The sequence below is a fragment of the Cetorhinus maximus genome, chromosome 3 (assembly GCF_964194155.1).
Source record: "Cetorhinus maximus chromosome 3, sCetMax3.hap1.1, whole genome shotgun sequence".
Lineage (NCBI taxonomy): Eukaryota > Metazoa > Chordata > Chondrichthyes > Lamniformes > Cetorhinidae > Cetorhinus > Cetorhinus maximus.
The window spans coordinates 83194439-83338617 of NC_135881.1; the positions used below are offsets into that span (position 1 = coordinate 83194439).

General features: G+C 45.0%; 1 long non-coding RNA gene across 1 annotated transcript; it reads right to left on the minus strand.

Moving 5' to 3' along the window:
- Positions 1-28597: 28597 nt before the first annotated feature.
- Positions 28598-76843, minus strand: LOC144672903 (uncharacterized). The gene is made up of 3 exons (XR_013574201.1): positions 76669-76843; positions 54998-55089; positions 28598-29406 (listed from the first exon to the last, which is right to left on the minus strand). It is a non-coding gene; the product is annotated as an uncharacterized LOC144672903 (long non-coding RNA).
- Between the last annotated feature and the right edge of the window lie 67336 nt (positions 76844-144179).

Genomic DNA, 144179 nt, shown 5'->3' on the forward strand with positions numbered 1-144179 from the left:
TTCACAGGCCGAGGAGGGTGCCACTGCCACACAGCAGGACCCTGAAAGCAGGCTGGGGCCCACCAAGTCTCAGCCCTCCAGAGGACGCCCGCCAAAGCCATCACAGACAGGGAGTCACAGTCAGCAGGCTGCCTCCACCTCTTCTGTGGATGTCCGGGGAGCACCATGAGTTGGCGGCAGGTTTAGGAAAGTTAAGTAAAGGTAGTTGCACAGCCTGGCCATGGGTGTTGATCACTTGTACATACTGTTCACTATTAGCACTAAACTCCTAAGAAAGTTACCTTTCTGCACAAGATAAAAGGCAGGTGTCTCAGTCCAGGGTCTCTTCTCAGGATGTAGGTTTCATGCACATTCCCTGGAAACTGTGTGCATAGCTGCAGGATGCATTTCTGGTGGTCGCATACCAGCTGCATGTTCAGTGAGTGGAAGCCCTTGCAGCTGATGAACTCCACTGAGTGTAGCGATGGAGACCTGAGCACCACATGGGTACAGTCAATCACACCCTGCACTTGTGAGAATCCCGAGATCAGGGCAAATCCAATGGCCCTTGCATCCTGGTTGTCCCGGTCCTGGGCGAAATGCACAAAGTTGTGTGCCATGGAGAAGATGGCATCTGTGACCTCATGGATGCATTTGTGGGTGGTGGATTGTGAAATCCCATAGAGGTCACCTGTGGAGCCCTGAAAGGAGCCACTGGCATAGAAATTGAGAACTGAGGTCACTTTCACAGCCACTGGCAGTGGATGCCCTCCATGTCCCCTTGGTGCCAAGTCCTACAGTACGTGGCAGATGTGAGCCACCAGGTTCCTAGACATGCGCAGTCATCGGTGACACTGGTTCTCAGTCATCTGCAGGAATGGTGGGCGGCCATATAGACCCTGGGTGTTGCTAGGTACCGACCAGCCATGGCTGCTGTCGCTCCTGGGTGGCGTATGCGGGAGCCCCTGCTGCCCCTTCTTCATCAGGTTGTTGCTCCTGCTTTTGCACAGCCAGGTGCCTCAGTCACTCTCTCCTCCATCTTCTACAGTCCCTATAGGCCATCAGGCATACAGCTAGGTCACCAGGATCCATGATCCTGACGTGGTCCTCCTGCAGCATGAAAGAGAGAGAGAGACAGACGTGGTTATCGTGACTGTACTTAGCACCTTTCCGGGCCCCGTGTGACCGCCCCTTAATGCTTCATGGACGGTGCTGGTCACCCCTCGGATGGCCAGAGATGAGTGCGCTGCATGGCTGCCCTGTCAACCTGCGACATGGAACAATGGTCCAAACCGGGATGCTGAGATTGCAAGGGGCTGTGAGCGCCTCCAGCAGTGACTGCCAAATGGCCAGCGTTGGTGAGGAGATTGTACAATGTGTGCACTACAACTGCTCCACGGTCCAATAAAGTGGTGGCGGACTCGATGTCTGTGTCGGGGGAGTGTGGAGCAGGGGTGTAAGGTATGGAGCACTTGGTGGCCCTTTGGTGCCTCCACGTTGCTTGCATGAGCGGGCAGGCTAGGACCCTGACCCCAATGATATCACTGTGGCTGTGCCTGATCTGTCTTAGTTGCTGAGACCTGGTCAGTTTATACAGGTGCCCCTAATGCATACCCACTTCCCTCGCTTACCCTGCCCCCCCACTCGATTGCCTGTGCGCAGGATGCACACGGTCACCTCCGAGGCTGGCCAGCAATTGCCCCCAGACACCGCCCCCCACCCCCCAACACTCTGCAGTTGCCTCCAAGGCCAGGGATCAATTGACCCCCACACCCCAGCCCCCCACCCCCTCCCAGTGCCCCTGCGACCTGTAAACAACAGGCGAGCTGTGGAGAACACTGCTGCTGACTCACCTCAGTTCCCCCAAAATGAAGGCTGCCAAGTGCACTTCGCCTGCGTGTTGTTGTGAAACACGTCAGCGTGCTTTCCCGCCTATGTGGACGGACGATGCAACGGGGCTCCAGGAGCCTGGCGGGATGGCCTTTTAATTATATGCTGACGTATTACAATTAGCTCCTCATCGACCGATGGCGGGAAACGCGGCCCACCGTTGGTGAGCTGAGCCAATGATCGCAACCTGCCTTCACGCCATCGTGAAGCAGGTTGTGCCATATTTTCCGCACACGCCACCTATAACGCCTGCTGCTAGGAAAATTCCACCCATAGGTTATGACAGTTGTTTAAAGTTTCCCACTGGGATTTTTAAAAACTCAGCCTTTACCAACTACTATGTCATAACACACTAAACAGATTGGATATGGTATCTGCGCTTAAAGTTGATAAAGCACCAGGACCAGATGAAATTGTCATGAAAATGTATTTTCATAATGTTATTATGATTTATTGTAGAGATAGGTTAATACTGGGGTTTGGATTAGTTTCTGTGTATAGGTGTGCAGACAACTGGTCTGGGTGATTTGATGTATCAGAACAGAAACTAGATTTGAAATGCTAAATACATAAATATGGTTGAAGTTTTAGAATGTGAGATGTGAAGAACATTTACATTTTTAGATAGACCCGAGTTGTGAATTTCAAAGAGATGGTAAGGTGTTATACTTAGCCAACAGAGGTTATGCCAGTGTGTTTATTTTTCCCAAAGATTACTGATAATATGAGTACGAATACGAATATGAATATGAGTAATAAGATTTATATTATGGAGAAAGTAAAGTTGCAAAGATATATTGGAACAATGAGATTTACCTTGAAAAGTGAGAAACATGCATAAAGGAGATAAGGTTATGTGTAAGGAAGAAGGCATTCTAAGATCCAATAAGTGTGAAAAAGCCCCCAGCCTCTATGTACCAAGCTGTTGTCTCCAGGAACCGAAGCATTTTAAATATCACTGTCCAGGCCATTGTGTGCTTTGCCTGGGTCTGTTGAAATCTATGTTGTTTTACTGTTGCCTTAATGGAGGTGTAACTGGGTGTCAGATTATTTAGGGGAGCTAGAAGTTATCATAGTAGTAATTTGTAGACCTATGTATGTGCTTCAAATCATTTATTTTATTAATAAATATTTAATTTAGTTTTGTAAAAAATCTCTAAGACTCGGTGGTCTTATTACTACTGAATTCAAGGCACGCATCTTGAAATAAAAATGCAAATTGCAAAACAGCTGTGGCAGCAGTTAGGTTGGATGGGCAGCGTAAATTTGAATTTAATTAAGTTTTTAATGGCCTTAATAGGCCTTTTCATTGTCGGTGGGTGCGCTGCCGACTACATGTCATTTTACGCTCAGCCAGCTCGTGCGCACATGCCCACCGAGCATAATTTTATGCCCATGGAATTCCAAAAGGTGTTGGATGAAGTGCTACATGATGGACTTGAGAACAAAATTATAGTGCATGGAATGAAAGGAATAGTACCAACATGGATATGAAAATGGCCAGGTGACAGGAAACAAAAAGTAGTGGTGAATGGTTGTTTTTCAGACTGGAGGAAGGTTTATAATGGAATCTCCCAGGGGTGAGTGTCAGGACCCCAGCTCTTCCAGGTATATATTAATGACCCAGACCTTGGTGCATAGGGCACAATTTCAAAATTTGTGGATGATACAAAACTTGGAAGTATGTAGAACTTAAAAAGGACATAGACAGTTTAATGGAATGGGCAGACACATGGCAGATGAAACTTAATGCAGAGAAGTGTGAAGTGGAGGGTGCAGGGGCAGAGGGACCTGGGTGCATATGTGTATGTCATTGAAGGTGGCAGGACAGGTTGAGAGAGTGGTTAATAAAGTGCACAGTATCCTTGACTTTATCAATAGAGGAATGGAGTACAAGAGCAAGGAGGTTATGTTAAACCTGTAGAAAACACTGGTTTGGCCTCAACTGGTACATTGAGACTGGTTCTGGGCACCAAACTTTAGGAAGGATGGGGAGGTATTAGAGAGAGTACAGAAATGATTCCTAAGAATCATTCCAGGGATGAAGAACTTCAGTTATGTAGGAAGATTGGAAAAGTTGAGATTGCTCTGCTTTTAGAAGAGAAGGTTTAGAGATGTATCCAAAATAATGAGGGATCTGGACAGAGTAGATAGGGACAAACTGTTCCCAGCGGTAGAAGGATCGAGAACAAGAGGGCACAGATTTAAAGAATTGACAAAAAAAATCAATGGCAAAGTGAGGAAAAGCCTTTTCATGCAATGAATGGTTAAGATCTGGAATGCAATGTCTGAGAGTGTGGTGGAGGCAGATTCAATTATGGCTATCAAAAGGGAATTGGGCCATTATCTGAAAAAGGAAATTATTGCAGGGCTACAGAGAACATGCAGGGGAGTGGCACTAAGTGAATTATTCCTTAAAGGGCCCCCACAGACATGATGGGCCAAACAGCCTCCTTCTGTGCTGTAGCTATTCTAGTATACTATATTATATCAGAGGCTTTTTACTGTAATTATTAATTCTCTCCCTTCATTATAACAGCATTCTCTGTGAACATGTTGCTCTCCTTCACTCCCTATTTGCAGCAGATGAATTCTTTCCAAAAATTAAGCAGCATTTTTAAGTTGTAGTTAGAGTAGTTTTGGACTTTAGTTGTTCTCTTCTGCATTTGCTCTATCTCTCTTTTATGTTTGATTCTAAACAAATCCATCAGGAGAGGTGCCAATGCCTAAATTACTGTCATAAAAAGCAGCATCATTATATCATTAAATCATTAGGAAAGATAATATTATTAACTATATTAGGGGTAATTTTCTGACTGAACACTGCTGGAGGAGAGTATTCCTTGCCCTAAGTGTGTCCCAAAAATTTGGATCCGCAGTGCACATAATTTACTAACCATTATTTTGGATGATTGGAAAATTGTGGGCAGTGCATTCCCAAATTTATGATTTGCTCTCATTGGGCAAGGCTCTCCATTGGCAAAGTGATGTTAGAACATTGTTCTTGTTGTAGAAGTTAAAAATCATTGCAGGTAACATGATTTCCAGCTACAACATATGCATTCTCCGCACTTATTATTTGGACAATACATGATCTGTCAGGGCTCCATTATGTTTAGTACTGAAGGCTTGTGCTCCAGAACTTGCCGCAACCCTAGCCAAGCTGTTCCAGTACAGCCACAACACTGGCATCTACCCGGCTATGTGGAAAATTGCCCAGTTATGTCCTGTACACAAAAAGCAGGACAAATTCAACCAGGCCAATTACCGCCCCATCAGTCTACTCTCAATCATCAGTAAAGTAAATGGAAGGGGTCATCAACAGTGCTATCATGCAGCACTTGCTTAGCAATAACCTGCTCACTGACGCCTTGTTTGAGTTCTGCCAGGGCCATTCAGCTCAAGACCTCATTACATCCTTGGTTCAAACATGCAAATTAGAGCTGAACTCCCAAGGTGAGGTGAGAGTGACTGCCCTTGACATCAAGGCTACATTTGGCCGAGTGTGGCATCAAGGAGCCCTAGCAAAACTGGAGTCAATGGGAATCAGGGGGGAAACTCTCCACTGGTTGGAGTCATAACTAGCACAAAGGAAGATGGTTGTGGTTGTTGGAAGTCAATCATCTCAGCTCCGGGACACCACTGCAGGAGTTCCTCAGGGTAGTGTCCTACGCTCAACCATCTTCAGCTGTTTCATCAATGACCTTCCTTCTATCATAACGTCAGAAGTGGGGATGTTCGTTGATGATTGCACAATGTTCAGTCCCATTCACGACTCCTCAGATACTGAAGCAGTCCATGTCCAAATGAAGCAAGACCTGGACAATATCCAATCTTGGGCTGACAAGTGGCAAGTAACATTCGCACCACACAAGTGTCAGGCAATGACCATCTCCAACTAGATCTATCGCCCCTTGATGTTCAATGGCAGTACCGTCATGGAATCCCCCACTATCAACATCCTGGGAGTTGCCATTGACCAGAAACTGAACTGGACTGGCATATAAATACTGTGGCTACATGAGCAGGTCAGAGGCTAGGAATCATACGATGAGTAACAAACTTCTGAGTCCCCAAAGCCTGTCCACCATCTACAAGGCACAAGTCAGGAGTGTGATGGAATACTCCCCACTTGCCTGGATGAGTGCAGCTCCCACAACACTCAAGAAGCTCGACACCATCCAGGACAATGCAGCCCACTTGATTGGCACCATATCCACAAACATTCACTCCCTCCACCACCGACGCACAGTAGCAGCAGTGTGTACCATCTACAAGATGCACTGCAGAAATTCACCAAGGCTCCTTCGAGAGCACCTTCCAAATCCATGACCATTACCATCTAGAAGGATAAGGGCAGCAGATAGATGGGAACACCACCATTTGGAAGTTCCCCTCCAGGTCACTCACCATCCTGACTTGGAAATATATCACTGTTCCTTCACTGTCTCTGGGTCAAAATCCTGGAACTCTCTCCCTAACAGCACTGTAGGTGTACTTACACCACTTGGACTGCAGCAGTTCAAGAAGGCAGCTCACCACCACCTTCTCAAGAGCAACTAGAGATGGGCAATAAATGCTGACCCAGCCAGCAAAGCCCACATCCTGTGAATGAATAAAAAATCAGAGTGGTGGATGAGTTCTCACCTACAATCCCACAAGCAATGTAATTTCAGTCTTACTACACAGCAACAAACAGGTACCAAATGGTGTTCAGATGCTTCCCCATAGCAATCAGGAGAAAATATGAACTTGTCCACTTTGGCAGGAAGAGTAGAAATGCAGCATATTATTTAAATAGAGAGAGATTGAAGAACTCTGGGTGTCTTGGTACATGAATCACAAAAAGTCATTATGCAGTTGCAGCAAGTGATTAGGAAGGCAAATGGAATGTTGTCACTTATTGCAAGGGGAATGGAATATTAAAGTAGGTATGTTTTGCCGCAGTTGTACAGGGCATTGGTGAGACCACATCTGGAGTACAGTGTACCGTTTTGGTCTCCTTATTTAAGACAGGATATACATGCGTTAGAAGTAGTTCAGAGAAGGTTCACTTGATTGATACCTGGGGTGGGGGCGATGTTATCTTATGAGGAAAAGTTGAACAGTCAGAGTTTAGAAGAATGAGAGGTGTTCTTATAAGACCTATAAGATCCTGAGGAGATTGACAGGGTGGATACTGAAATGATGTTTCCACTTGTGGGAGAGACTAGAGCTAGGGGACACTGTTGAAAAGTAAAGGGTCTCCCATTAAAGACAGAGATGAGGAGAATTTTTTTCTCTCAGCGTTGAGTCTTTGGAGCACTCTTCCACGGAGACCAGTTTAGGGTCATTGAATATTTTTAAGGCAGAGATAGATGGATTCCTGCTTAACAAGGGAGTCAAAGGTTATCGGGGTAGGAGGAATGTGGAGTTGAGGCCACAATCAGATCAGCCACGATCTTACTGAATGGCAGAGCAGGCTCGAGGAGCCGAACGGTCTACTCCTGCTCCTAATTTGCATGTTCGTATGTTTGTAGGAGAAAATTTAAGGCAGCATCACCTCAGGCCAATATTCTACACAACTTAAATTGTTTTAGAGCCTCCTACAGACACCTATAAGCTGGTCATCTAGGCTCAGCCAATGGAGCTAAGAGGTTTACAAGCACCTTTAAAAAACAGCTCTTACCTTAAAAAGAAATTCATTTACACAGCTGGGTTAGATTCTGTCCTGTCATTTCTGTGTTCTAGATTTGAAATCAGCCCAGACTGATGACAGAAAATTGTCTGTTGACTATAAGGGTCCTAGAGTTTGATCAACTCAATTCCCAGTTAGCATGGATCCACAATGTGAAACTATCTTTAAACTGGCGATCTTATCCAGAGAGTACACTAATGTATGAATTTGACAATGTAGGAGCTAAGGTAGTGAGATTATGAAGCAGCAAGTTAGCTCCCACAAGTATCATGTCAGCTGATTGCTTTGCAATTTCTAAAGTCAGCCTTACAAACTATCAAAGTAAAGGTCTGTTATGAATTGTGCCTAGCCTGGGCATATTTCTGTGAGTAGTGAGGAGAAATTGCATGCAGCTGCCGATCACAGTAACTATAAAGGCACTCGCTGACAGTAACGGTACAAGTAACAAAACACTAAAATGTCTTGCCACATGATCCTTCTAAGCAATAGTGGGAGCCGTGGCAAGGATTAGTTAGTTTCCAATTTATCATTGCATAGATCACATTCTTCTCGGTTACACCATTTTTCTGCTGATTAAGATTCAGTATGTTAAACTACTTAAGGTAACACATCTGACACCTATAACTTCCTTTGATTTGCAGTAATGGTATATCTATATTGATACCTATAGCCAAAGCCTATTTTCTATTTCTAACACTTACTCCCTGTATTTTTTTAATTCATTTACAGGATGTGGGCGCCACTGGCTAGGCCAGCATTTATTGCCCATCCCTAATTGCCTTTGAGAAGGTGGTGGTTAGCTGCCTCCTTGAACTGTTGCTGTCCATGTGGTACAGGTACACCCACAGTGCTGTTAGGGAGGGAGTTCCAGGCTTTTGACCCAACAACAGTGAAGGAACAGCGAATTATTTCCAAGTCAGAATGGTGAGTGGCTTGGAGGGGAACTTCCAGGTGGTGGTGTTCCCATGTGTCTGCTGTAAGTGAATTGCCCTTTGGCTCATTAGAATGTCAATTCTGGTGAGCGTGTGACAGGCTTTCATTGATACAGCTATGCCTCCTTCACTATTGCCTGCATTCCCAAATTCTACATTCCTATGTGTTATTCTTGAGATGCAGCAGCTGTGATGTGTAGTCACTGAGTTCTGAGTAGCCCTTTAACAGTGCTAATGAAGCCATTGACTTTCTGTGGCTTTCATCAGAAGGGAGGTCTTCCTCCTTTCTTTCCAGGCAGACTCCTGTTCACTCCTGCGGCAACAAGAAGTTAGAGAGCAACTCCAGAAAGGCCCCCTTGTGTTTTCCCTTCCCCCTCACTGCCATTCCACAGCCTTCCTTCCCCACTGCCCACCTTGTGTTCATCAACCTCATTTTCTCCTCAAAGCCCACCCCTGGTTGAAGTGCTAGTTTCTGAAAGTGGAGGCCTGCATGAGTGCCACAGCACAGTGATGTTTTTCGGGACAATGTAAGCAAAGAGCAGGAGCAGACCAAACCTGCAGCCCCAGCAGTGTGGCGTTCATCGCAACACGACAGGCGCAGCATGCTGGCAGGTAGGCTAAGTGTGTTGCATTCACTTCGAGTTTACCAGTGAACTGAGGTCCGACTTGTGCATGCGATCACTTTTCAAACAGGTTTGAGGCTGACGTGATTTCCCACTGGCATGACGCAAGCTTGGAAGGCCTGGGAAGATTCTGGCGAGCAGCTGTTTAAATGAACAATCATGAGATGTTAATGAATGCAAATGGCATTCACGCCACCAGTTGGCGGGATAACTGATCCACCATAAACCCTGTTGCGGGCAGGATGGGAAATTTCCGCCCAGAGAGTGTGTGAATATCTGAAAGAGGTGGGGGAAAGGACAAGTAGAAGGTAAAGTAAAATAAACTGGCAAAGTGGCACAGGCTCCAGCAGCCTAGGAATCCATTAGAAGAGAAATGCACCGAGAGTGCCGAGCATTTAGGCAGCATAGAGTTCCATTAGAGAATCCTCCTCATCCAAAATAACAACTCTCTCCTCACGCATGATGCATGTTTCAGTCTTAACACTTACATGGACTAGGTTGCATACCTGCACATTTCCCAATAAGAAACCCTTGTAAGGATTCAGTAGCAAACATAAAATAACAGTTGTTAAACCTGCTAAAATCAGCCACAGAGATTTAACTGTCCATATTTATAGTTCCCAAATTCAATATTTAAGATCAAAAGGAATAGTTGCGGGAATGTTATAAATAATGTGGGAAACCGACATTTAATTCCAGCACACAGTTGTTGTATGACATGCAAACTGTGGTTGCTGGGACGGATGTGAGGTTGAACTCATTGACATTGCAACAGAACTGAGTCAGATTTGAAAAAAAATCAAACAGCAATATTCTACAAGATCCAGAACACCAAGCCTTTTTCCATGCACTGTAGTCATATCTGGATGCAATTATACCTGAAAAATAACAAGGTTGGTCTGACCGCTATTTTGCAACATTCTTCGCATGACTTGGCCCCAACACTAAAACCTAATTTTAAACCACTGTTCCCTCCTTACGTGCTGAATTTCTTATGCAGCTTGTGATACACTCATTTCCTCTTGTGTGAATACCTGAGAGTGAACATTTCTATTAAGTGGTCTGAAAGTTATAAGCCAAAACCCATTTCTTTAGGCACTAATTTTATGATTCCAGTTAGCAGACTAGTTTCAACGTGAGTTCCCAGAAGGTGAAAATATTGTATCCAGACTGCGTATTTTACAGTGCTTGGACTGAAATTAAAACAGATTTGCAAGCCGAATTTGCTGGAACAGCAGAACTATTTCCTATTTGCTCCCATATAATTCCCGTTAATGTAAGTCCATGAGTTGTAATTGCCTATGAAATTAATACGTTTGCTCATTTTACCATTTATAACTTATGTATATATATCCTTAGTTTACAATATATTTTTAAGTCTCCATTAAAATTAAACAAAAGGAAAACAGAGCAAACTTATTAACTACCTTATAGTGACAGTAACGAATATTAATTCTGATGGAAATTTCACAGTCTAATTGTTTCTGGATATATTGTGCTCTTTTAGGTGCAAATTCTTAAATGTCTAGTTCAAGACTATTGTCAAGAGAGTGCATCTTCACATAAAAGTGACCCATGCCTGAAATGGTTTTCAGGTGGGGGTGTAAAGGCAAGATTCTTAGGCTCACTCATGAGGCAGGGGAAGTGATAAGTTCCTATGGAAGGATGAGCTTGATGGTTCAAATGGCCTCACTCATTTATGTATCTTTGTTACCTTCTGCTCATGTTCAACATTAGCCAATCAAAATGGCAGTTGTTTCCAATTCTCCGTCAAGCAATTTTGTTCAAAACAGAATTGAAATTGGCAATGGCACAAAGCTGGCCAATTATACTGTAGCTCAAATGGCATGTTATCAGCATAAGTGGTGAATATTTTGTTCAACCAGCTGTGCAAAGCATAAAGCTTAGTCAAGGTGGGACGTTTTACAGACAGGGCTATAAAAATCCTTGCCCTGAAAGACCACAGGGCTATTTATACAAGTGTTTCCCATCGGAGGCAGTTTTTCTACTTGACTATCCTCCTCAACACTGGCTCCACCGTAAGTCACGACAGCAACTTACTTAAATATGCTTTGGCATTGGCTGTGTGCACCAACATTGGCATACTCTGCTCAGAGAATGAAAACACAGATGCAGCCCTTTAAAGAGCCTAGAAGGGCTAAAAATTGCTGCAGCAGTCTGGGGGAGCAGCAGTTAAATAATGGTCATTGGTCCAGATAGGGGTCAGTGACAAATATGTGTAGTAGATGAGATGAGTTTCAGTGGTACACTTAAAGCATTTTGTCAAGTCGTGGATCTGACAGATTAACCCAAAGAAGGAAGAAAGGCATGGAGCTGAAGCAGGAAAGAAGGGCACCAAAGTTTAATGAAACTGGGATTCAAACTTCTCTGGATGAAATGCAGAATAGGAAATAAAGTGTCAATGAGAAGGAAGACAGAAAGAGTGTGTGTCTTTCATGTCCTCAGGACATCACAAAGTGCTTTACAATGTGCTGTTGAAGTTTAGTCATTGTTGAAGTGCAGGCAATGATATATAAATTTGCATGAAACATGGTTCCACAAACAGCAGAGAACTAATTCATCAGGTAGCATCGCTTTCATCATGTTGTTTGAAAGATCAATGTTAACCAGGGCAGCAGGAGAACTTCTGGAGCTCCTGCTTAATGTCATATCTGAAATATGAAACTATCAGTACTGCCTAGATTATGGCCCAGGTTTTTCTTTTCTAATGGCAATCAATACTGAGACATTTGTCATTACTGAGGGATGCAACAGCCCCGAAAAAAAAAAACAGCCACCTCATCTCTAACGATCAGGATGTTATGGTGTGCCTCAATGGTCTCCTGAGATGCCCACACTGATAGTTCCCCCACCCCATCCCATGGCCAGAAATTTCCCCCTCTCGGGGTTGGGGGTGGTTGTGCCAGGGTGGGCGGGGGCAGGCACGGTCACGGGCACGAATCCAATCGGGCCCACGCCGCCATTTTACGTGGCTGGGCCAATTAAGGCCCGCCCATCATGACACATGCCCGGAAGCGCTGAGCGCTCTCTGTGCGGGCGGGGGTGGGGAGATTCCCTGAGTGGTTCCCTGCGCAGAGATCTCCCTGATGCATGGAAGTTCCTCAGGGAGATTTGTTTAAGTTATGGAAATTTGAGTAAAGGTGGGTAAAAAATTTAAAGACATGTCCCCTCATGTGAAACTGTCACATGAGGTAGGACATGTCCATTATTTATTTCAAAAAGTTTTATTTAAATAATAAAACCTTCATGAAACCTCATCCCACCCATTGATGAGGTTTCATGAAAAATGCGAAGGCCGCCTGGGCTCTTCGCCTGCCTGCCAACCTTAAGGTTGGACGGGCAGCTCAGTTAATTAATTTAATTACTTTTTAACAGTCCTTAATAGGCCTTTGACAATTTGGCAGGTACACAACCGATTCGGCTGCGCACCCGCTGAACTGAATATCTGAATGATGTGCGGTGACATTGGGACGCCTGCCCGACGTCACCGTGTGTCATTTTACGAGTCGGCGAGCAGGCCCCACCCTCCCCCGCTCGCCGACGGGAAAATGCTGTCCCATATTGTGATAATATGGGATAGATTGCATAGAACTCTGTGTACTGTCTTCCAGATGGATACAGGCCGGTGTTTCTCTCAACTTTCAGGATCTGAGAGCTGCCATTAGACTAGCCAATCAATTGATCATTTGGCAGACAGATTCAGGGTTAGTGGAATAGCCACAGTCCGAGATAACCTACATGAGGCTACCATTTTCTTCAGGTCAACAGCAGTATAAGTCAGGTATCCAGATTTCCTCCTGTAGGAGACAATAAATCATTGCCCAGTCAAAAGCTCCAGAAAAATGTTCAGCAGCGTGTCCTTCCCAGAAATAAGTAGCCACAGGAGGAGGACCACATCACTCTATGAATCTTTAATTCCACGGCAGCAACCATTCACCTATCACAGTGCTTGCCCTCAGATTGTACTTGGGAGATAGAGGTCATATCTCAACACCCAAGAGAGGTTTGATGTAAGGAAAAAATAGAGTGGTTATGTTCACTTTTGAATTCCTTCCGTTAAAGGAGAATGTGCAGGCCTTAGGAATATTACAGTCATACAGGAAAGGAACACTTATTCTATGCTGACCTATTCAAACAGGTGATTAAGACTTCATGGTTACGGGGGGAGGGGGTCAAAGAAGTCTGATGTGATATGATGTTCTAGGATGTGCAGTAGCTTGAAGATGTGGTAATTATTTGAAGGTGGAGGGGGAAAAGTGATAAAGGTAGATTGTGTTAAACATGTGAGAACACTTCATTGTTGAGTACTGATTCCTTCTTCAGCTGTCACTGAGGTTCCTCTGAGTGACGCTCCTCCTCATGTTCTAGCCCATTGTGTTCTGTCTCCAAAGTAGTTATAGTCACCACTCCAGGAATTTCTATGTCCAAATCTTTTGGTTGACAAAGTTATACAGGGCATAACTGATGGGCTGAATTTTCACCTTGGCGTGTGGGTGGGCGCCCGACATGCATGAGTGTGAAATAGCACGGAATGACATCAGGCGAGCGTCCTGACGTCATCACCACTCGCCCGATATTTCAGTCAGCGGGTGCGTGTGGGAGTCGGCAGCATGCTCACCAACAATTAAGAGGGCTGTTAAGCCCATTAATTAAACTGAATTTTTCCCTGCCTGTCCAACCTTATGGTTGGCAGGTGGGCGAAAAGGCCAAGCGGCCTTTGTGTTTTTGAGGAAACTTCATCCATGGATGGGATGAGGTTTCCAAAGTTAATTAAAAATAAAATAGAAATTTTTAAACCTTATTTCTAACATGTTCCTGCTCATGTGATGGAGACACATGAGGGGGCATGTTTTCCTTTTTTAAAAAAACTTTATTTTTCATGTGAACAATTTTCAGCTCTCTGAGCCTTCAGGGAGCTTTCTGTGAGTGCACCCGCATGCATGCGCTGACTTTCGCGCCAACCCTACCAGCCCCCCCTCTCCACACCCAGGCAGCGCTGAACGTTTCAGTACGCGATTCACACTGGCTGGCCATTGGCCAGCCAGCGTGAAACCACAGTCGAGGCCCTATTTTGGGTGGCAGACCATTGCGCGACTGCTCCTGGGCCTGCCTGCCACGCCCATTCGATAAGGGAAAAATCCTCACCCATGGGGTACACAATCTGGAACATATTGCAAACCCCTTGATGTAAGTGCTCCTTTGAGACTCCAATAATCCTCCCAGTGGGCACTATGGTAAAGCAATATCCTTCAATGTAGTACTTCTTAGATGCTGTTCTTGGAGCAGGAGTATTTTGTGCAGTTTTTTTTTACCCTGCTTCCTTTTCCTTTGTGTTTTTTATCAGAATATTCAAAAAAATAAAATATTGCTAGAAAAGCAGCCAAATTGTCTTCAAAACCACAAAAAAGCTGACTATACCAGAAACCTTTACAGTCAGCAGAGGAAGAAGGTCCCAAGAAAAGGGTGACTGAAATGTTACTCTATTCTGCTTCTAACTCATGGCAGTTAATTGCAAGCTACAAACTCGAATACATTTTGGCAAATCAACTAAAGTTCATTGTTTTTAAACCATTCAAATTGCAGTATTTAATGGTTGAATTGAGACAAGGTTAAAAAAAACCTGGGACGTCTATAGACACCAAAATTGGATTTTCAGCGCTCATTATTATGCCAACAACTTCACCTGCAGGCTTGTCATACATGCTTTGAAATGACCTAAAGCACTTGCTTCAGCAAAATATAATTTTGCACAGTGGCAGTAGTAAAGCTCTGCCATCTGAGGTAAGTGCACCTTCACCCAACCTTCACCATAAGATTGACACTGCGGGTAGCCACAAGGTAACCAAAGCACTGAATTGTTTGCACCTCTGGCTCCTTCCAGTATGTGAGAAGGGACATCAATCCATAGAAGTTTACCCGACAGGAAGTTAGGGGTAGCCCAAAGCAATGTCAAAAAGGAAAGCTTTTGAAAGCATGGACGAAGGTGACAAGTTCCAAGGACAGTTCCAAGGACAGGTAGACGAATAGCTGAAAGAGCAGCCCTGGTGATGTTGTGGAGGATGGGGAGTAGGCTAGTGACAGTGGAACGCAAAACGGTAACATAGTGGTTATCTTACAGGATTAGTGACCTGGAGATATGAGTTCAAATCCCACCAAAGTAGCTTTCAGTAATTAAAGAATTCTAATAAAAAACTGGCATCAGTAATGGTGACCATTCAGCCTCTGGATCATTGTAAACATCTATCTGGTTCACTAATGTCCTCTAGGGAAGGAAATCTGCCATCCTTCCCTGGTCTAGCCTATATGTGACTCCAGCCCTACAGCAATGTGATTGAACCTTAAGTGTCCTCTGAAATAGCCCAGCAAGACATGCAGTTATCAAGGAGGCAGCTCACCACCACCACCTCAAAGGTAAATAATATTGGGCAATAAATGCTGACCTTGTCAATGACACTCACATCATGTAAATAATTAAAAATAAAGTGCCTGCAGGAAAGTACAACCTGAGGACTGTTGTGGTTGTATGGGACAGGACCATGGAGTATTTTTAAAAGTGAGAAAAAGAATCAAAATAAATTCACTGTGATAAAGGGAGACAGTGAAGTTTGACAAAGACAAGGATAAGGTTGAGGGGAGTACAAAGGTTATAATTTGTGGAGAGTGGAAGCTGGCTAAGTTGAGCCTCAAGGTCATATAGTTGTGAACTGGGGTTTCAACAATAGAAGAGTAAAGGTAGAGTTGTGTAAATTGCAAAGAAGGAAATAAATGATCTTGATGAAGAGTAAAATGTAGTGAATAAGCTCAGCTCACAAGGAGGCACCATGCCAAGATTTATACAACTAGAATCAACTTGGGTTGTACCCAAGGAGGCCAATGGAGTCAAAACCACAAGCACGTAAGTGCTGTCAGGAGCCAAGAGAAATCCTGTAATAAGCTGTAGGAAATATTGGCTCCACAACCGTTATATTGGCAGTGCAGATGTAACAAACTTGGGAGGGGTTGGAAAGTCAAATTTGGGTTTTCTCAGCATTCTTGTTTCAAGGTGTCGCTAAGGTTGGGGAGGGGATGGGGACATTGTGCAGCGGTCTATATACTTTCTAGAGGAGCAGATCAAGGTGATATGGTTTGGGATTTTTCTCATTGTTAATTTGTTGCAATCACAGCTTAAAGACAGTTTCCATAAACAGACCAAGTCCACTGTTTACTGAATCCAAAACCATTACATATGTTATGCATGGATTAGCATGCCCAGGTTTAACAATTAATCCTGAATGCCTTCCAGAAACCAATATTTAAGTGCTTAAACTACATTGTCAGTTTTATTCAATTGTTAAAAGCTGCACAGAAATCAATTGATTTAGCAAAATACAACTTAAAAGCAACAAAAAGTTCATGATAAGCCGCAGGATGTTTTGTTGAAAAAGCTAGATTTATCTTCTGGTTGACTTTCAAGATGTAGTGAACATGGATGCCATGTATTCCTTTTCAATCTCAGAATTTCTCCTGCACAATTAAAGCTGAGCCACTAGAGCTGTGATTTGTGGCATAGGACTTACTCCATTTGAAATAATAGGCCAAGGCTATAACAGCTCATGAGTTGAACAACTGATGTTTGGGTCCCTTCTTAACTCAGAAAATAGAGAGATTTGCATACTTCCCTAGGCCAATAATTCAAATGTTTTGTTCTGAAGAAGAGTCATATTCGACTTGAAACGTTAACTCTGTTTCCCTTTCACAGATGTTGCCAGGGCTGATGAGTATTTCCAGCATTTTCTGTTTTTTATTTAATTAAAATTTTTAGTTGTTGTGATGATTTAATTTACTGTAGCTTTTGGGTTCAGTATATAATTTAGTCTGTAAAATAAGTGTAACTGAGTAGTTTTAACCTATATGCATTGGTGTAAGACATGGTGCTTTCTGTGGTTCAGAGCAGACAGGAAATATGATGGGCATTCCTTGTGATCTCCGGGAGTTGAGGGAAGGGGGGTGGTTATTTTACTGTAATTATGGTTAATGATTAAATCTGGTATTGAAACCAATAGCCAGAAGTCACCCAGTACAGGTATGTTGTTTGTGATTTTGATGAGTGCCGTCTCAGTGCCGTGACTAGGTTTTGAACTCTGGAGAGAAAATAATGTTATGATCAAGTGAGGAGGGGTAGAATGGCTCCCCTCTTTTCAAATTCCTCATTTAATCTATTTTTAAAAGGATATGCTTGCCAATTCAGTGAGTGTTTAACTGTTTACGTGTTGTGACTATAAAAGATACAAACTGACAGGTTTCAATGAGCATTTTTTGAAAGAAAAGAGAATGGTATTTATTGTACTTAACACAGTCTAATTGAAATAATTTTTAAAACGTTCCAACTTTCACACACACACAGGAGTTAAGACTGGCAAGTTATATGGAAAGAGAGAGAGAGAAAGAAATAGAACCTACTTAGGGTCTCAGTTACAGCTCCTCACACCCTGCTTCATGTAAGGACCCATGCCTTTCTCTCAGTTCCTTCGCCTCCGTAGCACTAGTTACGATGATGCAACTTTCCAAAACGGCGCTTCTGACATGTCTTCCTTTTTCCTTAACTGAGGTTTCCCACCCACTGTGGTTGACAGGGCCCTCAACCGTGTCTGACCCATCTCTCACGCCTCTGCCCTCACACCTTCCCCTCCCTCCAAAAACCATGATAGGGTCCCCCTTGTCCTCACTTATCACCCCACCAACCTCTGCATTCAAAGGATCATCTTCCGCTATTTCCACCAACACCAGCATGATGCCACCAAACACATCTTCCCCTCACTGCAACCACCCCCCCCCACCCTCCCCACCACACCGCTGTCAGCATTCCATAGGGACCATTCCCTCTGGTACACCCTGGTCCACTCCTCCATCACTCCCGACACCTCACTCTCTTCCCATGGCACCTTCCCATGAAATCACAGAAGATGCCATACCAGCCCCACACCCCCTCCCTCTTCACAGTCCTAGGTCCCAAACACTCCTTTCCGGTGTAGCAGTGCTTCATTTGCATCTCCTTCGATGCGGTCTACTGCGTTCGCTGCTCCCAATGCGGTCTCCTCTACATTGGAGAGACCAAACACAGAACACCTTTGGTCAGTCCGCAAGTATGACCCAGACCTTCCTGTTGCTTGCCATTTCAACACACCACCCTGCTCTCATACCCACATGTCCATCCTTGGCCTGCTGCAATGTTCCAGTGAAGCTCACCACAAACTGGAGGAACAGCACCTCATCTTTCGATTAGGTACTTCATAACCTTTCGGACTTAACATTGAGTTCAACAACTTCAGACCATGAACTCTCTCCTCTATCTTCACCTCTTTTTTAATTCCCTTTTTAAATTTTATTTTTTATCCACCTAGTTTCATTTTTATTCATTTAGTCATTGTTTTATCCCCTTTCTATCCTTTTTCTATCCTTTTTCCCCAATCACTGCCCCCTCCCCCCACCCAGCCCCCAAAAGGGCTAGCTGTTACTTGTTCCATGTTATTCTTTCACAGAATGCTTACCCTTGTTCTGCTATTAACACATTCTGCTTTCTAACCTTTATGTCACTATCAGCACCTCCTTTAGCTCTCACCACTACCATTAAAACTCCCATTGTCTTTTCGTCCATGACATCTTTGTCAATCTCTCCTTAGCCACCACCTATTTGCTGGCCTTCTTTCCTGCTTCACCCCCTTGAACAGTATAACTTTCATCACATTTCTACCTCTCTTTATCTCTGAAGAAGGGTCATACGGACTCAAAACATTAACACTGTTTCTCTGTCCACAGATGCTGTCACCTGCTGAGTTTTTCCAGCATTTTCTGTTTTTATTTCAGATTTCCAGAATCTGCAGTATTTTGCTTTTATCTTAGTTACGTGACCTGTTTTTCAGAAAAAAAAAAATTTGTTTAAAGTCATAAAGGGTTGTCTTGTCACATGACCCTCTCTCTTCAATTGCTCAGTGATCTAAATATGGCCATGGCTAGTATATTCCAGTTGTAACTTGATTAAATCATGGCTCGGAAATCCTCTCTCAGCCGGGGTTCCTTTGTCCCAGTGATTCTGATTTTTTTTTTCCATGCAGTTGAGTACCCAGTTGATTGCCTGGATGCTTTGCTAATTGGATAGGAGATGGCCCCCATTCATACTCTTTGAAGGCAGTTGTTCCTAGTGAGGCTTTGCAGACAGGTTAACTCCACTTAATGGTCTTCGAATGGCTGGTTCAGTTCAGTTTCTGGTCAACAGTAAACCCCAAGATGCTGATCGTGGAGGATTCAGTGGTGGTAATGCAATTGAATGTCAAGGGGAGATGTTTGGATTCTCTCTTGTTGGAGATGACCATTGCCTGGCACTTGTGTGGCATGAATGTTGCTTGCCACTTACTAGGCCAAGCCTGAATGTTGTCCAGGTCTTGCTGCATATGGATACTGACTCCTTCAGAATCTGAGGAGTTGCAAATGGTACTGAACATTTTACAATCATCAGCAAACATCCCCACTTCTGACCTTATGATGGAAGGCAGGTTATTGATGAAGCAGCTAAAAATGGTTGGGCCTAGGACACTACCCTGAGGAACTCCTGCAGTGATACATTGGGACTGAGATAATTAGCCTCCCATAACCACAGGCATCTTCCTTTGTGCTAGGTATGACAATTGCCAATACAACTGAGGAAAATCACAGTCCCCACGTAACTGGAGATAGAGTCAGGAGCAGCAGCAGCAGACCTGGGCCAGCTCGAGTTTGAAAAACTGAGACAAAAATCGAACTCTAACATCACAGGAAGGTCACAAGCTGATTGGCTGGTATTGCTGCTATTTTTCCCTTTCTCCAAAGGTAAGGAGTTTAGATTACTAAGAGCTGGGTAATTTTTTTAAAAAAATTTTTAAATAGTAAGCGCTAACAAGATATTCAGTTTCCCTACATTTAAGTGACATCAACAGAAGGGAGTGAGTGGCTGGTAGATCTTTCTCTTCTTTTAAGTAGTAAGTTTTATTAAAAACAGCAAAATTTCTTATCTAATAGATAGAGAAATGGCAGGGCAGTTCCAACCACTCAAGTGCACATCTTGTGCAATGTGGGAACTCCAGGACATGGCAAGTGTCCTAGATAACCATATGTGGAGGAAGTGTCGTCAGTTGCAGTAGCTTGAGATCTGGGTTTGTGAGCTTGAACAGCAGCTGGCATCAGTGCAGTGCATCCAAGAGGTTGAGAGCTTCATGGATAGCACATTTATAGGCATGGTCACCCCACAGCTTAAGAGTATGCAGTTAGAGAGGAAATCGATGATCACCAAGCAATCAAGAAGAAATGGGCAGGTAGTGCAGGAGTCCCCTGAGTGCATTTCACTCTTCAACCAGTATTTAGTTCTGAGTGCTGGTCAAAGTGATGGCTCATCTGAGGAATGCAGCTGAGCCAAGTCTATGGCACGATGGTTGGCTCAGCTGAGCGGGGGGGTGGAAGTCAGTGTGGGGCACAAAGGAGGCTGGAAGAGCAATGGTGATAAGAGATACGATAGCAGAACAGACAGGCATTTCTGTGACTGAAGACATAAATCCAGGATGGTATGTTACCTCCTTGGTGTCAGGGTCAAGGATATCTCTGAATGCCTGAAGAGCACTTGAGGTGGGAAGGTGAAAATTCACCAGTAGTGGTCCACATAGGAACCAGTGACAAAGGTAGAAAAAGGGACATGGTCCTGCAGTCAGAATTTATGGAGATATGTAGGAAATTAGCAAGCAGGATATCAAAAGTGGTAATATCTGGGTTATTGCTGAGATCACACAAGCGAGTATAGAAATAGGAGAATAAAGCTGATGAATGCATGACTGGAAAGATGGTGTAGGAGGCAGGACATTAGATTCCTGAGACAGTTGGGTCAGCTCTGGGGGAGAGGGGAGCTGCACAGGCAGGATGGGCTGCACCTAAATAGAGTCAGTACCAATTTCCTTGCAGGGTGATTTGCTAGTGTCACTGGGGAGGGTTTAAACTAACTTGGCAGGAATGCGGGAACCAGGAGGTAATATTAGAGAGGAATACCAAGGTGCACAGAATACTGGAAGAGACCTATAGCATTAGAGCAAGAAATAATAAGTGATTCGTTGGGTTCAGAGGAAAGGGGAAAGTGAAGTCTAAATCAGGGTTACTCTGCATGTATGTGAATGCACGGAGTGTAGTAAATATGATTGGCAATTTGTAGGTGCAGATAGCTATGCGGAAATGGTGTGGCTATAACGGAGACCTGGCTCAAAGGAGGCAGGACTGGATATTAAATATTCCTGGATACAAGGTGTTCAGGAAAGATAGGAAGGGAAGGAAAGGGGGAGGGATAGTGGTATTGATTAAGGAGAGCATTGTAGTACTGGAGAGAGAGGATATCCCAGAGGTGTCAAGGACAGAATCCATTTGGCTAGAGCTAAGGAACAAAAAAGATGCACCGAGATACATTGCTCGGTATAGCCTATAGGCCATCAATTGTGGAAAGGATATAGAGGAACAAATTTTCAAGAAAGTTACAGAGTTGCAAAAATTATAGAACTGTTCTGATGAAGAGTCATACGGACTCGAAACGTTAACTCTGTCTTCCTCTCCACCGATGCTGTCAGACCTGCTGAGTTTTTCCAGCATTTTTGTTTTTGTTTAAAGGGGCAAGAATGAGTCCCACAGAATCACAGAATTGCTACAGAACATAAGGAGGCTATTTGGACCTTCATGTCTGTGCCACCTCTCCAAATGAGCAATGTGCCATTTCCCTACCTTCTCCCGATAAACCTGCACATTCTTACTTTTCAGAGAATAATCAAATTCCCTCTTGAATGCCCGGCTGAACCTGCCTCCATCATTTTCTCAGGCTGTGCATTTCAGCTCTTAACCACTCACTGTCTGGAATAAAAATGTTTCTCCTCATGTCTCCATTGATTCTTATGCCAATTAGCTTAAATCTGTCCTCTTTCATTCTCAATCCTTCCACCAATGGGAACAATTTTTCCCCATCTACTTGGTCCAGACCCCTCATGATTTTGAATACCTTTATCAAATCTCCTTTCAACCTTCTCTTCTCCAAGGAAAACTTCTCCCAACTTCTCCAATTTATCTACTTAACGGAATTTCCTCATCCCTGGGACCATTCTTGTGAATCTTTTCTGCACTTTTTCTCATACCTTCACATCTTTCCTAAAGTGCGGCATCCAGAACTGGATGAAACACTCCATTTGAAGCCAAACCAGTGTTTTATGCAAATTTAAAATAACCTCCTTACTTTTGTATTCTATGACTTTATTAATAAAGCCTCGGATACTGTGTGCTTTATTAACCACCCACTCAACCTGCTTTTTCTGCTCTGAAGAAAAATCATATTGGACCTGAAATGTTAACAATATTTCTCTCTCCGCAGGTGCTTCCAGATCTGCTGAGGTCTTCCAGCACTTTCTGTTTTAATTTCAGATCTCCAGCATCAGCAATAGTTTTGCTTTTCTTTTACAGCCACCTCCAATGAATTGTGCACATATACTCAGGTCTCTCTGCTCCTGCACCCCCTTTAGAAATGTATTCTTTATTTTGTATTGTCTCTCTGTGTTCTTCCTACCAAAATGAGTCATTTCACACTTCTCTGCATTGAATTTCATCTGCCACTTGTCCTTGCATTCTGCCAACTTGACTATGTCCTTTTGAAGTTCCACACTATCCTCCTCACAGTTCACAATGCTTCCAAGTTTTGTATCATCTACACATTTTGAAAATGTGCCCTGTACACTAAGGTCTAGGTCATTAATATATATAAGGAAAGTAAGGGTCCAAAAATCAATCACTGGGGGATTCCACTATAAACCTTCTTCCAGTCCGAAATACGTCCATTGACCAGTACTGTCTGTTTCTTGTCACTCAGTCAATTTTGTATCCATGTATCTACTGTCCCTTTCATTCCATATTCAATTACGTTGCCCACAAGTCTGTTGTATGGCATTTTATCAAATGCCTTTTGGAAATCCATGTATACCACATCAACCATATTATCCTCATCAACCCTCTCTGTTACGTATTCTAAAATCTCCGGCATGTTAGTTAAACACAATTTTCCCTCAAGAAATCCATGCTGGTTTTCTTTAATTAGCTCACTTTTGCCAAATTTTGTCCCAAATTATTGTTTCTAAAAACTTGCCTGAAATTAAACTGACTGGCCTGTAGTTGCTGGGCTTACCTTTACACTTTTTTGAACAAGACGTAACATTTACAATTCTTCAGTCCTCTGGCACCACCCTGAGTCTAAGGAAGATTGAAAAATTATGGCCAGTGCTTCTGCAATTTTTACTCTATTTGATCAGTATCCTTGGATGCATCTTAGCCGTTCCTAGTGCCTTATCAATGTTATGTGCAGACAGCTTATTCAATACCACCTCCTTATCAGTTTTAACTCTTTCTAGATGCATTGGTGCTAATTTTCCAAAATTCTTTAGATTTTGGAAATGTCTCATCAGACTGGAAAGTAGCAAACATAACCCCTCTATTCAAGAAGGGAGGGAGGCAGAAAACAGGAAACTATAGGCCAGTTAGCTTGATATCTGTCATGGGGAAGGTGTTAGAGTCAATCATTAAAGAGGTTATAGCTGGGCACTTAGAAAAACACAAGGTAATCAGGAAGAGTCAGCATGATTTTATGAAAGGGAAATCATGTTTAACCAATTTAACCAATTGAGTTCTTTGAAGGAGTAATATGTGCTGTGGATAAAGGGGAGCCTATAGACATACTGGTACTTGGATTTCAAGAAGGCATTCGATAAGCAGTCACATTAAATGTTATTGCAGAAAATAAAAGCTTATGGCGTATGGAGTAAGGTATTTGCCTGGGTAGAGGATTGGCAAGCTGGCAGAAAACAGAGAGAATGCATAAATGGGTCTTTGTCTGATTGGCAGAATACAGCAAGTGGAGTCCTGCAGGGGCCTGTGCTGGGACCTCAACATTTTGCAATTTACATCAATGAATTAGATGAGGGGAGCAAAAGCATGGTAGCTAAATTTTCAGATGACACAAAGATAGCTAGTTGCGAAGAAGACATAAAGAGTTTGCAGATGGACATAGATAAGTTAAGTGAGTGGGCAAAAATCTGGGAGATGGAGTATAATGTGGGAAAATGTGAGGTTGTTCACTTTTGGTAGGAAGAATAAAAAAGCAGAGTATTACTTCAATGGAGAACGGCTGCAGAATTCCGAGCTGTAGAGGGATCTAGGTGCTCTCATGCGTGAGTCACAAAACATTAGTATGCAGGTACAGCATATAATCAAGAAGGCTAATGGAATGCTATCCTTTATTATGAGGGGAATTGAACATGGAAATAAGGATGTTATTCTTCCGTTGTACAGGGCATTGGTGAGACAGCATCTCAAATACTGTGTGCAGTTTTGATCTTATTTAAGGAAGGATGTAAATGAATTGGAGGTGGTTCAGAGGAGGTTTATTAGATTGATACCTGGAATGAATGGGTTGTCTTATGAGGATGGGTTAGACAGGCTGTTCTTGTTTCCACTGGAGTTTACAAGAGTGAGAGATGACTTGATTGAAGTATGTAAGATCCTGAGTGGTCTCGACAAGTTGGACGTGGAAAGGATGTTTCCTCTTGTGGGTGAGTTCAGAACTAGGGGGCACTGTTTTAAAATTAGGTATTGTCCTTATAGGACAGAGATGAGGAGAAAATTTTTTCTCAGGGGTTTGTGCGCCCTTCCAAGTCTCTGCCTCAGAAGGCAGCGGAAGTGGGGTCACTGAATATTTTTAAGGCAAAGGTAGGTAGATTCTTGTTAGGCAACGGAATCAAATGTTATTGGAGGTAGATGGGTATATAGAACTTGAAACACAAACAGGTCAGCCATGATCTTAATGAATAGCAGAGCAAGCTCCAGGGGTAGAATGACCTACTTCTGCTCCTATTTTGTATGTTTGTATGTTCTAGTGTCTGAATTAGCTTGACTTTTACCATGCTCTGCACAGAATCTTCTTCCTTGGTAAAGACAGATGCAAACTATTCGTCTAATACTTTGGCAATGGCACCCCACCACCCCCCGCGCCCCTCCCACCGCCTCCATACATAAATCCATTTTTTGGATCCCTAAGCAGCCATACCTGCTTTTACCCTTTTACTGTCATGACTAAAAAGCTGTGAGCTGTGGGCATGAGGCTTGTAGCAGTACTAAATGAGGGTGAGGGAAAACTGGGAATGTTAGGTATGAGTTATGATTATTAGAGAATGTTGGTAGGTAACTGATGTGTGAGGCTGCTGGTGCAGTTGATGTATGATGATACATTCATGACCTTGACCACTCATGTGTTGATGGAACTTCATGTGGCACTGCATCCAGGTGATTGGGGTTAAGTTGCTGGCACTGACCCCAGGTCACTGTTATCTGCTCCCACTGCCTTTGCCGTGTCCATCCATATGGCCTCCTCACCCCTTATGGATGATGGACTTCTCTCTTCCTATCCAGCTCCTCCACTAAGGCCTGCAGTGTAGCTTTGGGGTATCTTGGAGCCCAATCTTGGTCACATTGTGCCACTTTTGTGTCTTTTCCAGGTCAAATGCACTTCTGAAATGACTTCCAGCATTTGCATCAGTCAAAATGCCAGTCCCCTTTAAGAGGTATAGGCTGGGATTAAGTAGTGCAGGTTAGCTTTAACTCCAGCTATCTTCTCACAATTTTTCAACCCCTGTTTAGGCATGCAATCATTTAACGCTTTACTTGGTGTTGGCTGCGAACTATATTCATGTAAATGTGCAGGCAGCATGAATTGCAATCCGCATGCCCACTTTTGGGCCTTAATGAATTGTGTGGCCATTCAGTTTAGTAACAACGTTTTAGCAAATGAAGGGTTATTGACCTGAAATATTCATTCTGTTTCTTTCTCCATAGCTGCTGCCTGACCTGCTGAGAATTTCTAACATTTTTTTTGTATTTTGCCCTTTTCGAACAGTTTGCTTTATTGAAGCAAGGATCCTGCCTCCAAGCATGAGCATTGTTGGAAGAAAATGCCACTGCACAATGACTTGCAATAACAGAATATGACCTTGACTCTTTCAGATATTTTTATTCTCTGCACAAGGACATGAGGCAATATAACATGGGGTTAATTTCTGTCTAACAGTAGCTGTAAATTGAAATTTGCATCTGACATCTGCATTGTACTGTAGGCTATCACAGTACAGACACTGGTAGTGAACTCGGTGTATAAGTACCTGTACACATGACCATGGTGTCAGTCGCAGGCCATAAATTTAGGAGATCCATACACATTGGCCAACAGTTTGCTGGAGTGCTGCATCTTCTGGCAATTAATAAGTTGGAATTCTTAACCTCACCATTGAGATTATAGTATTTTTGTGCTGCAAATTGCTGGAATTCTGAATTGATAAAGGCACAGCAAGTTAACAGGCATCTGGGATCTCATGAATGTTGCGTTCAATAGTTTACCTCCTTAACCAATTAAATAAAAAGATAGCGAAAAAACAGAATGAAGGGCAAACAAGGAAATAGGTTGAATTAGAGTCAAATTAGAGACAAAAATGAGGGAAAATAAAATTGATTTAAGAGACAATAAAAAAGCATAGAAAGCCAAAGTTAAAAATAAATATAAAAATTTATGGGGAAGCTTTTGTTCAAAGTGGCCAATGCAAATTATTATATTTCCCGGGCGACAGAGTGCCGTTGACCACTATCTGTGCAGTGCATGCTTTTTTGTACATTGATATCATGAGGAAACCCACACAGGCTGTGCAGGTAGTGCACCGTAGCACTGTCCAATCCCGGGCAATCAATGGAGTCTGCATAGCACAGCTTTACGCAAACTAACTTTTTCTCAAAGTTTAAAAGACCTCTGGAATAATGTAGGATCTGTGCGAGTGATAATCCACAGCTTTGTTGTAGCCTTTCTGGGCCTCCAAGGTGGAGTGACACATCAGGATCATTAATCATGTCGTTACCAGGGTCTTTACGACATTAATTACTAGCTTTAAATGTCTGTGGGGTGAGTTATCTATACTGAGGGCTTGAACCAGGGATTTGAAAGGCAATGGGGAAGGCTCATGACAAGGTGGGTTTTCTTTTGTTTTTTCGCGAACAGCAGGTTGTCAGGCAAATTGGAATGATTAGAAACCCATGGTCTATGTATCTTTGTCACAAATTGCTGAGTTCTTTTATGAATTAATAATGGCAGGTTCCATTAACTCACCATTATTTTTCCAGTAATTTTTGAGTTCATTAGTCTTGGTAGAGGTCCCAGGTGTCTCCCACCGGTGTATATGAGGTCAAGGGAGGTTCTCTTATCGTAAGCCAGTGGATGTAGTAATTATTGTTCTGATAAACATAGGACTGTAGCTTTAAGAATAATCCTTTGTTGTAAGATCGCATGATCTGTGTAACCCAATCAATAGCAGCATGGTAACCTCTAGGAGGGAGTTCTTCTTTAGTTATAGTTACATGCACACATGTAGTTGCTACTGCTGTTTTGTAAATAAAGTTCAATGTTTCCACCAAGAAAAGTTGCCTGGAAAATCAACTCAATGACAAATTGGCGATGAGGATAAATCAGCTCCGGTACTGCCCCTTGCCCAGCGATTGTGAGTATCTAAGATAATTAACAAGAAAGGAAGATATACTCATCTGAGATGCCACAGTTTGGCAGAATCGATCCCTTTGAACCAGCCATAGATGACTGGTCTCAATATATAGAACATCTTGCATTGTACTTTCAAGCCAACAAAATCATCGAGGAGGAAATGAAGAGAGCGATTCTCCTGAGTATTTGTGGGAGAAAGACCTACAGTTTAATTTGAAGCTTGACGGCCGCCAGTGCCCCAGATTCAAAGACCTTCAGTGAATTAGTAGACCTCATTAAAGAACATTTCCAACCAAAGCCCTTAGTCACAATGCAGAGGTTCAGGTTCAATTCATGGAATAGAGACCGTGGGAGGTCTTTGCTACCTACATGGCAAAATTAAAACAACTAATGGAATATTGTGATTTTGGTGAAACCCTGAATGACATGCTCAGGAATTGTTTGGTGTGTGTGGCGCAGGAGGATGCTATTCAGCAAAGATTGCTGGCTGAAGTGGATCTTGATTTTAAGAAAGGATTTGAAATAGTGCTGGCAATGGAAAGCGCTGTAAGCTGTGATTCAAGGTGCGCAAAATGGTGCCATTCTCCTAGTTGGGTGGGAACAAGTAGCCAAAAGTGGCGTGAAAAGCCGGGACTCCACCGTGAAGCGGGAAACAGCCTCCGCTAACCAAAAATTTAGAGGAAACAGCTAAGCAGTTGAAAACTAATTTTTATTGACGTGGAAACAATCATACTCCTAACGATTGGCAATTTAAAAAGGTAGAGTGTTATTTTTGCCACAAAAGTGGACACATAATGAAACCTTGCAAAGTGAGATTTAAACAGCCTTCCAGACAACAAACAAAGTCCAATGAAGTATATAGTGTAGAAGAGCCAGAAACAACCAATTCTGATATTTATTCCATATTTAACATGAAACTTGGGAAGACAGCCAATTATTGTCACAGTGCAAGTGAATGGTAAACCCTTAAAAATGGAAGTAGACACGGGTGTTTCTACCACCGTAATAGGAGAACACACTTTCAGATATTAAATAAAGGTGCTCAACAATTAAATTTGGAACAAACATCAAGTTGAAAATGTACACAAGCAAAGAAATCCAGGTAAAATGTATCACTGGTATAACTGTTCATTATAGACACTAATCCAGACTAATCCAGTGATGGCGGTAGAAGCTGAAGGGCCAAGCCTTCTAGGTCATGACTGGTTGAAAGAGATGAAATTAAACTGAAATCTTACAGTTGTGAGCAGAGGGACTGGCAGCATGCTAAAAAAAGGATGACACCATCTTTAAAGATGAACCGGGAAAAATTCAAGGCCTACAGGCCAAGATTTACGTGGACCCAGAAACAACTCCTCGCTTCTTGAAAGAAGTTGGTGCCATTCGCCTTGGGGGAGAAGGCTGATGCTGAGTTGAACTGGCTAGAGAGGCTGGGTGTCAAAAAAGCGATTTAGTTCTCAGAGTGGGCAGCACCCACAGTCCCCATCTTTAAACCAGACTAGACCATCCGGATCTGTACAGAATATAAACTAACAGTCAACAAAGCAGCCAAACTGGATAGGTATCCTATTCCCAAGACTGAAGACCCCTATGCCAAACTAGCAGGAGGGACAACGTATACAAAGCTTGACATGAGTCATGTATATCAGCAACTTGAAGTGGATGATGCCTCCTGAGAATCTGTGAACATAAACACCCACAAAAAGTTATATCAATACCCACGCCTGCCCTTCGGTGTTTCTTTGGCCTGTGCCATTTTTCAGAGGACAATGGAGAGCTTGCTACAAGGACTACCTCAGGCTGTGGTCTACCTGGATGATGTACTGATTACTTGGCTAATCTAGAGAAAGTTCTGAAATTATTTTTAGAAGCAGGAATGCACCTAAAGAAGGAAAAATGCACTTTTCAGGCAAATGAAGTCATTATTTGGGCCACCAGGTAGATGCCCAAGGGTACAATCTGTTGAAGAGAAGGTTAAAGCAATCATAGAGTCACCTGCACCTAAGAACATCTCTGAACTTAAATCATTTTTAGGGATGATAAATTATTATGGACGATTTCTACCAAATTTATCAATAGTTCTAGCCCCTCTACATTCACTGCCAAAGAAAAACCAGCGTTGGGTTTGGAAGTCACCCCAAGAATAAGCCTTCATGAAAGTAAAACAACTCTTGCACTCTTCAAATTTGTTAGTGCATTATGACCCGACAAAGGAATTTGTGCTAACCTGCGATGCGTTACCCTACGGAGTGGGAGCAATACTATCTCACAAGATGGATGATGGTACAGAGAGGCCAATAGGCTATATATCCAGGACACTTACCACAGCTGAAAAAGGATATTTGCAGATCAAAAAGGAAAGTCTGTCGATTATTTTTAGTGTGAAAAAAATCCACCAATACGTGCATGGGCGACATTTCACGACAGTATCTGACTACACTTTTGCCTGTTTAGTGAGGAAAAGACTATCCCTCTCATAGTTTCTGCATGAACTCAAAGATGGGCCCTAATTTTGGCGACATATGAATACACCTTTGTACATAGACCAGGGATTCATATAGCAAATGCTGATGCTCTAAGTCGCCTTCCTTTGCAAGAGAACAATGACCATGTCCCAATTTCCCAAAAGCTCATATTAGCGATGAATTTCCTGGGTTCCTCAACAGTTTGTGCCAGGTAGATAAGAAATTGGACGAATTGTGATCCAGTCCTGCCTCGAGTGAGAGACCAAGCGTTACATGGTTGGTCCCAGGAACCAGTCTGTGATGAATTGAAGCCATTTTTCAACCGAAGATACGAGATGAGCAGTCAAGATGGTATTCTATTATGCGGTGCACGAGTAGTAGTTCCTTCACAAGGAAGTGAACCACTCTTAGTAGAGCTACACAGTGCCCATCCAGGAATCCCACGAATTAAGACGATAGCACAAAGTTATCTTTGGTGGCCGGGGATGGACAGCGATATTGAGAAGGTGGTTAAACACTGTGTGCAATGTCAACAGCTACAAAAGTTGCCGGTGGCAGCCCCATTACACGCATGGGAGTGGCCTGTGGACCTTGGGTGAGATTGCACATAGATTACATCTGTCCTACCCTTGGAACCATATTTCTACTGATTATAGATGCTCTTTCCAAGTGGCTAGACATTTATGAGGTAAAGGTGCCAACGTCAGGTGCTTCTATAGAAAAACTACACCAAAGCTTCGCTATCCATGGATTGCCGGAGGTAATCATCTCAGATAATGGTACTGTGTTTATGAGCCCTGAATTTCGATGGTTTGTCAGCTTAAATGGTATCAACCACATGAAGACTGCACCATACCATCCTGGTGGAAAGTGCAGTACAATCTTTTAAGGCAGGAATGAAAATGTTAACATGTGAATCGTTGTAAACTAAACTTGCTCGTTTCCTATTTCACTGCAGAACAACCCCACCACACTACGACAGGAGCAATGCCTTCAGAATTACTGATGAGGCACCGTCTTTGAACAAGACTAAGCCTGATACTTCCCAATTTGGAGGGAAAGGTGGAGGAAAGTCAAGGGAACCAAAAAGCGACTCATGATTTGCATAGTCGTAAGTGACAATTTGCTGTTGGAGAAGCAGCATATATAAGGAATTTCAGTGGAAGATCGAAATGGTTGCCTGGTAAAGTAAGCTCTGTGACTGGACCATTGTCATACCATGTGGAAGTGGAGGGCTGGATCACCCGTAAACATGTGGATCATTTAAGAAGAAGGGAGCTGCCCCAACAAAATGATGTTCCACCTGTGACCATTGCTGAACCTGTGGCTCGTGTTGAAGTTGCTCAACCATGGATAGACATGCCTGATGTCTCTGTCAGAGTGGAAGACACTGAACTGAATGTGCCTAATGAGGTACCTAATGTTAATGCGATTCCAGAGAAGGTCGTTCCTGCAAAGGAATCGGAAGTCATGGAGCTGCGACGTTCCACACAGATCAGGAAAACACCTGAAAGACTGAACTTGTAATTTCATGACCTGTGTAAACATTGTAATATCATGAGATAAATATCGTTGTAAATACAAAATGTACAGAAAAATTAAAGGGGGAGGAATGTAGTAATTATAGTTCTGATAAATGTAGGACCGTAGCTTTAAGAATAACCCTGTGTTGTAAGATCACATGATCTGTGTAAACCAATCAGTTAGCAGTGCGGGGAACCCATAGGAGGGAGTTCTTCTTTAGTTATAGAGTTTGATGCACGTATGTAGTTGCTGCTGCTGTCTTGTAAATAACGTTCAGTGTTTCCACCAAGAAAAGTTGCCTGGAAAATCAACTCTATAACAATGGTGTTGTTACAATGGATTCACCCTTGGCAACCACCAGAGCTTATGACAAGGGTTAGAGAAGAGCTACCCAAAAATATGCCAAGTCCATTTGCGGAGGCCTTTTTGGTAGAGACTTATTATCCCCCAGATACGTCAAGCTTAAATCTCTTTGGATCCTTGTAAAGTCCTAGGCTGGGGTTCTAATCTGGTCAACTACTTCCACCAGCTGGGAACCTGGTATTCCAGCCACCTGCCCAGTGTTAAGAATTAGGTCTCCTCCCCTGGCCATGCTCTCCTGCTTGCCTGATTTGTGAAATGACCCATGGAGCAGAAATTGGATCATGTTGGTACCTCAGAGTCAAATGCGGCAAGTCGTGTGAAAGACTGGCATTTTAAATTGCCCAAGAGTGGGCTGAGAGGTGGGTTGGGCATAAAATGGGGTGGGATGGCAGGGTGAGTGCCATGCTCATTGGTAAATACAAGTGGAGGTAGGTAGCAGTGATGGAGCAGATGATGGGTGGGCTTGGGCTAATAGAGGCCCTTAAATGACCAGTAAAAGAGGCTTTCCCTGCCATCCCCAGTATTTTACTAGTGATGGGGGAGGTGGCCCACATCACCTGGTGATGCCAACAAGTATACACTGGGGGCCTCTCTGCAGGCTTTGGTGGGAGGGGGTTCCTCCTTTCTAGACATCCTGTGCCCCATAGAGGCCCGATCCCCAGTGGAAAAGGCCATTCCCCACTTGAAGAACTGCCCTTGTCCTCTCGATTGTGTTTTCCCACTCCACTTAACCCCCACCCAACCATCGCCAGGTCACTCCTGACTGGTCCCAGTAAGCCCACCTTGCCTGATCTTAATTGCAGGTCTCCAGCACTGCCCCTGGTCCCAGGTCTACTGCAGTCCCCTGATTGGCCAGCAGCTCATGAAGGTGGGACATCCTCCTACACTGAGGCAGAAACCACAGTTTCAGGCGACTAATTGCCTGACAACTGTCAAATCCACTTGTGAGTTCCAGGCCTAGTGGAGGCGGTCTCGCCCCCAACATTCTAGCTGGTGGCAAGGCTACCTTCTCCATGTTAAATCCCGGCCCGTATGTGTATTCCATACTGGGAGTGTACCACCCACCATATTGATAAAGGTTCCTTCATGGGTGTCTAGGGCACATGTCTGAAACAGGCATTAGGGCTTTTGCACATGCAAATAGGCAGCCTAATGACTAACCACCTCTACAACATTCAATTGTGACTGGCTGCAACTTGGACAATATTTGTCTAATCAATCTCTTCAGGTGCTTACCTGCCAAACCAATGACCTTTAAAGAGGCCATTTGAGGTGACCACTGAAAAGGTAAGTTTCAACTTTTGAGTTACTTCAGTGTGGAACCAGAGGAGCAGCATTGCCCATTCTGGCTCCACATTAAATCTACAGCTCTCTGCAGGCTGCCACTTGCTCCCCTTTCGATTGCCTCGCCCTCTCCCAGACTCTCAGATTTCTCTCAGAAGCTCCACCAGTGTATGAGGTGACTGATCTTGCTCCCTCCCCTTATCGAGGATAAATGACATAGATCACCAGTAATAAACAAATTAGGCCAGTAGACAAATTCGCCAGGTCTTCCCAAGATCCACTTTATGGGCCAGTATGTGTGCAAGTACGAATATCAATTTAGTAAAACATTTTCCAAAGTGCTTTAATTTATAAAATAACTAGGGAGTTCAATGGACCCCTGTGCAGTTACTGCAACTTTTTAAAACATTTGAGTGCTCCAGAAAGGCATTAGAATGATACACTTATTCCTCGAGCACAATCAATTGCTATTCTTATACTCAATTAGTTTTGTCTTTAGATAGCGTTAGGGGAATATTCCATATTATCACTTTGGTAAAGTAACACTATGTTGCACCTCTCTCAATAATGTCAGTAACTAAGCAGCTGTTTCTGTCCCTCTGTGGGAAAGTAAACAGTATTTTCTCTCACAATATTAAGTCAATTATTGCTGTGAATGAGGAGGAGGGAGAATGCTACTTACTCCATCTATTTCATTACCTTGCCATGGTGCAGAGTATTTCCACAGTCATCTAAAGTCATCCACACCAGTAATATATATCATATCATTTCTACTAATCTTATTTCATTAAAAAGTGAAAGTCTATTTTCAAAAATATTCTGGAGGTATAAATTGCTGACAGCTTGTTATTGCAAAATAAACATACAGCTGTCCGGTGTTTTAAAACTTTAATTGTAGCTGGCAAGCTATTTGACTAGTTTCTTAGTAAGGAGGAAGAAAAAACAATTTATTGTACAGTGTTATTAAAAAAAGAACCACCAACTTCCTACTGCTTTCTTCCAGTAAGTATTTTCGAACCAAGTGTAAAAGTGGTGCAAGAATCAAAGAAATGCAAACATTTATTGTAACTAACTTCTTCAGGAGCTTGTGACATAGCAGAGACACATTTTGCTTTGAGGCAAATTTTGCAGGCCAGTTAATGCAGTGAGAAAATGTTGTAAGAAAATCCATTGCCATTGCAAGGTATGTGCAGAGTAATTTCTTGACAGTAAAGGCTCTTGATTCTTAGCCAGGAAAACCTTAGACACAATAAACTTACTTAACAAGTTAATGCACAAGAGACATGAGGTAGGGTATTTGACCTTAAGTAAACGTGAGCTAAAAGTATGCTTTGGAAATTCTCCTTAAACTAAGAATACAATTGATATAAAAAGTATGTCTTAAGCTCAACCTGACATTACAGTTCTTCACTTTGATCTCTATTGTTGTAATTGTGTTATTTCCTTACAATAATAGTTAGTGGCTTCTAGTTGTAGCTGTCAGGTTAGAAACCATTGTCAAAGGGCAGATACATAGTAAGATTCCCATCATGAACTCCTGCCATTTAAACAAAAACTTGGAATTTTAAAAAGTATTCTTTTAGAGCATGATCTTAAAATGATACAACTGAAAGTGTTTAAAAATGTTTTTTAAAAAATTCTTCGGACAGGAATAATCTAGCTGAACTTGTTCTCTCAATGGGCAATTTCTCATTTAATTTATCTCACTTTCTCCAAACGAAAGGTGTTGCTATGGGTCCTAGATATGCTTGTCTTTTTATGGGGTTTTTGGAACATTCCCTCTTTCATTCCTGCATGGGGCCCCTTCCTCAACCTTTTTCTGGTATATTGATAATTGTATTTATACCGTGTCCTGCTCTCACCCTGATTGGAAAACATCATCAACTTTGCTTCCAATTTCCTTTTCTCAATTTTACATGACCTTTCTCCAAATCTTTCCTTTCCTGACTTCTCTGTCTCCGTTTCTGCTGATTGGCTATTAACTGATATTCATTATAAGCCCACTGACTCCCACAGCTACCTCAAATGCACTTTCTTGCATTCTACACCATTTCATTCCCCCAGTTTCTCCATCTTCGCCACCTCTATTCCAATGATGGATCCTTCCACATAGGTCAGAGGTTAGGAATCCTGCGACGAGTAATTCACCTTCTGACAGGGTGTCTGTCCACCATCTACAAGGTACAAGTCAGGAGTGTGATGGAATACTCCCCACTTGCCTGGATGAATACAGTTCCAACAACACTCAAGAAGCTTGTCACCATCCAGGACAAAGTAGCCCACTTGATAGGCACCCCATCCACAAACATTCACTCCCTCCACCACCGATGCACAGTAGCAGCTGTGTGTACCATCTACAAGATTAATTGCAGAAACTCACCAAGGCTCCTTAGACAGCACCTTCCTAACTCACAGCCACTACCACCTAGAAAGACAAGGGCAGAGCAGATACATTTGAACATCACCACCTGGAAGTTCCTATCCAAGTCACTCACCATACTGACTTGGAAATATGTAGCCATTCCTTTACCGTCTCTGGGTCAAAAGCCTGGAACTCCTTTCCTAACAGCACTGTGGGTGTAACTACACCACACGGATTGCATGCAGTTCAAGAAGGCAGCTCACCACCACCTTTTCAAGGACAACTAGGGATGGGCCCAGCCAGCGAAGCCCACATCCCATGAATGAATTTTTTAAAAGCACCAGTGTCTCTGAGATGTCTGCTTTTTTCCGCAACCAAGGATTCCTCCCCACTGTGGTTGATAGGGTCCTCAACCGTGTTCAGTACATTTCCCACACTTCTGTTCCCACTCTCTCTCCTCCTTCCCAAAACCATGATACAATGTTCTTTGTCCTCACCTTCCATCCCACCAGCCTTCCTATTAAACAAATTGTTTTCCACCATTTCCACAACATGCAGCGTGATGCCACCATTAAATACATCTTCCCCTCCCCTCCCCTTTTAGCATTCTGAAGGGACCATTCCCTCTGTGATGCCCTGGTCCATTCCTCAATCTCCCCCTCCCCATGGCACCTTTCCATGTAAATGCAGATGTAACACATGCCCTTTTACCTCCTCTCTCCTCACGATCCAAGGCCCCAAACACTACTTCCAGGTGAAGCAACAATTTACATGTACTGCTTTCAATTTGGTCTACTGTATTCGCTGTTCACAATTTGGTCTTCTCTACACTGGGGAGAGCAAACACAAATTAGGTGACCACTTTGCAAAACATCTCCATTCAGTCCACAAGCACAACCCTGAGCTTCCAGTAGCCTTCCATTTTAATTCTCCACTTTGCGCTCACACTGACATTTCCATCTCTGGTCCGTTGCTCTGTCCCAATGAAGCTCATCATAAGCTTGAGGAACAGCACCTCATCTTTCGATTAGTCACTTTACAGCCTTCCAAATTCAGCATTGAGTTCAAGAATTTATTTTCTTGCCCCATCACCATTCCCTTTGACTATGTAAAACTAATTCTTCTGTCATTTAATCTCTCCTGTTTTCCATCCTATCACAGACCTTCCCTTTATCTTTGTCCTACCCACCCCTTGCTCAAAACTATTACATCTCTAACTTTTCCCAGTTCTGACAGAATATCATTGACCTGAAATGTAAACTCTGCTTCTCGCTCCACAGATGCTGCATTTTCTGTTTTAATTTCCAATAATCAAGAGGATGAGGCTAAGCTTAACAAAAAAAGACAAATAAATTATTTTGAATTATTGTCCAGTATTTAAAATTTCTGCAGGGCCAATTTTGTATTCCCTGAATAAGTCAGCAGGGAGTGCAATGTGGCTACAGGGAAATCAGTTAGGACATGGATATCCTGGATAATTGGCCAGCCCACAGGTTTCCTCAGTGCCCCTTCGGAGTGAAACCTCTGTCTGCCCAAACATGGCCCATATTATCAGAGCGGGTAGGGCCAGGGAAGAGGATTCCAATGCAAGAATTTCCTTATACTTGGGCCAGAATTTTCCGGGCATCAGATGTCATGGCAGGCAGGGTGTGACAAAACGGCGAGAAGACCAAAAATCAGTTTCACGACATCGTGAAACCAGGCTGCAATCGTCCACTCCATCCGTCAATGGTGGGTCGCGTTTCCTGCCACCGCAAATTGGGAACCTAATTTCAATACTTTAGCATCTCATTATAAGATCATACCCCCATGCTGGATCATTCAGGCGCTTTGTGGCATGATTGCCCGTCAATGTGTTTCACAACTGTACATAAGCGACATGTACCCGGTGACCTGCACTTCACTCGGGACTTCGAGGTTTGTTTGCCTACTTTGCTTCGGGTAGCACTCGTGGTCATCAGCGCCAGGCTTCACAGGCAGCACCACATCAATTTTAGGGAGCTCACGGGCAGATCTCTACCTACCAGACCAGCCGTAAGGCGGGGTGGCTTTTCAACAACTGCAGGGCTAGGGCTTGCATGGGGAAGGGGTAGAACTGGCTTCAGGCAAGGGATGAGGCTGCAGGGATAGGGCTGTACTGGTGATGGGGGGGGTATCCGAGGGTGAGAGTGGGGGCACATGTTGAGCTGTGCAAGTGGCCTCAAGATGGTGAGGACTGAGGATGCAGTCTCCAGAGGAGATGAGGCCAGATGGAGATGTGAGGGTGAATGTGAGATAGTGAGTGATGTCCCTTTAGCTAGCAGTGAGTGAGATGCTAGTGAATATGTGATGGCCTTATGAGTGTGTGAGTATGGACTGATAAGATAGTTGCCTTACCCTGGCTGCATGGATGAGATCATTCATCCGTTTTCTGTGCTGGATGGCTGACCTCTTGCAGCATTGGCACTGACCACTCTGCTGCCACCTCCCAAGTCAGTGTGGTGAAACTGATGGGCCTCCTGTGGCCAGGGCAAGGGAAGAGGACATCGCGCCGGGCCTCCACGGTGTCCAGAAGGCATCCCAGGGATGTGTCACTGAATGGGAGGGCTGCACTCTTCTTGGCTTTTGGAGCCACGTCTTCACTGGAGCAGTCCTGGGCTGCAAACATTTGCGCATGGCTACAGTTTAAATATGTCGCCCTGCGTGAGGAAGCGACAAAGTGATGATGTGACGGGCAAATCGCAGGCCGCCCGTCAGCAAGATGGCATGTTTCCTGTGGCTGCATAATTAATGAGGCTGAAATGGGATGATACAGCATGAAAATCTGCCAATGCGGCCAATGCAGGCTTTTGTTCCGCCTGCTACCGAACTTGTGCAAATCTGAGACGGTTCCCTAAAACATTAACATATACTGTGAATGCTGGGTTGAACCTGATGTGCAGGTTTGTTTAGTGCTATACTAGAGATCACCTTTTAAATTTCACTTAAATTAGGTGACCTCACCCTCACCCCAGTCATGGATCTCTGATCAAAATAGCAGCTGCATCATTAACATTGGCCTGCATATAAAGGTGATCAATTGGCTGAAATAAAACAAATTTGAACTGAAAAAGCAGCTGGTTAGCATCACTTTTGTTGCATCCCGTCTGACAGTTACCCAAAGTGCACCAAGAATGCTCACTTTCACTCAAGTTGGAGAACCTCATTTTGCTCCAGTCATTCTGGCAGGGTCAGGAGTCACCAGCGTTTTCAGCCCCAAATACAAATACTCTAACGTGTTAGGAAAATGTTCAGTCCTCAGCCTGCCTGTGTGCTTTGCTAAGGTAAAACTGGTGTCACTGATAGAACTGTTGAAATTTACTAACAATTACTAGCATGCCATTGTAAAGCACTTTTTGAACTGGTCAGAGATACAGGTATTGAAATGCATTGCGTGATATACTTCAGGAGTCATTGATAGAAAAGACATTCTATCCAAATATATCCATGAATTGCATGACATTACTGCACTTATTTGTTGTGATATGATGTGCATGCACCTTTAAGGGAGCGTATCTTGCATAAGAAAGCATCTTAAACTGTTGTCAATTATTACACACCTCGACAGGATGAGATGTATTTGTTCCATGACTTGTATTCAATCTGCAAATAGCAGTGGTAAAGATTAGGTGTACGAAACATAGTCTCCTAGTTAACTCTATTTGAAGATGAGACTATAAACAGATAAAGAACCAACACTATTGTTCCACCAATTCTTGTGTATGATTAGTACATTTATGTCAAAGAGAAAAAGAATGTAACATGGTGGCAGGGTAGCAGCACAGTTTTTGAAGATCTAACTGAGCAAAATATAAGTCTCAACACCTTCACATCCAGCAGAAGAAAGAACGTGTATGAAAGTGAAGCAACTATCAAAAACCCACTGTGATTCTGCAGCTCTGTAGGAATTCACACACCGTCCCTCCGTTCTGTGATCCAACGTCACTCCAGGCAGCAGGCACCAGGTCCCAGTAAGATTGTTTAAAATTGGGAGAGCTTAAATAGTAAAAGTCTGCATGCTGCAAAGTTTAAGTAGGAACAGAAATTAAACAGCAGACTACAGGTAGTCATGTTTAAAGCAGAACTCCACAGACAGGAGAATTCATTACTTCTTACTGGAGGTCTGGAGAAGAAGAATCTATCCATAACAGCTCCGAAAAGCTAAAAGCCTGTGGGGGTGGGGGGAAAGGGTTATTTCACTGTTTGCTTTCACTTTTGAAGTCCTGCAGCCTTTTTCCCGCCTAACTCTATTTTGCGGGCAGAACTTTGATTCAACCCGGGAAAAAAACCACAAAGAGTTCAACAGCGCTACCATTCCAGTCAAGCAGTAACCTATGACCAGCTATTCAGTGGTCACAAAAGATTCAACACAGAGCTAAATTAACCCTAAAAGAGCTAGAAGAAACCTGAATAACTGTCAAAAGCTCCAGATAGTATTTAAAATCCTGCAAAAAAGTAAAAGGTGACCACAACATTTCCAACGCTCAATTGGAAGGCAACGGATCTCCTATCTGAGTTTACTTTGTTCCGACAACACATCAAACTATGTTTTCTGGACTTCAATATTACCAAACAAGATAAACAAGCCATTAAAATTAAAATTGCTGTAGGTAAATGGAAGCCTCCATAGATTGAACACATCAGGCCTGTCCAACATTCATTTGAAATATCCAGATAAAATATGGTCAACACTCGAAGATCAATTCTGAGTGAAGATCAACTTCAGAATATGCTGTCTAGAATTCAAGTCCTTTAGGCAACAAATAACAGAGACCATTGACTAATTCATAAGTAGATGCAGAGACAAGAGGCATGATTGTGACTTTACGGCAGTAGAGCTAGTTGACAGAATAATTGAGTTCGTGATAGCATCTATCCCAATTGAAGCTTTCCAATGAGACATGTTGGACCAACCAAAGGGTTACACCATTGAAGCATTACTACAAAACGGACAAAAATACAAAGCCATACTAAGGGTAAACAGAGTCTACAGGCTATGTGTAATTTGTCACCATTGGCATGATAGGCAAGGCAGGCAAGCCTGGTAAGCAATGCAGGCCGAGCGGCATCATGCATGCACCTAGGAATTGCCCAGCTTTTAACTCTGTATGCAAAGCATGTGGCACCAGAAGACATTGGAAGTGCCAATACACAAAGCAAAGGCCGGAACAAGTGGTTCAACGTCATGAGAAGCCACAACCAGAGGCAAGACAGTTACAGCATTCCAAACAATCAAGAGCGTGACCGAACAGCGTAAAGACAACATCCACAAAATGTTTAGCCAAGCAACACGGTCAGATGACAAGGATGACCAGACCATCGACAAAATGAGCAGAAATTCAGCACGGTGAACATTAAAGAGAATATTGGCACAGTGGTGTCAACAGAAGCCTTTGCCACTATTCAGCTTATGCGCCCACAGGAGAAGGATCTACATAATTTATATACAAAACTCAATATAGGTACAAACATCCTTCCACTTCACACACTGAAATATATGTACCCACAGAAGTGGCAAGTGATAATTCAAGCAACCACTGCCAAACTTACCACATACAATGACTCCAGCTTCCATCCCTGGGATGCATTACACTCAAGTGTTGCTAGAAAAATTCACCCTGATCACCCCAGATATTTTATATTGTGGACACCATAGATCCAGTGATTGCTGGCCTACAGGCATGCAAGCACCTCTCCTTGGTCACCATTCATGGTATCGTCAACACAATGGTGAAGACCAGAGACCACAAGGAGTACCACCAGAAACCCTGTGCTTACACAGGGAGAAGATCACCTAACTCTGCAATGTAGCTCATCAGCCAACTGGCTACACAACATTGATTGAACCAAATACATATGCCCATTCTGAACTTGCAAACTCCATATTACAGGACCAATACAGAATTACTATTTGGCAGACAAGTGCGGACAAACCTCTCGACTCATCACTCGTCGATACTCCCAGGAGTACTTGATTCTTTGAAACACATTGCGTGAAACAGGAGAAAGCGAAAGGTACCCACGACCAGCATGTGGGCAATGAATTACCCAAACGAACATCGGACAGCACCCAAATGATGGCCCCGGAATCCAACAGAAATCATCAACCTATGCCCAGAACCAAGGTCGTATCTAGAACGTATAGCAAATGCCATGACAGTGCAATAAAACAGATGTCAAATCAGAACAATACCACAACCAGAAACACCAGGTAACCCTCTTGTGACTAAACATGAATATTGCACCTCTAACCAGCCATCTGAAACTGTACTGCAGCCTCCAGCAAAGATCACCATAACTATATATGGACGGATAATCAAACCACTTAGACATTTCAGAGACTTGTAAGCATTTTGCCCTGTGTTAGAGTACATTCAGACACAATGTCATTTTCTTTTGCTTTCATGTAAATAGCTTGATTCTTTAACGGTAAATCGTTAATTAGAAAAAAAGGGGAATGTTGTGATGTGATGTGCATGCACATTTAAGGAAGCAAATCTTAAACTGCTGTCAGCCATTACTACCTCAACAGGATTTGATGTGTTAGACTCATGACTTGTAGTCAGTCAGCAACGTGGTAGACATTGATGTACAATACATATCTCTTAGTTAACCCTATCTTATCTTCAAACAAAGGAGTTACATTGGGCAGAATTTTTCGTGCCCTCCAGCATCAGGCGTATTCAGTGATGTGAGCAGACAATATGGCGAGAAGGCCAAAATTCGGTTTCAGGATGTTGTGAAACCAGTTTGCAATTGTCCACTCTGCCCTTCAATGGTGGGCCGCGTTTCCCGCCATCGGACGCTGGGAATTTCATTGCAATATATCTGCATATAATTATAAGGCCAATCTGCCAGAATCATCCCCCCATGCTGGATCATCCTTATATACGCTGGAGCGAATGTAAGGCATGCACTGGATGTGCTGCACTTTGAGGGGAACTCAGAGGTGAGTGCACATTAATGTTGCACAGTGCTTGTGAGGGTTGCCTGTTGGACCTCAAGGCTGAGGTGCGTTGGAGGTGGGGGGCAAGGGCGGCCCTGCAGTTGAGGTGACTTGCGAGCAGGGTGGGGGGTGGGTGGTGCAGTTGGCAAGAGCTGCCCAGTGGTTGATGGTAGTGCACAAGTACATGTGTCGGGAGGGGGTGGGGTGGAAAGTGGCCACGCAATCGGGAAACCTTGTATAAAGTGGCCATTCCTCTGCAGCTGAGATAGTTCAGGCGCAGACACATTGACATGCGTGGTGTTGGGCCTCTAGCTTATCTGCCCATTCAAGCAACGCAGAGGCATGAAAGTGCCAGCGAGTGCTCCAGAGCTATTCACCCGTCGGGCATGGACTACAAACTAATGAGCATTTTAGTAGGCTGCAGAACAGTTGGACAACTGGTCACATTATACAATCTCCTTACTAAAGCAGGCCATGCAGCAGTCACTGGTCGGGTGCGCACAGCCCCTTGTAATGTCATCATCCTGGTTTGGACCAGTGTCCCCCATGGTTCAAGCTAACAGTGCAGCCTTGCAGCGCGAGTATGGAGAATGCCTGTGTCTGAGCTGCCAACACAGCATGCAGCCCAATGGGCAAGGCTGCCACCAATCGGGCAGGTGGAGTGGGGTGGAGGAGGGTGGGGTTTCGGACAGCCATGCAGCGCACTAAACTCCGGACATCGAAGTGGTGGCCAGCACTCTTCGGAATGCATTAAGGGGCCTTCAGATTTAACCAAGAGAGGTTCTTAGAACACCCAAGCTAACTTATGGGTCTCTCTCTTTCATCCTGCAGGAGGAGTTCAGCAGGAGCATGGAGCATGGTGACCTAGCCGTATGCCTCGTGGTGTACAGAGAGTGGAGACGACAGATGGTCAGAGGCACCAGGCTGCGCAGAGTGAGCGGCAGCAACCTCAGGAAGAAAAGGCAGCTGGGGCTCCTTCACATGCCACTAAAGAGCCACAGCGATCGTGGTCAGTGGTCGGTGCCCAGCTAGACCTAGGGTCTATAGACACCGCCTTTCATTCCTGCAGATGACCGAGAACCAGTGTCGCTGAAGACTGCGCATGTGTAGCAGTCAGCTCCAACGGGGAGACGAGCTGACTGAGGAGAAGATGGAGGAGGTGGAGGTCTCCTCCGATGAGGAAGATGTCAACAGGGATGAGGGTGAGGAGGTCCTCGAAGACAACGATGACACTATGAGGCCCTTGTACTGGCCAGGCAAGGCAGTCACATCTGGCAGCTGCTGCAGGATTTGGCACCACAGGGACATGGAGGACATTCATTGCCTGTGGCCAGGAAATTGGCCGCAGCCCTCAATTTTTACACCAGTGGCTCCTTTCAGGGCTCCACAGGTGACATCTATGGGATGTCACAAGGCTCCATCCACAAATCCATGAGGTCATGGACACCATCTTCGTGAGGGCACACAAATTTGTGCATTTCGCATGGGACAAGGAAAGCCAGGATGCAAGAACAATTGGTTTTGCCCAGACCTCGGGTTTCCCCCAGCTGCAGGGTTATATCGACTTCACTCACGTGGCGCTCACATCTCCATTGCAACAAGCGGTCAACTATGTCAACCGCAAGGGTTTCCATTTGCTGAATGTGCAGCTGGTGCATGATCACCACAAATGCATCCTGCAGGTCTGCACACAAATTCCAGGGAGTGTCCACGATTCCTACATTCTCAGTTGGTCACAGATCCCTGACGTCTTCCAGGGTCCACAGAGGCATCAAGGATGGTTCCCCACAGACAAGGGTTACCCGCAGACGCCATGGCTGATGACAGCTGTGCAGCAGCCTCAGACTGCAGCAGAGCGAAGGTATAACGAGGCTCATGCTGCAGCTCACAACTTGGTGGAACAAACCATCGGGATGCTGAAAATGAGGTTCCAGTGCCTGGACCGGTCTGGTGGAGCCCTGCAATACAGTCCACAGAGGGTGTCACGCATCGTTGTTGCCTGCTGTGCTCTTTACAGCCTGGCGCTCCAACAGGGAGACGAGCTGACTGAGGAGGAGATGGAGGAGGTGGAGATCTCCTCCAATGAGGAAGATGTCAACGGGAATGAGGGTGGGGAGGTCCTCGAAGACAACGATGACAGCATGAGGCCCTCGCACTGGCCAGGCAAGGCAGGCACTCTCGGGAGGCCCTCATAGCTGCTAGATTTGTGGAGGATAATGATGACATGCAGTGAGGAGACATCATAGATACTCACATTACATCTATGAATGTTTGACTCCAGTCCGGATTATGGCAGTGCACATACCTTCTGTGATAATACTCCTGTCGTGGAGACGCAGTGGAAGCCCTAATAACCACTCGATTGCAGGAGGATGATGACAACATGCAGTGAGGACATTCCATAGATCTTCACATAGACGTCTGACTCCTGTCTGGCTGAGGGCAGCTCGTTTGCGTTCTGTGATCAGGGTCACATCATGGAGACACAGCCATGAAACATTAAAAGCACCTGATCCTTTGTCAGCCTTCAGCACCTGACCCCTTCAGGAGCACAACATTACTGGACACAGATGCTGACAAGATGGGAGTGAGCCCCACCTTAAAGGTGCTGAGGCCACACAGAGAGAATGACGGAACTCTGTGATGCCCATCCATGATGTTCAGGCAGCAATGACAAGCACCATCGAGGTGCAGGCATCAGTAATGTGTCCAAGGCATGTGAGGCCGGACCATCATTTTGGTCTGAAGGCTGCACAAAGCACAGGGAAGAGGTCCTGGACTGAGACACCTGCCTTTATCTTGTGCAGAAAGGATTCACATCTGAGTGACATGAACACTGCCCATCAGAACAAGGAGCCATAGGTAAGGAGACATTCTTGAGAGTTTATTTACAATAGTGAATATTATATACAAGTGATTAACATCCACGTCCAGGCTGTTCAATTGCATCTGCTTAACCTTCCTAACCCTGTCTTGGTGCTCCCTGGACATCCACAGGAGGGGTGGAGGCAGCCTGCTGACTGCTACACCCTGTCTGTGATGACCTTCACGGGCGTCCTGTGGAGGCCCGAGACCTGGAGGGCCCTGGTCTGCTTTCAGGGTCCTGCTGTGTGACAGTTGCACCCTCCTCGGCCTGTGGAGCTGAAGCTGCTGAGGTCACAGGAAGAGGCGATTCAGATGGGCTGGATTCTCCTGGAGTCACCTGGGTGGGTGGTCCCGGGGTGTACACCTGCTGATCCTCCTCCCTATGGATGGCCAGGGGCCCTGGCTGACTCCTTGATGGGAAAGGGCAGCTGGAGTGAGATCGAGCTGCCCCACACACCTCTCACATCCACACTGTTGGAGGCCAACTATAGCATCAGCGATGGAGTTCAGTCCACGCAGCAGTGCAGGAGCAACGTCCTGGACCAAAATCTCCAAGGAAGCTGCCAGCCTACCAGTGTTTACCTCAGTGCATTGGCAAGCCAGTGCCATCACCTCAGCCTGAAGGTAGAGATACTCCTCCATAATGCTTTGCAATCTGAGGAGTGCAGCAGACATCCCTTCCTAAGCTTGCCTTTGCAGCTCCGGCAACTGAGATATGACTGAGTCCAGCGGCTTGTAACCTGACTCAGATTCAGCAAATTTCTGACCTCCAGCAGTCCTCCGAGTGCCGGGACCTGGGAAGTCCCTGCCGCCGGGTACTGTGGATCAGAAAGTGCAATGTGCTCACCAGATTGTGATTCCGAGGCTACTGTAAAGCTAGGTCCCACCGGATGTGTTTCTCTGCGCTAGTGGAGGGTGTGGGTGAGCGCTGTGATGGGTCTTCAATGAGGGGGCCTTCAGATTACTCTTCAGTGTTTTCTTTGGGGCTTGATTGGAGGTACTGGGTCGTGGACTCCATCGGCTGTTTCCCAGATGTGCATGCGGAAGCAAGGAGAGACAATTAGTGCATGGCAGTGGCCTGTCAAACAGGACTCATCACTCACAGCATGAGTGATGAGTCCTGTTTGACAGGCCACTGCCAGCACGAGTTGTCTTAAATATGTTGCACTGCTGGATCCTCACTTGGTAGAGCATCACCGACCTAACTGTCAGCACAGGAATGGTCCAGAGCCTTGGCGGACAGCTGAATGGCTCTATTTTCAAAGTCCGTGAGGACTTTGATTTCAGGCATTCCTCCACCAGTCTGTGACTTCTCCCTCTTGTTGTATGCCAGCTTGTCCTGCATGAATAGAGATAGAAAGAGTGTAAGCAGGACGCCTGCCAGGCTAGATGATAAGTATGCCTGGCATGTGTGGGCGGTGAGTGGTCCCATGGATGGGATGAGGACAGTTAAGTTGTGTGTGTGAGAGAGTGAATGGTGATGTCTCTTGAACTGGCAGTGAGGTCCCTGTGGATGAGTGATGGGTGTTTGAGTGTGTGAGTTGAGAGTGATGAGAAGAATGACTTACCCTAGCGGAACGGAGGAAATCATTCATCCTCTTGCGGCACCGAGTGGCTGTCCTCTTTTGCAGGGTGTTGGCACTGACCACCGCTACCGCTGCCTCCCAAGCCAGATTTGTGATGTTGCTGCCCATCCTGTGGCCAGAGCAGGGGCAGAGGACATCACAGCGGGCCTCCACGGTGTCTAAAAGATCGATGCGTCACTAAACCTGGGGGCTGCCATCTTCTTGCCTTTTGGGGCCATACCTTCTGCGCAGCAGTCAGGAGATGGAAGCACTGAAAGGTGTGCATGCAGCTGCACTTTAAATATGGCGCCCAGCATGAGGAAGCAGAGAGGTGATGATGTGCCAGGCAAATGAGAGCCCACCTGCCATCGAAATGGGGTGTTTCCTGGGAATACATAATTAATGCAGCGGGATTGGGATGAAAGGGCGTGAGAGGATGCTATTGCAGCTGGCGGGTAAAACATAATTTTTCCCACCCGCTACCACACTGGTGCAAATCAGGGACAATTCTGCCCATTGTTCCACTAATCCTTGGTAATGATTGGATCATTTACATTAAAGTGAATAAGAACATCACTTTTTTAAACTCTACCTTCTGTTTACCACCAATTTTTGCTCTTTATTACCTATAATGCTGGGATAAACCTTTCTGTTCCTGCTCCTGGGTGCATTGGATCACCTTAGTTACGGTGCACAGAGGAAACTCTGACCAGAAAGGAGTGAACGCCTCTAAAGGAGACCACCTAACTTTTCCAACTATTTAAATTCTGGCAAAGACAATCTCATTCAGCAAGGTCCTGAATTAAAATTAGCACCTTTCAGTCTGTGTACCTCAGCTACTCACTGTTTTAACCCACTGGAGAGCTTGTACTTCACTTCCAATCAATAAAACAGAACATCTCACTGCAACTTAACTAAAAAGTAAGTTTTATTTTACTGTCATAGAACAATATTTAAAATTGTAATTCAATTTTTATATGTTTCATTAAGAGATTTTTCAAACTATGTGTATTTTCCTGAAATTTAGAAGGTTAAAGGATGATTTGATTGAAGTTTTCATGGTATTAAGGCGAACTGAGGGTGAGATAGAGAGAAACCAGTCCACTGGTTGGGAAGCCTCGTGCTAAAAGGCGTTGTCTAAGAATAAGAGCCAGACCTTTCAGAAGTGAAATTGGAAAACACTTCTACACACAAAGTATGGTAGAAGTTTGATACGCTTTTTAGCAAGCAGCAATTGATGCTGGATCAATTTTTAATTTTAAATCAGAGATTGATAGATTTTCATTAACCAAAAGGAATATGGGGTGTGGAGCAAAAGCAGGTGTTTGGAGTTATTTCGCAGATAAGCTATGATATTGAATGGTGGAACCAGCTTGTGGGGGGGCTTAATGCTTCTGTTCATATGTACCTGCAGTTCATTATTTGGAAACATGTTTATATACTAATCAGATAATCTTCCTTTTCCTGTAGTTCTTGATTTTTTTTCTGAATTTTTACTGACTTTCTTACATATTTCATTATAAATACTGAGGCCAGAATCTTCCAGCCCCCCACGCCAGGCCTGGCGAGCCATTGAAATCTCCGTTCACATCAGCAGGGCTGGAAGATCCCGCCAGCATGAGGGGCTGGAAAATTTCAGCCTGAGAGTGCAATGAAAAATGAGAAAGAAATTAAACTGTGGCTTGAGATATAACGCTTTTATCTCTGCACTATTGCCCTTCCCTGAAACAAAAGCAAAATACTGAAGATATTAAAAATCGGAAATAAAAACAGAAAATGCTGGAAATGCACAGCAGGTCTGACAGCATCTGTGGAACAGGAAACAGAGTTAATATTTCAGGTCAAGGACCTTTCTTCAGAACAAGTTGTAGTAATGGTTGTTTTTCAAACTAGAGGATGGTAAACAACTAGAGGATGCTCTCCAAGAGTCAGTCCATGTCCTTACAATGAGCAGGGTAGAGATTGTACCCAACCAGCCCGTGCTTGCAAAACTCAAAACACAGTGTCCAACATTAGATGTGATCCTGTGATTGTACAACATTTGCTGAATAATGTCCAGTGTGCTAAGAATTACACTGACAATCAATTTAAGATTGTCAGTCAAGCTCACAGTGTGGCGCATTTGCATGTACTGGAAGCTGCATATATTAATACACAGGGCCTCATTCTTTGCAGACAGAAAGAACATATACACACATTGCACCTATTTCAACCAAACAAAATAAGTGACAGCCAATCACGTATTCCTCAGGGCAATGCCTTGACCAATCACGTCAAGCTCACTAGTTTAAATTGCAAACAATGCTTGGCAGTTAACTGTTAGTCACCGTCAACTGGTGTATTCTCCATGGCAACACCGCTACCAATCAGAGTCCACTGGCCATCCAATCAGCACTCACTTCTCATGTGGTATAGATTGTTGTTGGTACTCTTGCGAGTTGTCCTGATGAGTGCAAGATGAAAAGCTTTGACAAAAAAGTCTCTTTTTTCAGCAATACTCAAATATTAGTTAGCTGTCCAAATGTAGTCTGAATGAAATGTTTTGATTCCACTTACTCTTTTAAAATAATATGCCTGTACAGAAAAAAACAACTAGAGAAGAGAAGGGAGGCTGACTTCAGCTCTGTGTGTTGTGTGAGGAAGGGCTAGGAATACTCCAAGTCCTGATCAGCAGCAGGGCAATGGCACTTCATGATCCCTCTCAATGGTCATAAGAAATAGATAAAGGCAAGGAGCTTGAGATTCTGTACTATTTATACCACAAAGACCATTGAATATTCACACTAGAGCCAGGCATTATTTGATGTATGCTGATGTATGCTTGGAGAAGATGAGGAGCACTACTGATATTCTCCACAAATTCTGGGCTTGGCCAAGAGCGATTACAGCCTTGAATTCTAAAACGCCCCCAAAAATCTGTGGTGAGTCAATTGCCAGTTTGGTCCAAATCTGTATATGATAGAATTATTTTGTTAAACTTACTCACCAGCAGGTTTCTGGTGTCATGGTTACATGGCAGTGAGGCCATGTGGTGCTGTCCTTAATTTATTTTTATTTCATATTATGTCATCAATTTAATTTCTCTGGCAAGCTGTGTATCTGATGATCCGACTTCCCTGGCAGCCTGATACATTTGACCTGTGTGAGTTCCTCATGAGTCTGGCGGGAGTAATACATATGTTTTCCCTGGCAGTCGAGCAACAGCATATTTGTGCAACAGTCCAGTGGGCCGAATTTTTCTGTATTCCCTGGCAGGCTGGTGGATCAGATGCATTTTTGATTTCCCTAGTTTGTCTGGTTGAGTCAGGTGCATTTTATTTTCCTGGTGGTATAATGGTTTGAAGTATCCAAGTTACGCCACTCAGCAACAGGCAGAGCTTAAAACAAAACAGAATGTAGATTGAGATATGGTTTGGGGGACTAGAATCCAGGCACTGAATGTATTCAAATATCTGTCTCTAGTTTGCACCACAGAAACATTGTATTCTTTCTGGAGACAGCAAAGTCTATCCTATGGTATTGGGTAAAGTCTTCATTAAAGGATCCAGTGTAACCTCAAAAAAAAAGTTTTTAGAAAGCCCTTGAAGGTTTCCAATATCCAGAGTTGCCAACTCTGATTGTGCTGCTGAAGTTCTGATCACATGACTTCCCACCTCGAAATTCCCCATCTCCACAGTTTCTGCCATTGGTCCATTCTCCAGACACACTACCTTCTTTGATATCTGATTGAATTAATCTTGACTGTTAGTCAAATATATCCAATACATTTATCTCCAATATATTTATAATAAATGAAAGTAGTCAAAAATAATGAAAATTTTTTAATGCCCCCATGATTTTTCTCCTGGGTTGTTTGCAGCACTGCCTTGGAAAGTGATTTTCAATTCCTCCAGAATAACGCTGGGAAGAATTATCACTCACCCAAATATCTTTGTGGGTAAAACACTGTGCAACCTAGCGGTGAACCAAAGAGCCCAGAAAGTCACTAGTCTGTGCAGGGCACCTTAATCTGAACCAAAACAGCAATTGAGGCACAAGGCTTTGAAAAGAAAATACCAGCTAGGTTTGTTTCTCCTGAACTTTATTCAGTAACTCTTACTGGAAGTAATGTTTGGCAAGAGCAGCAATTAGAAGTTGCGTTAGCTGTGGTGCAGTTGGTAGCACTTTTGCCTCTGCGTCAAAAGGTTGTGAGTTCAAATCCCACTTCAGGACTTGAGCACAGAAATCAAGGCTGACACTGAGGGCAAGCTGCACTATTGGAGATGCCACCTCTTGGGTAAGATGTTCAACTGAGGTCCTCTTAGGAAGATATAAAATATCCCATGCACTCTTTCGAAGAAGAGCAGGGGACTTATCCCTGGTGTCTGGTCAATATTTATCCCTCAATCAACTACACAAAACCAGATCATCTGGTCATTATCACATTGCTGTGGGAGCTTACTGTGTGCAAATTGGCAACCATGTTTCCTATGCTATAACAACAAATATACTTCAAAAGTATTTCATTGACTTTAAAGTGTTTTGGGATGTCTGGTGGTCATGAAAGGCCCTAAACAAAAGCAAGTCTTTCTTTCTTATGGTTTAGTTGTGATGTTACCCTCCCACTCACCCATGTTCAAATTGCCCAACCTACTCCCAGGGTTCATACATGAATTATGGCCACTTGGCTGAGATGGTACAAGGCCCAGCATGACTTCATACCATTCAGAGAAAGGGAGCAATAATTGGATGGAAGAGAGCAATTAAAGTAAAGGATACTTTTAAAAGTGTCCTTTATGCTGATCTGAAGCAAACAAAAACAGAACCATAATAAAAACAGAAAATGCCAGAACAACTCAGCAGGTCTGGCAGCATCTGTGGAAAGGGAAACAGAGTTAACGTTTCGAGTCCATATGACTCTTCTTCAGAGCTAAACATTAACTGTTTCTCTCTCCATAGATGCTGGCAGACCTGCTGAGTTGTTCCAGCATTTTCTGTTTTTATTTCAGATTTCCAGAATCCGCAGTATTTTGCTTTTATCGTGTAAGCAGAGCCGTGTTTTGCTTTATCAGATATTAAAGATGCTATATAAATGTAAGTACTCCCATGCTCATAAAAAACTTTCGACTGAATCACTTCATCTTGATCCATGTCCTTTGACACACAATATAACAAAAACACTATTCTTCAAAGAAGGAGTTTCTTCTTGTGACTGAACAACCAAACCAACGACTGGCACTTCTGAGTTTTGAAGGCACCATCCTGCTCTTTGCTCGTCTTTTGAGATTTTTGGTTTCACTTTCTCTCCTGATGTCAAATGGACCTCCCCAATGGTCTCCAATAAAAGTAGTTTCCTCTTCATGTCAAATACCCAATTACTGACCATCACAGTGAGAGTATCATGCCCAGCACCCAATTACTGACCCTCAATGCATATCTCTTTCAAAACTTTCTAACTTTTTTACAATTCATTGATAATTTATATCACAATAAATATTGCAGACAATCTTTTTCAGAAGAAGCTCATGACAAATGGTACCAAAAAGCTGCAACAGTAACCGGTATTTATGTAGCATCTTTAACTTAATAATGTGTCACAAGGTGCTTCGCAAAGGCTTTATATAACACCAAGCTGAATGAGGAGACATATGAGCAGCTGACCAAAAGCTTGTTCAAAGTTTTTGTTCTGTTCAAAGGGTTTATAAAGAGGTTCTTAAAAGAAAAAAAGTGAGAGAGCTATAGGGAAGGAATTCCAGAGCCTAGAGGCTAGGCAGATGAAGACATGGCTGCTAATAGTGGAGCAATTAAAGTCGGGATGTTCAAGAGGCCGGAACTAGATATCTCAGAGGGCAATGAGATGAAGGTGATTACAGAGATGGGGAGGGACAAAGAGGGTTTTGAAAACAAGAATAATAATTTTAAAATCTAGGTGTTATTTAACAGGGAGCCAGGGGTGATGCATGAATGGGACTCAGTGTGAGTAAGGGCAGCAGAGTATTGCCTCAAGTTTATGGAAGGTAGTATGTGGGAGGCTGACCAGGAGTACATTGGAGTAGTTGAGACTAAAGATAACAAAAACATGGATGCGGATTTCAGCAGCAGGTGAACAGAGGCAGGGGGTAATAGGGCAACGTTACAGAGGTAGAAATGAGTGGCATTAGTGATGATGTAGATAGATGGTTAGATGTTCATCTCAGAGTCAAATGTGACATCAAGGTTGCTTAGCAATCTGGCTTAGCTTCATATAGTTGCTAAGGAGAGGGATACAATAGGTGGCTGGGAACATAGTTTGGAGTAGATACCAAAGATAATGACTTTCATCTTCCTAGTATTTAATTGGAGCAAATTTCTGGGAAGGGAAGGAAATCTGCCATCCTTAGCTGCTCTGGCCTACATGTGACCCCAGATCCACAACAATGTGGTTGACACGTAAATGCCCTCTGAACAAGGGCATTTAGGGATGGGCAATAAATGCTGGCCTAGCCAACGGTGCCCACATCCCATGAATGAATTTTTAAAAATGTTGGATAAACAGTCTGATAACATGGAGACGGAGGAGTCAAGAGAGATGGCGGTGTCAAAATACATGTGGAAACTGGCACTAATAATGTTGCCGAGGAGCAGCATGTAGCTGAGAAATAAGAGGTCAAGGATAAATCTTTGTAGGACATCAGAGGTAACAGTACAGGAGCATGAAGAAAAGCCATTGCTAATGATTTTCTGGCTCCGTTATGCTGATATATTTTATAAATTAACCCAAAAATCCTACAATTAATGATTCAATGTTATTTAGTGGTTATGTTTTTTTTATTTTGTTCAGAAATAAGACCTCAAGATTATGTGACTTTCAGCAAACTTGTGGTTAATTGGGAATGCAATTAGCACATTCAGAATCAATTTGTTAAATCTATTTTGAAGTTAAAACATAATAATCCTAGCTCAGTCAAAGAATGCAAACGTGAAAATATTTGTTGCAAACATTTTCTGCTAAGCTTTTCTAATGTACCTTTTTCTCTTACTCATCTCCATCATCTACTCTTGCTGAACTCCTTCCCCTCACCAGGGTTCTTTCTTTAGCTAGGAGTGTGAAATGGTCTGAGTTGTCTATGACTACAAATGTTGTTTCATGATTGGGCCACGGGAATTGCACCTTCAAGAGACAGGACAGGTTCTACCAGCCTTTTTTTAATCCATTCAGAGATGGAACACTCTACTGCCATCTAGAGACATAGATAAAAAATGGCAAATATAACTGAACTGAATGTCAGTTCATTGAGTTTGAGGTTTTAATTCATGACATCCTGGGTTAGCATTCCAATGATGCATTACTCACACAACCCATCTTAAAATAAATCCTTCACTTAAGTTACAGACAAAGAAGAACATCAGTATCAACATCAATTTTGAAATTTCAGTTCATCTATAAAAAGAAACACTGGTAAGTTATCACCAATGAAAAGAAATATTTTTAATAACAAATGAAACAAAATTAAAACAACAATGCTTCACAAATAAATATTAAAATTAAACTTGCCTAATGCTTTTGGATGGAAGTAATGTTTGTTAACATATGCAGTACACTCAAAGGTTTCAAGTAACACAGTGTGATTAGAAGGAGGCTGGTTGTTTCCTGTGGTCAGTGAAGCATTGTTATAGTCAGTAGTTTGGTTTAACTGATAGGTCTGTCTGGGGCTGATTATTCATTGGTACTATGGTTGGTGTGTGTTTAGTGCAGTGTTTGATGCAATGTCTGTCTCAGCTCCTTTGATTATGCTTCCTCTTTGTTGCTAATTTTCTTTTTGATAGAAATTAAATAGAATTTTATTATTAGAAACTGAAATTAAATACAAATAAGAATTCACATAAAACAAGTGAATAGAGAATGCAGTAGAGCACATACCTCTGCCGTACTGCATTAACTCAATGTTCTTACAACTACACAGCTCTTCCTTCAGGGTTTTCCTGCCTGGTTGATGCTCTGTAACTACAAAGCTTAAAAAATATAAATACTTTTATTAAGAGCTTATTAAGAAAGCTTCAGGTCAATCCACAACCAACAACCTGCTCTGAAAACTTTGCTCACATTTTGAGAGCGGTGGCAAATTCTGCCAGAGCAGCTGAGACAATCCACAAAATTCTTAAATAACAGTTTTCTAAATAAAAGAGCCCACAACATTCTGAAAAAAAGTCAATTTTCCCTATCTCCCAATGTTAATAGGTCTTATAAAAAAAAATCCAGGATTTGGACCCAGATCTGTATCTTCACCAAAAGCTTATAAGTTCTTCCTTCGGCCATACCCTACCTGTGTACCAAGTTTCATTGAAATCCATCCATTCATTTTTGAGACACATTGTTTACAAGGAAACAAAAAAACAGACAAATGGGGGCAAAAACATTACCTCCGCCCACCTTCAGTGACAGAGGCAACTAAAAAGAAAAACTAATAGTTAACAAGCAACACTAATAAAAATAGAAGCTATAATTAAACCAAGTATAACTCAAACCATTCTGCCAGCGGGTATGTATTGTGATGAATGCTACAATGTTAAAACATGCTGCCATGCATGTAGTGTTATTGGGAACATACAGCTTGGAAATTTCATAAATTAATTGTTTGTTTTGTTATCATCCAATAAGAGGGTTTTCAGCAAATCAACAGCAATCATGTTGACAATCAATCTTAGTGATGCCAATTCTGAGGAGTTTAAAGATGACCTTACAGGAAAAATAAATTGACTGAACTCTTAGAGAGGACATTGAAAACTATGTTCATTACTGACACCTTTGGCTGTTTCAAGTTGCTATTGTGCTGTTAAGTTCTGTTTTCTACCACTGTGACATTGCTATTCCATAGGTGAGTAAAATGCTCTAAAACTACCTCCATGTAGTATGAAATTCTAGCACAGATATAACTTTCATTCTAAGTATGGATTTTGGAGAAAAATAAATTGTCTTTGTTAGAAGCTGAAGAAAATATAGGGCGGAATTTTATGGCCCTGTCGTGGCAGAGGCGGGGCCGTAAAATGCGGCGAGCCATTCAAAAGTCATTGACTGGCGGGATCGCAAAATACCACTGGCGTAAAATTCCGCCCATAAAAGAAAATATAAAAGCAATAAGGATGGAAACTGTTAGCTCAGTCTGAACTTAAAGGAAGGATTTAAGACTTGGTTGAAAATAAAATGCCAAGTCAGAAGCAGAAAGTGTAGTTAATTGTCACTGTTAGGATGATGTGGTTGGATACAAGCTTCTCAAGATTGCAGTTTGTAATGTGATCTCAAGAATGTGGATCTTTAATTAGAACAGTCGTAAAACAAATCAGGACAAAGTATATTTGTTGCCTGGAATGAATCTGAGCAACATAACTGATGGCAGATGCCTGGGATTGCTAGGTGTGACAAAATCAGTTCTGGAAAGTGAAGCTAAAATACATAAGTCTCAGGCTGTTTCTGGACTTGAGGGACACAAAGTCAAAAATCACAAAAAAAGATGAAAACCTTGAAGTGTACAATCAGATCAAAGTAAGTTAAAATGGCACAAATTGTTAGAAGTATCACATCGGGGGACAGTTACTACCACAATTATCAACTACAAAATCTACAAGCAATTCAGTCATAGGGGAGTTATAATAAGTATTGGTAACACTTTGATAGCAACCATAGTTGACATTGATGAATGACAGTCTCTGTAGTCTATATGGAAGGTGTAATTAAAATAAAATTAAAGTGAAAGAAAAGCTGATGGTGTTGTTTTATCCATTTATCACTACATTCCTAAGACTGCAGATGTTTGTGGACTTCAAGTGTTTCATTGTCTAAAACAGAAGCAAAACACTTCCATAAGCGCATGGGACTTCATCAAGATACTGGGTCTCAACTTTCAAATTTTGATACATGCAAAGTCTGCTTAAGAGACATTTGTTATTGATCCTGCTTTCAGTAGTTTTATACAGGTAAGTGATATAGTTATTTTATTCAGTTTATGGGAATCTAACTGTTTTGGTGATGAATTTATGGGTCTGGTAATTTTTTAGATGGTCCAAAAAGACTCACGACTTCAGTGCAATGCATTAAGAAGCAGCTGTCCAGTATGGGTGAAAGGTTTGTAGTTTTTAACGTGAGTTTAAAACATTAACAATTGATTTCAGCAGTTAGTGAGGCAGCTGCAGTTAGCACCATTAACTGATGGATAGATACAATTGAATGTAGCCATGTTTCAGTTTCCAAATAAATCTGCATTAATTAAAGTTCAAACACGTTATTAATAGGTTGAATGATTCATTAAAGCCAGCAAGAATAATTTTGTCATCATGTTTGACGAAGATGAAGAAGAACCAAGATGCTAAGAAAAATTTTACACTCATTTATTTCAGTCAAGAGAATTTCCCTTACCAAGATGAAGGGCAAAATTCATTGCTAGGCCTGATATCCAGATTACCCAAGTGATCAATTATACCAATCTTGCAGCAACACGAAATACAACAATATATACATATTTAGACATATGCATACAAAGATGATTGCTCTTCTCTCTCTTATAGAATAATTGTCTCTCTTCTATAGTAAAACCGCATACATTACATGAACCTCCATGTGTTCCTCATTGGTCACAGTGCTAGAAGCAACAGAGCAGATAAAAGCAAACATAATAGAGTAAATTTTTATCTTTACCACATGGGCAATAATTTGAGAAGACCGCCATTCATTAGTTTAGTTTGCTGATTTTTATTCTGTTGATTTCATGGACATATAGGTATGGCTGTTTCATGTGTTCAGTTTTTTAATTCTTCAATCACTTTTATTCAGTACTACAATGTAGAGGGTTTGGTTCCTCATATCTCAAACCTCCTGCATTGTTGTGTTATTATAATGATATAAAGGTGCCAATCACTCATAAGGGATTGGGTAAACATGGTGTGGGTTCAGCTATTTGGACTAAGCACATGAGAACATTTATACAAAGGCTGAAAGCTTGAAGACATCATATGTGTATGCTCTGCTCAAAAGCAAAAGTGAAACTAAGACGAGATTGCATGACACACCTCCCTTCTAGTGTTGTCATGCTGTTATCCCTTACAGGCATATCACAACACACATAACCTATAGACTGCCTTCCAATGATTTAATTTCTTTTGGGATAAAATCTCCCCTGGTTAAGCATAGAGTTAAAGTGTCTCGATGGAACTCAATTTCATTGAAGGTAGTGAAAGATTACTTGAATGGGGGATGTTCTACACCAAGCAGATATGTTTCATGACACAGAGAGTAAGAGGGAATTGCAACAGCAAGGACAAAGGAGGCAAGCAGAAGGCTGAAGAGAAGAATGCTATTATAAAGATAGTGTACTGCTCTACCGGCAAATCAAATGCAAAACTGATTGATGCATGTGCTCAAAAGCCTTTTCTCTTTTCATAATCACACAAGATTTCATTTAAGAGACTAAAACAAGCTGCTGATGGTTACTGTGAAGCTTATTGTTGTTGTACAATTGGACTGGTGATCTTTACATTTCCTCCTTTTCCCCTTGAAGTAAGTTGTGTTGACTTGCTGCTGTTGGTGTGGGTCAGGAATGGTTTGGTTTATGTGAAAAGAACTGGGCATTAAGTTGTAAGTGTAACTTAAAATATTAATATTCAATCATTTACATTAGGGACAGGAAGTTTTTGAAAAGTCAGTGGGGACTATAAGCAGTTCCCAGTTTCTATGTTCCGGAGTTCAGGACCAGTTAAGTGTGGGAGGTCTCACGGTGGGGAGGGCAGGTGAGGCCCACGGGGGGTGGGGAGAGGTGTATGTGTGTCTTGATGGAGAGGCCAGAGGTGGAGGGAGCACCCACAGAGGGGCAGACCTTGGTTGGGGTGGGAGCAACTGATGTGGAAAGGGGGTTCTTGAGGGAGGAAACCACCCCCCTCCATTGCTGCCTAAGGCCTGAGCAGGGCGACTTACCGGGCCTCCCCCTGCCTCTGAACTCCTGTTACCAGCCTCAAAATTGAGGCTGGGGTGAGAAGTGGCCTTTAATTGGTCAATAATTGGCTATTTAAGGACCTCAATTGGGGCACAGGCAGGAGGGCAGCACTAGGTATTGCCTGCTCCGCATAAAATTGAGGAAGGTCGAGGACAGGCAGGAGGATGGCGAGAAGGCAAACTAGGGAATTTACACCTTCATCTGTAAACCTGCCGGTGGGGTACCGTAAAATTCTGCCCTACTTTTCTGTTGTTCAGTCCTGCCAGCTGCTGCAAATATGCAGAACTATGTTTTCCCACAGTGTCAAAGATAAGGTCAAGTTTGAAACTTGCTATCACATGGTACAGTTAAGGCGAATGGAATAAGTGGCCTTAAAAGAAAATAGCTAAGTATATGAAGGAGAAAGGGAGAGAAGGTTATGTTGACGGGATTAAGAAGTGGTGCTATAAAGAAGATGAGTGACAACTTAACTCACATTTTCCAACTCAAAGTACTCATGCAGAGCCAGTGGCCCAGTTGACCCAGACTGATAGTACAGTGGCTCTGGTGGCACCTGAAGTTACAAACACATCTTTCGACCTTCATTAAGAGGTAGCAAGCCATTCCAGTCCGAGGAGCATGAGGATACATACATTCTTATCAAGATTCTTATCAATGTGGTTGACTCTTAAAATGCTCTCTAAACAAGGGCAATTAGGGATGGGCAATAAATGCTGGCCTGGCCAGCGATGCCCACATCCCATGAATGAATATTTAAAAAATCAAGATTAAGCAATGGGGAAGAAACACTAGTTGACACAAGATGCATAGTTTTGGTATCAATAAATTTAACTTATTTGTACTTTAAATTAGTATTTGAGTTTTCTTGGTGCTACATAGAATACATAGAAATTACAGCACAGGAGAGGCCATTGGGCCCAACTAGTCTATGCCAATGACAATGCTCCACATGACCCCCTCCTATTTACTTCATCTAACCCTATCAACATTACTTTCTGTTCCTTTCTCCCTCATTGGCTCATCTAGTTTCTCTTTAAGTCCATCTATTCTATTCACCTTGACTGTGGCACATGAAAGCAACCTCCACATTCTAACTACTCTCTGGGTGAAGAAATTTCACATGAAATCCTCCTCATTCATTTGATGCATGAGGCCAATGGGAAAACGATAACGTGACCTGAACTTGAAAGTGGGAGACCCATGGCTACACTGCCAATACCATACACATTTGGCACCCAACTTAAGTCACCCACTATGTTGCAGTTATGCAATAATGTTGCTCTGACTTATGTGATGGTGATTTTGAAATGGTTTGGAATGTTCTTCCGGATATTTTATGAATAAAGTATATTTTTCAAAAAAAAAATGTTGCTCTGACACACTGGTGGGAAGCAATCAAGGAAAACATCAAAAGGTTTTTCATCCTCAAAGGCATCCAGAAAGCTAGAAAGGAACAGAGGGAAATGTCCCAACTCCAGAAAAACATGCAGAACCTGCTCCAGCTGCAGTTGATGGGAGTCAGTGTCAAGGAGGAACTCCAAGAGGTGAAGAGCCAGCATGCTCTTTGCCTCAGAGGCCTCCAAAATCAGCTTCAGGTCTAGAGTCCGCTCCGTGGAGCAGGATGAGACATGCTCACGTTTCTTCTTCCAAAAGGTACACAAAGAGAGCTCTGTGAACAGCAGCTTGAAGGAAGAAGAGAGCTCAGTAGAGTCATCGCAGTCTGACATTTTGAGGATCAGCAAATCTTTTTATGCCGATTGTATGACGTGAAGCCCACAGACAGCACGGCCTCCCAGTCCTTCCTGTCCTCTATCATGGAGGTCTTAGACGATAGTACACGGGAGAGCCTGGACAAACTGTTAACTCCTGACGGACTGACTAAGGCCCTTGAGTCCTTTGAGAAGAGTAAGATTCCCGGAAGCGACGGCAGCTTGCCGGCTGAGTTGTATTCGGCTCTGTGGGACTGGATTGGCTCAGACCTGCTGGGAGTGAACGAGAGTATGCTTCTGTCCGGCAGCATGTCAGAATCCATGAGGAAAGGCATCATCACCCTAATCTACAAGCACAAGGGGGAAAGGGAGGAAATTAGAAGTTGGCAACCCATTTCACTGTTGAATTTGGACTATAAGATTCTGTCTAAAGTCATCACCAATCGGGTCAAGTCTGCTCTGGAATTGGTGATCCACCCTGACCAGACCTGTGCGGTACCTGGCAGAAAGATCGCTGACAGCCTTGCGCTACTCAGGGGTATGATTGCCGATGTGCGGGACAGGAGTGTGGACACCTGCTTCATCAGCCTGGATCAGGAGAAGGCCTTTGAAAGAATATCACACACCTACATGGTGGATGTGCTCCCCAAAATGGGGTTTGGGGAGGAAATCCGCAACTGTATCCAGCTGCTCTACACTAACATCAGTAACGCAGTTTCAATCAATGGGTGGGAATCAGTTAGCTTTCCTATTAAATCTGGAGTCAGGCAAGTCTGCCCTCTATCCCTTGTCCTGTTTGTGTGTTGCATAGAACCCTTTGCTGAGTCCATCAGGAAGGATCCGGGCATAAGAGGAGTGACGATCCCTGGCAGTGAAGGCACTCAGGTCAAAGCCTCCCTGTACATGGACGATGTCGCCGTCTTCTGCTCGGATCCACTGTCGGTGCGCAGACTGATCCACATCTGCAACCAGTTCGAACTGGCCTCAGGAGCCAAGGTAAATTGTGGGAAGAATGAGGCCATGTTCTTTGGGAACTGGGATAACCGATCCTTTGTCCCCTTCACTGTAAGGGCTGACGGCCTGAAGGTGCTGGGGATATGGTTTGGAGGGACCAGGGCATGCGTTAGAAACTGGAAGGAGCGAGTGTCTATGGTGCAAAAAAAACTGGGCATGTGGGAGCGATGCTCCCTCTCCATTGCGGGTAAGGACCTGGTCATCAGGTGTGAGGCACTCTCGCTGTTGCTGTATGTGGCGCAGGTCTGGCCCATTCCACACTCCTGTGCGATGGCGATCATCCGAGACATCTTTCGCTTTATCTGGAGGTCGAAAATAGATTTTGTCCGCAGGGACGCGATGTACAAGCCTCTAGATAAGGGGGGAAAACGTTCCCAACATCGCCCTCATCCTGATGGCCACCTTTGTGTGCGGCTGCATCAAGCTGTGTGTAGACCCTCAGTACACAAACATCAAGTGTCACTACATGGTGAGGTTCTACCTGTCCCCGGTGTTGCGAAGGATGGGTCTGGCCACGCTACAGCGGAACGCTCCTGTGCCTTACCACCTGTCACTCGTGGAAAAATTTATGCAGAGAAACACCTTTGACCAGAAGTCCATCAGGCAGTGGTCGGCACGTAACGTCTTAGAGGCCCTGCGGGAAAAGGAGATGGTGGATCCTGTCGGATGGTCCCCCAAGCAGACTGTCAAAGTCATTTGGCAGAATGCCTCATCACCAGAACTTTCCAACAAGCACCAAGATGTAGCTTGGCTGGTGGTGAGAAAGGCCCTCCCCGTCAGATCCTTCCTACACGCCAGGAGTCTCAGCCCCTCTGCACGTTGCCCTCGAGGTGGCTGTGGTGGGGACGAGACTGTTGTTCACCTCCTTGTGGATTGTGCCTTTGCAAAGAAGGTCTGGAGAGAGATGCAGTGGTTTCTGTCGAGGTTCATCCCGAGCAGTACTGTGACACAGGACTCTGCTCTATGGGTTGTTCCCAGGGACACACACCAAGACAAGCATCAACTGCAGCTGGAGGATCATCAACTCGGTGAAAGACGCTCTTTGGTCTGCCCGAAACTTGTTGGTCTTCCAGTGCAAAGAGTTGTCCCCAACCAAGTGTTGCAGACTGGCGCATTCCAAGTTTCAGGACTACGTACAGAGGGACGCACTAAAGCTTGGGGCAGCCACTGCAAAGGTGCAATGGGGAAAGGTCGCTGTCTAAGACCTTTCTGCCATAGTGCACCGAGGGGCTGGGAATTTTATAGACCCCTCGGGCTGTATGGCTCAAAATGAATGTATGCATTGAATACTAATTGTATTATAATTGTATTGAAGCATCTCAGAGTACAACATGGTGTATGTTGATAACTCCAATACCATTGCACTGTTTGACTGCCTGTAATGACTATATTGAAATGATTGTAATATTCATTGATTGTATTGAAGCATCTCGTGATCCATGTATAAAAGTTGAATCTGATTGTACTTTTTCTGATGGCGATTTAGAAATGTTTGTAATGTTCTTCCAGATATTTTATGAAAAAAGCATTTTTTCAATAAAAAAATAATGTTGCTAGTAGTGTACAGGCAGACTCTAACTTGTTAGAGTTAAGAAATAAGGAATCTGCTACTATATGAGACCTCCTTCCAAAGCCACTGATTGTGTCTCTGTTTACCACAATACACTACCTGTGGCTTGTGTCATTTTCTGCCTATTTCCCATGTCCACCTACCTACCCTCAAGCAATGTGTCCCCATTCCACTCAAGCCTCAGCCTCCTGATGTCTATTTCCTCTGGCAAGGAAATCCAGGAGATGACGACATAGGGCCTGAACTTCTGCAGAGTGACGATCAAAGTTGGTTTGCCACTCTGCTCCAATATTTTTACCTTGTAATCTTTTTGATCCTGTCTCACCCAACCTTCCGACTCAGGCCAGGTGACGACTGTGCAGGGAAGCACGCTCTTGAGGCTTTCAGTTGAGCGCTGCTGAATCAGAGGAAAGGAGCCAAGCACCATAGAGTCATAGAATTATACAGCACTGAAACAGGTCCTTTGGCACATCGTGTCCATGCCGGCCATCAAGCACCTATCTATTCTAATCCCATTTTCCAGCACTTGGCCCGTAGCCCTGTATGCTTTGGTGTTTCAAGTGCTCATCTAAATACTTCTAAAATGTTGTGTGGGTTCCTATCTCTACCACCCCCTCAGGCAGTGTGTTCCAGATTCCAACCACCCTCTGGGTGAAAAAAATATTTCCTCAAATCCCCATGAAACCTCCTGCCCTTACCTTAAACCTATGCCTCCTGGTTATTGACATCTCCGCTAAGGGGAAACTTTTGTTTCTTCCTATCTATCCTATCTATGCCCCTCATAATTTTGTATAGCTCTATCAGGTCCCCTCTCAACCTTCTCTGCTCTAAGGAAAAAAACCTTAGCCTATCCAATCTCTTTTCATAGCTGAAACACTCCAGCCCAGGCAACATCCAGCTGCCGTAAATCAGATAGGTTTAAAGTCCAGCCAGGTAGAGGGTAGGTTCATCAGGTAAGTGGTTAGAATTTTTGTGGGGGGGTGGGGTCAGGCAGCCGGGGGTGGTTGGGCAGTCTTGGGGCGGACGGGGTGGGGGGTTTGGACAGTCAGGTCGCAGGACTGTCATGGGGGAGGGCAGACAGTTGGGGATGGGGAGGGTTGGACAGTAGGCGGGGGGTGGGGGGGCTGGGGGAGATTGAATTGGGTCAAGCCTAGTGGGGTAGTCAGGGCTTGGGGCGAGTCCCATGGGAGAGTCCCATGGTGCGGGAGTGTGGGCGTATCCTGTGGGGGAGTCGGTGTTGGTCTGTACAATAGTTATCCAGAAGCTAGAAGCGGTTTTAATTCTTCTAGCTTTTTCTGGGGAACTATTGGTGTAAGGCAGTTGGAACCACCCAAAGTTTGTGATTTAAATCGCATTTTTGGATGATTCCCAGTACGGGGCAATTGCCATGCCATCCTTACCTGGGAACTTCTGGGGGTTTCCCCAGCGCATCTTTGGGGTAGCCCCCAGACACACTGCTCTGCAGCTCCGAAGTTACAGCCCATAATCTTAAAATTTGAGCTGGGCCATGAGTTTGTTGTCTCGCTTATTCGAAAATTAATGAGAACAAGTTAATTCATTCACTCCATAGTTTGTGTGAATCCTAATGGGAGGTTACTAGTGTAAATGTTAACATAATCCAAACTGGTTGATGTAAAACAATTCAGAAGCCAAATTTAATCACTATTAATCTCTAAGCATAGGCTGAGTGGTAAACCCCAGACAATTACTTGATGAGGATGTAAGATTCCTTTGATGCCCTTGGTGAATATTATTGTCAGCATATTAATCCACTGTTTCATAATCTCGTGATCTTCCAATTTGTACCTTTTGTACTGCTGTAATGCAGCCAAAACTCCAGGTCATTAGAGCTACAACTGGATGCATTTCAAGACTTGGCAGGAGGATCCACATATGTTGCCATCCTGAGAGAACACTCTGATGTACGTCCATTCCTGACATACCACTAACACCAGGACCTGACTCCCATTAGCCACTGATCCTCCAGGAATGCAAATCTAATGATACAAATTTGATCAAAGTATTGCCCTCTGGTGCTTGTGTAAAAATTAGTCCCAATCCTTTCCAGATCTAGCATTTCTGATATCTAAGGCAGAATTCTGAGCATCCAGGTCAAGCAAAGGAGAAATACAAAACATGCTTGGGGTATTGTAGAATCCATTTGCAGATGTCCTACAACAAGCCATATTGAATCATGGAGTCATAGAATCCCGATTGTTCTGCAAGTGAACCATCCAGCATGGTACTGCACATTCAAATATGCCATCTGAGGCATATTGTTTGGTATTGCCCCAATGCTTGCATTTACTTTTAATGCTCTGCTAACATCTTTTATCAAAAAACTGGAACAGTGAGATCTATGTCAGCAGGCTCTTTAGTCAATAGCAATGTATCCGGACCCTCCATACTGCCACTTCCTCCTCCTCATGTTCCACCAGCAGCTCTTCCTGCTCACTTACTTTCTGTGTTTCACTTAGTTCACTCCAGTTAGATTCAATCTCTCATTTCCCCAGGTTGGATGTTTCTGACTGGGGCTTTACATGGGTGAAAGAAATGATGCGTTGGGCCATGCTGGCAAAGCCCAATCCGCTTTGGGGGTGGCAGGCAGGGGCTGGCACTGCTTCCTGTGACACGTGTAGAGTAGTGGAGAGGAAGACAGACTAGTAAGCAATGTTGCGGAGCTGAGTTCATGGGTAGAGTATTTTGGTAGCGGCGAGGTTGTTGGCGGAAGTACCAGAAGTGTACGGCACTTCCACTTGTAGGCAGGACAGCTGGCCATGCACAATCACACAGCAGCCAGCCAATTAGGTATTTACGCATGAGTAGTACCATGTGGCGGGGCTGGACAGGAAGTCAAGCCCCTGCAGTTATCTTACAGGTCGCGGGTCCAGGTGCCATTTTTACATGGCATTCATTCCCTGCAAGCCAGGAGCATTATTCTCACTGCCTGAAAGGAGGTATTGGGAACTACAACTGTTGCCACCTCTTTTCACCTGTTGATCGCTGGAGCTGCTGCCACACGCTCTCCACCTGCTGCCCTTGGATCCCTGGAGCTGATGCCATCCCGTCTCCAGCTATTGATTCTGATCACCTGCTGTGACGCCATACTAAAGTGGACAAATGTCCAAGCGCAAACAGTAAGTGGCCCTATGGTTCAGTGATGTCACGCTGCAGTTTCCCCCGCAGACCGGTCAAGGCAGTGAAAGTCCCACCTGGATCTAGTTTGTTCTTGTCCTCAGGATGTGTTGATGCGCTAGTTCCCATCTTCATTGAGAGCTTCCCTCTCTGGAATTGCCTGCTGTTAACCTTGTGGCCTTTGTCTTGGACATCAAGAGCTTTCCTTCATATTCTATCCTCCTGCTCCTGAAGTTGCAGCAATACAGGATGAATGAGATCCATGGTTATTGCAGGTGAGGTGAGAGTGACTGCCCTTGACATCAAGGCCACATTTTACCATTTTTGAGTGCAGCATCAACGAGCCCTAGCAAAACTGGAGTCAAAGGAAATCAGGGGGAAAACTCTCCACTGGTTGAAGTCAAGCCTAGCACAAAGGAAGATGGTTGTGGTTGTTGGAGGTCAGTCATCTCAGCTCCAGGACATCACGGCAGGAGTTCCTCAGGGTAGTGTCCTAGGCCCAACCATCTTCAGCTGCTTCACCAATGACCTTCCTTCCATCATAAGGTCAGAAGTGGGGATGTTCGCTGATGATTGCACAATGTTCAGCAACCATTCGTGACTCCTGAGATACTGAAGCAGTTCATGTCCAAATGAAGCAAGACCTGGACAATATCCAGGCTTTGGCTGACAAGTCAGAAGTAACATTTGCACCACACAAATGCTGGGCAATGACCATCTTCGACAGGAGAAAATCTAACCATCGCCCCTTGATGTTCAATGGCATTACCATCACTGAATCTCCCACTATCAATATCCTGGGGTTACCATTGACCAGAAACTGAACTGGACTAGCCACATAAATACTGTGGCTATAAGAGCAGATCAGAGACTAAGAATCCTGCGACGAGTAACTCACCTCCTGATTCCTCAAAGCCTGTCCACCATCTACAAGGCACAAGTCAGGAGTGTGATGGAATACTCCCTACTTGCCTGGATGAGTGCCGCTCCAACAGCACTCAAGGAGCTTGATATCTTCCAGGACAAAGCAGCCCACTTGATTGGCACCACACCTACAAACATTCACTCCCTCCACCATTGACACACAGTGGCAGCAGTGTGTACAATCTACAAGATGCACTGCAGGAATTCACCAACGTTCTTTACACAGCACCTTCCAAACCCACGACCACTACCATCTAGAAGGACAAGGGCAGCGGATAGATGGGGAAACCACCACCTGGAAGTTCCCCTCCAAGTCACTTATCATCCTGTCTTGGAAATATATCACTGTTTCTTCACTATTGCTGGGTCAAAATTCTGGATCAAAACCCTTCCTAACAGTACTATGGGTGGACCTAACAGTACTGTGGGTTATCCGTCTGCAGTGCCTGGTTGGCCTCTTCTGACGGGGCTTTTTGTTCATAGACCAGGTTATCACACAGTCAGGGAAAATGCTAGGGACTTTATCCTGGAGCTGCTCTGTCTCCCTGACTTTGCTCGGCTTCTCTAAAATCACCGGGGACATGACCATCTTTGATCCCACCAGGTCATTTCTGAGGAGCTTGTCAACCCCATCAACAGGTAAACTGGGGATGACTCCCACTGTCACAAGTCCTGAAATATGATTGCACTCCAGCTGCATCCTCGATAAAGGTATGGGCATGTATTCTCCCTTGATACCCCTTACCAGTACTTTGATTTGTACTCTACTCTCTAGGGGAAAGGTCATGTCTGTTCCCAGCAGTAGAGATTGGCTGGCCCTGGTACCTCTCAGTATGACTACAGGCTGACTTGCCTCCATTCCAGATCAGATTGCTGGGGGTAATTAGGGAATGGTTTCCTTTGGGATGTAGGCTTCTGGGCAAACTCATAATCATTAGTCAGAGGCGTTGCCTGCTTGGATCCTGCCACTTTCTATTTCTCTTTGTGCATTTTTATAGGGAGAGAGAGTGAACTTTTGAACTCATTGAGAAGCATTATGTCTTGAAGGTTTTCATACGTGGCTTTGGCCTGAGGTGCTCATATCCACTAATCAAACGTGAACTGCTTAAGCCGTTCAAATTTGATGTATGTCTGGTCCTGCCTTTTCGGGGGGGTAAGGAATTTCTGACAGTATACCTCCAGCACCATTTGTATGCACTTAAAATAGCCTTCTTTGCCACCTCATAGTTTGCCAAACTCTCATTAGGCAACAGAAAGTAAACTGTGTGATCCTTGCATGATAACTTACTTTGCAGGAGCAGGGTCTGGCTTTCTACTGGCCACCTTACTTGCTGAGCTACTCTCTCAAAAGAGATGAAGAAGGCTTCCACCTCTTCCTTATCAAATTTATGGATTAAATGGGCAAAGTAGAATTAGTCAGTACTCAGACCTGAGCTAGAGATGCCTTCAGTGACCGCAGGGGCTTGTGCCTAAACAGTTCACATATTTTTATCTCCCTTTCTTGCTGTTCTTTTTGGAAAGCTCATTCTCTCTTGCTTTCCTCTCTCTCTTTTTCTCTCTTTCTTTTTTCTCTTTCTTTCTCCTCTCTTTCTTTCTTCTCCCTTTCGCTAGCTTGGAATCCTAGCTCTATTTGTTTCTGCTCTATCTGTAATTTTGCTAAAGTTAGGCTGTCTGTTGCAACCTCTCCAGGTTCACAATCTCATTCTCTAGCCACAGTTTTAAAATTCCAGGTTTCCTGGCTTTCAGGCGAAATTCTAACTCCAAATCCTTCACTACGCTTTTCAGCTCTCCAAGGGGCAGAACTGTTAAGTTATCAAAACAATTTCCATCAGTTCTAGAAAGGTACTGGCTCCAAATCTGGACATTTTTGAACTTTAGTATTGTAAACCCAAGAAAACCTGTGGCAGTTGTTTTCTTTTAAAAGAAAATTTGCTTGTAGGAAACTATTTACTTTCCCAACTCCAATTCTCTTATTGTCTGGGGATCTAAGCTTGGATGTCAGCTGTCAAATTTCAGTTACAACCACGTGAGGAGGGGTAAAAATTGAGTCTCCTAATTTAACACTCTAGGTCTGGCTGTAACAGGGTTTAGTTGTACATTTGGTGAGGATGTGCTTTGCCAATACTGCAGGAGTCCCACTATGTACGCTTTCAGATTATAAAGAATTAATCAGGCAGGTTTTCTGAGTTTAAATCAAAGAATGAGATAAGTTTATTGACTCTACTTTCCAAATAAAAAAAAAAATTAAATTGTAACCTTCATTCATACATCTCACGCATTCCCTGGGCCCCACACACGCAAGAGGACAGATGGTAGAATACAAGGATAGAAGGTTTTCTACAGTTCACGAGGAAAATAAACAATGAAAAGAACATGCGGTTAACTGTCCTTTGGCTGGTTTCGGCACAATGATTCCACTTTGTGGCCATTTTGTATAGTTGTCTTCCTGGGTGTAGCTGTACGAAACAGATTTCCATGTTTTATCTCCAAAAGATCTTGTTTTGCAATGGATTTTCTTTCTTGGGATGGTTACTCTGCAATATGCATGCCCGATACTTCCAAAAGAGAGAGCGAGAGAAAGATGGGCCTCTTTGCAGCCTTTCAGTATATCCTTCTAATCTCCGCTCTCTGGCTTGGTAAGCAGTTCTTATAAAGCCTTGGTGGCTGTGCATTCCAGAGAAACTTGATTAACATAAAAACAAAAATACCTGGAAAAACTCAGCAGGTCTGACAGCATCTGCGGAGAGGAATACAGTTAACATTTCAAATCCGAATGATTCTTCATCGGAACTGGAGAAAAATAGAAAAGAGGTGAAATATAAGCTGGTTTAAGGGGGGCGGTGGAACAGGTAGAGCTGGATAGAGGGACAGTGATAGGTGGAGATTGCCAAAAGATGTCATAGACAAAAAGACAAAGGGGTGTTGACGATGGTGATATTAGCTAAGCTGTGAAAGTGAGTTTTAGTAAACACCTTGTCAAACACCAGGAGAGAAATGGAAAGCAATGAAGGTGATCAAGGCAAAAGAGATAGTCAGAGAGAAGAGCAATACTTCTTCAAGATAGACATTCCTTGAAGAGAGGTGGCAGTCAAATTAAACACTAAGATAAAAGCAAAATACTGCAGATGCTGGAAATCTAGAACAAAAACAAAAATACCTGGAAAAACTCAGCAGGTCTGATTAGCATGTCTGCTGTTTTCATTGTGTCATAGAACAGGTAACTACATTTTTGATGTCTCATCTCAGAAACTTTTAAGATGAGTTTCAAGATAGTGTGAAAGCCAAAGGGAGATGGGGTCTTTAACACTCCTCCAGGGTGTTCCCTTTACATTGAACTTGGGTGGAATGTAAGTTGAGTATTATGGCTGTCTAGCAGTCTCCCATTGCCTTAATAAGATTACAATTTATTAAAATCCAGCCAGGAGAACAAAGCATGGAGAAATTGTATCTTTTTCTTTAAGAAAAACACATCCTCGTAACAATCTACAGGAGGTTGGTTTGTATTAGGTAAGCTTGAAGATGGAACCAGGTAAGGGGGAGAGAGGAGGTTCTTTATTTCTCTTTCAAGGAACTGCAATGCGGCCCTTATTTTTAACCTGGCTGATTACACCATTCATTAGCTTTCTTGTTAGCTCCTCTCTTCCTGTGTGATGAAGTTTTGTCATGGAGTTCTGTCTATTGCTCTATTTTTAACAGGAAGTAAAGATGGCCAATGTATCGTGTGACCCTGTAAAAAATGGCAAGTCATCTTCCACATGCGGCTTTCTGATCATTTAATTACAGTCAGTATCATCCTCTTCCCATCTGCTGGAGTCTATTTACATTTGTTGAGCACTCATTGAATTCCAAATGTCTCAATGTCTGAGAATGCATCCTTTTGCCTCCTCGTGAGATAAAAGAAAAATGGTTTTAAATCCTCAAGAGAAGTTGTGTGACCTCAGACTCCATTTTGACTTAAAATCCATTTTTAAACATGCAACCTGTAAAGTATAGTTTTCTCAATTTATAATACTGTCATGACAATGTTCATTGACATTCTTCCCTTTCTCTTGCAGGACAAAGTGACCTATAACTGTAGGGAGTACCAGAGAACCAGCCGAGGCAGACATGCCTACATCTTCTGGGGGCCGGCAGTGACTAAGGCCATTGCAAAGGGAGTTGCTGAAAACATTCAGGATGACCACATTTTCCTGCCTTACGTACCTTCTCAACTCCCAGCTCACCCTTATCCTGCTATCTGGCATGAAGTACAAGTTGCAAATGGTGTGTCCATAGACCACTTAAATTCCACCCCCATCTCCTTCCCTCAGCTCAACCCTTCTCTTCTGTATTTCTGCTTTCAAAAACCCAAAGTGCCGCTTGCCAGCTATAGCCTCATGAAGAACAGCTACACCTGATTTATGATGAAGAAATACTGCCACTTGATCATAGCAACCAACTCAGACATTTGCACTGCATATATCTTAGAGGATAATATAACATTTTTTTTCTTTATTCTTTCATGGGATGTGGGTGTCATTAACAAGGTCAGCATTTAGATCATAAGACCATAAGACATAGGAGCAGAAATAAGGCCAATCGGCCCATCGAGTCTGCTCCGCCATTCAATCATGGCTGATAAGTTTCTCAACCCCATTCTCCCACCTTCTCCCCGTAACCTTTGATCCCCTTACCAATCAAGAACCTATTTATCTCAGTCTTAAATACACTCAATGACCTGGCCTCCACAGCTTTCTGTGGCAATGAATTCCATAGATTCACCACGCTCTGGCTACAGAAGTTTCTCCTCATCTCTGTTCTAAATGGTCTTCCCTTTATTCTGAGGCTGTGCCCTCGGGTCCTAGTCTCTCCTACTAATGGAAACATCTTCCCCACGTCCACTCTATCCAAGCCTTTCAGTATTCTGTAAGTTTCAATCAGATCCCCCCTCAACCTTCTAAACTCCATCGAGTATAGACCCAGAGTCCTCAAACGTTCTTCATATGTTAAGCCTTTCATTCCTGGGATCATTCTCATGAACCTCCTCTGGATCCTCTCCAGGGCCAGCACATCCTTCCTGAGATACGGGGCCCAAAATTGCTCACAATATTCTAAATGTGGTCTGACCAGAGCCTTATAAAGCCTCACATCCCTGCTTTTATATTCTAGTCCTCTCGAAATAAATGCCAACATTGCATTTGCCTTCCTAACTACCGACTCAACCTGCAAGTTAACCTTAAGAAAATCCTGGACTAGGACTCCCAAGTCCCTTTGTTGTTGCCCATCCCTAATTGCCCTTGAACTGACTGGCTTGCTAGGCCATTTCAGAGGGCAATTAAGAGTCAACCATATTGCTGTGGGTCTGGAGCCACATGTAGGCCAGACCAGGTAAGGACGGCAGATTTACTTCTCTAAAGGGCATTAGTGAACCGGATGGATTTTTTGACAATCAATGGTAGTTTCACAGTCACCATTACTGAGACTAGCTTTATATTTCAGATTAATTAATTGAATTTAAATTCTGCCAGCTACTGTGGTGGGATTTGAGCCCATGTCCGCAGAACATTAGCCTGGGCCTCTGGATTACTAGTCCAGTGAAGTACACAACTGAGTCATTGGTCACAAATGGACTGTAGCCAGTCCAACTTTGCATCGGGCTTTCTGCCAAGCTTGGAGGCCATCCTTTCCAGTGGAAGTGGTTGCTAGCTCCATGATAGCATTTTCTTCTGTCCTCTCATTGGGTGACAGCATTTGTCCTCTCACTTCACAAATGCCTTTCCTGTTGTCTTTTAGCAAGCCAGCCCAGGCTGTTGCCACCCATGCCAAGGTGCTGCAATCTGAAGCTGAACCCTCAAGGCCCAAAGCTGCTCAGGATTGTCCTGCAAAGTCATCTGCACGTCCCCACATTGAGCAGTCATGTTGTAACACTCACATAGGGCTGCATAAGTTCACTAAGCAAGGTATTGGTAAGAAAGACATTATGGGATTGTGCAAGACGAATGAATAGTTAGGTTTTGTCTGTACCATTGGAAGTGTCGCTGGATAAGTTTTCTATGGAATTTTTTTTGGTGGCTATATTTCAAGATTTTGGCCAAGTGGACGTTATAATGGTCCATTGCAGACGGATGGAATTGTGCAGAATTGTGAAGCAACTGCGATGGTGGCATGATGCCATAGGGGGTCAGGGTCTTATGGCAAAATCATGGCAGAGGGGAGCAAGATTTGGTAGGAAGCCAAAAGCCAGTTTCCTGAGGTCAGGAAATTAGTTTGGAATCTTGTTCCCCTGAATTTCATGGTGGCTTAAAATCGAGTGGATCTAGTCGGGAATCCTAGTTGCATCTCATGAATGTTCATTAAAAGTCCAATACACCAGAATCTTGCCTCCCCTCCAAATTTAGTGCCCCACCAGCAGGAATTTAGAATGTTCTGTTTCACAACTGTACATAAGTGGTGTGCGCCTTGCGAGGGAGACTCCCTGGACTCACCGGGCACTCGACACTGCCTTCCCCATTCTTGCACACTGCTCTCAGGTGCTGGGAGCCAAAGCTGTGCCTTGGCAGGAGATGGTATGCATGGGAAGGGGAAAGGGGAGGCGTGGAAGGCCAGAAGGGGAAGTGAAGGTAGGGAGGCTGGAAGCCAGGTGAAAGGCTCAAAAGAGGGTGGAATGATGGAAGGAGAGTGATAAAGTGCCTAAGACTAGAAGTGAGTGGATGGAAGGCTGTAAGTGCAGCTAAAGTGTCAAAGGCTGGAACGGGGAGTGGAAGGGTGGAAAGGAGGTGGAGTGTCAAAGGTTGGAAATGGGGTAGAAGGATGGAAGGGGGGGTTAGAGTTTCTGGGGGTGTAGGGGTGGAGTGTTTCAGAGGGCAGTGTCTGTGGAAGCGATGATGGGGTCCTGGGTGGAGAACTCAGGGTACTGATGGTAAGAGAGAACAGTGACAGTCAAAGGGGGAAGTGGGATTCAGTAGGGTGGAAGTTCAGAGTGTGTGTCTGGCATGTGTAGGTATCATCAGTTGGGTATGGAGGGGAACAAGAAAGGTGGCATGGATATTGGGAATAGGCAGGGTCAGGGTGGACATGGGCATAGTAACAGGCGTGGACTCCAAGGGGGAGAAAGGCATGTGGAGGTGGATAGTGATAGAGTCCAGGGTAATGTGGGGATGGTTCAAGGGTGACAGAGGAGAGGGTAAAGGTCACATTGGGTGGGTCAGTGGTGATGAGGGAATTTGATGGATGACAGGGGGAGGGTAAACGGTGGTGGAGTGGGTTAGGAAGGAGGCACACATCTCTGCAGCAGCAAGGCAATGCCCTCAATATCAAGCTGCGATATATTGAGGTGGGAGGGGGATATTTTTGGGTGGGTAGAGCTCCAGGTCAGCACAATAGGCCGACTAAAGGGACACCCTTATAGCGATGAGGAAAGCGTATGAGGACTATGGTCAGTTGAGATCCTCATTCTATGGTGAAGCCCACACAGCAGCAGGTCTCTCGCAGAGTCATGGGTCCCATAACATCGAGATCCCAGCAATGTGTGGAGCTGTCATTCATTCTGAGCCATTTGCCATTGGCTGCAGTCAGAGGGCGGGATGGATGGAAGTGGATGCCTACAAGGAGTATGGATGGTGGATGGCTGCCAACTTGCGACTCCTGTCCTCCATCCTTCTGGGTGAACAGTTGTGGCTGAAAATGGATCCATCTGTTGGTTCTCTATGCGGCAGTGGCAATGTTCTCTATACAGAGTTTTGAGGATGGTGGAGACAAAAGGATAAGTGTCCATGTCCGGCTTCTTGCACATGGCTTTCATCACCCTGGTCGAAGAGTAATGCCTCCATACACATTCATGCGTGAACAGGAGGAACACCCATCTCTGGTCCTCTAGGATATCCTTTAGCTGGCAAAGGGTGATGGTAGTAGGATACTCAACAAGACTGATGAGCGATTCTCCCCCGCCCATATATCTGCCTGAGATTGAAGAGTTACATGTGTATTGGTCAGCCATCATGGTCACACCTTATGCGGCTTTGCTGATGGCATAAATGTGGAGATAAAGCTTAGTCACTGTGGTGAGCATCTGAAGTTCCAGATGGGAGCTCTTTGGGAGCACGGGGGCATGTTTGACCCCTGAATGTACGCATAATGTAGTATCACTGGAATATCCATTGAATCAATAAGGTTTGGAGAATGAATAGAGCAGAATATATTTACAAAAGTGCAAAGTATTTACAATGAGTGAACACCATGCCACCAGTGTGCATTCAAAATTTTAAAATTTTCCTTACTCTACCGCTAAATCTAGGTGTAGCCCCAACATCCGCAGCAGAGGTGGAGACAGCCTTCTAACTGCTATGCCCTGTTGTCTGAGATAACTTTGGCAGGTGTCCTCTCGAGGCCCGAGGCATGGAGGGCCCTGGCCTAGTTGGTGTCTCCTGTCCTGGCGCAGGGGCACCCTCCTCAGCCTGACCTGCTGGAGGTGGTGTGGTCACTGTCAGAGAGGAGATGGAGCAGCAATGCACCCTTGGAGTGTCCTGGGTTGATTCCCCTGGGGTGCCTGGCTGGCACTCCTCCTCCCTGTGGGTGCCAGAGAGCTCCTCCTTGACTTCTTGAGGAGAAGGGGCACCTGGAGGGAGGTCAAGGTGCCCCGTCCCCCTCTCGCCTAGCCACTGCTGGATCCCACCATAGCTAGAGCGATGGAGTGCAGGTTTGAGTGCAAATCTAGCAGAAACTATGCCTTCTGCTAGACCTGGGTCTCCAAGGTGGTAGCCACTCTTCCTATGGAGAGTTCGATGTACTCCCATGTCTGAGCCACAACATCCGAGAGAGTGCAGATGGATTCGTCCATCTCTTGTCCTAGTCTGTTGACAGCCTCAGACATCTCTGCCTGATATTCCCCTATGTCTCTTTGCATCCTCAATATAAGTCCTCGGGCCAATTGCAGATTCTTGTGATCAGACTTGGACTCTGCAGGGGCCTGGTATTCAGCAGTCGTCTGAGTGCCAGAAACCTCGGCTGTCACTGCCTCCACCTGCTGTGGATCCATGTCAGCGAGGTGACCATCAGAGTATGAATCTGATCCTCCTCTAGATCTATGACCCACCAAGATGTGTGTCTCTGCACTGGTGGAGGGTGCAGGTGAACACAGTGATTACTCCTTCAAGGTGGCCTGGGGACTGGGTCTTTCTTCTGTGGAAGATGCTGGCCTCCCCCTCTTCTTGCTGGCATTGGAATGGAGAAAAGTGAGAATGAGCGATCACCTAGGCTGGCTCAAACATTACAAATAACTCACAGTCGGTGTCTGAATGGTGTCTCTGTATAATGGATGCTTCTTCACTGGGCTGTTGGGGGATGCCAATCGTGCCATCGGCACAGCCACAGTCTGTGTCTTCGCCTGCCAGCTCAGTAGCCTGCTCTTCAAACTGCATAAGGTTCCTCAGCTCCACCTCCTACCTTCTCTCTCGCCCTCCTGTTATGGGCTATCTTGTCCTGCAAAAAGACAGGTGGATTGAGTGTGAGCACTGTGGGTTAAAGATCGCTTCAGAAGGTTGCATGCCTGTGGTGTGTGCTAAGCCCTCCCCAGTAATGGACTCGGAGGCCTTTTATGTAGGATCTTAGATGAGATGGTGTTGTTAAAGTGACTGTCCACCATAACCAGAACAACAGCAACCCAGCCAACTGCCGCCCTATCAGTGTAGTTACAGTCATGAGCAAGGTGATGGAATGTAGCAGTGCTGCAAGCTGGCACTTACTCAGCAATAACCTACACTATGACGCTCATCTTGGGTTCCACCAGGGCCACTCAGTTCCTGACCTTATTACAGCCTTATTCCAGACATAGACAAAAGAGTAGAACAAAAGAGGTGAGGTGAGAGTGACTGCCCTTGACATTTGGCATTTGACCGATTGTGGCATCAAGGAGCCCTAGTGAAAATGGAGTCAATGGGAATCAGGGGGGAAAAATCTGCCAACTCAGCATACTTCCAGTGCATGCATGATATGCCCCCATTTGTTCCCTATCAGTCAGGGCGGCAGTGGAAATGACCAGAAGCGTCCTGGCCAACGTTGTTTTCAGTTCAGGATTTCAGATGCATCGGAGACAAATTTTATGGCCAAGAGATTTTGACAATGACAATGACCTGTACATAGGAGAAACTTACTAGAAAAATAAAAGATTCAACAACCAATTATAAATGCTCAGACAGTTGTGAACGATTTAACAGTAGCCTAATGTCTTTTATTCTGACCCACCAGCTCTGCAGGGACTGCAATATTTTTCAATCCGTCTCCCTGTTGTTTAGCCTTTTTTCCTGGCTTATGCAGCATTTCACTTACTTTCTACATTTCTAGTAATATTTTCCTTTGGCCATACCTAAAATGTGCTAGGCTCAAGGTTGTTCCTGCCAAAATCACACATAAAGTATAGTATGTTTCTGACCTTTAGCAAACCTTTTCATTGGCTTCAGATCCTCATGAGTTTATTTACAACTTTTCAGTGGATGGCTTCTTCCAGGAGCTGTGGAATTTTGATATTTCTCAATGGATAGAGGAACCTCTCACTTTATCCTGTATTTATTTCATAAAAACATTGAAGTTCCTATTTGACTTCCATCAGCAAGTCACAACAACAATTTGATCTATATAGTGTGTGTCATGTAGACAAAGGTCAGAAGTTTATGCTCCCCCTCCTCCACCAGGTTTTTAGGCAGGGGTGGGGAGCATGAAATTGAAGGGATGGGATTCCTTCCTGGTTCCCACCCACCCTAACCTCACAGCGATTTTACGCTAGGACGGCCAAGGCCTCAGGTGGGAAGCCTGCCCTTGCTCCAATTGACAACCTTAAGTGAACAATTAATGTCCTCTTAAGGGCTGTTTTCCATCGAGCTTCAATTTTTAGGCTGGTGGGAGGATTGAATCTCCGTGGGGGAAACCCGAAAATAAAGAAAGTTAGATCTCGGGCGGGAAGTGGGTGGGGGGGCCACCTCTATCAGAAGCCCCCTCCTGACTGGGGACGTCCTCCTCTTAAGGCCCAGTGATCTCCAGACCTCCCCTCCCCCGCTCCCAGCCTATCCCCCAAGACCCCAATCGAACCCCGCCCCTCCACCGAGCCCCAGGCCTTCCCTACTCTCCCCGCCCTAGGCTCCCTCACACTTGCCTGGGTCTCCAGTTCCCGGGACTTAGCTTCAGGCAGCTCTGTGCAGTTCCTCTTCTGGCTCCTGCAGCACTGTTGCTGCAGGGACTGGAGAGCTGCCAGCCAATCAGGTTGGTTGGCTGCTCTCCAAGAAGGGACTTGCTCCCGAGTGAGGGGCGGAAGTCCCACCTAATGCCAATCATTGCACGTTAGGAGCGTAAATTTGCAGCGGGGCAGCCGGAGTCCATGGGAATGTGTTCCCCGCCAACTTTTCAGACGGCCCCCGTCATCCTCAAAACTCAGGCCAAAGGTCCCAAAGTTTTTAAATATATCTATACACATATTGAGATGTACTTGTTATGTGTTTTTTCTATTGCTAATAATATAGGCTTGAGACATAGGAACTATATATAAAAGGCTAGTGGAAATTTGGAACTCTTTTCCCCAAAAAAACTGTTACGAAGTCAACTGAAAATTGCATAACTGAAGTCCATCAACTTTGTTATGCAAGGGTAGTGAAGGTTGCAGATTGAATGGCTGGACAGGTTCAAGGGGCTGAATGACTCATTCCTACCATATCTCCCTATCTTCCTAACCTTTGCATTGTCTGTTAATGATAAATTACTTATCAAAACATGGCATCTAGGGAGGCGTAGTGTTAGGACGGAGTGACTCATCTCGTGTGTTGTGCATGGTTCAGTTATCCAATATGCAAGTGTGAGATCAATCTCCATTTTCATTACAAACAATTCAGTTTTCTGCAGACTTTTGGCTTTTTCTTTTGTTTTGCTATGTTTCTACACACTGGAGTAAACTTTATCACCCTAGAGATAACTTGGTGGAGTGATTTTCATTCTGTTCAAATTAATGAAATTGTTGAAGCAATTTCTTTTCAGGGCTACTAGTAAAGATGAGCATTCACGAATTACCTCCGAAAGATACATCCATTTTAGTGAATGGTATTCTGCCATCAGTGATGGGGTGTTAGGCTCTTTGTAATTGTAATCCTTATGATACTTGAACTGTACTCTATGAGAATGTTTGCTTGTTTTCAGCTGAATGTAGAAGACAATCTTGATCATTATTCATTCCCAAGACGTGCACAGACCATTTCAGCTGCGTTTTGATCAGCATGTCCTTGATTCCAGACAAATCAGTATGAAACATAGAAACATAGAAACAAGGAGCAGGAGTAGGCCATTCGGCACTTTGAGCCTGCTCCACCATTCATTATGATCATGGCTGATCATTCAACTCAATAGCCTACTCCTGCTTTCTCCCCATACCCTTGATCCCTTTCACCCCAAGGGCTATATCTAACTCTTTCTTGAAAGCATACAATGTTTTGGTCTCAACTACTTTCTGTGGTAACAAGTTCCACAGGTTCACCACTCTCTGGGTGAAGAAATTTCTCCTCATCTCAGTCCTAAATGGTCTACCCCATATCCTCAGACTGTGACCCCTGGTTCTGGACTCCTCCACCATCGGGAATATCCTTCCTGCATCTACCCTCTCTAGTCCTGTTAGAATTTTATAGGTTTCTATGAGATCCCCCCTCATTCTTCTGAACTCTAGCGAATATAATCCTAATCGACGCAATCTCTCCTCATATGTCAGTCCTGCCATCCCAGGAATCAGTCGGGTAAACCTTCGCTGCACTCCCTCTGTAGCAAGTACATCCTTCCTCAGATAAGGAGACCAAAACTGCACACAATATTCCAGGTATAGTCTCACCAAGGCCCTGTACAATTGCAACAAGTCATCCCTGTTCCTGTACTCAAATCCTATGGCTATGAAGGCCAACATACCATTTGCCTTCTTTACCGCCTGCTGCACCTGCATGCTAACCTTCAGCGACTGGTGTACGAGGACACCCAGGTCTCGTTGCACATTCTACTCTCTCAATTTATAGCCATTCAGATAATAATCTGCCTTCCTGTTTTTGCTACCAAAATGGATAACCTCACATTTATCCACATTATACTGCATCTGCCATGCATTTGCCCACACACTCAGCTTGTCCAAATCGCACTGAAGCATCTCTGCAGCTTCCTCACAGCTCACCCTCCCACCCAGCTTTGTGTCATCTGCAAATTTAGAGATATTACATTTCATTCCCTCATCTAAATCATTAATATATATTGTGACTAACTGGGGTCCCAGCACCGATCCCTGCGGTACCCCACTAGTCACTGCCTGCCATTCGGAAAAAGATCCATTTATTCCTACTCTTTGTTTCCTGTCTGCAAACCAGTTTTCTATCCATCTTAATACACTACCCTAATCCCATACGCTTTAAATTTATGCCATTAATTTCCAGGTATACTGTAGATTGCCCATTTTAACTTCAACAGAAGATCTGCAGGTACCCCAAGAAAAAGGTTTAGATACTATCCCATCGTGTTTGGAATTTTGTCTTGTCACCTATAAAGATAAAAATTTGAGCTGGCACATGGGGTCTTAGTTTAACATCTCATCTGAAAAATAGCATCTCCAACAGTGCAGCATTCCTTCAGTACTGCATTGGAGTGTCAGCCTTCATTTTGTACTCAAGATCTGGAGTGTGACTTGAACCCACAATCTTATGAGTCAGAGGCAAGAGAGCTACCAATTCAGCCACAGCTGACACATTATGGAATCTATTGATTCTGTGATTCTATGGGTAGAATCACAATTTCACCTTGACACATCACAATGTGTCAAGAATATTCCTGACCTCCGGCCACATAACTATTGAAAGCCTTGATGATGGCAGCCACATTTGTAACTGCAGGTTATTCAACCTTGCAAACTTGTTTCCTTCCAATGTACAAGCGCTCAGTCCAGCCATGAGGCATGACTGCAGCTGGGTTTACTTGAGCCATGCAAATAGTCAGGGGAAGGACAAACGCGGGCGCCTGTTTCCCCTGAGGTGCACTCAGTGGATGCCCATAGATCACAATGTACCCTCTAAAGTTCAATATATTTTGAAGGCTACAGAAGAGGCAAAACCAATTTGTTTACGTCTATGTGTTGACGTCTTTCTTTGTGTCAGAATACATAAGGTCAAGAATCAGGTTCATTTATACAAAATGGCTCAACTTATTTGTACAATACCTCAAAATATAAATATAGGCAACCTACTCTCTCTCTCTTGAAGTGCACACGTGATTTGTTTAAGTGTGTGGCTCCTTTTTTTTGCACTGTCACATACACATGCAATTACTTAAAGGGGCTGAATTGTGTGCAGCCTACATGGAAACTTTCAGGTTGCTGCACAGCCACATAGTTATGCAGCTTAGATGGAACATTGGCTATACAGGGGGCTGGATTTTCTCTGAAATTCACCTGAGGATGAAGTGGAGATAAGTGGTGTTGGGTCTCTACTGCCTGTGCTTCACCCTGGGATTTCTAGGGCATCAAAATGCACCAACAGGGCCGATGAATGTAGTAATGGCTTTACTGGCGTAAAAGCCTCTTATGTGGGGCTTGCCGAGTCCACCTGTGGTTTTTCTTGAGTAACCCATATAATTCAGCCAGTACTGTTGACAAATTTTGGAGAAAACAATGTAGTAGTTAACCATTCCTAAGAAGGACTTGAGTTCTGTGGCATTTTTCGGGGCTGGAGCCTCACGAATAGCTCTCACCTTGTCTTCTACTGGGTGAAGGTCCTGCAAGTCAACCCTATGACCCAGGTAAATCACATCTTTTGCTTGGAAGATACATTTTTCCTTTTTCAAGCATACTCTGGCTGGTGAGAAACACTTTAATACCTCTTCCAGGTTAGCCAGGTGTTCTTCATCAGTTGGTCCTGTTACTAGGACATAATTGAGATAAACCACCACATGGGGTAGACATTGGAGCAAATTTTCCATTGTCCGTTGGAAAATGGCATAAGCCAATGAGACTCTGATGGTTAACCTGGTATACTAGTATAACCCCCCATGTGTGTTGATAGTCACAAAATCCCGAGGAGTCTTTTCTAGCTCGACTTGCTGGTAAGTGTGGCTCATGTCGAGTTTCGTATATGGGGTTCCCCCTGTGAGCTTGGAGTACAATTCACCAGTTTTTGTTCTAGGGTGCCTATCAAGTCTGGCTACTTTGTTAACGTCAACTTGTAGTTCCTGCATATTCGCACACTCTGGCCAAGCTTTAGAACTGGGACTATGGATGCTGCCCATTTGGGAAATTGTATAGGTTGTAAAACTTCCAGCCTTTCCAGCCTGTCTAATTCAATATCCACCTTTTCTCGTAATGCACAGAGGACTGGCCTCGCCTTCAAGTATCTGGAGATTGCTCCGGGGTCTACATGGATTTTGGCTTGCAGTCCCTGAATCTTCCTGAGCTCTTCCCTGAATACAGGGGCATATTTCTGTAATATTTCTTGTAGGTCTTTCATTCTGATTTGGAAATCTCAGTCGACTCCAATTTTACTTCCTTAAGCCTGTTCCAACCAAGTAGAGTTGGACCCTCCCCTGCTACCACTATCAGGGGTAGGTTAGTGACTGGCCTCCATACTGTACTGGAACCTTGTATATACATTTCACTTGTTTTTGCCAGTAAATGTCTTTAGTCTGGCATCTGAGTTTTCCAGTGGCTTCCTCCATTCGGATACCTAAAAACGTGTGTTCTCCTATGACTGTCATGGATGCGCCTGTATCCACCTCCATTCGAAGGAGTTTTCTGTTGGCTTCTACTGTCACGTAGATTGGCTCTGTTTTACCCATTTTTAAATTGTGCAGGGAGTAAATATTTGACTCTGTTTCTTCTGGCTCCTCCATCATATAAATTTCACCACTTCTGCCTTTTTATTTGAACATTGGCCTCAGTCTTACTTTACAATATTGCACAATGTGCCCATTACGATAGTAGTAGAAGCACTCGGTTCTTTTAAATTGTCATTCATTTGTAGGCTCTCTGGTCCCAATGCTGCTGTTATGAATGTGGTTTTTATCCGTTAAGCCATTGCGTTTTGCTGGTCTGTTAAAGGCGAATGTTTCCTGCCTTTCCACCGAGCCCTGCGTTTCTGTGCCATTTCTAGCCGGTGCCTCCCTCCTGACGTGAAAAGCGGCGCCATTTTGTGCTCCCTTGATTTTTTCTGAGTCCCTGACTCCGCTTTCCATTGCGAGCGCCAACTCCAGGACCTTACTGAAATCCAAATTTTTCTCAGACAGCAATCTTATTTGAATGGCATCTTTGTTAACCCCACACACTAATCAATCTCTTAACATGTCACTAATGGATGTCCCGAACTCACAGTGCTCTGTCAATTGTTTTAAGGATGCTACACAGCAAGAGACTGTCTCTTCAGGGGCACGACACCTCAAATTGAATTTGAATACTGTGTTGTTACTGACAGTTTCAGTTGGAAATGGCCTTTCACTAGATTCACCAACTCATCAAAGCTTTTGGAATCTGGGGTGTCGATAGAGTAAGAATTAGGCCGTAAATTTTACTGCCACATGTCAACAAGAGGATCACCTGCCTCTTCTCCTTCCCCGATATGCTGTTGGCCAAAAAGAAAAATGCAAGGAGTTCACTATAATGTGACCAGCCATCGGTGGTATTATCAAACAGTTTGAAGCAGCCAAATTGTGGCATATTGGAGGGAGATAACTTTGACGACAGTGAGGGTTTAGAATTGTAATGTACTTACGATCAGCCTGCAGGGCACGGCTACGTCAGTACAGTTGAGTTTTCATGGCTTTCCTTGGTGTCGTTGACAGGTGGTGTTTTGCCTCATCGCCAGTTGTTATGTTTTAACTATGGGTCGTTTTGCTTGCAAACCGGTTACACACTTATCTGCCAGCGAGTCGATTACAATATACTGCAGACACAGAGACCAATGTGAAATGAAGCACATGCTATTTATTTACACAAACAACAGAGCATTAACATGATGTGTGCTTTTCTAGCCAGACCCTACTCTCGACTAACATTTACATGATAGCCCGTGCTACACAGCTATTGGGTCTTACAGTCATATGGTCAATCTGCTCATGGTCATTAAAGGTGTATTACACCTCAGATTACCACAGCGCCGGAAACGGCAACGGCAAATTCAGCCCTGTCAACCATGTAAAGCCCTCCTGACTAACATCTAGGTCTTGTGCCAAATATGGGAGAGCCTGTCTCACAGACTAGTCAAGCAACAGCCTGACATAGTCATACTCACGGAATCATACCTTACAGATCGTGTACCAGACGCCATCATCACCATTCCTGGGTATGTCCCAGTAGGACAGACCCAGCAGAGGTGGCAGCACAGTGGTATACAGTCGAGAGGGTCTTACCCTGGGAGTCCTCAATATTGACTCCGGACCCCATGAAGTTTCGTGGCATCAGGTCAAACATGGGCAAGGAAACCTCCTGCTGATTACCCCGTACTGACCCCGCCTCAGCTGATGAATCAGTATTCCTCTATGTTGAACACCACTTGGAGGAAACACTGAGGGTGGCAAGGGTGCAGAATGAACTCTGGGTCGGGGACTTCAGTATCCATCACCAAGAATGGCTCGGTAGCACCACTACAGACCGAGCTGGCCGAGTCCTAAAGGATATAACTGCTAGACCTGGGTCTGAGGTAGGTGGCGAGGGAACCAACAAGAGGAGAAAACATATTTGACCCCATCCTCACAAACCTGCCTGCTGCAGATGCATCTGTCCATGACAGTATCGGTAGGAGTGACCACCGCACAGTCCCTGTGAAGATGAAGTCCCGTCTTCACATTGGGTATACCCTTCATTGTGTTGTGTGACACAACCACCATGCTAAATGGGATAGGTTTCAAATAGATCTAGCAACCATGAGGTGCTGTGGGCCATCAGCAGCAGAATTATACTGAATCAAAATGTGTAACCACATGGCCTGGCATATTCCCCACTCTACCATTACCATCAAGCCAGAAGATCAACCCTGGTTCAATAATGAGTGTAGGAGGGCATGCCAGGGGCAGCATCAGGCTTACCTAAAAATAAGGTGTGAACTGATGAAGCTACAACAGAGGACTACTTAAGTGCCAAACAGCTTAAGCAGCAAGTAACAGACAGAGCTAAGTGATTCCACAATGAATGGATCAGATCTAAGCTATGCAGTCCTGCCACATCCAGTCGTGAATAGGTGGACAATTAAACAACTCACTGGAGGAGGAGGCTCCACAAATATCCCCATCCTCAATGATGGGGAAGCCCAGCACAACAGTGCAAAAATAAGGCTGAAGCACCTGCTACAATCTTCAGCCAGAAGTGCCAATTGGGTGGTTCATCTCGGCCTCCCCCAGAGGTCCCCAGCATCACAGATGCCAGTCTTCAGCCAATTTGGTTCAATCCACGTGATATCAAGAAGTGGCTGAAGGCACTGGATACTGCAATGCTATGGGCCCTGACAATATTCTGGCAATAGTACTGAAGACTTGTGCTCCAGAACTTGCCATGCTCCTAGCCAAACTGTTCCAGCACAGCTACAACACTGGCAACTACCTGGTTATGTGGGAAATTGCCCAGGTATGCCCTGTACACAAAAAGCAGGTCAAATCCAAGCCAATTAATTACCGCCCCATCGGTCTACTCTCCATCATCAGTAAAGTATTGGAAGGGGTCATCAACAGTGCTATCAAGCGGCACTTGTTTTGCGATAACCTGCTAACTGATGCCCAGTTTGGTTTCCATCAGGGTCAGTCATATCGTGACCTCATTACAGCCTTGGTTCAAACATGGACAAAAGAGCTGAACTTGAGAGGTGAGGTGAGAGTAACTGCCCTTGACATCAGGACAGCATTTGACCTAGTGTGGCATCAGGGAGTCCAGCAAAACTGGAGTCAATGGGAATCAAGGGGAAAACTCTCCACTGGTTGGAATCATACCTAGCACAAAGGAAGATGGTTGTGGTTGTTGGAGGTCAATCATCTCAGGCCCAGGACTTCACTGCAGGAGTTCCTCAGAGTAGTGTCCTCGGCCCAACCATCTTCAGCTGCTTCATCAATGATCTTCCTTCCATCATAAGGTCAGAAGTGGGGATGTTCGCTGATGATTGCACAATGTTCAGCACCATCCGTGACTCCTCAGATAACTGAAGCAGTCCATACCCAAATGTAACAAAACCTGGACAATATCCAGGCTTGGGCTGACAAGTGGCAAGTAACATTTGCGCCACACAAGTGCCAGGCAATGACCATCTCCAGCAGGAGCGAATATAACCATCACCCCTTGACGTTCAATGGCAACAATCGCTGAATCCCCCAATATCAACATCCTGGGGGTTACCACTGACCAGAAGTTGAACTGGACTAGCCATATAAAGGCTATGGCTACAAGATCAGATCAAAGGCTGGGAACTCTGTGGCAAGTAACTCACTTCCTGGCTCCCCAAAGCCTGTCCACCAGCTACAAGCCACAAGTCAGGAATCTGATGGAATACCCTCCATGCCTTGATGAGTGCAGCTCCAACAACACTCAAGACACTTCAGCCAGGACAAAGCAGCCCACCTGATTGGCACCACATCCACAACCATTCACTCCCTCTACCACTACCGTACAGTGGCAGCAGTGTGTACCATCTTCAAGATGCACTGGATGAACACACTAAGGCCCCTTAGATAGCACCTTCCAAACCCACGACCGCTACCATCTAGGACAAGGGCAGCAGACAGATGGGAACACTACCAGCTAGAATTTCCCCTTCAAGCCACTCACCATCCTGACTTGGAAATATATCACCGTTCCTTCACTGTCATTGGGTCAATATCCTGGAACTCCCTCCCTAACAGCACTGTGGATGTACCTACACCACATGAGCTGCAGTGATTCAAGAAGGCAGCTCACCACCACCTTCTCAAGGGCAACTAGGGGTGGGAAATATATGCTGGTCACCCACATCCCGTGAATGAATAAAAGAAATCAAGCTGATGTATAGAGCCGGCTTCTTGATGCGCTGTCAATTTTGTTGGTTTAACTCCACTACCTGTTCTCAAACCTGCACAGTCTTCCACATTAAGGCTCTGCCTGCACTATCTGTTGTGGTGGCATTATTACTCTATCCAAACAGACATCTCTTTTTATGATCCACAAAACCCAATTACCCTGAAATAGTTATAGTCAGTTCTTGCCTTAACATTTCAAAGATAATTGCACATTACATTCTGCACTTATATTCCTGATGATAGCAGCCAACCATATCAAGCACATGATAGTACAAGCTGAGGCTGTTGCTATCAATTCAAGAAAACTGATTTAAGAGAGAAAATGGGTGTGATGCATTCAATAACATCTATTCCATACCAATCATATTTAGAGTAAACAGAAACTTTTTTACAGCAATCGTTTCAAAGCATATCTTTCACTGAACAATTTTAATGCCTAAAAAGAAATGATGCATTGGTGCCAAAGTAATTGACTTTGTAAAATTAGAATAGAAAATGCACGCAATAATATAAGTTAAATCTGTAAGATGTATATTATATGAACATTCACGGACGTAGAACCATAGAAATGTTACGGTGCAGAAAGAGACCATTCAGCCCATCATGTTTACGCAGGCCAAGAAGAGAAAAAAGAAACTAGCCACTCATTTTAATCCCACTTTCCAGCACCTGGTCCATAACCTTGCAGGTTACAGAACTTCAGATGCAGATCCAGGTACCTTTTAAATGAGTCAAGCATTTCAGCCTCAACCACCAACTTAGGCAGTGAATTCCAGAAGCCCACCACCCTCTGGGTGAAAAGGTTTTCCTCATGTGGTTGATTCAGGATCATCAATTGGACAATGCAACTTTATGCACCATTTTCCTCGATCACTTATAGTGCTAAGAGGAGACAGCAGAAAAAAGGTTGGAATTTCTCAATCCACCAGGGACTTATTGGCAGGGTGTAAAATTGGGCGCCATTACAGCAGTACCATGCACTCTGCCTACCTACCCACTCCCATTGGTATTTTATCCGCAGCAGGGGAGGCGTTGGGCAGCTTGCTCACTCGTGGGCCAATTGAGGCTCTTAAGTGGTCAATTAATGACCACTTATGAGTCTCTTCCTGCCACCTCTGGCATTATACCCAGGGCGGTGAAGACTGGCACAAAATGTTTAGGCCACCCAGTAAAACATGGTGAGCTTTGTGACCAGGTTGGGTCAAGGGTGGGGGGTTGCCTTCTGGTTGGGCATCGGAGACCCCCACCACAAGAGTTATTTCACATTTCCCTGCCCCTCACCCACCCTGTCGATCCTGGCTCCCCTTCTCTGGGGCCTAATAGCCTAGCCCCAATGAGACCCCAGACATATAAGTCCGGTTCAAAACTGTACATCTTCAGGGACTGCACGCAATCCCAATAGTGGCCACATCTCTTGGTGGCACTGCTGGGACAAGAGAGCTGCCAGCTATTTGATTGGCTGGCAGCTCTATCAGGCAGGTCTTCCTGTCTAATGGGGTGGAAGGCTGCCTCAAGCCAATTAAAGGCCCAACAGCCATTAAATGGCTGAGGGGTGAGCTGGTGAGGTGGTTGCAAATTTCTACCCAGGGTGTAATCACAAGTACTTGTTTTTAACTTCAACAGGCATGTTGCATCAATAAACAAAGATAGACTTGTATTCATATAGCCCCTTTCATGACACCAAAAGACATCTCAAAGCACTCCACAGCCAATGAAATACTTTTGAAATGTCATGCTGGAAAATAATATAGGAAATACAGTAGGTAATTTACACATAACAAGCTCCCACAAACAGTGATGTGTTAATGACCAGATAATCTGATTTTGTGATGTTAATTAATGGATATTTAATTGCCAAGACACCAGGAATAGCTCCTATGCTCGTCTTCAAAATAGTGCCATGGGACATTTTACATCTGCCTGAGTGTGCAGGTGGACCACAGTTTAAAGTCTCATCCGAGAGACAGCATCTCCAGCAATGCAGCGCTCCCTCAGTACTGCACTAAAGTTTCAGCCTTGAGTTTTGTTCTCAGGTCCTGGAGTGGGGCTCAAACCCACAACTTTCTGACTCAGAAGGTTCTGAGATAGATGTAAGATAATATACTTGCTGTGAAGTACACTAAATCATGTTCTTGTAATAATGGACAAACTGCATTTCAATCTTATTAAGAAATGTTCCCTAATTTTTCCGATTGGTGTTTTTCTGAGAGATAAGCACACAATATTGGCAGACATTTTAGTGCAGGAAGAACGAAATTGTCTGAGGTGCCGAATTGTTCAAATGAGGCATCATCATTCTGTTCAGATCAGCAATCTCATGTCACTTGTTTTGAAGAGGTTTATGGGGTTCTTCCAGTAAGGAACATACATCTCTCAATCAACATCACCTAAACAGATGAAGTATTTATTGAATACATTTCTATGCTCAGAATGACTGCCACATTTGTCTGTAGTGTTAGTGAACACATTTCAAAAGTTATTCACTGGCTTTGAATTGCTTTGGGACATCCTGATAAGATGACTGGTACTATTTTGGTCATGGGCTTGGAAGCTAAGGAGCCTTGGTGAGTTCCTGCAGTGCACCTTGTAGATGGTATACACTGCTGCCACTGTGTGTTGAGTGTGGAGGAAATGAATGTTTGGGGATGGGGGGCTAATCAAGCAGGTTGCTTTGTCTTGGATGGTGTCAAACTTCTTGAGTGTTGTGGGAGCTGCACTCATCCAGGCAAGGGGAGAGTATTCCATCACGCTCCCAACTTGTGTCTTGTAGATGGTGGGCAGGCTTTGGCGAGTCAGATGAGTTAATCACCACAGAATTCCCAGCATCTGACCTACTCCTGCAGCCACAGTATTTATATGGCTAGTCCAGTTCAGTTTCTGGTCAATGGTAATGCCCAGGATATTGCTATTGAGGGATTCAGCGACGGTAATGCCATTGAATGTCAGGCGATGGTTAGATTCTCTCTTTTTGGAGATGGTCATTGCTGGCAGTTGTGTGCTGTGAATGTTACTTACCAATTTTCAGCCCAAGTCTGGATATTGTCCAGATCTTGCTGCGTTTGGACCTGGACTGCTTCAGCATCTGAGGAGTCATAAATTGTGCTGAAAATTGTGCCAACATCAGCGAACATCCCCATTCCTGACCTTATGATGGAAGGAAGATCATTGATGAAGCAGTTGAAGGTGGTTGGGCCTAGTACACTACTATCAGGAACACCTGCAGTGATGTCCTGGAACTGAGATGATTGGCCTACAACAACCATAACCATTTCCTTTGTGTTAGGTATGACTCCAACCAGCGGAGCGTTTTCCCCGATACCAGTTTTGCTTGGGTGCTTTGGTATCACTTTCAGTTAAATGCTGCTTTGATGTCAAGGGCAGTCACTCTCACCTCACCTCTGGAGTTCAGCTCTTTTGTCCATGCTTGAACCAAGGCTGTAATGAGGTCAGAAGCTGAGTGACCCTGGCGGAACCCAAACTGAGTGTCAGTGAGCAGGTTATTGCTAAGCAAGTGCTGCTTGATAGCACTGTTGATTACCCTTCCATCACTTTACTGATGATGGAGAGTAGACAAAAGGGGCGGTAACTGGCCAGTTGGATTTGTCCAGCTTTTTGTGCACAGGAAATACCTGGGCAATATTCCACATTGCCGGATAGATGTCAGTGTTGTAGCTGCACTGGAACAACTTGGCTAGGGGCGCAGCATGCTCTGGAGCACAAGTCTTCAGTACTATTGCCAAAATATTGTCAGGACCCGTAGCGTTTGCAGTCATAGAGTCATAGAGGTCTACAGCACAGAAAAAGGCCCTTCCACCCATCGAGTCTGCACCGGTCAAACAAGTACCTAACTATTCTAATCCCAGTTGCCAGCACTAGGCCCATAGCCTTGTATGCCATGGCATCGCAAGTGCACATCCAAATACTTCTTAAATTTTATGAGGGTTTCTGCCTTGACCACCCTTTCAGGCAACGAGTTCCAGATTCCCACCACCCTCTGGGTGAAAAAATCCTTCCTCACATCCCCTCTAAACCTCCTGCCACTTACCTTAATTCTATGCCCGCTAGACATTGATCCCTCCACCAAGGGGAAAGGTTCATTCCTGTCTACCCTATCTATGCCCCTCATAATTCAACACCTCAATCATGTCCCCCTCTCCTCTGCTCCAAGGAAAATATCCCCAGTCTATCCAATCTCTCCTCATAACTAAAACTCTCTAGCCCAGGCAACATCCTAGTAAATCTCTTCTGCACTCTCTCTAGTGCAATCACATCCTTCCTATAATGCGGATTCCAGAACTGCACGCAATACTCTAGCTGTGGCCTAACCAGCGTTTTATACAGTTCCAGCATAACCTCCCTGCTCTTATATTCTATGCCTTGGCTAATAAAGGCAAGTATCCCATATGCCTTCTTAACCACCTCATCTAGCTGTCCCACTACCTTAAGGGACCGGTGGACATGCACACCAAGATCCCTCTGATCCTCAGTATTTCCCAGGGTCCAACCATTCATCATGTATTCCCGTGCCTTGTTTGTCCTGCCCAAGTGCGTCACCTCACACTTATCCAGATTAAATTCCATTTGCCACTGATCAGCCCATGTGACCAGCCCGTCTATATCCTCCTGTAATCTAAGCCTATCCTCCTCACTATTTACCACCCTGCCAATTTTCGTGTCATCCACAAACTTACTGATCAACCCTCCTATGTTCAAATCTAAATTGTTTTTATATACCACAAACAGCAAGGGACCCAACACCGATCCCTGTGGAACCCCACTGGACACAGGCATCCAGTCACAAAAATAGCCCTCGACCATCACCCTCTGCTTCCTGCCACTCAACCAATTCTGGATCCAATTTGCCAAATTTCCTTGTATCTCATGGGCTCTTACCTTCGTTATCAGTCGGGACCTTATCAAAAGCCTTGCTAAGTCCAAGTAGACTACGTCAAATGGATTGCCCTCATTTACACACCTAGTCACTTCTTCGAAAAATTCAATCAAATTGGTCAGACATGTCCTCCCCTTAACAAAACCATGCTGACTGTTCTTGATTAATCCCTGCCTCTCCAAGCGTAGATTAATTCCGTCCCTCAGAATTGCTTCCAATAGTTTCCCCACCACTGAGGTTAGACTGACTGGCCTGTAGTTCCCTGGTTTATCCCTTCCTCCCTTCTTGAATAAGGGTACCATATTGGCTGTCCTCCAATCCTCTGCCACCTCGCCAGAGAGGTATTGAAAATTATTGCCAGTGCTCCTGCTATCTCCTCCCTTGCCTCACTCAACAGCCTGGGATAAATTTCATCTGGGCCTGGAGATTTATTTACTTTTAAGCCTGCCAGACCGCTGAAAACCTCATCTCTTTCTATGCTAATTTATTTAATTATATCACAGTCCTTCTGCCTGATTTCCATACCCACGTCGTTCCTCTCACTTGTGAACACCGACATAAAATATTCATTTAGTACCCTACCTATATCTTCCGGCTCCACCCACAAATTACCACTATGGTCCTTAATAGGCCATATTCTTTCCCTAGTTATCCTCTTACTCTTAATGTACTTGTAAAATAACTTTGGGTTTTCCTTTATTTTATCTGCCTATGTTTTTTTTTGCCCCCTTTTTGCTCTCTTAATTTCCTTTTTAAGATCCCCTCTACACATTCTATACTCCTCTAGGGCTTCAGCAGTTTTGAGCTCTCGGTATCTGCCATAAGCCTCCCTTTTTCTCTTTATCCCATCCTGTATATCCCTCGACATGTAGCGTCCCTGGATTTGTTGGTCCCACCCTTTATCTTTACTGGAATATGTTGGCCCTGTACTCTCCCTATTTCCTTCTTGAATGAATCCCACTGCTCTGACGCAGATTTACCTAAAAGTAGCTGCTCCCAGTCCACTCTGGCCAAATCATATCTGATCTTATTAAAATCAGCCTTCCCTCAATTTAGAAATCTGATTTCTGGCCCATCCTTGTCCTTTTCCATAATAACCTTGAATCTAATGGAGTTATGAGCATGATCTGCAAAATGTTCCCCCACTGATACCTCTACCACTTGCCCGGCTTCATTCCCTAAAATTAAGTCCAGGACCGCCCCCTCTCTTGTAGGACCATCTACGTACTGCCTTAAAAAGCTCACCTGGATGCATTTTAAGAATTCCGTACCCTTTAAACCTACCACACTATGACTAACCCAGTTAATGTTGGGGAAGTTGAAATCCCCTGCTATTACTACCCTATTATTTTTACACTTCTCTGAAATGTGCCTACATATCTGTTCTTCTATTTCTCTCTGACTATTTGGTGGCCTATAGTACACTCCCAGCAACGTGATTGTTCATTTTTTGTTTTTAAGTTCAACCCATATGGCTTTATTTGATGGGACTTCTAAGATGTCATCCCTCCTTACTGATGTACTCAATATTGCGACACCCCCTCCTCTTTTACCTCTTTCCCTGTCTTGCCTGGAGACCCTACATCCTGGAATATTGAGCTGCCAATCCTGCCCCTCTCTTAACCATGTCTCTGTGAAAGCAATGACATCATACTTCCATGTGTTAATTTGTGCCCTCAATTCATCTGCCTTATTTGTCAGACTCCTTGCATTAAAATAAATACCATTAAACATTGCCAAACTCCCTTCTGCCTTAACTGGCCTATAATTTCTGTGCCTTCCAGACTCACTTGCTCTCTCTTCTAATTTTGGCTGTGCATTTCCCCATGCTGAACCTCCTTTCAGGATCCCATCCCCCTGCCAAGTTAGTTTAAACCCGCCCCAACAGCACTAGCAAACCTCCCCGCAAGGATGCTGATCCCATTCCGGTTCAGGTGCAACCCGTCCGCCTTGTACACGTCCCACCGCCCCCAGAAATGGTCCCAATGTCCCAGAAACCTAAAGCCCTCCCTCCTGCACTATCTCTCCAGCCACGCATTCATCTGGACTAACCTCCTATTTCTATATTCACTAGTGCGTGGCACCTGAAGTAATCCAGAGATTACTACTTTTGAGGTCCTGTTTTTTAATCTGTTTCCTAGCTCCCTAAATTGTGCATGCAGGACCTCAACGCTCATTCTTCCTATGTCATTGGTACTAATATGTATCATGATCTCTGTCTGTTTGCCCTCCCCCTTTAGAATGCCCTGCAGTTGTTCAGTGACATCCTTGACCCTGGCACCAGGGAGGCAACATACCATCCTGGAGTCACATCTACAGCCGCAGAAATGCCTGTCTGTTCCCCTTACTATCGAGTCTCCTACCATTATTGCTCTTCCCCTCTTTTTCCTCCCCCGCTGTGCAGCTGAGCCACTCACAGTGCCATGAGAGTGGCTGCACTCCCCTGAGGAACTGTCACTCTCACCGTTTTCCCACACAGAAAAACGGTTCTCGAGCGAGCTCCACCCTGGGGATTTCCTGACTACCTACCTGATACCTTCCTTCTGACTGATGGTCACCCATTCACTCTCTGTCTGCACTTCCGTAAGCTGTGGGATGACCACATCTAAAAATGTGCTATCCACGAAACTCTCTGCCTTGCGGATACACCTCAGTGCCACCAGCTGCCGCTCAAGTTCCAAAACCCGGAGCTCAAGTAGCTGCAGCTGGTGGCACTTCCTGCACACGTGGTCGGAGAGAGCGCAAGGAGCATCTAGGACTTCCCACATGTTTCAGGCGGTACATAACATGGGGCTGAGCTGCCCTGCTATGCCACTAGTTGAAAAAAAAATCTTTACTTTAAGTTAAATACAGTAAAAAAGTTTAATTATTTATGCACTTTAAATAAGAACTAGAACTGTTACCTTTCCTTAGCTTTATCTATTTCAAACCAGAGAAAAATGAGGAAAAACTGTAGAAAACACTTACCCACTACTCAGCAATCAGTTCTCACCTTTGTGCTGACCTCACTTTTTGAAGCTTCCCCACACTCGCACTGGTTCTGATCTCTCCACCGCTCTCTCCCACTGTCTTGTGATGTCACTCTTGTTATTTTTAACAGGAACTGACTGCAGGACACTCTTTCCAGACTGCTTCACCATGATGCTGACTGCAGGACACTCGTCCCAGACTGCTTCACCGCGATGCTAACTGCAAGACGCTCTTCCCAGACTGCTTCATCGCGATGCTGACTGCAGGACACTCTTCCCAGGGCCTTCAGTGTTTCTTGATATCACGTGGAGTGAATTGAATTGGCTGAAGACTGGCATCTGTGATTTTGGGGACCTCTGGAGAGGCTCAGATGGATCATCCACTTGGCACTTATGACTGAAGGTTGTTGCAAATGCTTCAGTCTTATCTTTTGCACTGATCTGTGGGGCTCCCCCAACTTTGAAGATGGGGATATTTGTGGAGTCCCCTCCTCCAGTGAGTTGTTTAAATGTCCACCACCATTCATGAATAGATGTGGCAGGACTGCAGAGCTTAGGTCTAATTTGTTGGTTGTGGAATTGCTTAGCTTAGTCTATCGCTTGCACACAAGTAGTCCTTTGCTGTAGTTACATCAGGTGGATACTCATTTTTAGATATACCTGGTGCTGCTCCTGGCATGAGCTCCTGCACTCTTCATTGAACCAGGGTTGATCCCCTGGCTTGGTGGTAATGGTAGAGTGGGGGATATGCTGGGCCATGAGGTTACAGATTGTGAGTACAATTCTGCCACTGCTGATGGGCAGTTTAAAACAGTGATGGGAGAGCCAGGATTTTTACAATTTAAACAGTGAGAGGAGGGCTGGGATTTTCACAGTTTAAACCGGCGAGAGGAGAGCCGGGATTTTTACACTTTAAACAGCGAGAAGAGAGCCAGGATTTTCACAGTTTAAAGCAGTGAGAGGAGAGCCGGGAGCACACGGAGAGCGGACCTGCGTGAGAAGGGCAACGGGAGATAAAAACCAACGGTTGAGAGCCCCTTCAACCTGTTTCTATCTGTAAGGGCTGAAGTGTGATGTCACAGGAAAACAGGTAGGTGATTGGTGGGTATCTCTTCTCTGTCTCTTTTGATTGGCCAAGTGGGTTAAATCAGGACACGTTATTACTGCTGAAGACTACAATTAAGAAATTCACTTTTAAAATATTTAACATCCAAATTAATTAATTAAGTAGAATAGAGATGGCTGGACAGGCAATATGTTGCAGCTGTAGTATGTGGAAGCTGGTGGACACCGGTGCGATCCACGGTGACTTCATCTGCAGCAAGTGTTGGCTGCTTGAGGAACGTCAGGCTCACAGCTGATGAACTGGCGTCCGAGCTGCGGACACTGTGACACATCAGGGAAGGGGAGAGTTACCTGCACACTGTGTTTCAGGAGGCAGTCACACCCCTTAGATTAATTACATCTGGTCAAATTACATTTGGTCCGTGGTCAGGGACAGGAGGGTGTGACTGCAAGTGAGGCAGGTATGAGGGTCCAGAATTTAGCTTTGAAGGAGCCTCAGCCAGTGCCCTTGTCCAATAGGTACAAGGTTCTTGCCCCAGTGTGGACGAGGGCGCAGAGTGCAGGAAGGACGAGGAAACACAGCACCGTGATACAGAGCGCCATTCAAGTGGGAGGAGAAAAGAGAAAAGTAGTAGTAATAGGGGATAGCATAGTTAGAGGAATAGATACAGTTCTCTGCAGCAAAGACAGAGAGTCCTGAAGGCTGTGTTGTCTACATGGTGCTATAAGGACATCTATTCTGGGCTGGAGAGGAAATTAAAGTAGGGGGGATCCAGTTGTCATGGTTCACATAGGTACCAACGACATAGGTAGGACTAGGAAAGAGGTTTTGCTGAGGGACTACGAGCAGCTCAAGGTTAAATTAAAAAGAACCACAAAGGTAATAATCTCCAGATTACTACCTGAATCATGTGCAAATTGGCATAGGGTAAATAAGATTAGAGAGGTAAATGCGTGGCTCAAAGATTGGTGTGGGAGAAATGGGTTACGATTCATGGGGCACTGGCACCAGTGCTGGGGAAGGAGAGGCTGTTCTGTTGGAATGGGCTTCATTTGAACCATACTGGGACCAGTGTCCTGGTGAATCGTTTAACTAGTTGGTGGGGGGAGGGTTCAATTGAAGGGAAGTTTAAAAAATCAAAAGAAACAAGGGAGCAGAGGTGCAGAGTAGTGAATAGGTGAACAATAATCAAAGTGTGACAGGAAGGGGCAGAAAATATAAGCAAAAGAGTGCAGCAGAAATTAGAGCCAGAATGAGTAATAATTATAAAAAGTCACTGTTTAAGGCTCTTTATCTGAATGCACGCAGCATTTGTAACAAGATAGATGAGTTGACAGCACAAATAGAATTAAATGGATATTACTTGATAGCTATTACAGAGACCTGGTTGCAGGGTGACCAAGACTGGGAACTCAATATTCACGGATCTTCGACATTCTGGAAAAATAGGCAAAAAGGAAAGGAAGGTGAGGTAGCTTTGTTAATAAAGAAAGGTATCAATGCAGTGGTGAGTAGTGATATAGGTGCAATAGATCGTGATGTGGAATCAGTTTGGGTAGAAATAAGGAATAACAAGGGGAAGAAGTCACGGGTGGGAGTCGTCTATAGGTCCTCGAAGAGTTGTCTCACTGTAGGACAAACTATAAATCGGGAAATAATGGAGGCACGTAAGGAAGGCGCTACAATTGTCATGGGTGATTTTAATCTGCACATTGATAGGACAAATCAGATTGGCAGGATTAACATGGAATACAAATTTGTAGAGTGCATCAGGGATTGTTTCTTAGAGCAATACGTTGCAGAACCTACCTGGGAACAAGCTATTTTAGACCTAGTAATGTGTAATGAGGTAGGGTTAATAAGAGATAGCGTAGTTAAGGATCCTCCAGGAGGCAGCGATCACAACATGGTAGAATTTCAAATTCAGTTTGAGGACGAGCAACTCGGATCTCAAACCAGTGTCCTCAACTTAAATAAGGACAATTACAGAGATATGAAGAAAGAGTTACCTAAAGCGGGCTGGGAAAATAGACTAAGGGGAAGGTCAGTGGATGAGCAGTGGCAGACATTTAAGCAGGTATTTCATAACACTCAGCAAAAATTTATCCTGATCAAAAGAAGCACTCGATGAGAACGTTGAACCACCCATGGTTAACAAAGGTGGTCCAATCAAAAACTAAGGCATACAAAGTGGTGAAAATTAGTGATAGGCCAGAGGATTGGGAATTTTTGGGAACCAGCAGCACATGACTAAAAAGGTAATGAAGAGGGAGAAAATTGATTATGAAAGTAAATTGGCAAGAAATATGAAAACAAACAGCAAGAGGTTCTACAGGTATATAAAAGGACAGTAGCTAAAGTGAGCATGGGGCCCTTGGAGCATGTGACTGGAGAACTGATAACAGGGAACAGGGAAAAGGCAGATAATTTAAATCAATATTTTGCATTGGTCTTCACAGTGGAGGACACCATAAACATTCCAAAGGTATCAGATAAGCAAGAAGCTAACGGGAGGAAAGATCTTGTAACAGTCTCTATCATGAGGATATAAGGAATCTGCAAGGGGATATAGTCAGGTTGAGTGAGTGGGCAAAAACTTGGCAGATGAAGTTTAATATAGGAAAGTGTGAGGTCATGCACTTTGGTAGGAAGACTCAAAAGGCAGACTATTATTTAAATGGAGAGAGACCCCAAAAAAGTGCAGCACAGAGGGATCTGGGTGTTCTTGTGCATGAAACACAAAAAGTTAGCATGCAGGTGCAGCAAGTAATTAAGAACGCAAATGGAATTTTGGCCTGTACTGAGAGGGGGTTGGAGTTTAAAAATAGGGAAGTCTTGTTACAACTGTACAGGGTGTTGGTGAGGCCGCACCTGGAGTACTGAGTACAGTTTTGGTCCCCGTATTTAAGAAAGGATATATTGGCATTGGAGGCAGTTCAAAAGAGATTCCCTAGGCTGATTCCTGGGATGAAGGCGTTGACTTATCAAAAACGGCTAAACAGGTGCCTTTATTCATTAGAGTTTAAAGAATGAGGGGTGATCTTATTGAAACGTACAAGATTCTGAGGGGACTTGACAGGGTAGATGTTGAGCGGGGGAATCTCAAACTAGGGGACATAGTTGCAGAATGAGGGGGCATTCATTTAAGATTAAGATGTGAAAGAATTTCTTCTCTCAGAGGGTAATGAATGTCTGGAATTCCTTACCTCAGAAAATTGTGGAGGCTAGATTGCTGAAAGTATTTAAAGAGGAGGTAGGTAGGTTTTTTGAAATATTGGGGAGTTGAGAGCTATGAGGAGCTGGCACAAAAGAGGAATTGAGGCCTGGGGCAGATCAACCATAGGACCATAGGACCATAAGACATAGGAGCAGAAATAAGGCCATTCGGTCCATCAAGTCTGCTCCGCCATTCAATCATGGCTGATAAGTTTCTCAACCCCATTCTCCCGCCTTCTCCCCGTAACCTTTGATCCCCTTACCAATCAAGAACCTATCTATCTCGGTCTTAAATACACTCAATGACCTGGCCTCCACAGCCTTTTGTGGCAATGAATTCCATAGATTCACCACTCTCTGACTAAAGGAGTTTCTCCTCATCTCTGTTTGAAAAGGTCTTCCCTTTACTCTGAGGCTGTGCCCTCGGGTCCTAGTCTCTCCTACTAATGGAAACATCTTCCCCATGTCCACTCTCTCCAGGCCTTTCAGTATTCTGTAAGTTTCAATCAGATCCCCCCTCATCCTTCTAAACTCCATCGAGTATAGACCCAGAGTCCTCAAACGTTCCTCATATGTTAAGCCTTTCATTCCTGGGATTGTTCTCATGAACCTCCTCTGGATCCTCTCCAGGGCCAGCACATCCTTCCTGAGATACGGGGCACAAAATTGCTCACAATATTTTAAATGTGGTCTGACCAGAGCCTTATAAAGCCTCAGCAGCACATCCCTGCTTTTATATTCTAGTCTTCTCGAAATAAATGCCAACATTGCATTTGCCTTCCTAACTATCGACTCAACCTGCAAGTTAACCTTAAGAGAATCCTGGACTAGGACTCCCAAGTCCCTTTGCTCTCCAGTTTTCTGAATTCTCTCCCCATTTAGAAAATAGTCTATGCCTCTATTCTTCCTACCAAAGTGCATGACCTCACACTTCCCCACGTTGTATTCCATCTGCCACTTCTTTGCCCATTCTCCTAACCTTTCCAAATCCTTCTGCAGCCTCCCCGCTTCCTCAATACTACCTGTCCCTCCACCTATCTTTGTATCATCTGCAAACTTAGCCAGGATGCTCTCAGTTCCTTCATCTAGATCATTAATGTATAAAGTGAAAAGTTGTGGTCCCAACACTGACCCCTGCGGAACTCCACTAGTCACCGGCCACCATCCTGAGAAGGACCCCCTTATCCCCACTCTCTGCCTCCTGCCAGACAGCCAATCTTCTATCCATGCTAGTACCTTGCCTCTAACACCATGGGCTCTTATCTTACTGAGCAGCCTCCTGTGCGGCGCCTTGTCAAAGGCCTTCTGGAAGTCCAAGTAGATAACATCCATTGGCTCTCCTTTGTCTAACCTACTCGTTACCTCCTCAAAGAATTCTAACAGATTTGTCAGGCATGACCTCCCCTTGATGAAACCATGCTGACTTTGCCCTATTTTATCATGCACTTCCAAGTATTCTGAAATCTCATCCTTAATAATGGACTCTAAAATCTTACCAACGACCGAGGTCAGGTTAATCGGCCTGTAATTTCCCATCTTTTGTCTCACTCCCTTCTTAAACAGGGGGGTTACATTAGAGATTTTCCAGTCCCCTGGGACCATCCCTGACTCCAGTGATTCCTGCAAGATCACCACTAACGCCTCCACTATCTCTTCAGCTATCTCCTTCAGAACTCTGGGGTGTAATCCACCTGGTCCAGATGATTTATCCACCTTCAGACCTTTCCGTTTTCCTAGCACCTTCTCCTTGGTAATGGCCACCATACTCACCTTTGCCCCCCGACTCTCTTGAACTTTGGGGATGGTACTCGTGTCTTCCACCGTGAAGACTGACGCAAAGTACCTATTCAGTTCCTCCGTCATTTCTTTGTTCCCCACTACTACTTCTCCAGCGTCATTTTCCAGTGGCCCAATGTCCACTTTTGCCTCTCTCTTACCCTTTATATATCTAAAAAAAATTTTGCAATCTTCTTTTATATTACTGGCTAGTTTACCCTCATATTTAATCTTCTCCCTCCTTATTTCTTTTTTAGTTGTCTTTGTAGGCTTCCCAATCCCCTGGAGAAAGCAATGCTCTTCACCGCATTGTATGCTTTCTCTTTAGCTTTTATGCTGTCCCTGACTTCCCTTGTCAGCCTTGGTTGCCTCGACCACCCTTTAGCATGCTTCTTCTTCCTAGGGATGAATTTTTGCTGTGTCTCCCAAATTATTCCCAGAAACTCCTGCCATTGCTGTTCCACTGTCTTTCCTGCTAGGCTCATCTCCCAGTCAATTCTGGCCAGCTCCTCCCTCATGCCTCTGCAGTTGCCATGATCTTATTTAATGGCGGGGCAGCCTTGAGGGACCAAATGGCCTACTCCTGCTCCTATTTCTTATGTTCTTATTTCCACAGTACCTCAAGGTTGCCCAGTCTTGAGTTGCTAGATCTGTTCGAAAACTATCCCATTTAGCATTGTGGTTGTGCCACATAACACGATGAAGAGTATCCTCAATGTGAAGATCTCCACAAGGTCTGTGTGGTGGTCACTCCTACCAATACTATCAGGAACAGATGCTTCTGTGGCAGGCAGGTTGGTGAGGATGAGATCGAGAATGTTTTTCCCTCCTGTTGGTTCTCTCACCACCTATCGCAGACCCAGTATAGCAGCTATGTCATTTAGGACTCGGCCAGCTTGGTCTGTAGTGGTACTACCGAGCCACTCTTAGTGATGGACACCCACCCAGAGTACATTCTGCACCCTTTCCACCCTTAATGCTTCCTCCAAATGGTGTTCAAAATAGAGGAGCACTTAGAGGAGCACTGGTTCATCGGCTGAGGGGGGTTGGTACATGTTAATCAGCAAGAGGCTTCCTTACCCATGTTTGACCTGATGCCATGAAACTTCATAGGGTTCGGAGTCAATGTTGAGGTCTCCCAGGGTACCTCCTTCCCAACTGTATATCACTGTGCCACCACCTCTGCTGGGTCTGATCTGCCAGTGGGATAGGACATACCCAGGGATGGTGATGGTGGTATCTGGGACATTGTCTGTAAGGTATAGTTCCATGTGCATGAATACGTCAGGCTGTTGCTTGACTAGTCTGTGAGACAGCTCTCCCAATTTTGGAACTAGCCCCCAGATGTTAGTCAGGAGGACTTTGCACGGTTAACAGAGCTGAGTTTGCTGTTGTCGTTCCTGGTGCCTAGGTTGATGCCGGGTGGTACATCTGGTTCCATTCCTTGTTAATGACAGGTGCACAATAGTTAGAACAGTTGATTTAAGATCAGATTAGGCACAGAAAGCAACATAAATGGAAAGAAAGAAAGATATGTTTAAGAGGCAGAGAGCCAAAGCAGACAGAAAGAAGAAAGTGAAATAAAGCAATGTATTTAAATATTTTTCTTTTCTTAAATCTCCAATAATAATTAAAATCTAAAAGAATGTGACTCCATACTTGTAAAAGTAAACTTTCAGTGCCAGACTGGGTGTTTGGCAGTTAATAATTTACTTACACTGGAAAGGACAAGCCTTAACTTTTATTGATGAGTTTAATGGGTATCTATCACATAAGTACGGCAGCTTCATGTGGTCCATGTCTCACAATGTCAAGTTTTCGGTGAGATACCAGTGCAATGCAGCTTCTGGAGCAGCAGGCATCTTGGACAGCAAATTATGGATTTCTATGTTTAACTATGCATGTGCGGTCACTGGAAGCCACTGCCTAATTCACACTTCAATAATGCTGAGTTAGTTTTGACATTGGGCGGAATTTCCCCTTTATGACACTAAGTGCGGTGGTGTGTATTTTCAGCAGTGCCCACCCCGCTGTCCAGAATGGCGGGAACTTGTACCCAATTTTGCGCTTGGAGCATTATTAATTATGCAAAAGCACTATCGGTCTGAATCACCTGGCGGGTTGGGAGTTGATTCCCTATTTAAAGGCCAGTCCAACACACAATCTCACTCTCTCCAGCCCACCAGAGATGTCTGGCAGCCAGAAAAGGAAGGCTGAGAGCCTGAAGATGAAGGCAGCACCCCGCTTCATGCACTAGCACCCCCCAGACCTTGATCAGACAAATGCAGGTGCAAAGGCAAGTGCCCTATCCCAGGGATGACTGTAGGAAGCACAGCAGCCTCGCCTCTCTGGCCTGGTAGGCCGTGGCGGAGCAGGTCAGTACGGCTAGCAACCGCACCTGAAATGCCACCCAGTGCAGGACAAAGATGAATGATCTGATCCGCTCCGCCAGGGTAAGTCATCATTCAACTGCCCCTAATATCAAACTCTCATCATGTTATCATGCACTCAAACAGCTACTCTCTTCAGGGATCTCACACGACCATTATCAGGGAACACGTATCAACACTCATTCTCTCACTGAGACTTTCACATCTCCACCATCCCATCTATCATGTTGTTCACACTCCATCTTCTGGCCCTTCTGGGGACAGGGGACATGCATCTCACCCAACCTCTGCTCCATCCCTTCTCATCACATCCCTTTCTTTCTTCTTCAAACAGGCCAAGCTGGCGCAGAACAGGCACAATAGATCACAGACCGGGGGAGGGACGGGCAACATTATTGCGCTCACTGAGTTCGAGGAGGCTGCAGCCGAGCTGGCTGGGGAAGACAGGATCACTCCTGTGGCGAAGATAAGATCGGTCTCTCCCACCAACTTAGTACGGATCAAAGCGTCATCACTTCATCAAATCCTAACATCCACAGTGAGTCACATGCTGTCTTAACTAGCCCATGCTCATCAACTGAAACTCTATTTTCTAGGCACCAGCAGATCGAGCCCCCAAGCCAGTTGAGCATCAGTGCGAGCCCACAGACTTCATCCGAAGAGGAAGCTCCGGAAGAATCCTCTCGGCACTTACACGCACCCTCCACCAGCTAGGAGACACACACGTCGGTGAGGCACAGATGTAGATTAAGCTCGGGCTCACTTTCTGGGGAACACCTCACTGACACCCGCTCAGTCCGAGTCAGGTGATGAGCCTCTGGAAGCAGCTGCCAAATCAATGCTGGAGATGCAACGGCAGGCAGGGGGACATCAGGCAGAGATTCGACAGTCACTCAGCAGACCAGAGCGATGGAGGGGTCCAACCACGTTCTGTCTGATGTAATGGCTCTGACATGCGAGCACCTCGAGGTCACCATGGGAAGGCTGGTGGCCACCATGGAGACCTGGATCTAGCAGGTCTTGCCAGATTTACGCTCGGCGGTGCACTACACACCCTGGTGGGCACCATTAAGATGTAGGCAACATGGGTACGAGGCACCTTGACTTCTATCCAGGTGCACCATCTCCTGCAGGTGTCAGGGCGGGGCCCTCAGGCACCCACATGGAGGATAAGCGTCAGCCGGACACCCGGAGGCTTCCTGTCAGGGCACTCCAAGGATATGCAGCCGCTCACAGCCTCCTCTGCTTGTGACCCCATCCACTCCAGCTTCTCAGGCCACCGAGGGTGCTTCTGCCCCTGAGCAGGTAACCCTTGTCAGGCCGGGGCCCAGTAGAGGACATCTACCAAGGTCATCACAGACATCAGGACATAGCAGTCAGCAGGCTGCCTCCACCTCTGCTGCAGATGTCGGGGCTGCACTCGAGCGTAGCAGTAGATTTAGGAAAGTTAAAAAAATTGATGTCACTTTTGGGTCACGGGTGTGCTAGACATGTAAATAAATTCCACTTTTGTTAATGCATTTGATGGTTATATGTTCCTGTCAACTGAAGGCTTTGTGATTTTGTACTTTGTAATCCTATTTCGATGTTTAGCCTTCCTCCCACTCTGTGATAGTGTTGAACTAATCTCCGCACCATTGTGTGATGTCAGGGAGATCTGTTTAAATCTTTATTTGAAGTGTGTGATGTAAGTGTTTCTAACCCTTCTTCCTCAAGAAACATCATTGAGTGAAGGCAGCTCATCAGCATTGATATTCTAGCAGCATTTATGTCTCCTCAGTGGTAGTGGCAGAAGAAAAGACATGCACAGGAGGAGGAGATCCCGCGGTATATCCACATCTCAGTCGCAACAGTGTTTGCATCATTAGATGGCAGCGAAGGCTTCAAGTCTTCTCCCGCATCTCTCTTATTCGTAAGTAGGCTCTCAGTTCCCAGAGTGAGCACACTCACAGGGATCCACAGACCAAAGCAAAGATCATGGCCTGCCAATTCATGAAGTCAGAACGTGCAAGGACTCATTCTTGCTGCAAGTGGGTGGACATCCCTGAGTTGAAAGAAAGTGGCATTGAGTGCTAGGAGAGATGTAGCCATATTCCCTCACTTAAGTTTACTCTTCATGGAACCTACCAGCAATTAACATATTACGGGTATGTCTCCCATGTCTTCCTTCCTCCATGGCATGATTGAGCTTATACTGACCCTCAGCAGCCCTGGGATGTTCCTGGGCCTCCGGATCTTCATCCTCCGATGGGCTCTCATCCTCCTCCAAGTCATCCTCTGGCAGGGGGTCACCTCTTTGCATTTCCAGATTGTTCAGGGCACAATACGCTGCGATGATGTGGGAAACCCTGTCGGGAGTGTATTGGAGTGTGCCACCTGAGTGCTGCAAGCACCCGAAATGAATCTTCAGAAGCCCTATGGTCTGCTCTATAAGGGAGTGTGTGGAGCTGTGAGCAGTGTTGTACCTCTCCTCGGAATGATACTGAGGGCAACGCACCGGTGTCATCAGCCAGCATTTCAGTGGGTACCTCTTATCCCCAAGCAGCCATCCCTGCAGATGTAATGGCCCCTCGAAAATCTCAGGCACCTGGGAGTGACTCAGGCTGTAGGAGTCATAGCAACTCCCAGGTACCGTGCATTACCGTGCAATATGTGCTTCTGGTGATCACACACCAGTTATACATTGATGGAATGGTAGTCCTTGCGGTTTATAAACATTTGGGCCTGCTGCCATGGAGCCCGTATACCACATGGGTGCAGTCTATTGCACTCTGCGCTCTTGGGAAGGCTGAGTTGGCGGCGAAGCCAGTGAATCTCACAGCCTGGCTGTCTTCATCCAGAGCAAACCTGACATAATGATGGGCCTTCCTGTAAAGGACATCTGTGACCACCTCTATGCATCGATGTGTTGTGGACTGAGAGATGCTGCATAGGTCCCCTGTTGATCCTTAGAAAGAACCAAAGGCCAAGAAATTGAGTGCTGCTCTCACCTCCAAAGCCACTGGCAGAGAATACCCTCCAACTCCACGTGGTGCCAGATCTTCACTAAGAATGTGAGATGAGTAACCCAACCTAGCTCTGTGCTCCAATCTCTGATGTGGCATATTAATGACCAACCAGTTGCTCATGGTTAGTGAGTAAACGCCCTTTGGCCCATTAGGAGGGTCAATTCTGGTGAACATGTGACAGGCCTTCATTGATGGAATGCCATATATGCTATAGCTGTGCCTCTTTCACTATTGCCTGCATTCCCAAATTCTACATTCCTATGTGTTATTCTTGAAATGCAGTGGCTGTGATGTGAAGCCATGGAGTTCTGAGTAGCCCTTTAACAGTGCAAATGAAGCCATTGGCTTTCAGTGGCTTTCATCGCAAGGGGGTCTTCCTCCTTTCTTTCTAAGCACACTCCTGCGGCAACAAGAGGTTAGAGGGCGACCCCAGAAAGGCCCCCCTCATTTCGCCCTTCCCTCTCACTGCCATTCCAGGGCCTTCCCTCCCTGTTGTCCACTTTGTGTTCATCAAACTACCCTCACCTCACAGCACACCCTTGGTTGAAGTGCTAGTTTCTGAATGTGGAGGCCTGCATGAGCGCCACAGCACAGTGATGTTCTTCGGGACAATGTACACAAAGAGCAGGGGCAGACCAACCCTACAGCCCCAACAGTGTGGCGTTCATCGCAACAAGCTGGGCGCAGTGCTATAGGAGGTAGGCAATGTATGTTCCACTCACCTTGAAGTTACGAGCAAACTGAGATCTGACTTGTGCACACCACCCCTTTTCAAATGGATTTGAGGCCAACATAAATTCCTACTGGCATGACGCAATTTGGAAGGCCTGGCAAGATTCCAGCAAGCAGCTGTTTTAATGAGCATTCCTGACATGTTAATGAATGCGAATTGTGTTCACGTCACTAGTTGGCAGGATAACCGGCTCACCCACCATCGGGAGAATTACAACCTATTTTTACAATGGTGTATTTGCGACTTTTTGCCTGCTGCTGGATTCTTCGTTCCCGCCTGCTGCGGGTTTCATGGCAGGCAGGATGGGAGAATTACACCCATTATTTCAATAGCAAAGTCCAGCCCATGTGTTTGTACATATTTGTAGTATTGAGGATTCATATGGCAGTTTCTTGCAATGTAATTTCACGACTTGAGTTACATACTTTGGAAACCAAATGCTAAAGATGTCCCTCCCTCAAAAAGTTCTGATGTTCCTGTCATAGTATTTCAATTTTTGCAAATGCATGAGATCATTCAGATAATCTTTGATTTTAATTGGCACCAAGATCAGAACTAGTAACCACTAAACTTAAGAAGTACATATGAGAAAATTTACTTAGAATACAGATGAGGATCTGAATCCTGCATTAAATGCAATATGACTAGCTGAGTGCATTTGAAAGCACTCAGGAATGGAGATTCCAACCATTCTCTAGAGAAAATAAAGATGTTTGCATCATAGTACAATTCAAAACAAGTCAGGGAAACAGGAACTTTAGAGGTTAAAAAATGACTAGAAACCTTGGAAGTCTGAAATAAAAATAGAAAATGCTGACAATGCACTGTGTGCTCTGTCCACATCTATAAAAGTGAATGTAATAATGTTTCTGGTTATGTGTGTTTATGAGAACCAGAAAAAGAAACTTTAAAACATGACAGGAGTTGCAGATAACATGAGCTCTTGCATGCAACTTTGAAAACATTCTGTAATTCAGATCTGTTTATGATTCATTAAATAAGTACATACTCAGGGAGAACATATACAATCTAACAGTTAAACTTCTGAAATGCCCTTGTCTGTCACAACATGGTTCAGATTTTCTGGCATATATGCCACCATTTCAATATTTTTTTAATGTCTTTAATGGAACTGAACTCACTACATCCAATTGCTGGAACTGGGTTTTGTTATAAAAATATATTAAAGGCACTGGTATCAAACAGTAATAGATACTTTGCAGGTATTCATGGGGCATAGGTCATAACATTGTGAAACGGGTCATTTTTGTCCCTGTTTTCCATTTGATAAATGAGCGCAACAATGATTGCTTTTTAGCCCTATATGTTAGCTTTACCTGCCAAGGGGTCATTGTTCATAAAAAGGATTACATGATGGAATTTGCATGTGACAATTCCTAAAGTTCAACAATTCACTGCACAGATAACACTAGCTGAAAAAAAATCTCAGAAAGTAAGTTCTTAAATGATGTTCTTGCAGGAGCTTTGAGATATATCACAAAATGGGGGAAAGGCGGCTATGCAGAAAGAAAGACAATGGGTGGAATTTTCCAAGCCCGCTGGTGGCGGGCGTGATAGGTGGTGTGCGTGGAAAATATGACGGCACCCACTCCACGACAGCGTGAAGGCAGGTCGCGATCTTCCGCTCAGCCCGCCAACGGTGGGCCGTGTTTCCCGCCATTGGTCGGCGGGGAGCTAATTGTAATACATTAGCATATAATTAAAAGGCCATCCCACCAGGCTCTGGGAACCCCGACGTATCATCCGTCCACGTTGGTGGGAAAGCACGGTGACGTGTTTCACAACAGCACGCAGGTGACGTGCACTCAGCGGCCTTCACTTTGGGGGAACTGAGGTGAGTGAGCAGCAGCGTTCTCCACAGCTCGCCTGTTGTTTACAGGCCTCAGGGGCATCGGGGGGGGTGCGGGGGGGGGAGGTCAAGTGCTGCCCTGGCGCTGCATCCCACGCACAGGCAATCGAGGTGGGGGGCAGGGTAAGCGAAGGAAGTGGCCATGCATTAGGGACACCTGTATAAACTGACCATACCTCTACAAGTAAGGCAAATCAGGCACAGCCACAGTGATATTATTGGGGTCAGGCTCTTAGCTTGCCCGTCCATGCAAGCAACATGGAGGCACCAAAGGGCCACCAAGAGCTCCATAATTTACCTCACCCACTGGCCCCCTCCACCCGCCCCACCCCCCCAGCACAGACTTCGAGTCCGCCACCACTTTATTGGACCGTGGAGCAGTTGGACTGCACACATTGTACAATCTCCTCACCAACGCTGGCCATTTGGCAGTCACTGCTGGAGGTGCTCACAGCCCCTTGCAATCTCAGCATCCCGGTTTGGACCAGTGTTCCCCATGTCACAGGCTGACAGGGCAGCCATGCAGTGCACTCATCTCTGGCCATCCGAGGGGTGACCAGCACTCTCCAGTAAGCGTTAAGGGACGGTCACACAGGGCCAGGAAAGGTGCTAAGCACAGCCATGATAACCACATCTCTCTCTCTCTTTCATGCTGCAGGAGGATCACGTCAGGATCATGTTTCCTGGTGACCTAGCTGTATGCCTGATGGCCTACAGAGACTGTAGACGATAGAGGAGAGAGCAACTGAGGCATCTGACCACGCAAAGGCAGAAGCAGCAACCTCATGAAGAAGAGGCAGTAGTGGCTCCCACACACATTGCCCAGGATCGACAGCGAGCTGTGGCTGGTCAGCGCCTAGTGACACCCAGGGTCTATAGACGCCACCTTCCACTCCTGCAGATGACTGAGAACCAGTGTCGCCGATGACTGCGCATGTCTAGGGACCTGGTGGCTCACATCTGCCACTTACTGCAGGGCTTAGCACCAAGGGGACATGAAGGGCATCCACTGCCAGTGGCTGTGAAAGTGATTGTGGTGCTCAATTTCTATGCCAGTGTCTCCTTTCAGGGCTCCACAGGTGACCTCTGTTGAATTTCACAATCCGCCACCCACAAATGCATCCATGAGGTCACAGATGCCATCTTCTCCATGGCATCCAACTTTGTGCATTTCGCCCAGGACTGGGACAACCAGGATGCAAGGGCCGTTGGGTTCGCCCTGATCTCGGGATTCCCACAGGCGCAGGGTGCAATTTCTGCACTCATGTGGCGCTCAGGTCTCTATCGTTACACTCAATGGACTTCATCAGCCACAAGGGCTTCCACTCACTGAATGTGCAGTTGATAAGCAACCACCAGAAACGCATCCTGCAGGTGTGCGCACAGTTTCCAGAGAGTGTGTACGACGCCTACATCCTGAGTCGCTCGTAGATCCCTGCAGTCTTCCAGGGTCCACAGAGGCTGCAGGGTTGGCTCCTTGGGGACAAGGGCTATGCACAGAGGCCGTGGCTGGTGACACCCGTGTGGCAGCCTCAGACTGCAGCAGAGCGACGCTATAATGAGGCTCAAGCTGCAGCTTGTAACTTGGTGGAGCAGACCATCAGGATGTTGAAAATGAGGTTCCGGTGCCTGGACCGGTCTGGTGGAGCCCTGCAATACAGTCCGCAGAGGGTGTCACGCATCATTGTCCTCTGCTGCGTCCTTTACAACCTGGTGCTGCAACAAGATGAGGAGCTGGCTGAGGAGGAGATGGAGGAGCTGCACGTCTCCTCTGATGCGGAGGACGCTGACGGGGATGAAGTTGAGGGGGTCCTTGGTGTCGACGACGGGGATGAGGCAGGCGCACTCGGGAGGCCCTCATAGCTGTCAGTTTTGTGGAAAATGATGACGACATGCAGTCCCTTTAGATCCTCACATTGCAGTTGTGAACATTTGACTCCAGACTGGCTTATCTCAGTGCCAATACCCTCTGTGAGAATGCTCCTGCTTTGGAGATGCACTGGAGGCCCTAATAGTCACTCGATGGCAGGAGGATGATGACAACATGCAGTGAGGGAAGTCCATGGATCTTCACATGGCCTCTGAGAATGTCTGACTCCTGTCTGGCCGAGGGCAGCTCGCTTGCTCTCTGTGATCAGGGCCATCTCAAGAGACGCAGCTATGGAACTTTAGATGCATCCGATGCTGTGTCCGCATTCAGCACCCCCCAGGAGCTGGTGCACAGCATCACTGGTCGCAGATGCTGGTGTGATGGGGGCCAGCCCCACCTTAAAGGTGCTAAGAACACACAGAGACAATGACGGAACTCTGTGGCACCTGCCCACTACATTCTGGCAGCAATGACCAGCACTGCCGAGGTGCAGGCATCAGTAATTTTTCCAGAGATTGTGAGGCTGGACCATTACTGTGGTCTGAAGGCCGCACAGGGCACAGAGAAGAGGCTCTGGACTGAGACACCTGCCTTTTGTCTTGTGCAGAAAAGTTTCACATCTGAGTGACAAGAACACTGCTCATCAGAACAAGGAGCCATAGACAGGGGGAGTTTATTGACAATAGTGAACATTATGTACAAGTGATTAACACCTGTTCCCAGGATGTGCAATTAATTCTCCTTAACTTTCCCAACCCTGCTGCTACGTCTTGGTGCTCCCCGGACATCCACAGCGGAGGTGGAGGCAGCCTGCTGACTGCAACGCCCTGTCCGTGATGGCTTTGGCGGGCGTCCTCTGGAGGGCCGAGACTTGGAGGAACCCGGCCTACTTTCGGGGTCCTGCTGTGTGGCAATGACACCCTCCTCGGCCTGTAAAGCTGGATCTGCGGTGGTCACAGGAAGAGGGGAGTCAGATGGGCCGGACACTCCCAGAGTCACGTGGGTGGATGGCCCCAGAGTGTGCACCTGCTCATCCTCCTCCCTACGGGTGCCCAAGGGCCCTTGGCTGACTCCGTGAGTGGAAGGGGTGGCTGGATTGTGATCGAGCTGCCCAGCACCCCTCTCGCGTACACACTGTTGGAGGCCAACTATGGCATCAGTGATGGAGTTAAGCCCACACAACAGTGCAGAAATGACATCCTGGACCAATGTCTCCATGGGGGCCGCTATCCTGCCAGTGTTCACCTCCGTGTGTTTCAATGCCGGCGCCATCACCTCGGCCTGAAGACAGATGGACTCCTCCATCGTGCCTTGCAATCTGAGGAGTGCAGCAGACATCGCTTCCTGATGTTCCTGAGCTTGCCTTTGCAGCTCCAGCAACTGTGCCATGACTGAGTCCAGAGGCTCGTCATCTGACTCGGACTCAACAGACGCCTGGCCTCCAGCAGTCCCCTGAGTGCCGGGGGCCTGGGAAGTCCCTGCCTCTGCTTGCTGTGGATCAGACTGTGGTCCTGAGATTACTCTAAAGCTAGGTCCCACTGAGGTGTGTCTCTGCGCCGGTAGAGGGTGTGGGTGAACGCTGTGATGGGACCTCAGGGAGGGTGCCTTCAGATTCCTCTTCAGAGGTTTCTTTGGAGCTTGCTCAAAGGCTCTGGGTTGCGGCCTCCGTCAGCTGCTTCCCAGATGTGCCTGCGAAAGCAAGGGGAGATAATTAATGCATGGCAGTGGCCTGTGAAAGAGGACACATCACTCACAGCATGGTTGTCTGATGGATGTTGCACTGCTGGACCCTCACTTGGTCGAGTGCGCCGACCTCACTGTTAGTACAGGGCAGGTCCTAGTAATCGCCAGCCAGCTGGATGGCTCTGTTTTCAAATTCTGTCAGAAATTTGAATTCCAGCATCCCCCCACCTGTCTGTGGCCTTTCCCTCTGTTGTGAGCCAGTTTGCCCTGCATAGATAGAGATGGGGAGAGTGGACGCCTGCCAGGCCAGAAGCTAAGTATGCCTGGCCTGTGTGGGTGGTGACTGGTCCCATGGATGGGATGAGGACAATGATAGTGAGCGTGAGAGAGTGAATGGTGATGCCCCTTGCACTGGCAGCGAGTGAGGGCCCTGTGGATGTGTGATGGGTTTGTGAGTGTGAGAGTTGAGAGTGATGAAAAGAGTGACTTACCGTGGCGGAATGGAAGAGATCATTCATCCTTTTGTGGCACTGGGTGGCTGTCCTCTTCTGAAGGGTATTGGCGCTGACCACCGCTGCCACTACCTCCCAAGCTGGGTTGGTGACATTGCTACCCATCCTGCAGCCAGAGAGTGGGTAGAGCACATCCCAGTGGGCCTCCACAGCATCCAGCAGTTGCTCGAGGGACCTGTCGTTGAAGTGGGGGGTTGCAGTCTTTTTGCCTTTGCAGGCCATGTCTCCTGGGCAGCGGTGGTGAGCTGGCGGTGATGACCGCTTTGCTGGCTGCTACCATTTTAAAGATGATGGCCGGCATGATGGAACAGTGGGGTGATAGCGAGCGGGTGAATGAGAGCCCACTCACCATAGAAATGGCGTGTTTTGCGGGAGTGAATATAAAATGAGGCAGGCTCAGGAAGATACGGCATGAAGACCCACCATTTGCATCGGCGGGTAGGACTCAATTTAATCCGCCTGCTACCGCACTTAGTGCAAATCTGGGAAAATTCAACCCAACCTCTCTCCCACTAATTCTTTTAAAACAATGGGTAAAAATTTTACCTCGGCAGATGGGTGCACGCCCAACCCGCTCAAGCGTATACTGACGCGTGTGTTGACGTCCAGCAAGCGTCCCAAGATGAACAGCAGTCGCGCAAAATTTCGGTCAGCCAGCAGCGCACCCACTGAAAATTAAAAGGCCTATTGAAGCCATTAACAAGGTAATTAAAATAAATTTTTTGCTGCCTGTCCGACCTTACGGTTGGCGGACAGAGGGCAGGCGAAAAGGCCAGGCAGCCTTTGCACATCTTTAGAAACCTCATCCACGGGCGGGATGAGGCTTCCTAAAGCAAATAAAAATAAAATAATTTTAAAATTGAATTAATAACATGTCCCTACTCATGTGACTCTGTCACATGACAGGACATGTTTTATGACATTTTTCTTTTTTTTTAACTCTTCATCTCCCTGAGGCAGCTCTGTGCCCCAGGGAGATTATCAAGTGTGCACTCGCACGCATGCGTGAAATTCATGATCACTCCGCTCGCCCCACTCCCCCCGCCCGCACAGGCAGCGCTGAGCACTGCTGGTCGTGCTTCACACTGGCCCACCAGCGTGAAATCGCCTTCCAGCCTCGATCGCGGGTAGCAGTCGGCTTCCTGATCGTCCCCGCCCGCCCCCCGGCAAAGGCAAAATTATGCCCAATGTGTAAATTTGTTCTTCTTGTTGGACTGCCCCTTTTATATTGCACCAGGGGCTTGGTATTTATTCAGTTTTCAGCAACAATGGAAGCAAGCAGCTGTGTTTCCAATGCTTACCTGCATTGCTATGAAGTTGAAAAAGGTGCACCTCCTTCAATAAGTTGATCATATGTTCAGCACGCTGCTCATTGGCTGCTGACTGGTGCTAAAACTTCTCAAAGTTTTTTTTTCGGTCCTTGCTTCAATATTCTCTCTCCTTGAGGGTGCTGATTGATACTTTGTGGTTACCTTTTGATACCTTCCCCAACTAGTTACTTTTCAAGCATAAGCCTATCCGAAGGAGTGTCGGCAAGCTCTTCTACCATGTAGGACATCATAAAGCCCAATATTGTCCTTAACTGGAATATAGACGTGTGTTTTCAAGCAGGGGTCAATGAAAAATAATTAGATTCATAATCCATGGCTGATCTTGTACCTCCCCAGCCCATGACACAATAGAATTAGTTATAGAGGTCCCACTACCACCCCAACTGAAATAACTAACTCCAGGCAGACTAGAAATCAAAATGGGGAATGTTCCTGCTCTGTATCGCTCAGTTTCAATTGAGCAATATCTTTGTCAGCTAGCCTGCTTTGGTAGACTTTCATAAGGTTTTAAATGGTTAAATGCAGCTCATAGAATCACCAGTTCTTTTTAATCAGTAAAATGTGAATGATGACACAGCAGGCTGCTGGAGTTTGTTTTATTAACTTTTAAACCTTCCTTCTTTGGCAGATGTCTTATGAGTTGCTTTTCATGGTGCAATCAATATGCATTGCTAGCAAAATGAGACCACAAATCCCAGATATTTTCCCCACCAGGACAAATTTAAGCAGTGATAATGTTTGACCATTTCACTATTTGGTGCTGGATCGATGCCCAAGCGGACACAATAGCAACAAACTCTGGTGAGACAAAAGGACCAGATGCATAAGAAAAACAGTGAAATGAGGCAGAAATTTTTGTGAGCAATCGCTCAATCCCACTTTTAATGTATTTGAATCAACAATAGTAACAACAGGCACAAACCTTTAAGCATCCCTTGTGACAATATTTAAAACTCTTGTCATGTGCCAAAGTCAAATATTGCATATATGATTTATACATGTAAACAAACGTTTAAAACATTTTGGTTGTTCATTTAAATATAAGTCAGCAGTACTAAAGTATTTTCAGTCCATCTGATCTGAACCCCAAATCTGGGTAAGTGACATATATGGCAGCAAAGATGTCATTGGCTAGGATTTTTCCCCTGTTGGGCGGGCACGGCAGGCATGCCCGGAAGCGGCTGTGAAAACAGCTGCCGCCCGCGATTGGGCCCCGGCTGCAATTTCACACTGGCAGACCAATGAAGGCCCACCCAGCTGGCCAGGAACAGCCGAGCAGGGGTCTGTTTGCCAGATCCAATGGCGACCCGGCGTCCGGTATAAAGAAGGTCCAGGCCACCCCAGAAAGGCTGCCAGGGACAGAGGTCTGGCTGCCGTTCTGAAGATGCACTCGAGTGCAGCAGCAAACGCCAGGCAGGAGGGCAGGTTGGGTGGGCACTCGCCCCCCCGCTTTTCGGATGAGTTCCTAGCGGTCCTGCTGGGTGGCTGCCAGGAGGGATGCCCTTGTCCCAGAGATGGGAGGAGGAGGCCACCGTACCTCACCAAGAGGGCATGGGAGGAAGTGGCAGTCCGGGTGAGCAGTCATGACGTGGTGCAGCGCACGTGGGTGCAGTGCCGGAAGCACTTCAATGACCTGCTGCACTCAGGATGAGTACCGTGTTGGCATGGGTCAGTGTGCAGAAGTGCTAAGGTCTGGCCGTCCCCTCGTGGAGCTCAGGGATGTTAGAGTCTTACTGCCAACTGCCAAGGATGCTGGAGCTGGCCAAGGGGGTGCGCCCTGGCTGCTTGGCCTGAGTGCCTTGCGGCTCAAGTGCCACAACTCGGGTGTGCCCTGCAAGGTGTTCCTCAGCTGGGCTTGGCCAGGCTGCAAGGGCGCTGCAGGTGGAGAGTGGACTAATCAATGCTCCTCTGTCCTTTCAGGAGAAGACAAGCCATAACCAGGCTGAGAGGTCACATACAGGCGGAGGCCCGCCCAACCTGCTGATGCTCTCCTGGCTCAAGCAAGATGCCCGGAAGCTGGAGAGCCGGCACGCTCCCCATGCAACCGGGTGCGGAGAGGCGGAGATGCCAGATGAAAGTAAGAGCGCAATGCACAGAGGTGAGGCTTTCGGATTGTGCAACCAGTCTAGTGCAGTCTCCTCAGTGATGAGAGCCTCCAACCTGATGTCCCCATTGATCGTTGAAAGACGATGGCACTGTGATGCAGATCTCCATTGTCTCACCAGGGTGATTGGCATGTTCAGTGACAGTGTGATGAATTTAACTCATGACATGTCCTTGTTCTTTCTTTTAGGTTCAGCAGTAGGCGTCCCATCTGCAGATCCTGAAGGTCCACCCCTGATGCCAGGGTGCCACTGGGCGTCACTGTCACCTGCGATCACACCCGCTCTCTGAAGCAGGCACCAGCGCAGATTCGAGCACCTCAGTGGGCATTAAATCAGTGGCTAGTATCTCGGTGCACATTGGTGATGGCACTTCACACTTGCTTGAGGTGCAGGCGAAGGCAGAGAGCGTCCAGGGTGTCAGCAGTCAGAGGACTGCTGAGGATCAGGACGATGCTCATTCGAAGGCTGATGATGAGCCTCTGGAATCGTCCATTAGGCGGCAGATGCTGGATGTCCAGCGAGATATGTGGGAGGATCTGGTGGAGATCCATGAGGGTCTGCGTGCCATGGTCTCCGTGATGGAGGAGTCCATGCGGAGTGTGAGCACTGCGTTGATTGTCATGGCCATGCACACTGCCTTCTCCATTGAGAGAGTGGCGACTCTCATGAAGAGGCAGCTCCAGGGACAGAATCAGGGGTTCCTGGGGTTGCACTCGGATCAGCAAACCCTCACACAGGTACTGACCTCAGGTGGTCAGTGTCCATATGGGAGATGGCTGAAGCACCTAATATCCCAGCTAGGTGCCTGCCTATCAATGGTGTGCAGGGAGGTCTGCAGCGACCTCATGCTGGTGCATGCGCTGCCCGTGGTCTCTGCAGGCTCCTCTCAGGGTGCTAGAGATGATGGCAGCAGCTCCTTTGCCCCTCTGCCAATGACCATGTCATCTGATGAGATTGAGAGGACTGGGGAGATGCCAGCTGTGGCACTGGCCACTCCCTCCCAGGCAGGGCCAGCACAGGCTCCACGGGCCAGAGGTCGACCACCAAGGTCATCAAGGCCAACAGGACAGCAGAGTGAGCAGGCTGCCTCCAATGCCGGCGAGGCTGGGAGGCACCTAGACATAGCACTCACAAACGTAAGTTAAAGGCACCATGAGCACAAGAGGGACAGGTCAAGGGTGATTTTATGTTCATTTATGTTTAATTAATGTATACAGGTCTGGGAATTAAGACCAGGGAAGTTGATGTAAATAGCCTGTAATTGTCAAAATGATATAAATTTTCTTTTTGTCATCATTGCCTGAGTTTTTTGTTTCGGGGAATGCCAGTATGTAATGCTGGACGTATGTGGCTCTGACCTTTATTGCACAGTTACTGAGTGTTCTTTGTATTCAAATGAAAGGGTCCTTTCAGACATCTGGGATGGAGGCAGCAGCCCTGGCATGTGTTTGAAGCTGATATGTGGTAGCCTAGCTGAAGGAGTATTGGATCAAGGCGTCTCTGGTGTAACTGCCTCCCTTGAGGTTACTGAGGTCTGCCTCCACGCCCTCAGCAATATCCTCACCGTGCTCATCTTCAGACTCACCACTGGACTCATCACCTATGGCCTGTGCAGCTGCATCAAGATCCTCTTCCTCTAGTGGGTCCCCACTTGCCAGTGCCAGATTGTGGAGAGTGTAGCATGCAACCACGATCAGTGACACCCACTCTGGGGGTTATTGTAGTGCTCCCCCTGAATGGTCCAGGCATCGGAAGCGCATCTTGAGAAGGCCTATGGTCCTCTCTACCACCGCCACTGTGGGGCTATGACTCGTATTGTAATGCTTCCCTGCCTCTGTTCTTGGGTGGCGGAGTGGCGTAATGAGCCACCTCTTCAACAGATAGCCCTTGTCACCCAACAGCCATCCATCCAGTCAGGCTGGAGCACTGAAGAGCCTCGGCACCAGGATGTAAGTGTCATAGGAGCTGCCAGGGTACCTTGCACAGACTTGCAGAATCTCTTTCCTGTGATCACACACTACCTGCACGTTCATAGAGTGGAAGCCCTTCCTGTTGATGAAGGCCCCCGGCTGGCCCGCTGGTGCCTTGATGGCCACATTTTTGCAGTCAATGGCACCCTGGACACGGGAGAACCCAGCAATCGCTACAAAGCCTCTGGCTCGCTTGGCCTGGCTAGTCTTACCCGTACGGTAAAGAATAAAAGTCAGTACCCACCTGAACAGAGCTTCTGTCACCTGCTTGACGCAACTGTGGGCAACTGATTGGGAGACTCCAAACAGATTCCCCCACTGACCCCTGGAAAGAGCCGGAGGCACAGAAGTTGAAGGTCACTGTGACCTTCAAAGCCACTGGCATGGGGTGTCCACCCACATATTCGGAGCTGATCTCAGGCCTAATCATCTGGCAAATGGTGGTCACACTTTCCCTTGAGAGGCAGAGCCTCCTTCGGCATTGCATCTCAGACATATTGAGGTAGCTGCATCGCCGCCTGTAAATCCTGGCAGCAGGATAGTGGCATCTTCTGCGGCCCCTTCCGCCTGGGACTTCCTGCTGGCCCTACGTCTCTTGTGCCTGCGCCCACAGGCCCCTCCCCTGGAAGCTTCATTGGGACACCTGGCCTCCTCCCCCTTCTGCCCATCTCTGCCTCCTCAGTGGAGGTGCCACCAAAGGAGACCAAAGTCCCCTTTACCAGTGTAAAGGAAGGCTCTCTGATACCTGGAAAGGTCCACACGGTCTGAATCCTCCGGGGGCCTTGCAGACAGAAAGGTGTCTTGAAATGAGGCCTGGCAATGCTAAGAATGAAGCCTCAAACAGAGATTAAGCTGCCAAGTATCAATAAGCAACTAGCTGCAGACTATCTCCAAAATTCCTCATTATTAACACTGGCAATGCTGCTAACCCATTTTATGCTGCCCTTGGATGAGGTTTGTGAAAATGTTGGCTGGCTGCCGGCCCATTTTGCCCATGAGATGAGCAGAAAATCGCACAGGCAAGGAAAAATCACAGACAAGTGGCCTGCTGATTAATGGCGGGTGTCGCTCTGGCACCCGCGCGCACCCACCGAGCAAAATATCACATGAGTGCGTGATGACATTCACCCGACATCATCACACACTATTTTACTCCCGTTCAGGTCAGGCGCGCGCCTGCATGCAGGACGAAAAATTCTGCCCATTCGCTCTCTTGTAAAGGCCCTTGGTAGAAATATTCAACTTTGACCTTAAGTATTTCCAAGGCATTGCAATGTTGCTAAGTCTCACGAATTTTAGGAGATCTCTTTTTTTTTTACAAAATAGGCTTTTTAATTTAGAAATTATGCACAATTTTCAAGCTTGACTGTTCAGCTTTGTTTTAAATTTCCAAAATACGGTAAAGAATTTAGTGATTTCACTGCTTAACTCTCTCCAAAGAATGAACTGTGACTTAAGCAGTTAAAAGAAAAACATTGTGGGTTCAGGATGAGGTAGAGCTTAGTTCAAACTCTAGTCAATTATTTCAAATTATTTTAGGGGGTAATTCTAGCTGTAATAATAGCTGTCCCCTACAGTTCTTAGGGAATTTAAATATGTGTATTAATTTTATGAATAGTTTCCAAATTGCAACATTAGAAAATTTAACATTAACATAGTAATGCAAGGAACCAAATTAGGCCATTCGGCCCCTTGGACCTGTTCCACCATTCAATTAGATCTTGGTTGATCTGGGCCTCAGCTTCCTTTGCCTGCCTTTGCTCCATATCCCTGATCGAACAAAAGTCTATTTGTTTCAGTCTTGAAAGCTCATGCTCTGCTATTTGTTGCTTTTGACATAATTTTGGAAATAATTATCATTGCTATTATCTCCATAGGATTAAACTGAAAAGTACTGATCACTTGGAAATGGTCCCAGTCACAAGACATGCTTTATCATGCACTGAAGGATGAGGTAGTTGCAACTGATGGTGTGACAAAGAACAGACAATCAACCATCATGAATTGATAATGGAAGCATGCAGTTACCAGAAGACAACCTTCTGCCTGTCTGTGGTTCTTACATAAACAATATAGTTACATCTAAAGATTGCAAAAGTTCTTACTTGTAATACATATATTGTTCACATTTTAAAAGAGATTATAATTTAGAGCTTATCATGATAGAACTTTAATTCAAGTATTAAAAGTAACAGTGTAAGTGTGAAATATAATAATAATATTTTTAGGCAACAAAATTCAGTAATACCAACAAAAGCCACAGGAGGTGCAGAGGAGGAGAGATGTCATCTAGTGATGGGGGGCCAGGAGGCCCTCCAGGCCAACATTGTGAAGGTAGTGGAGCCAGGCAGTTGTTGAGATCAGTACCAGGAGCTGAAAGAAGTGTTGTAATAATACAATGACTTCACATAAGCAGTGAAGGTCTGTGAATGCATCTTCAAATGCCATTTCCCATCAACGGCACCACAATCATCACATGCTGTTCAATGCACCACTCCTCAAAGGCCATCTACAGCCTCCCCTAGTGAATGTCAGTAGCCTTCCACCAGTTATGTTGCAGCCACAGGAGTAGCACTGTGTTGGAGCACTTGGACAGGCAAAGACCACAGAGGATAGGCACAAAAGGAATGGATAAGGGTAATTAATTGACATCTGTATACAATATAACATAGATTGAAACAAAAACAAAAGCAGGTCTGACAACATCTGTGGAGAGGAATACAGTCAATAAAGATTGACTTTATTTCAGCATTATGGACAAGCAGACACAGGAATGGGCAATAACAGAAGAAAGGTAATGTGTGGGACCGTGGGTGAATGGGGAATCAGAGTTGTGTTTACTAGTTTCACATTCGGATGAGTTGATCACAGCCAAGCTAGCAAGAGAAGGGCTATGTTGGTTATCTCAACCTCTGCCTCCTTCTCAGCTGGGTGCCTTATAGCTGGTGGCAAGGTAGTGCAGCCTTATCATGGCAAGATGTGCAGCTTGCAGCAGACCACCATGAATCTTGACATGCAGTCTGCCAAGTGCTGCAGGTCTCCTCCAGATGATCCGGGCTGCATAAGCATTGTTTAAGCACCCCAGTGGTCTGCTTGATTTTATTTCATGTGGCAACATGTATTTCATTAAAAGCATGATTCACATGTACACCTGGGTTGCTCAATGGAGCCATCAGCCATGTCATCAAAGGATTGACCTTGTCATCCAGTAACCACCCTCTGATTTGTCATGGTGGCTTAAAATCAGATGATGCAGTGGACTGCCAAAGAATGAAGGACTCATGACTGCTGCCAAGATACCAGATATTGACCCGCATGATGCACTGTGTATGGCCATACACCAGCTGGACACTGAGGGAGTGGAATATCTTTAGGTTATGTTACATCTCAGAGTTGATATACCATGTCCACAAAGTGATGTGCATACAATCAATGGCATCCTGCACCATGGGGAAGCCTACAATCCTCATGAACTTGCCTGCTTGCTATCTCCCTGTTTCTGTCTGGCAAGAGAGAATGAAAGATATTCAGTTTTCATGCAATATAGAGCCTCAGGGACATCCTTTGGTTGGCAAACCACAAGAATTGCAAATGTCTCCTGCTCCAATCTAGAATGAGCTGGATCCATAAAAGTCCATTGTCACGACCATCCTTATAGATACTGGCAATGCTCTGAGGTTGCAGCTGTGGCTGTAGCAGATGGCAGATTTCAGTGAGGATGTCCTTAGTGAAATAGAACTATCTAACAGACTCTTCCTCGTTGAGGCTCAGGTAGGCAAATTGCTCCTCAACACCCTGGGCAGGTATGGGCTCCTGCTGAGAGTCCTTCTTCTCATTCTTCTCTTCCAACAGTTCACGTCTGCTCATTCTGTAATCCAAGGGAAATGCAAACTACTGCACCCATGTCTGGAAGCAAGTGTTTTATGTAGAACCCTTTAAGTCAAGGCAGAGTCCTTACAGAATATGCATCACTGCTTTCAATGGACTTCAATAATTTTAAATAATTATGAAAGACAGCCAGCATTCTCAAAATTGCAGGATCCAGAACAAAAAAAACGTAAAAATTGGGCAATAATAATACTGATCCAAAATGGTCTTGTATACCTTAAAATGGAACACCAGTAAAAATTGTGAAATAAGCATAGTGGTCTGCACTGTTTTTTCCTTCTGGTTAAGAGCCAGTAGAAATCAATCAATCACCAACCTGAAAGTAGTTGATGATTCCTTTAAATAGCACTCGTAAGGGTCCTTCCTGCTGCTGATCATGTGGTCAATTGAGCGAGGATAACAGAGGACATTAACAGGAGCACTATGTTCCAAAATGGCTGCATTTGAGTCAGCATTACACAAGCTGCCTATTCAACATGTTTCCAGCAGGTGCTCCATGCACACATAAATGCCCTCATCAAAGTGGCACCCAGCGCAGCAAACGCCACGGAGACCACTTGTAATACTAAAAAGTACTACAGAGCCAGATTCTGTGCCGTTAAATTTAATTATAGCTTTTTGTGTGCCACTGATAATGCAACTTATATAAAAATACTCAGGAATTAAGTAGATTTGCTCAGTTTTTAATACATGAACATGCTTTAAGTCATATATAAAATTGTTTCCAGTACATATCTAATGCTGGCTGTTATGTAGAGATTAATTGCTGACTGTAATTGTATAATACCTTAAGGGCTTCACTAGTTATGAATGCTCCTTGAATTACAAGTTTTTACCGACCATCAAATTTTCCATTTGAATCAGTTTCACTTCATTTGGCAGGAATATTTATCTTCATATATGATTTGCATGTTGGAGTACAGTTATAACAGCACCAGGTGACAGGAAGATAACTTGGTACTGAAGATATAGGTCTGGAGCTTGTGAGGAGCCCACTTACCCTTGAATCCAGAAGATGAAGTTCGCCTGAATGAAAATAAAAACTAGTCCAATTGCATAAATTATTGAACCATTCAAAAAAAAATCCAATGTTGCTTTATATACAAAATTCATTTACCCCAAAAGTAGGTTTGTTTAGCAGATTGGAAGTCAAAGCATTGAACATTTACAGTAGCAAATAAAATATACCCAAATAGAACAAACCTTATAGCTTTCATGTGATGCTTGCAGTTCATGTGACATTTCCAACAGTATAAACAATAATGGGACTGGTCAATGAAATAATGGCAGAAACATTCAATTGCTGGTTGCTTATTTCTCACATGAAAAAATGTTGCAACCAACAGTCGCAAATCTGGTGGATGGAAGAGTTCTTTGAGCCCTGATCGTCATCAGGTTAAGTTCTTTGTTCTTCAGCCTCCTCTATGCCCACGCTCATCTCCTCCTGCAATTCCATTCTAGTCACTTCTGATTTGCAATGTTGTGAAGAGCACAGCAAATAATCGTTACATGAGTGACCTACTGGGGAGCATACTGGAGTGCTCCTCAAGATCTATCAAGAAAGTGAAATCTTCCACTCAAAATTCCAGTCCTCTGGGGATATGCTAGGGGATCAGGAGGCCTGTAAAATAGCAAGAGAAGGCAGGGGACAGTTGTTTTTCCACTATCATGCCATTTTGTCTGAGTCGGGAAAGGTAGCAGACTGTTCTCCCACCCAGAGGCCAACTGAACACTAAAGTGGCAAATTAAGGGCCTCTGCCACCTGGGGAAATCTGCAGGTAAACGATGGAGACCTCTTAGCAGGCTCAGTGGCAAGGCTTGGCTTCTTATTCGGGCACTCTTTGACGAAAGGAGGGCCCCCCCCTGGCAGCAATGGACACCTCCATGACTACGGCACCCCTGCACATTCAAACTGTCCCTTCCCCCCACACCCCACCAGAGCCTGCCTGATTGGCCCAGTTGCCCCTAGACCCCATGAACCTCAGTTTGATGATGCCATCCATCCATCCATGGAGTCCTCTTCTTCCATGTTAAGACCCAGCAGTGGCCACCACCCAAAGCTTCTTGGGGTGGGCAGCCAACAGTAATGGGGTTGGCCATGCTCACGGCAGCCAATTAGCTGGCTGCCATTGACAAAATGTGGCCCTGGATCCCACAGACTGCACAAGTGGGGTCACCCACCGCTTTCAGGTTCATTGGCAGCATCTCTGCCGAGAGAACGAAATCTATCCCATTGTTTCTAAAATATTAATTCTCGAGGTGTGGGCACCACTGGCCTATATTGCCCATCCCTACTTACACTGGGAAGGCAGTCAACGGGCTTGTTCTTGAACCACCTCTGTTAGTCTTTCTAATAATATTTGTTGCAACTAAGACTTGCTAAGCCACTTCGGAGGCCAGTTATGAATTAACTTTGGTGTGAAAGCGCAGTCACAGCCTGACTGAGTAACAACAGCAAGCTGCTTTCCATAAAGGAATTTAGCTTTAGTGGATCAATTGGGTGATTATGACAATCTTATAGGTTTATTGTCACTTGTATTGATTTTAATCTTTTCAAGTATCAGGCATCGTCCCATTATCCTTTTCAATCACAGTTAATGTATTAACTTAGGTGTGATTTTTCTGTTGGTGAGTTTAGCAGGCAAGTTAGGATCATGAGCCATCAGATTCAGAGCAAGGGGTACACCTCGTTTCCAGGATACTCCAGTCCTTTCCCTGAATAAAACTGAGGTTGGAATTCCTCCTGAGCACATCAGGGCAAATACTGAACATTTGGCAATGACATATGAACATAAGAACATATGAAGTAGGAGCAGAAGCGGGCCATTCGGCCCTTCGAGCCTGCTCGGCCATTCAATAAGATCATGGCTGATCCATTTGTATTTCGAGTTCCATATTCCCAAATATCCCTAATAACCTTTGATTCCCTTGCCCAACAAGAACCTATCTACCTCTGCCTTAAAAACATTCAGTGACCCCGTCTCCACCGCCTTCAAAGGGTTTTTCTCTCTGTCCCTTCCTGCTATTCTCTGACCCTCATTTCCCATTCGATTTTACATTTCTAGCTATGTTCCTCTCATACTTTGATTTTTTTCTCCTGCTTAACCTTTTAGTCATTCTGTGCCATTCTTTATACTCTGATCACTCATCTGACCTGCCACTCATCTTTGCGCAGTTATATGCTTTCTCTTTAAGTTTGATGCTTTCCCTAACTTTTTTAGTTAACTACGGATGGTGGGTTCTCCCCTTTGAATTTTTCTTTGTACTAGGAATATACTTATTCTGAGTATTCTGAAAATTCCCTTTCAATGTCTGCCACAGCTTCTCTTTTGATCTATTCCCTAGCTTAGTATCCCAGTTAACTTCAGCTAGCTCAGCTTTCATGCCCTCCTAGTTGCCCTTATTTAAGTTTAAAATACTGGTCTTAGACCCACTCTTCTCCCTTTCAAACTGGATGTAAAATTCAATCATATAGTGATTGCTACTACCTAGAGGTGCCTTTACTCTGAGGTCATTAATTAATCCTGTCACATTATGCAATACCAAGTCTGATATAACCTGCTCTCTGGCTGGTTCCAGAATGTGCTGCTCGAAGAAACTATCTCGAAAGCATTCTATGAAATCCTTATCTGGGCTACTACTGCCAATCTGATTTTTCCAGTTTATTTGTAGATTAAAGTCACCCACGATTATTGCCATCCCTTTATCACAAGCACCCAATATTTCTTCTTGTAATCTTTGTCCTACATTGTGGTTACTGTTAAGGGGCCTGTTGACCACTCCCACTAGAGACTTCTTTCCCCTATTATTCCTCATCTCCATCCAAACTGATTCTTCATCCTGATCTCTTGAACCAAGGGGCAGAATTTTATGGCAGCAGGATTTTACATTCCTGCCGAAGTCAATGGAGTTTAGAATGGCTCACCTCATTTTACAGCCTCATCCTCGCCACGACGGGCTCGTAAAATTCCGGCCAAGGTCATCTCTAAATATGGCACCAATGCCATCCTTGATTAACAGTGCTACCCCTCCACCTTTATCTAGCCTCTTTTTCTTCTTGAATATCACATACCCCTCCATATTCAGGACTCAATCCTTGTCATCCTGCAGCCGTATCTCCTTAATGGCTGTCAGATCATATTTATTTACTTCAATGTGCGCTATCAATTTGTTTACTTTGTTATGAATGTACACACATTCAGATACAGAGCCTTTAGTTTTGTCTCTGTGTTATCTTTGTAATATCTTGTCTTGATTGTTATTGCACTCTTAGGCTTTTTCTCTCTGTGCCTTCCTGCCATTCTCTGACCCTCATTTCCGATATTACTTTATTTCTTTCTTACCTTGTCTCTACTCTTTGATATACCACATCTTTTCACATTTGATCCCTTTCCCCCACTATTTAGTTTAAAACCCTCTCAACTTCCCTAATTATGCATTTTGCAAGGACACAGATCCCAACACAGTTCAAGTGTAGACTGTCCCAATGGCACAGCCCCCAGTACTGGTGCTAGTGCCCCACAAACCGCAACCCACTTCTCCCACACCAGTCTTTGAGCGTCATGTTCATGCGGCTCAGGTAATAATCCAGAGATTATAACCTTTGAGGTTCTCGCTCCTCATACTTTCTATGCAGAACCTCTTTCCTCATTCTACCTATGTCACTGGTACCTACTTGGACCACAACAACTGGATCCTCCCCCCTCCCACTGCAAGTTCCTCTCCAGCCCTGAGCAGATGTCCTGAACCCTGGCACTGAGCAGGCAACACAACTGTCTGGACTTTCATTCTTTGCTGCAGAGAACAGTATCAATCCCCCTCACTATACTGTCCCCTACTCCCATTACGTTCCTCTTTTTGTTCCCCCCACTTGAATGGCTTCCTGTACCATGGTGCTATGTTCAGTTTGTTCATCCACCCTGCAGCCCCTGTGCTCATCCAAACAAGCTTAGAGAGCCTCAAACCTATTGAATAATTGCAGTGGCTGACACTTCTGCTTTTTTGCTCTTTGGATCCCCTTACCTTCCTCACTCGCTAACAACCCTCCTGTCCCTGAACCGCTGGCCAAATCAAAAGACCCTATCCTAAGCAGTTTGGCTGTCTCCTGGTACAAAGCATCCAGGTAACTTTCCCCCTCCCTGATGTGTCGCAGAGTCTGCAGCTCAGCCTCCAGCTCAACGGCTGAACCAAAGTTCCTCGAGCCGCAAAGACTTACTGCTGGTATTGTAACTGCTCACAAACAATTTAAAAATTGAGGGCATTGAATCCCTTTCTACTCAAGAGAATCTAGTAAAAGCTTCTTTTACAACATAACATTAAAGGTTTATAAGAAAGTAAATAGTGACAAATTGTTTCCACTGGTTTGGGATGCTAAGAGACCACAAATTTAAAATTAACATAAAAAGAATTTAATGGAGGTTAGGAAATATTTCTTTACATAGAGGGTATTTTGAATGCGCATTTTTCTGCTACAAGCTGTTGTGGAAGCTGAATCCTTACATTCCTTGAAAAGGGAATTGGATAGTAACTTGATAAACAGGAATACTAAAAGATATGGGATTGGCCCATGTGAAAGAAAAAATACCAGCACAAAGTCAATGGATTGAATTGTCTGTTTCTGTACTGTAACATTAATTATGTGACCGTGTAACTGAGGTTACCTTGAAGTATTTACAGGAAAACTAGCCATTTTGCAAAAATGCGCTTTATAGGCAATTGATGATTTAGTTGAAAAAAAATAACACCACCAAATTTGTTCCCTTAGGCTGTTAGGTAACTCATTAACCTTCACCCATATCGAAAGTTTCACAAATCACTACCCTTATTCCCAGAACATACAATGATCTCAGTGCATTCCCATATCACTGCCAACATCAAGAAAATAAAACATTAACATGTCTAACCATAATAAGTAACACAAAGCCGTACTTTCCAATGATGTAATCTTGAAACTGCTACACGCTCGGTCACATAAATTACACAAGGTAAACTAATGTGACCATTTGAAAACTTTCACATGCTGGTTTACGAACATTTTAATCATTCAGAGTGAGGGAAGGTGAAACTTCAGTAATTACAGTTGAATTTATAAATTATTTTTGAAGTTTTGCTGAGGAACTTTCACGGTCCATTAAACGCAAAAGCTTGTAATATCAAAACACACCAAAAGACTACAATAATCCACATTATATCACAGGAAAGTCATTGTTTAGTTCAGTTCTTTCATGAGAGCTGCAATTATAATTCTCAGAATAATATCTAAATACTCCCCCAACTACCACCACCCTTCACCAACAATCCCACCCTGCTCTGGAACAGAAATTAAATCCATCAATTCCACTCTTCTGACTAAACAATGAGGTACGATATGCCAACCCTGAAGTTTCTAGGGGCCCTATTTCATCTGGAATCTATACCAGACTGGCTGAAATTATTTCAAGTACACAAACTAATTTATGAATGATTGAAGCCTTCATCATTGGGCAAATATCCTTATCTCAATACAGTGAACAGGTCACAGTTTAGACTTGAGATGATATTGCTCACCATGAGTGGAATCTTCCTGGCTCCCTGGAGGCAGGTTTGTGGGGTGGGGTGCTGAGCACCCGAAGGGTTGGCACCTCTGAGTGATCTTGCAGGAAACAAGGCCAAAGTGACAATGTCCACCTGCCCGGCAGTGGTGATTAGCCAATTAGAATCAATTAAATGTCATTTAAGCAGCACATAGAAAGAGCAATGAGATCTTGTAAGCAGCAGATGGGGCCCCGGCCATGGCAGCTCCCAGCAGGTGAGAGGAGGTGGCCTAGGATGAGATGTCAGACCCTCATTACTTCAGAGGCTGTTAAGGAGCTCACCAACAGTAAATGGCAAGGCTGCCCCCTCATCTACCTGGCCCTCAGCAGTGCTCCCAGTGCGAGGCTGCCGGCCTCCATTGTAGTGGGCCACAATTTCCTGCGTTCCCACCTTGGAAACCCATCCGTCATCTTTAATGGATGACGAACGCAATGACAGCCTCCCAGAAGACTCATCCTTCAGCGCACCTCTGTGCAGGGTCAGAGCTCAGAAATAGACCTTGCCTCTATTCTATAAATATTCTAGTAGCAGAAGATTCTGCCCATATTTCAATGCAGCCACAGTATATTAAACCAGGCACCAGGCCAAACTATTACCATTGCAGTAGCAATGCAATGTAACATCAGGACAAGAAAAGAAAAGACGCCACTATTGCTAATCAGCAGATGAAGTTTTAACACATCCCTGTAATTGTATCCACCATTTTAATATATTCCTATTACACTTGTCCACCGTTTTAACATGTTTAAAATAAATGAGCTAAAGCCTTTTTAAATAGTCAACATAGAACTTACGTAGTATGAATATGTTAAGCATTTGACCACTAATATTTCAAAGTTAATCACTAAGCTCAAATAGGAAGAGAGGAAGGGCATCGGGAAGTTGAGGGCCTTTCATCTGGTTGGTAGCTAAAACCAGTACCTTTTAGTCACCTCGCTCCTCAAATATATAACAATGTAAGGAATTACAGGACTGAAACAAATCTTGCTGTTAATCTGGAAGCTTTGTATCGGCCCAGAATTTCATGGAAAGCTCCAGTGTAGTTGCACCATTTTAATCTGAGGAAATTTACACAAGTTTGTTCCATTACCAAGGTACATCTGCTGAAACTCTAGGTCTCTCATTTTCATTGTCCGCCCCAATATAAAAGAACAACTCGGCTGAGTTTCCTAGCTTTCTGCAAAAAATGCGCTGGCATAAATTTATGTATAAATATTTAGGTGCAGCATGGCCTGATGACGCCTGAAATCAGCAAATCAGAGATTCCTGAATTTTGACTGTGATTTTTATCTTGATTTTTTTTTCTAGAAAATTCTTACTGCACAGTAATTAAGCAAAATGCTCCTGGTCTCAATGCACCAAAAACCTTTTGCATCCATGCCGCAGCACCATAAGGACTAAGCAGCTGGAATGAGCACATCCCTATTCTGAATAATAATGGAAAATGGAGAAGCAGTAGAAACAAGGGGCTTAGAGAGCGAATTACCATGAAGAAGATTATTTTCTATTACCCTGTAAGTATGAAGCTGCATTTGTGCTAGTTTTGTGCCAGTTTTCTTTTCATTCTGACATAGGAAAATGTGCCCCACAGGAAATTTCACTTAAATTCCCATCATCGAGACCAACATAGAAAGCGGTGTAAATAATGTCTGTGTAGGTGCAATCAGGAAATTCTGGGCCAGGAATTTTTGTTCCCTCTTTGCCACAACAGAGTAAGACATGTCAGACATATCATTACATCAGGAGCCAATTCATTTATTGCTATTGAAAGGTAGCTTGATAAAATGAAAAATGCAGTATGATCAAGCTCAACTACAGGAGTTAGCTCAACTTGAAACGGGTGATTCAGAAATTCATTTTGTTCGATAAATTTAGGGTCAAATTCACACCGATAACAGCGATGGTTCTACGCCAGGTTTGTATAACGACATTGGTGAACTCCAAACCGACACATCGAGGGCAGTACTTTTAGGTCGGCGTGCGGGCACCTGTCCAACCTGTTCGAGTGTAAAATAGCACGTGATGACATCGGGCAAGCGTCCCGACGTCATTCCGCACTCGCGCGATATTTCAGTTGGCGGACACATGCAAAAGTCAGAAGTGCGTCTGCTGATAATTAAAAGGTCAATTAAGCCCATTAACATTCCAGTTGTTCCCAATTTTTCATGGTCCGTTCAACTTACAGTTGGCAGATGGGCAAATCTGCCAGGCGGACTTTGCATTTTTGATGAAACCTCATCCAAGGGCGGGGTGAGGTTTTCTTTATTAAATAAAAAAATAAAAATGTATGGACAGAATTTTCATCATGTATGTGTTCAGGTGACTGATTCTGATGTGTGGACAATTTTTTTCCTGATTTTAAAATCTTTATTTATTGGTTTTAAATTCTTCAGCTCCTTGAGGCAGCTCTCTGGGAGCTTTCATTCTGCACTCCCCCGCGCCTGCACTACGGCAGCGTCCGCCCTCCTCCCACCCCCACACTGGCAGCACTGAACATTGCAGTGCACATTTCACGCTTGCTGGCAGTTAATTGGCTTGCCAGCGTGAAATCGCAGTCAGGGGGCGATCGTGGGAGGCAGTCTGAACCCCAGGCGCTCCCGGGCTCACCAATCATGCCCGCACACTGACCTAAAAATCCTGCCCCTAGTCTATTAACAGCAAGATATACATTAGCAAGTAATTTGAGGCTGCAGTATTGGTGAGTAGGCTGCAGTACAACAGTTGGAACCAGCACAATAGCCGAGAAGTTAATAGGTATTTTTGATAACAAGACACACAACATACGCACTCTATCTACAACTTACTTTATTATGTTATTTTATTGTACTATAGCGATACTACATGTTAATATATAATTATGTTACAATGCTCATTTAAATGTCGATCCTGGCTTTAACAACCTGTAATTATGGACTGCTCTGTTTTCTTTGAAGCTCAGGATCATACTGTGTACATGCAGACATAACATTATCACTATACTTACATAACTATACAGGCATGCTTGTTCTCCAAGTTTTCGACTGCAAGTGAGGCAGGATTGTGTTTTTCAATGCACTGCACTCAAGTGATACTTAGTTACCCTAAAAATGGCAACATGGTCTTCCAAGTAGGTTTGTATCTTGGGGTACAAATCTGACCTTAACCTCATGAAAATTGAACCACAGAGTTAATTTGTGCTGCTGAGCTGTAGAATGGGATTCAGGTCCCAGCAACCAGATTATAATAGTATGCACAGTTTTATCTGAATTTCCTTTTCTGCTTCGTTTTTGAAAAGAAGCAACTTGTTATCAGATAACTCCAGATGAACATATTTGAAGGACAACAAGGGTGTTTAGCAGAAGGAGCCGATGGCAGTCACTTTGATCTCTCTACAGCAGGATAATCAGACACCATCCAGCTCCTGCAAAAATGTTGTTGGGTGCACGTACAGTGGGTTGGGGCTGCATTCCATTTTTTAACCACTTACCTCTCCACCAGCAGCGGGTACAGGCTGGGAGGGTAGTTAATATTGAGGCTTTTAATGGGCATTTTTCATTTATTTGTGCAAGGCCTAAATTTATTTTTCTTGTGTCTAACAGGGGCAAGTCTGGGGTCAATAACTTTCCTGGAGGTGCCCATATTACCATAGGGCAGAATTTTGCCCTAAGTTGGCGGGCAGGTTCCACCGGCTCAGCGGCGGGTGGGAAGCCGAACTCCACTGCCAAAGCTGGCCCCGCTGCCATTTTAAGTGGGCGGGCCAATTAAGGCCCGCCCAGCAGTCTGCCCGACGGGAATTGCTATGCGCTTCCTGTGCAGGGGGGGTGGGGGGGTGGAAGGATTCCCTATCTGTCAAAGTGCTGTCTCAGGGATATTACTGACATTGTCAAAAACATTAAAAATATAAAAATATAAAAATTATTAAAATGTCCTCCTCATGTGACAATGTCACACGAGATGGGAGATGTTAATAAAAAGGACATAAACTTCATTGAAGTTTTTAAAAACGGACATGAAACCTCATCCCGCCAGTGGATGAAGTTTCATGTATTATCAGGAGCCCGCTGGAGCTCCTGGCCTGCCCGCCAGCCTTAAGGTTGGATGGGCAGGTCTTTAATTATCTTAATGACCATGTCAATGGCCTCAATTGGCCATTGACAGGTCAGCGGGTGGACAGCTGATTTCATTATCCGCTTGCCTTCCTAAAAATTTAAAGGGACTGGAATGATGTTGGGGGTTCCTCCCGATGTCATTCTGTGTCATTTTCATGTTGGTGAGCGGGCCCCGCCCCCAAATTGCCGATGGGAAAATTCTGGCTAATGAGAATTCACATTCAAAGGGAAGGCTAGGTATATGCAGAAATTAGTTTTGTGTGTGTAAGTAAGAGACGTGTAATATCTAAGCAGCCTGTAAGCCCTACCACTGTATCTGCGAAGGAACAAATTGAAAAGAACCTCATTTTGAATTTGTTAGATAAAATGTGCTTTGCCTGGTGTCTAAGTCTATGGGTTATTGTTGCCCTGAGGAAGATTAATTTGGGGACTTTTTTTAGTGGTTATTATGGTAGTAATTTGTAGACATGTGTATGTGTTTAATACCTTGTTAAATTAATGTATATTTAATTTAATTTATATAAAAAACTTCCCCAGACCTGTTGGTTTTATTCCTGAATTCCGAGCTGCATCTCAAACATACTAAATGAAAACATAGGTTATGAAAGTTGTTTAAAGTTTCCCTCTGGGATTTTAAATAACTCAGCTTTACCAACTGCTGTGTCATGACACTAAAACATAATGAGCTACCAGCTGGGAGCATCATCTAAATATTAAATTGGGGTCAGAGTAAGGGAGAAAGTAATAAAGTCTAAATCAGGGTTACTGTGCATGTATGTTAATGCACGGAGTGTGGTTAATAAGATTGGTGAGTTATTGGCACATAATTGCCATACGGAAATATTGGCCCATAACTTCTAGTGGAGTAGCGATTGAGTTAGATTGTCACTCTGCTCATAGTTACTTACCTTGAAATCTAACTGCTACTATCTCGTCCGACCTTCCAACTCAGGCCTGGTGAGATCTGTGTAGCGCAGTTAGTTCCCACAGTCTTCTGTCCAAGGCTGCAGTGTCGAAGAAAGGAGGACATGCCGCTTTTTTACGGCACTGGTGGCCGTAAACCAGGTCAAATTACAGGTCCAGCCACTTTGACAAGCCAGGGAGAAGGTAAGTGTATAAGGTAAGTGAGTAGAATTTGGGGGGGATCAGATCAGTCCTGTGGGGTGAGAGCAGGGGGCGTCGTGGTCAGGGGAGGTAAGTGCAATAGTTGTCTTGGGTAACTATTGCTGTATGACAATCAGAATAATCCAAAGTTTGCAATTTAAATCACATTTTCAGATGGTTCCCAGTGCAGGCAATTACCTAAAAGAAGTTTGAACTTCCCAGGCAATTGCCATGCAATCCTTACATTGGAACTTCTTTTGTGGGGGGTGTTCCCCAGCGCTTTTTTGGGATACCCCTCAGATGCACTGCCCCGGAGCTCAGAGGTTACGGCCCATGATGTTGGCAATAACGAAGAAAGGTTCAACTTCCTGGATACAAGGTGTTCAGGAAAGATAAGCAAGGAAGATCGTTGCAGCGCTGGAGAGAAAGGATGTCCCGGGGGTGGGGGGCTGGGGGGGGTAGGGGAGGGGTGTCAAGGACAGAATCTATTTGGATAGAGCTAATGATCAAAAAAAGGTGCAATTACATTGCTCAGTGTTGTCTACAGGCCACCAACTAATGGGAAAGATGCAGAGGAACAATTTTTCAAGGAAATTACAGTGAGGTGCAAAAGTTAAAGAGTAGTTATAATGGGGGACTTTAATTATCCAAATATAGACTGGTACAGTAGTGGCGTAAAGTGCAGAGAAGGGCAAGAGCTCATAGATTGTGTTCATGAAAATTTTCTACAGCAGTATGTTTCCAGTCCAACCAGAAAGGAGGCACTGCTGAACCTGGTTCATAGGAATGAGATGGGCCAAATGGATCAAGTGTCAGTAGGAGACCATTTAGGGGACAATGTTCATTGTATCATAAGGCTTAGACTGGCTATGGAAAAGAACAAAGAACAATCCAGAGTAAAAATAATTAACTGGGGTAAAGCCAAATTCAATGGGTTAAGAACAGATCAGCCAAATAAACTGGAGTCAAAGGTTGCCAGGAAAAATGATAGCTGATCAATGGACTATCTTCAAAGAAAGGATAATTCAGACACAGTCAAGGTATATCCTTCAAAAGGGAAAGGTAGGGTAAAGAAATCCAGAGCTCCCTGGATAACAAATGAGATAGAAGTTAGTCGTCAGGTACAAAATACAACTGAGAACCAGGCTGAATAGAGAAGGTTCAGAAGGGAGGTTAAAAAAAAAACAAATAAGAGAAGCAAAGAGGGAGTATGAAAAGAGACTGGCAGCCAGCGTAAAAGGGAATCCCAAAGTCTCTAGGTTTATAAATAGTGAAACGGTGGCAAAAGGAGTAGGGCCAATTAAGGACAAAAAAGGGTATTTACACATGGAGGCAGAACGTACAACTGAGGTACCAAATGCATACTTTGTATCTGTCTTTAACAAGGAAGAAGATACTGCCTAGGCCATGGTGAAGGAGGAGGTAATTCAGACACTAGAAATTTAGAAACTTAAAATTGATGAGGCTCAATGTGCAATGGTGGGACTTCCAACATCTGTCATTTGCAACCCTGACCCATTTCCCGGGCGGGATAAGGTCACTAGCATTTCATGGTGCATCTGTGGTACCAGGGGGACCCCCTCAGGTGTTATGTTGAAAATTACTCTGGCATTTCACTGCAGGCTCATTTGGCTGGTGATACTAGCTGGAAACGTTAAGAAAATCAATATTCTTTTCTAATTTTTAAAATTGGCACTTTGCCTAATACAATTGATCACTCTGCAATTGTCTGCCGTATTCAAACTGACAATTTCAGTTTCCATCCCATTCTGATGTTATGCTATCTTTTTGCTTTTCATTCTAAAATGCCTGCTCATATTTGAGTGTGATATCACTTTCAACGAAACCTCCTAGAATGGACGTCAGAGAAAAAGCGTTTTCTGATTTCACTCCTGAATGGTCAAGCTCTAATTTTAAAATTAGGTGGCCTTGTTCTTGATTCTCCCACCAGAGGAAATAGTTTCTCTGTATCAGCCATATCAAATCCAGTTAACAGTTTAAATAAGTCAATCAGATTACCCCCTCAAACTTCTATCCAGAAACAAACATAAGCGAAGTTTCTGCAAAGTGTGCTCATAATTTAACCCAATAAGCCCTGGTTCATTTTATTTGGGCTGAATTTAAGTACACTTTTGGGAAGTTAAACTGCTGTAAGATGACTTCCTGGGCAGAGAGCCTTAAGTCTTCAGTGTTTTGGGATAATCCCTTGAATTACACTGTCATTGTGCAGATGCACACCAAAACCACTTCGCACCAATACAAAATTGGCGGCATAATTACAGTCTAAGTGAAACACTTGGGCTGATTTTTAATGACCTTACAGGTTACATATGTTCTGAAAGTCTGGCAGCACTGGAGCCCTATAAAGATGTTCTCCTCTTAATACTGCAAGTTCTGATGAAACATCCTGCTTGAAGCATTAACCTATCTTTATCGTTTAGATAATGACTGTGTAACTTACCATTTAAGTTAAGTTGATGAAGGATTGTCCGCCAGCTGTAATGTTGGCACAAACTTTTTGTTTGATTTTGTTCTTAGCTGATAAGACTATTGTAACAATACCACAGGAGACGTTATATGATGAAAACATATTTAACTGTATCTCATTTATTTGTTATAATTAGTTTAAACTAATATCAAAGAAAATGCAGACTATTTGCATAATTTTCCTTAACTTTTAAATATTCATCTTTTTCTACATCTAGTTCAGAGCTTTCAGTTCAAACATGTCAGCTAATAGAACATGCCCTCAGCATAATTGCTGTCATTTCTACTTAAATTTCTGTTCAATCAGCATGATTGCTTATTCAACCAGTGCTCATCAGTTTGTCTTTTTGAAGAAACTGCACTTTTATATATATGTATCGCTCTAAAACAGCTGATTGTCAAAGCACAATCTTACCATGATAAACTTTGAAGCTCCAGAGTTGCTCCTCCATATTGGATGCCATTCACAGATATCACGATCAAAACAAAAAAGAATGCTTGCAATTATATAGCACCTTTTATGACCTCAGGAGAACCATGCAACGCACTAAACTCTGGCCATCCAAGTGGTGGCCAGCACTCTCTGGGATGCGTATAGGGGCCTTCAGACTTAACCAAGAGAGGTTCTTAGTACACCCAAGCTAAACCAGGTGTCTCTCTCTTTCATCCTGCAGGAGGTGTACATTAGGAACATGGAGCCTGGTGACCTAGCTGTATGCCTTGTGGCATTCATAGAGCGACTGAGGTACCCCCGACATCAACAGCAGAGTTGGAGGCAGCCTGCTGACTGCTACGCCTTGACTGTGATGATCTTCATGGGCGTCCTCTGGAGGGCCTCGGCCTGCCTTCGGGGTCCTGCTGTGTGGCAGTGACACCCTCTTTGGCTTGTGGGTCTGGATTTGCTGGATCACAGGAAGAGAGGATTCAGATGGGCCGGACCCTCCTGGAGTCACCTGGGTGGATGGCCCCGGGGTGTGCTCCTGCTGATCCTCCTCCCTATGGGTCCCCTGGCTGACTCCTTGAGGAGAAGGGGAAGCTGGATGGAGATAGAGCTGCCCGCACCCCTCTCACGTTGACACTGTTGGGGTCAATTATGGTGTCAACAATGGAGTTCAGCCCGCGCAGCAGTGTAGGACCAAGGCCTCCATGGCAGCCGCCATCCTACCAGTGTTGACCTCGGTGCATTGGCATGCCAGCGCTATCAGCTGAGACTGAATGCAGATGGACTCCTCCATCGTGCCTTGCAATCTGAGGAATGCAGCGGACATCCCTTCCTGATGTTCCCAAGCTTGCCTTTGCAGCTCCAGCAACGGAAGTGCGACCGAGTCAAGAGGCTCATTACCTGACTTGTACGCAGCAGATTTCTGGTCTCCAGCAGTCCTCCAAGTGCCAGAGACTTGGTAAGTCCCTGCCGCAGCCTGCTTTGGATCAGGCAGTGCGATTGTGACCCCGAGGCTATTCTAAAGCTTGGTCCCACTGAGGTGTGTGTCTCTGCACTGGTGGAGGGTGAGGGTGAGCGCTGTGACAGGTCTTCAATGAGGGTTTCAGTAGATTCCTCTTTTGAGGTGTTTTCGGGGCTTGAGTCAAGGATCTGGATCATGGACTCCCTCGGCTATTTCGCAGATGTGCTTGCGAAAGCAGGGAGAAATAATCAGTGCATGGCAGTGGCCTGTCAAACGGGACCCAGCACTCACAGGATGGTTATCTGGTGAATGTTGCACTGCTGGATCCTCACTTGGTTGAGCATTGCCAACCTCACCGTCAGCACAGGAACGGTCCAGATCTTTGCCCTCCAGCTGGAGAATCTATTCTCAAAGTCTGTGACGACCTTGATTTCAGACATTCCTCCACCAGTCTGCCACCTCTCCCATTTGTTGTGTGCCAACTTGTCCTGCATGAATACAGATGGAGAGGATGCCTGCCAGACCAGATGATAGGTATGCCTGGCATGTGTAGGAGTTGAGTGGTGCCATGGATGGGATGAGGACAATAAAGGTGTGTGTGAGAGAGTGAATGGCGATGTCCTTTGAACTGGCAGTGAGTGAGATCCTTGTGGACATGTGATGGGTTTGTGAGCATGAGTTGAGAGCGATAAGAAGAGTGACTTACCCTGGCAGAACAGAGGAGATCACTGATCCTCTTTTGGCACTGGGTGGCTGTCTTCTTTTGCAGGGTGTTGGCACTGACCACCGCTGCCACTGCCTCCCAAGCCGGATTGGTGATATTGCTGCCCATCCTGCAGCCTAAGCAGGGGTAGAGGCCAGCCAGAGGCTGCCAATTTATGGTGATTGGCAAAAGCAGCAGTGGCAACATGAGGGAAAACCTCTTCACGTAGTGATTGGCTAGGATCTGGAATGCACTGCCCGAAAGGGTGGTGGAGGCAGATTTAATTGCGACTTTAAAAAGGGAATTGGATCATTATCTGAGGAGAAAAATTTGCAAGGCTCTGGGGAAAAGATGGGGGAATGGGACTAGAGGAGTTTATCTTACGGAGAGCTGGCACAGGCATGATAAGCCAAATGGCCTCTTTCTGTACTAAGATTCTATGATTCAAATCCCACTTCAGGATTTGCATTTCAAAAATCCAGGCTGACACCCCAATGTTGTAGCTGAAGGGCAGCTGCACTGTCAGAAGTGCTCTCTTTTGGATTAAGATGCTAAAAGTGAGGCCCCATCAGCTCTCTGAGGTGGACATAATAGATCTTATGGTACATTTTCAAAGAAGAGCAGGAAAACCTCCTGGGCAACATTTATTCCTAAATCATCATCTACTTGAAATGTTAACTCTGTTTCTCTCTCCAGAGATGCTGCCAGACTTGCAGTGTATTTCCAGCCTTTTCTGTTTTTATTTAACCAAAAAAAAAATTATCTGGTCATTACTACATTGCTATTTGTGAAAAATTGCTGTGTTTCCTACATTACAACCGTCAATACTGTTCTAAAGTACTTCATTGGCTGTAAAACACTTTATAACATCCTATGGTCATTAAAGGTACAACATAAATGCAATAAATTATTTATTTCTCTATTCTTCTAACTGAACACAGGATCACTAAAATTCCCCTCATATTTTGGTGCTCAGATTTATGTAAATTAGAAATAACCAGGGTCAAAGGAGTCACAGCTGCAGGGCACCACTTTTTTTTTATTTATTGATTCACAGGATGAGTGTGTCACTGGCGAGGCAGCATTTATTGCCCATCCCTAGTTGCCCTTGAGGAGGTGGTGGTGAGCCACCTTCTTGAACTGCTGTAGTCTATGTGGTGGAGGTACACCCACAGTGCTGTTAGGGAGGGAATGCCAGGGTTTTGACCCAGCGACAGTGAAGGAACGGCGATATATTTCCAAGTCAGGATGATGCGTGGCTTGCGGGGGGAACTTCCAGGTGGTGGTGCCCCTATTATCAGCTGCCATTGTCCTTCTAGATGGTAGAGGTCATTTGTTTGGTAGGTGCTGTCAAAGGAGCCTTGGTGATCTTGTAGATAAGGATTGTCAAAAATAGGACCCACGGGCCCCAATCCGACAACAATCTAGCAGCAAATGCAAGAGAGTAGCAGTCTGTGATTGGAGGAGCAGGGTAAAGGTGAGTGGCCATGGTGCATTCTCTCTCACCCTCCCAGACATGTGCCAACCCCCTAAAGGAGCGCAAGGATCAAGATGGCAAAGTGGGCCAAGGAGGCCACGAGGAACAGCAGTTGCAACAGCAGTGCCCACCTGCCCCACACCACCCACCCCACTGCCCAGGCAGCTGGAGTCTACAATAGGGAAGTGTGCCTTGGAATCATCACTGCCATCCCGAATTCCTTCTCAGCAGCAAAATGTCCAAACCTGCCAAGCCCAGGCTGGGAATGTGAGAGTCTGCGTCAGTGAGTTTGAATGAGTCTATGTGAGTGAGTCAGTCTGTGTGAGAGAGCCTCAGTGGGTATGTGAGTCTGTGTGGGTGAGTCCATGTTAGTGTGAGTCCATATTAGTGTGAGTGTGCGTGTGTAAGTGTGTGTGACTGAGAGAGAAACAGAGAGTCTGTGTGAGTGAGAGTGTGTGTGTGTGTGTGTGTGTGTGTGTGCTGAATCTGTGTGAATCTGAATAAGTCTGTGTGAGAGTCTATGTAAGTGAGTGTGTGAGTCTGTGCGAGAGCGAGAACCTTGAGACTGGAAGTCTGCCGGACATACATCCTTTCCCTCCTCCTCCCTCCCCAAAAACCTATCTTCAAAGCAGAGTGGGAGAGGAGGAAAACACAGGCTGTCTGTGAAAGGCAACCTGCTTCCAACCCCCATTTTTGTACGAATTCCGCCGAGGTCAGCTCAGAGTACGTGCCACAAGAGGCGAACGCAAGGTCAGTGTTAGTTAAACCCAACTCCTTAGCTCAGCCCTAGTCCCCACCACTTCCCTGGTGACCAGGACTTGGGGCCTAGTCTGCCTTTTTAGTTCTAAAGCAAAAAGGCAAAAATGGTTTCACTGGTTAACTCTGGGGCCTGACATTTTTTTATGAACTGGCGTGTGTTTTTTTAAATGATCAATTTATTGCTTTGACAGTGATTTTTTTAAATTCACGTTGCTCATCAAACCCTTGAGTGAGAAAAAGATTAAGATATGACCCCTCACGCAAAATGGTTGGTCAACCCTGTCATAAAAGGGCACAACTGTAGCTATCACCCTCCAAGGCATTGGAACCTGCTGTAAAGTCAAGGCTGCCAAAGGGAGGAAACATGCTGCCCCCAAATTTAGCAATGCCTTCCATGGGTATCTACTGGATGCTGTGGACCATTTATAACAGGGTTGACCAACCTTTTTGTGTGAGGGGTCATATCTCAATCTTTGTGGCATGAATGTTACTTACCACTTATCAGTCCAAGCCTGAATGTTGTCCAGATGCAGCAAGACCTGGACACTGACTGCTCCAGTGTCTGAGGAGTTGCGAATGGTGCTGAAAACTGTGCAATCATCTGTGAACAAGCTCATCACCATCCCCAATATTCCTGCCACGATCCTTAACCTGTAATGCTGTTATACTCCTCATGAGCATTATCTGTTTTCAATAGTTATCCAGCCCAGTGCTATGCTGAATTATTTCACTTATAACTTCACTCAAAATCTTTCATGTATAACTTTGAAAGCAAATGTTACATTTATGTAGTGCAGAATTGTCCCAGGTTTGCAAGAAGTGCAGTAGCGAGTGGGGAAAAAGGACATTTTACCCACCGGCCACAATGGCCGTTTTTCTCGCCATGTCGTCCAATTCCCGGCGCATCCTGCCTCATAATAATACATTCTTGGGGAACATGCTGGGTTGCTGGTGGGGGCCTCTGATTCGCCCACCCCACCGTCACCTCAGGCCATCAGTAATCCAGGTGCCATATCTAAAGGGCACAACTGTAGCTAGCACCCTCTAAGGCATTGGAATCTGCTACAAAGTCAAGGCTGCCAAAGGGAGTATACATGCTGCCCCCAAATTTAGCGACACCTTCGTTGGGCACCTACTGGACGCTGTGGAGGCCTGACAAAGTCCTCTATCCCTTGCTCAGGGCAAAGACCAGCAAGCAAGGTCACCGATCCAGCATGGGGGGCAGTGGCAGCAGTGGTCAGCGACAATGTCCTGCAAAAGAGGACAACCAACCAGTGCCAAAAAAGGATGAATGACCTCTGTTCCGCCAGGGTAAGTCACTCTTCTCATCACTCAACTCACACACTCACAAACCCATCACACATCCACAGGGGTCTCACTCATTACCATTTCAGGAGACGTCATGATTCACTGACACACAGCTTCATCTGCCCTGCGTATCCTGTCCTCATCCCGTCCATGGCACCACTCACCACCCACACACGCCAGGCAACCTTATTGTCTGGCCTGGCAAGCATCCTGATTGCACTCTCTCCATCTGTATTCATACAGAACAAGCTGGCACACAAAAGGGGGAGGTCACAAACTGGTGGAGGAATGCCTGACATCACGGTCCTCGCAGACTTTGAAAAGGGTGTCATCCAGCTGGCTGGCAACGATCTGGGCCAACGGCGAGGTCAGCGGTGATCAACCAAATCAAGGTCCATCAGTGCAGCAGCCATCAGACAACCATGCTCTGAGTCAGTTGCCCCCGTGTGCAGTCCCTGCCATGTACTAATTATCTCTTTGTTTTCGCAGACACATCTGGGAAGCAGCCGAGGGAAGTCCATGACCCAGGTCCTGGACTCAAGAATCTGATGACACCCTAATTGAAGACCCATCACAACGCTCACCCAGACCCTCCACCAGTGCAGAGACACACACCTTGGAGGGACCTAGCCCTAGAGTAACCTCAGGACTACAATCTGGTGAGCACATTGCACTGTCAGATCCACAGCAGGAACTTTCCAGGTCTCCGGCATGCAGAGGACTGCTGGAGGCCAGACATCTGCTGAATCCGAATCAGATGAGGAGCCTCTGGACTCAGCCACATCTCAGTCACTGGAGCTGCAAAGGCAAGCTCAGGAGCATCAGCAAAAGATGTCCGCTGTGCTCCTCAAATTGCAAGGCACGCTGGAGGAGTCCATCTGCCTTCAGTCTGAGGTGTTAGCGCTGGCATGCCAATGCACCTCTTTCAGTGATCCCAGCAACTCAAGCTCCACAGGCCGAGGAGGGTGCCACTTCCACAAAGCAGGACCCCGAGAGAAGGCCAGGACCCTCCAGGTCTCAGCCCTCCAGAGGATGCCTGCCAATGTCATCACAGACAGGCTGTAGCAGTCAGCAGTCTGCCTCCACCTCCAATGTGGATGTCAGGAGAGTACCAAGATGCAGCGGCAGGGTTAGAAAGGCTAGGAAGATGTAACTCTTTTGAGTACATTCACAGTTCTTGTGTTTTTTTCCAAGTCCTGGAGTAGGACATGAACCCACAACCTTCTGACTCAAAGGTGAGGGTGCTATGAACTGAGCCACAGCTGACACCTCGCTAGGAAGATGTAACTCTTTCGAGTACATTCACAGTTCTTGACTTTTTTTTTTGTTCAAAGTCCTGGAGTGGGACATGAACCCACAACCTTCTGACTCAAAGGTGAGGGTGCTATGAACTGAGCCACAGCTGACACCACCTGGGCACTGGTGTTAATCACTTGTAATTAATGTTCACTATCGTAAATAAACTCCCAAAAATATCTCCTTGTCTATGGTTACTTGTTATGATGAGACAAAATAAAGGCAGGTGTCACTGTCCAGGGTCTCTTCCTTGTGCAGTGAGTAACCTTCAGGCCAAAGTGATGGTCCAGCTTTACACT